Source organism: Silurus aristotelis (assembly GCF_946808225.1).
Source record: "Silurus aristotelis genome assembly, chromosome: 6".
Classification (NCBI taxonomy): Eukaryota; Metazoa; Chordata; class Actinopteri; order Siluriformes; family Siluridae; genus Silurus; species Silurus aristotelis.
This window is the reverse complement of record NC_139579.1, coordinates 3,408,136-3,551,706: the sequence shown is the minus strand read 5'-3', so window position 1 is coordinate 3,551,706 and position 143,571 is coordinate 3,408,136. Positions and strand designations below refer to the sequence as shown.

Below are 143,571 nucleotides of genomic sequence, written 5' to 3'. Positions count from 1 at the left end.
AGAGCATGAGTAGACTAAAATTGGCAGGAACACTCTCAAGACATTAACGCTGACACAGGCGCTGTTAGGAGAGGCGTAACCAAGTATTAAGAAATAAATGACATGTGTGACAAATTTTTTGTCCAAGGAGCTTAACTGCTTTGAGGAAATTGGATATTATACAGTGTTATGGCTCATGAGAGTCGTGAGAAAGACGGCTATTCTGCTACCACTAGTCATATTTACATCATTATGATGTACACACTTAACAATGCATTTAAATATAACAAAAATCTTATCAGCTAGCATTTTAATTTGAATGATAACTAGTCACACTGACCAAATCATCAACACTATATTCCCAAAAGTATTGGGTCACCTGGTCATAAGTACAGTATGTGATTTTTAAACATTGCATTCCAGATTTTGTCCCGATTTGCTCTTATAATTCCCTCCACTCTTCTGAAAAGATGTTCCACTAGATTTTGGTGTGTGTTTATGGATATTTGTGTTCATCAGCCACAAAGGTATTATGAAAGGCAGGTACTGATGTAGATGAGGTGAGGAGACCTGGGGTGCATCAGCGTTCACATTCATCCCAAAGATGTTCAGTAGAGATGAGATCAGAGCTCTATAGCAGCAAGATCTTCCTTTCCTAAGCATGTAAACCAGATCTTCAAGGAGCTCACTTTGTAGACAAGGTCATTGCCATGCTGGAACAAGTTTGAGTTTCCAAGTTCAAGTGAATGCAAAATTTTATTAAAACACATCTAAAGACGTCCTGTACAATTGTGTGCCTCCAGCTTTGTGGTAACAGTTTGGAAAAGAACCACATATAGCAGGAAAAATGAGGATGGGTCTGGTTCCTCTCAAGGTTTCTTCCTTATGCCATCTCGGGGAGTTTATTCTTGCCACAGTCGCCACCGGCTCACTCATCAGGGACAAACTAACTTATAAAGAACATATTTACTTTTAAACACCACATTATCTGTGTAAAGCTGCTTTGAGACAATGTTCATTGTTAAAAGCGCTATACAAATAAAAAAGGAATTGAATTGAATTGAGGAAAGGTCATGTGACCCAATACTTTTGTCAATATAGTGTCGCACCAAGATTTCCCTTTTAATGGAAGTGGTAGCTCAGTCGTAAATATTATAGACTTCTGATCAGACTATTGTAAGTTTAAATCCTAGCACCACTATGCTGCCACTGCTGGGCCCTTGAGCAAGGCCCTAACCCTCAACTGGCTCAGTTGTATAAATGAAATTATTAAATAAGGGCATCTGCCAAATGCTATAAATGTAAATGTTAATGACAGAAGTTTTTGCCTTTTGTTAATTGACAAAAGGCATCTGATTCACAAAAAAAAACCCAAAAAATGAAATTTTCATTTCAAAGATTTGTTTTGGTTACAAACTGTGAACACAAGTGAAAATAATATATATATATTTTTAAAGGCATTCATTGCCTGAATGAGGTGCACAGTTTTCAACACAATGCCATGCCCTTCTCCCAGTTTAAGAAAGGTGTTTTAATTGGTTTTGCCAGCAAGGTTTTGCTCTCTGGGTGAATCATTTTGCAGTTTAAAAGTGCTGTTCATCCCTGTTTGTTCCACCACACATCAGTAAGCAGAATATTTAGAAAGACACCCCTGAGTTTGAATATGAATGAGAATAAGAATTATAAACTACCTCTTTAATGCAAACCATGATGATTCATAGGGACGGATCCGTTATGATGTCATTGTCCCCTTTCCAAAAAGAAGACGTATGTAATTAAATAAAGTCCCTCGCTTGTTAATGTGGTCAGGAACATTTTGCCGTCCTGCGCACAGAACATCATCAATCACTCACAGCACCAAAACAGTACCTACGAGTTACTCGGTCACGCTGAGGCGGTAATGGCGGGCGTTTCATCTAGCGCATGTGGAGTCTATTTCCATGAGGGAGGGACGGTGTGTTCTCCATCACTCCTTGTTACACTGGATTGACTCATGACGTTTACTTGTGGTATTAGATAAAAGGGGGAGGTGAAGGGTGAACGTTCAATTATACACTACATGAACAGAGAAATACATGTCCGTGTATTCTGCTGACTTTTTACACACCAGGGCACAGTCTTTCTCACACTCACTAAACTGAGCTGAACTTTTTCTGATCTTAATGAAACTACGTATTATAACAGCATGAGAAAAACGTAAATACTGAAAATGTATTTTATGAAAATTATTCAATTCAATCTGCTCGGTTTATAACAATATCTTTACTAGAAGTAGCAGAGATACAAATCAGTAGTTTATGAAAACTATTTAGTTTATAAACAATTTTGCCTATCTCTTTCTCATTTTGTGAAATAATAATAAGCAACCCAGTGGAGCAACAAAAAATCATATGCCATGTTGTCTTAAGATCACAATTATGAACTCAAGGTCTACTTATCTGTGGCTGGGGTCCAAGAGGGCTAAACTGGCTGTGATCTCTGGGTGAAAATGGAGGAATACATTCTTTCCTCTCTCAATTACAATACCCAATGATAGACCATGAGTGTGGAAAATGCTTCCTCAAAAAAAAAATTCAACCTCCCCATTACTAGCCGTCATGTGATAGGGGTTAGCTTGATGGTAGAAAAGAGTTATTCTGTGATCTCAAGTGATGTAAAAAAAAAAAGCTAATAGCAGTGGCAACATTTGCTGTTAGAACAACCTCCACTCTTCTGGAAAGATGTTCCACTAGATTTTGGAGAGTACTTGTGGAGATTTGTGCTCATTCAGCCACAAAGGGGTTAGAAATGGTCCAGTTGGGTACTGGTGAGGTGAGGAGGCCTGGGGTGCAGTCAACATGCACATTCATTCCAAAGGTGTTCATCAGGGTAGAGGTCATATATCCACCCTATTATTTTATTGTATAATATCCATATTTTGTAACGTATAAAGCATCAGAACGATTTTAACTTATACACAACCAACATGAAGAAGGCTCTTAGAGTGTTTTATTTTGATTTTCCAATTTTTTTTATCCGTATTTCATATTTTAGCATCCCTAATATTTCTTTTGGCTTCTCCCATTAGGGGGCGCCACAGCAGATCATCCGCATGTTTGATTTAGCACGTTTTTATGCTGGATGCCCTTCCTAACACAACCCTCCCCATTTATGCGGGCTTGGGACCGGCACTAAGAGTGGCTGGGGTCGGTTCCCTGACCGGGGATCGAACCCGGGCCGCAGCGGTGAGAGCGCCGCATCCTAATAATTTTTCATCTCATGATGAAGGACTTTATCTTGTTTTTCTGGATACTTTTTGTACACGCCACAAATTTCTTCTATTTCTATATTTATTTATAAATGTCTCCCTGCTTTGGCGTATACTGTAAATGCCATCATGGGAGGTTTTACCTTGACGGTTAAAATCATTAAAAATAATTAAAAATGAGGACTTTTGCAGCTGCCTCTATAAAACATTTTCTCTCAGGGTCTTGCTTCGAGGTTATTGCATAACAGGAAGCATTCTTTCATTCCCCACATTCAGAGATTTAATTTCAGCTCTGAAGGTTTTCAGTTTCCAGACTCTGGCCAATAGGAAAGCCTTGACCTGTGAGAGCCGAGTATCAAATTTAACCAATAAAAATACTGTGTCAATATAACATTTGACAAAATGTACCTTTAAGTGGTTTCCCTATAAGTTAACATTGTGTCGTGGGCTGATGTGCCCATTTTAATTCAATTCACTACAATCTACTTACATATAATGCTTTCAACAGTAGACATTGATGCAGCGAATGTACAGAATTCCCGTTGCCTAGGATTTCTCTTTTTTTCATCAAATAATTTGACAAACGATTGAAGTCAAAAACTTGTTTTTAATAAATGAGTTCACTGTTAAATGAAGTCAAAATTCTACATTAGATTATTAATTCAAATTAGGGTTGTTTATAGGCTGACTTTTTGAGATATTGAGGTTTGGATGAAACCCACTCAACCTGAGTAGCCACACAGGGTTACAACTAAATAGGAATGTCAGATCTTAGCTTGGAGATCTCTAGTTCCCAGAAACCATTGCAAACAAACTGAAGTTTCCAGAAACAACTGAGACAAACTGAGAATAGACCCTCACTTTCCTGCTTTGACTCTACACAGAATGGTGTGCAAAACAAAAAACATCCAGCGAATAGTATGTCTGTGGAAGGAAATGCCTTGATCTTAAACTCAAATAAGCACTCTTTACAACCGTGGTAAGCAGCAAAGCATCTACCACAGCAGAAGACCTCATTGGGTTCCACTTTTATCAGCCAAGAACAGGAATCTGAGGCTACAGAAGAACACAAACTCACCCAAAATAGACAGCTCAAGTTTGGATAATAAACACAGATATGCCCAATTACATGCAGTCTTGCCCAGATTTACTCACACAGTATTTATATTAAGGTTTATTAGATTAATACTCAATTGCTGTTTTTTTTTTGTCTTAAATTCTTGATTTTGTAGGGCAGTGGTAGTTCAAAGGTTAAGGTTCTGGGTTAATGATTTTAAGGTTTGGGGATCAAGCCCCAGCACTGCCAAGATGCTACTCTCGGGCCCTTGAGCAAGGCCCTTAACCCCTTTTTTGCTCCAGGGGCTCTGTATCATGGCTGACCCCAGCTTCCTTACAAGCAAGAATAATGACGTTGATGATAATTGATTGCTGTAACTAAAAAAAAAACACAAACAAATAAATAAAAATCACACACTCTGCTTAGAAATGGACCCCATTTGAAAAAACATGACTTTAAATATCTTCTAGATGCAGGAAACCAGTTTACGCCATCTGTAAGCAAATACAAAGTGTGTGGTCATTTAGACAACAGCGAGCACAAATATCAGTTAGACAGCCACAGTCCTTTCGGGTTTGTATAAGGCAAATCTTTCTCTCAAGTCTCATATATAAGTGCGCTTACAGCCCCATAACAGCTCCATAATTGCCTTAATGATGGTGCTTGTGTTTTCTATCATCTTCTTACCCAAGAAAACATGAAGAAGAGTCTAGAAAACTTTGATGCTACATAGCACACATAATTAAAATGATTACAATTTCCATTCTCTAGTGGCTAAAAGCTGAGGCATTTTCAGCAGCACTCAGTCAGTTGTTCAATTTATCCAGAAAAATGTAAAAACATGAACAACCGAACAAAAGTCGTTTTACGTCTCGTGTTTCATGGAGGGTGATTCCTGGTGAGTGGTCGTGCAAGTCGAAAGTGTAAAACAAGGATTTTGCAGCAGGTGACGTGGAAATTTCCATTTAACAGGAAGGATCGCCGCTCCGCTTTGACCCCCCACGACCCCTTTTCCTTGCTCCGACTTTGATTTTAAATTCGCACGTTTCAATACGAGCCGCACCGCACGTCGTTTGATCAGTATTCTTTTGTGTTACGCCGTATATTCGTTCCGCCGTCCATTACTGATGACTAACGCTCCTTAAAATGCGTTAGCGTAATTTTCATCACTACGTGCGATCAATCGATGTACATCGCTATAAACATTTTCATCTTCAACATCCATTATGCGATATATGCTCTAAAAATCCGTAGCGTTCCACAATTTATACGTTCAAAAGTTTCTTCATACGTTCATATGTTCGAAACATCGTTCCAAGATGTTTTTCTGAAATAAAAAAAAAACACTCCATGCTGCTTTTACTTAAACAGTTTAGGAATGGTTGAGAACTTGAGTCCACAGACAACAGCACACACAATGGCAAAATGGCAGCTGAAGCTGCCTACATAACCTATAATTGCGGTGTAATTTTCTATTCAAACAATACGGCCGTGACAATTTACTAGTTATAAAGTGACTAATATGGGGCTGAGTGGATTGTGTCAAACCAAAGCTTTTAGAGAATGCTATTGTTCATATAAGAGAGATAAGAGGAAGAAACCTGAGCTGTATATAAAAGCTTTCTGTTAAAGGCAGTTTTCCATGTGACTGGTCATAACACTGGACGAGTTAATTTGCAGTTAATCTGGAACGGTAGTGAAGCGATAATGCGGGCGTCGTTTCATTGAAGGCTTACCTGAGAATAAAATTTGGGGGAAAAATTCAATACTATCTGCACAATATCAAGACCCCATTGTATCATAAAGAACAGCACATAATAATAATAGTAATAATAATAATAATAATAATAGTTTAATGGAGCGTAATTGTACTAAGGAAGGTTTAAGCTCAGTGGTTATAGCAGTGAACTCTAGAAGGTGATAGGTTTAAATCCCAGCACCACCAAGCTGCTATTGCTGGGCCCTTGAGCAAGGCCCTTAATCCTCAACTGCTCAGTTTGAAGTCGCTCTGGATAAGGGTGTCTGCTAAATGCCCTAAATGTAAATATAGTACTAATACAGTCTGAACAAATCATTAAACAAAATCTTTAAGTTACGTGGAAATAAACTGCATCACCCATCAGCTCCTGCACCTCATATGACTGTCATGTGTCGCTTATCACCTTCACCTGTGTCTTTTATGTCTTGTTAAACACCATATTTAAAGTTCTGGTTTATAGGTTATTTGTAATATATGGCATGTGATTGGAAGCTAATTTTTGTTTGGTAAACATTCCTATTGTAATTTTTTTTTTTTTTATTCTACTTTAATTCAACAGTATGTTATTTATTTATGTGTTTATTTATTTATATGTTGATGTATTGATTGTTTTATGTGTTGGAATGTTCGTTTTTTGTATTAATTCATATTTTTTTTTATTTGTGAATATTTATTATTTGGCTATTCGTCAATAAATGAATGAATGAATGAATTTTTTTATTTATTTATTTTAGACAACATAATTTTTCTCATAATAAAGCTGATAAAAAAAAAAAATGCAAACAAATGTTTCTAGAAATGACCTTTAACTGTGTTCTGAAGGACATCAGGTGGCAGAATTTCGCTTTAGTGTTGAACTTCTCAGTCACTTTGTCAATCCAAATAATATAGATTCACCTGCCCTCCACACAAACGACCGGCTGGAGGATCTCATGCAAGGAAGGAAGGAAAAAAAATCACTAAGCGAGTGAGAATTAGAATACGAACGAGCCCAAATGGAAACCGGATTAAAATTTGTGAATTGTTTTGTGACTCAATAAGTCTCGTGCCTCTGAGGCGCTTTAGACTGAACATGCAGGTTTAAATGCAGGTTTTAAATCCCAAAAATGCAATGAAACAAATTTGTTATAAAGCAACAAAACAATCCTGTATTTGAACAAAAGCTGATTAGTGTGCGCATTAGGAGGCGAGAAACAAAGTCAAAGTCAAATCAGACCAACATGCTGGAAGAAGAAAAACTCAATATAAAGAAAGGAGGGGGGGGGGGGGTTCGTCAATATTACTATATAGGAGAAGGCAAAAAATTATAGCAGTAGTCATATAAGTTACATTTACAGCTCATATAACACTTTTCACCAGTTTTTGAGTGTATGTCTGGTTTCTAAGAAAATAGTTATTACATTTTGAAAGAACGCTGAACCGCCCTCCCAGTTTCTTATGAAGTTATGCACAAAACTTGACTTGAACTTCTAGTCAAGTCAAGTCAAGTCAAGTCAAGTCAAGAGGCTTTTATTGTCATTTCTACTATACACAGTGGTACACGGTACACAGTAAAAATGAGACAACGTTCCTCCCTGGTGCTACACTAAACAACAACATCAACTAAAACAACAACTAATCCAAATGCATGTAAAATATATCTTCATGGAGCTGTCTTTGTTCACAGGGGCATTGTATTTTTTGCCTTTGGCCTGTTGCGCTTTGCTAAACTTATTTAGCGTCTTCATTAGAGCATCTAATCCCACCGTCACAAAAAGGTCAGAAGGCCACAGTGGCTATCATGGACAATTAGCAGATGCAAACCGTGACTCGGTATTGATTAACCATATATTGACTACGTATCCCTCCCCTATTTTGCACATTATTACTTCAAATATCCATGCAACAATTTTCCAGATTGCACCTGCTTCAGTAATTAGTATGATTTATTTAGGATCTAAAGAAATCATTTCTTCGGTCTTTGTAATCGAATGATGATGGTTGTGCCTTCGAATATCCACAGCAATACATTTCTGCATAAATCAGATGCTCCAGTGTGTGTAGATGTTTGTTTGTGATCCACTTCAGCAGCCACTTTTTGCCGAGCACCGCAGGGAATGCATTTAAGCATCGTTTATGCCAATTATGAAGCCTATTAATGTTTTTAGTGTCAAAGCTGTTCCGGAGCTATAAATGCAATTACCTCCTGACCAATAACCTGTGTGGAGGAGGTACACAGCTATTCGAGTATAAACGATTTGTATGGTGGGCTCGTGTCGTGAAGTCTGATGCAACACTCGATGAGAATTCAAAGCTGTGTTAAAAACCTTACATTAAGAAGTAAGCTGAAATAATACCAATAATGAAGAAAGAAAGAAACCGAATATGTTCTGACATAGTATTCAATGCAGAAAAATTTACTCTGGGGTGTTACATTTAGGTTAGAAATGATTTAAGAATAATATCTATAAATATATATATTTTTTAATCATCCTATGTCTAACAAGAGCTTGTCTTTTTGCTTTTATCAGTCCTTTAAAAATCACAATAAACCTAGAGAACGAACTGGATGTTGACAGGCTAGTTAGCTCAAATATTATGCCAATTCTTGTTGAGGGAATTGGGTTGCTCGACTGTGAACTCAAAACTCACTGCTCGTAGGGTATATAAGGGGTTGTCCCAAAGCTACACACATCTCCATCTTAAATAGTAGTGAGCTAGCCTTATCTACTGTAGCTAGTGTGGCTTCTCGAGCCGTACTGGAAAAACACAGGTTTTGTTCTCCAGGTTTTGTTCTCCACATGTGAGAAATTGCTACCACTTGTTGTCCTCGCCAACGTTTTTACATCAGTCTAGCGAAATGGATTCTTTTGCGATTTATGTACAGCTTCAAGAGTTTCTATGTGTATGAGTGAATGAATGAGGGATGGAAGCAATGAACTAAATAACCATCTTGTGTTTCTTAAATGCAGACATTTGTTAAAGTGTGATGAAATAAGTAGAACAGTTAAGTAAAACATATCTATATAAAATTAAATAAAACTATTTTTTGGACACACACTAATATACCCAAATTAGGTCTAACAAATGTAAACTATGGAATGTAATTTTTTCATTTATTTAATTTAACTTAACAATTTAATTTGTGTCAATTTAATCGATTAATCTATGAATTTATATTTATAAAGAATTTATATTTATTCGATTTAATCAATGTAAACTAATTTATATATTTTTTGACAAAATATGAATATTTAAATCAAATGCAACTCACTAGTAAAGTACAAATTGGGTAGTCAACAGTCTTATAAATACTCAAAACTGCTGTAAATTCTTTCAACATACGTCAGACAGGAAGTAGCTAGCTAGCTAAGATATAGTAAAGCTCTATAAACTCTCTTAGATCCCAGGTCCCAATACTTTTGCCCATATTGTGTATGTATGTATGTACAGGAAGCTCTAACATTGGCTACGGATCAACGATGCTTATTAAATATTGCAGTATATTACTGGGGTTTTAGTCATTCAAAGTGGCTGTTTTTGACGTTATTTTCCATCTCATGTGGAATCACTTTCGACAGTCGATTTTTCTGATTGCAAGCTTTCTGTCTTATTATGCAAAAACCGCCCACGTCTGGGACCCTCTTTCTTTTCCACCAGCACTTTTTCTTGCTTGATAGACAAAAACTCTACTGGGCATTGAGGCTAATTAAACATTCAGATTAGCGACAGAAAGGTTGGAGTCTCAGTGGAGGTTCTGATATTATGCCTCTTCCGCTGCCGGACACCTGATGCTCACGGAAAAATCTTCTGAATGACAAGTGCACCACTTCAGCTGTCAGTTTGAGATCTACTGCTGTATCGAGACGCATGAGTCACTTTTTTCCTCAAATCTAGCTCGAACGATTTTGGGTAGCATGCACAGTGACAGGTGTGCAAGTGAGCTTTAGGTGATGTTTATGGATTGTAATCACCGTTTCTCAGTGGTGGTGTAATAAAGGAGTGTTAAATCGCAGACAGAGACTGACAGCATTGTTTTTTTTCTAGTAATTGAAATATGCTGTGAAGGGGGAAATCAATTTATATTATTAAGTACACTTCCTGTGCGACTTCAAATTTATACTCTTGTGACATAGTCTTTCTCCAGACACTATGAACTGAATTATAAAGAGTTATGTTTTTGTTTCAGCTTTTGGCAAGTTGTATACTTTCTTGAGTGCTCATTTTCAACACATTTTACTGCATGTGGCGTAGAAACAGAAATTATTGAGCTGCAGGTTTTTGTTTACTGCTCCAGTTGCTGTTCTTGCTGCTTTCAGGTGATCCTGCAACTTTGTATGTATGTATGTATGTATGTATGTATGTATTTATGTATGTATATAATTATCTATCTATCTATCTATCTATCTATCTATCTATCTATCTGTCTGTCTGTCTGTCTGTCTGTCTGTCTGTCTGTCTGTCTGTCTGTCTGTCTGTCTGTCTGTCTGTCTGTCTATCTATCTATCTATCTATCTATCTATCTATCTATCTATCTATCAATCTATCAATCTATCTATCAATCTATAAATGTGGAATGGGATGTTCAAAAAGTGCACAAACTTTGTGTCCACAAACTTTTACCTATATAGTGTATTGTATGTATATTAAATAACTAGCACAAAAAAGTTTTCCCCCACGTATTATTATTATTATCATAATTATTATTATTATTATTATTATTATACAGGGATGTAGGAATAAAACTTTTACTTATATAGCACATTTCATATGTTAAAATTCAGTTAAAAGTGCTTTAGTATTATATAAAGTGCAAAATATTGCAATTTCAAATATAGAATTGTAATGATTTATTGTAAAAACCTGACCATAAATTAGGAATAAAATAATGTTTAAATGTAATATTTACTACAAATTAATGTTTGTAGTAAAAAAAATCTAATAAATTCTAAAAAATATTTTGCAATTATGTAAATAATTTTAGCTATTAGAAATGTATTGGTCACATTCCACAATGTCCAATAAATCTTTTTTTCCATAATTAAACTACAAAAACATGTTTCCCCACACACAAAAATGACTTAAACAAAAAAAAAAAACACAAACATAAAAAACAAAAAAACGTTTTAATGTTATGTTATGAGTACAGCATGAATAAGAATAAAGCTCCCTGTTACTTCTGGTGAGTGCATTGATCCAGTGTTTGATCATCGATATTTCACGTGACTAACCTTTTAAATGAAGGCGCTCCACACAGCTATCTGTCTTCGTCACATTACTATTCTGCGCATCAATATGTTAAGATAGCGCCAATCACATGCTGCTGTTTGTAGCCCCTATTGGACTGCAGTTTGTTTGTTAATTAAATGGCATCCCTTTGATGGATGCCTGCAATAAATAATGATTTCTTTCTGGCTTTTAAAGTAACACCGGAAGGCAGTAATGGATTAGACAGGAATTGCTGTTTTATGTGGCATGTGGTGGCTTCTTTGGCATCGTCTTAGCAGCAGATTTCTAATTTGGACCTGGATTTATCAGCGTTAACAGGGAGTATGATTATGATTATTATTACTCGTGTTTAAAGTAGTCTCGTCATGCTCACTTAGTCCCCATTTGCTTTTATAATATCCTCCACTCTTCTGGGAAGATGTTCCACTATATTTTGGAGTGTGCTTGTGGAGATTTGCTCATTCAGCCACAAGGGTGTAAATAAAGTAATGTACTGATGTAGGTGAGAAGGCATTGGGGGTGCAATCAGTGTCCACAAAATGTTGAGGTCAGAGCTCTATAGCAGGCCACTTCAGATCTTCCACTCCAACTCAAGTATAGCATATCTTCATGGGGCTGGCTTTGTGCATAGGGGCCTTGTTATGCTAGAGCAGATCTCCAGTTCCAAGTCAATGGGTAATTGAATGCTACCACCTCCAAAGACTCCTATACAATTGTGTGCCTCCAACTTCAAGCTAACAGATTGGGGAAGAAGCACATATGGCTGGAAAAGGCAAGTGTCCCAATAATTTTGTTTAAAACCTCAAAAAAACAATTAGCAACAAAATCCATTTTCGCATTTAAGCTCCCACATAATCAAATTCTCGTATTGCTTTGTGAGTGGTTTTGTTGCATCCTCCTCTTTTCAGAAGCTCGGACAGAAATGCCCCTCAGCGTGTAGACAGGAAGTGGGCGAATCGCCACTCGGAACACAAAGCAGGTGCACATTTTCGATAAGGGGCTTTTCTGCTACGAGTTCCCTTTTGATTTTCCACCGACGCGACACAGATTCATTCCGTCTTGCGTCTGGAGAAGAACAAATGTAGAAGACGTTTCCTCACAACCCCCAGATCAGCCTTCATAATGTGAACAGCATTTGTCAGTTCCTTGAAGCCGTTTTGAAAACTCACAGCGCGTAGCTAATGATGTCTCTAAATCCACGCGCCGTTAAAATCGCACACAAATTGATTTGCCCTCTGAATAACCACTCCTAAAGATTAGACAGGTTATGCAGATCTGTAGTGCTTCTTCATAAAGGCACATACGGAGTCAACAGCTCCTTTAGAATCAAATTCTGACTTCCTTACACACAGAATAACCACATTAATAAAATATTATTCATTTCTAGGGCGGGCACTTTCCCCAGTAAACCTCTTTAATCCTGACAAACTGGAACGCTTGGATTGTATTTTGCTCCAGGTTCAAGAGCAGAACAATATTTCCAGTACTATAATATCTCATTTTCTATGCTTGAACTATCACCAAGAGTTTTTTTTTTTTTAAACAAAACAACAATGCAAACAAGTGCATGTGCCCGGGGCTAGAAATGTTCAGTTTTTTCATTACCATGTGTTCCATCTTTTTACTGCTCCTAATACATATTCAATAGCTGTTATTGTATCAAATGCTTTAAGGTTAAATATGAAACCGGAAAGTCATTGGTTTGGATTGAATGATCTAAATTTGGATTAAAGCAATGAAAAACAGATTTTGTTTCTCTTCAGAGATGCATGCAATGTAAAATTGACAACTTTTTATGTTGCAGGATTTATGAAATTTCATGGGAGATATGATATTCTAAACTCTCATGCATTACATTTTATATACGGATGTAACAGGTGCACAGACTAAGTGGTTTGAAGCAACATCTGATGGCTTTTAATTGCAGTCGTTCCATGCTAATGTAGCCGAAGAGGGCTTAATTGTACTGAAAGCTAATGAGGCTCATACAAAAAAAAAAAGAGAAAATATAGATCAGTCACAGACTTAGATTGGTGATAAGATTAGATGTTTGATTGCAAAGACAAAAGGACTGAAAAACACTCAGGGAAGATTATAATGGGCTGAGAACAGTTCACATTTCAAGCCATAGCATGACTTTGCGTTTTTTTATGTTCATTTTATTTTCAAAAAAAGAAATTGTTTTTTTTTTTTAATAAAAGATCCAAGCGATAAACAATACTGGTACCTTATATTTACAACCTTTAACCCTTTAATAACCTTACAAGGAAAAAAAGCAATAAATAATCAATTTCCTGCATGATTATGGACATAATAACTGCAAAAACAAACTTTTATTTTGTTTCTTATCAACAGCCTTTACCAAACTGTCTATTAAAATGTCTAGCATTATTATTTTTATTTGGTTTTATTAGATTTCTATCATTAAGAGAAAAATGTGCCTAAGAAATAAATATATAAGATATATATATCTATTTTTTTTTTTTTATATGAAACTGGTTTTGTGATTGGTGCAATGCATATTAATGACCAAAAGATTAACTTCTAAAAGAAATAGGTACAAAAATTTATAAAAACTCAAAATGAATGAATGAAAATTCTCTCAGTAGATAAATGATGTTCTAGAGGATCTAGCTAGTCTATTCTGCATTGTGCTCTGAACACAAAAAGCTCTCCATGTTATTTGTGCTTGTAAAAAAGGAAAAGAACTTGGCTACAAGTGAACTTTTCACATCACCTCGGCTTATAATGCAATGATCTAATAAGACAGCTCTTGAGCAGGTTTTAGATTATGGACCTGTTGCTATGAAACCAGGTTGAGCTTCAAAGAACCAAACAATTCAAGATCATGACAAATCGTCAACAATAAAATCAAGCTAATTGAGTAGTGCAAGTGTGAAGAATCAGCCCCTGCATACATCTTCGTAAGAAAAGGCATAAGCATGTAATAAGGTCTCATTTTCAATAAGATGCTCCACAAACACTTGAGCAAAACTTGTGTGTGCATTAGCATCCATTTATCCCTAAAACTTTCTGCTTCTCACCAAAGTTCACAAAATTGCTAAGAATCACGTTTCCTGTATACTGGATCATCATGGATAAATATTCTCCAATGGTTTATCGACGCTTTATTGTATTTGAATACATTTCCTTGAATTCAAGGTTCTTTAACAATAAAGAAACTGTAATTACTTTTCGAAGCAGGTCCGAGACATAAAAGGGGATTTGTTGCCCTGTTTGCTTTTTCCCTTCAGCTCAAAACGAGTTCTGTAATGGGCCAAGATCACAATCACAAAATGGAAGGATTTGGTGTGAAGAGAAGCTCAATTTCACGTTTACTTACAAGTAAGAAAAGAAGAAGATTATTATAGGGTCAGTGACATAGAATGTTTTTAGTATTGTTGTTATTTATAGGGGATTCTGCAGGTCAGTAAATCTGCCTTATTAATATTTATTACAGCCACTAGTGTAATTATTATATTACAGTACAATCAAAACAGTGGTATTAGTATATGTACCTAATATTTTGTCCAGGGTGCTTGCATTTAATGTAATATATTTAAACAAGGGAGGTAAAAGTGACTTTTGGTACTCTAAGATTAGATTGTTTTCTTCTGTATCGATTAAAAAAGCATGATGAGAAGATTCCATGTAAGTTGATAGAAGAAATATAAAAATAGCTGCTGTAAGTCTATAGCTTTTTTTAGAGATCTTCTAAAAGAGAATGTAGCATCTAGCAGGCCTCCCAAAAATGTCTGCATTTTCACATCCTTTCATTGGATGGTGAGAGATCACACTAGTCAGAGCTTGCAAACTGCATCTGTAGCAAACAGCACAAGATAAAGTATATTTGTATGAATTTATTAGCTGTTTTTTTTTTTTTTCCATTCCACAATGACTGACTGAGAAGAAGAAACTAATATGGTCACTTACAAGGACATTTACATGTACTTTTAAAATATAAAGTTAAAAACTTGTAAGCAAAGTTCAGACAAAATAGGTTAAAACACATGTTAAACTTTTCCATTAATCATTTATACTTGTGTGTTTCTTTACTGTAGTATTTGCACAAAAACACAATTTGTCTTCATTTCAAATTACCAGGAAAACCATAATGCACAGGAAGATGCTCAAAAATGCATGTAAAACCCAGGGTCATTATATGAAGTTAATATTGATGCTTCTGCTAGAGTTGCAGGAGGTGCAGCTGTGGCTGCAGTGAAAGGAGACTTACTTTTTTTTGCTTCAGCAGTTGCATTTATTTACGCTATATGAAAGACCTGTCTGTGATGCAACACTTTGTTATACTGGGTTTCTGTATAATATTGATGTGTTATATAGACATGGCATAATAATGATGGTATTAAGAGATGGATTGATTTAGATAGGACACCACTAAAGGCCTAGAGTAGTGAAATGCATGGCCCACCACTGAATTTTACAGAAATCTGACATTGATTTGATCACTTTTTTAATTGCCGATCACTATGTACAGTGCCCTGGTAAACCTTATAATGTTATAGTTGCTTTATGTGTTTCAAAATAGAAACTGGTCCAATGGGGCAGGTATCACCCTGCCCCATGCTTATTCTGTAAATATTTTCGGTGGATAAGATAGAGCAGCCAGGGCAATAATAACAGGATTGCCAGTTTCACAGTTTTTACCTCAAACTGGAATGATTTCACTCCACTGAATTCAAGATCTTGTTTTATAACAAATAATCAGTATAAAATGTAAAAAAAAAATGACTTATGTATAATGTACAGTCCATGATATACATATGGGCAAATACGGTATATTTCAAAGTGTGTTTAGAGGAAAAATGGAATTGGGGAGTGGATCATTTTCATAAACCACAAGCTTACCACAGTGAAAACAATGTCTGAGGAATGAAAATGTAACTCCTTTTTCCAATTCCTGAATTTTACTGCCTAAAGTAAACGTGATAAAATAAATAACGTAAACGTGATTTAGGAATCTACTTTTCGAATATATGTGTTTAATTTTTAAATTTTATCCTTGTTTTATTAAATCGCCCATTTTGTTTAATCGTCTTGCTTCCAAAATGGTTATAAAACGTACATATTTAATACATTTGGCTTTACTTTCCGCTTTCGTTGTCATCATGACCTTATTTGGTGGCCAATTCTCTATATGCATGCACCTCATACAACAACTCCATGTGCATTTCCATTCCTAAAATGTCTTCAGCATAAGCACAATAATAGCCTTGAATCCTGATGAAGAACGACATTACTACACTCACTTGGGAGTCAGTTATTAGCTTACCCCAGCAGCTCGAATTTGCCATGAATGAATGATGAATCCATCAGGTGTGTGTTGCCACCAAGGGGCTTTGTTTAATGCGTTTCTGGCATGGAAAGCAGACTGCTCTCTGAGCCTGGGTACATTAGTTATCAAATGGCAGAAATAACTGAGAGTCCCATGAGAATCTTTAAAAACATTTATTCTGGTTTTGGCCTGGGCCAGATATTCACTCTTCATCTAACTAGAAAGCAAGCACCATAGAAGAACATATAAAAATATATATCAATTAAAGGAAATAGATACCTTTTGTTGTTGTTTTTCAGTATTGTTTGAAGTACCGGTAGATTAATGTTTACATATATATATATATATATATATATATATATATCACAGTTTATCTGACAATATCATTTCATCAGTACAATATTTATTCCACTGTGAGGATGTGATAAAAAATAATTTTTTACAAGAAATTAACAGTTGCTATTTTCAGCAAAAAGATAATTTTGACTATAGTTCAATATTTGGGAAAATTGTTCTGGCAAAAATGTATCACTGTAGCCTCAGATTCCTGTTCTTGGTTGACATGAGTAGATGTAGTCTCCTGCTTGTGTAAACCATGGGCCTTAAGATTCCACATGTTGTGCATTGTAAGATGCTTTTCTACTCACCACAGAAAACAGTCTGTTATCTGACCACGCTATTGTAATACCTTATTTTCCCCTTAATCTGATGTTTGATGTGATTATGAACTAAATCTCTAACAGTGCATTCATTTATATATTGTGATGCTCACACATGATTGGCTGATTGGATAGTTGTATGACGAAAAAGAGATATATGGGCATGAGTTTCTTGGTAACAGCACAGAGTGGATGTTGTTTACATAATTTTAGATAATGTGCTGGTTGCAAGTGGGCAAAATGATGCAATAAATATATATTGTTGCTGAATTTATAAATTTGAATCTCCACACGACAAAAACGACGTGACAAAAATCATCAGATTTACCTGAAGAACTTGAAATTGCCAAACAGCGTGGGGCTAAGTTATGATATAGTTTAAGACTACATGCCTTGTAAAGCTGAGAAACCTTAACCCAATTACAAAGTATAGCAAAGTAATTAAATTAGCCTTGCCAACACAATCGTGGTATATGGCCAGTGTTGACATTAAAAGATCTATTGAACTTAGTTCTTCACTGGGGAAATATCATTAAGTCTCAGTTACATGCTGGCAGCTGGCCCAAAACATGCTTTTTTCTCTGAAATTGTAGAAGTAAAGCACATTAAATGTTGCACTGACCTGGTTGTCCTTATGACTCACAGACCATCGCTTTAAAAAAACTTTTACGTACTCCACATGTAGTAATCAGTGAAAAGGCTACACATATAAGCATGACTGAAATTCTTAATGCGGCAGAGATAAAAAAAAAAAAAAAAAAAAAAAAAAGGATGCTCTGGAATTGCTTTAAAAGTTTTTTTGTACACCGTTTTGATGCCATGCTGAAATAAAGAGCTACCTTTGCATTTAGCAGCGGCCTCTCGCTTCTCCTCTGACATTTTACATCTTTTCCTGACTAGAAACATGACGGCCTTGACAGCTGGCTGCATTTAGGTGTCAGGTTCCTATCAGCGAACAAAGCGAGCGAGGATGTAAGTACTGAGAAAAAACGTGCCTAGTAAAAGAAGGTCTTGGTTACTCGGTTACTAATGTTGCAAGGTTTTTCTCTTTTATTAAAGATGACTTGATGTGCATGTTGATATATGGCTAGAAAACCATAATACAACGATAGAAGAATGTTAGTATTGTTTAGAACTGTTTCAACTTAGACAAACGATTTCCAGTTTAGTGATTTATTCAAGAATGCCAGGTTAAAGAATGGGTCACGAGAGCCATTCCATTATTTCTACACATGTCAATAAATGTATTCACCTCAGAGGCACATTTTCTGGCTTTGGAATCTTGAAGGTTGCAATCGTATTGTTGTGTATTTCTATGCACCGGAATTCAACGTGCAAATAAACTTTTGAACTCTCAGAATTGTTCAGATTTTTCTGCAGTACATAACAATGAGTAAAGCTTATTATTTTAATTATCAAAAGATAATTTCCCACGCTTACTGGCAGAATATGTCTATAGTTGTTCGTCTGCAAATTCCTTGATTTCTGTCAAATTAGATAGTACTTTTTCCTGTTTACTAAAACCAAATGTAGCAGACTATCTAGCAAAATGTTACATCCTGGGTCAGTCCTTATGATTTTATATGAAAAGAACATCCTGTTCAGTTTTTAATAAGTCTCCAATTAGTGTCATTACCTAAATACTTTGTTTCTTGCTGTACCTTAGAGGAAGCTAAAGTGGTGGTCCTTAACATGCTTAGAGAAGGCATTGTCTTCTCGATTGCTTGTGATTAGCTGCTGAGTCTGATAAAATGTAAAAAATAAATATATAAATAAATAAATAAAAAATTCATCCATAATGTTAGACTTCCACTCACAGACACTAGGATTTACATTAGGATGATGTTTAAAGACATTTTCAATATTGTACATTAAATGCGAACCCGGAAAATAATCTCTTGTCCTGCATATTTTAATGTTTTTATTGCTCTGACACACTCATTTCATTGGAATGGATGGAATGTTAATTAGCTGATTGGTTGCAAAAAAGAAGGTTCCTCAATTATTTCCCAGTGTAAAACAATTTCGCCCTTATAATAAGCATGTACACTCTACATAGAAAAGTCACATTCCACATTTAGTCCCCATTTGCTCTTAAGAGCGTGATTGTGGAGATTTATTCTCATTTAATGGCGCCCATCAGGAGGTGATAACTCAGTGTTTAAGGCTCTGCACTACTTATTAGAAGGTCAGGGGTTCATGCCTTGGTATCGTCAAGCTGCCCTTAAACAAGGCCCTTAACCCTCTGTGCTCCAGGGGCGCTGTAACATGGCTGACCCTGTGGTCTGACCACAACTTCTTACATTAACTTCAAGGGTGTTAGTAAAGTCACATACTGATGAAGGTGAGGTGAGGAGGCCTAGGGGGCAGCTGGTGTTCACATTCATCCCAAAGGTGTTCAGTGGAATTGAGGTCAAAACTCTATTAGCAGGCCACGCAAGATCTTCCACTCCAACTTCCACTCCATGTCTTCATGGAGCTGGCTTTGTGCTTAAGAGTATTGCCAACTTTGTGGCATGTGGTGGGGAAGAACCACACATGGATAGAATAGCTAGGTGTCCCAATTCCATCAAAAAACAGGTTGACTTTCCAGATAAAATGGAAAATTTACAACATTTTCCTGAATCCCCCGACTTGAGATATATGCTATTACTGGGAGGGTTTCCTCAAGTGATGTTGATTATTTCCGGAGCCTTTTTTTCTAACGTTCCAGCGTTGGCCACATGATCAACAGCTGGGAAACTGACTGGATAATTACAGCTCCTGTCTCATGGGAAACAATGAGCTTTAATTTGCCTTGTTCTTGTTTTCTATACTAACTGTAGAAAAGTCCATTCATCATGTGCTTAATGACTGGGTTTGCCGGCAAAGCGCACGCACACACACACACACACACACACACACCCACACAGTAGCTGTATGTGCCAAATTCACTACCAACCTGTGAAACTGAGAAAAATAATGTGACTTGGTTGGATCAAGTTACAGAGGATTTAAATGCATGAATCATTTGCCTAATAATACACCCTGAACCAGTGGGATGTTTAACTTTATATTTTAAGGAGTGAATATAGTTAGTTACATTCCTTCCCCCTTCATTTCAAACTTCTGTAAGGTCTGTAACAGAGGCCATATCACATGCAGAAAAGTTTATGATATAATATCATTAAAGTCTATGATACTGTATTAAAAGGCAGCATGTCTACAGTTATATAAAAGTCAATAAAATAAAGATAATGTGCAATCCTTGAAGACAGAAAGAAATTCACTGGTTCAAACAGCCAGTTCATGCCTTTGCTAGTCAGAAAACTTGGAGTGTGCTTTGCTAACCATGTGTTCATTCAAATGTACTGATAATGATTTTGCAATTGCATTACACATAAATATAGGAATTGTCCACGATATTTTGTCCACGATATGTGTCTCATTTTCTGTGGAAAAGTGAAACAGTGGCTCATTAGGCGTACAGTATGAATCAAAAACTCTCTTAAATGCTAGCATTCGGTTGATAGCTAGCAGTTATGGTTATGTAGATATTTTTTGTGTTTTATAAGTGATTAGTATTTTAGGGTTAAACTGCTAAAAACATTATTAAACCATCCAGCTCAATTAAATATATAAGCAATATTTAACATTGGTCTTGGAGCTAGCTAGTTACTGCTAGTTATGGATGTTTTTGAACAAACCATATAACATGTTTGCTAAGCTGCCTATGGAATTGTACTTATTGTGATATTTTTCCCCCATACTCTAAATAGAGTTATCTTCAATAATTACATTATTTTTCTCATTTTTTTCATTTACTATAAGAGAGTGTACTAGAACAGTAGAATACGATCTGTTCATTTTCTTAGACCATCAAACTGAAACACAGACAGCGACAATTCAATATCAAATTTGTAAATTGATAGCAAAGTTTATACTGGGAGAATATGGGATTTAAAATTTGATGCCACTTTCTGTCTACATGGTTATGGTCTAGTTTCAAATCCAGACATACTGCACAACAATCTGTGATTATGGTTTGTGTATAATTTGATACATCGACAACCTTGAAAATCAGATACTACACACACCCACATTTTATGTACATAATTGAATCATATATAGTGCATTGTAAATAATAGGAACAATGTGCCTTTTGCAGGGATGGAATGCCAGAGCAGGTACTTGAAATGACTCCAGATTACAATGCACCTTTTTTAGCACCAAAAAAAATCCTGTTTTGATCATGACAATGCTCTTTTTTAAGGATCAATCATCTTTCTGAAGATCAGCGGTCCTCGTCCCAATCCTTGCTGTGTCACACTTGACCTTCTTTACCAGTCAAGTAGAGCAAGAAGTGCACTTCATCTCTAGTGCACTTCTCCAAGATAAGTACAGTGCGTTAGGAAAGTATTCACAGCACTTTACTTTTTTACATTTTTTTTTTCCAAAATAAATTAAATAAATGATTTTCCTCAAAATTTTACTACAAACAATACCCCATAATGGCAATGTGAAAATGTGTGTTTTTTTTATATATATATATATATATATATATATATATATATATATATATATATATATATATATATATATATATATATATGAAGACCCAGGTATATAATACATGTGACTACTGAATAATAAGCCAGAAAGAATATTTTAGCACTCATTTACATCATGTTTCACAGAACAGCTGCATATTATACCATTTATGAACAACGTCTGGAATGTTAAAATATGGAAAACACCAGGTCACCACTCCTGGGACTCTCAACCACTACAATAATGATGAGTTGATTCCTAATTATTTAGTCAAATTTAAACTCATCCCTCACACCGTAGAGTGAAACGTGTTATTGGCAGTGATATGTATAAATGAAGTTTGTCATGAGGGAACAGTTTCCAATGTTTTGCATGAAAATGTTTCATATTAAAAATCTTTATTATTCAGAAAGAATGGAGCTGATTATACAAGGAAATATTTGTCATAGCTTCAGGAATAATTACTGTGATAAATTGTGCACCAGTTCTAATCCCTTTAGATCCCCTGATAGAAGAGGAGCATAAATGCTTCACTAATGCAATTGTAAATATAATTAGATTATAGTGTATTGTATAACCATATCTTCAGTCTTATATCCAAAAAAATGTCTTTGAAACTTGAAGTAAATACACTATTAAATTGCTAATCCTTATCATTAGGGAATTTTCTTGCATACCAAAAAGAAGCACAATTATGTCTTAGCATAAAACAATTGCATGGACAAACATTTGTGAACACCTGGCCAGAAGATGTGTATGTGGAACATTCCATTCTACATGAACCCCCTATTTACGCAAAATAACTTTCACTCTTCTGGGAAGATGTTCCACTAGATTTTAAACTGTGCTTCTGGAGATTTGTGCTCATTCATCTGCAAGGGTGTTAGTTAAGACCGATACTGATGTAGATGAGGTGAGGAGACCTGAGGTGCAGTCATCATTCCAATTCATACCAAAGGTGTTCAGTAGGTTTGAGGCCAGAACCCTCTAGCAGGCCATGCAAGATCTTCCACTCCACTCTAGTGGTATTGTCATTCTGGAACAGGTTTGGCTCTTCTAGTTCAAGTGAAGTAAAAATGAAATGCTACCAAAGACATCCTATACAATTGTGTGCCTCCAACTTTGTAGTAACAGATTGGGGAAGAACCACATATGGCTGGAAAAACTACATGTCCCAAAACTTTTTTTCATATAGTATTTAAATAGAAATAGACTTATTAATAGTATAATGATCTCATAATAAGGGAAATACAATATCAAATATTACATGGACTAAATCTCATTACAAAACTGTGGATGATTTGTGATCTTCCAGCTAGAAGAGCATTAGGGTGAACAGGCAGTGATGTTGGGTGAGGGACTGAGGGCTCTGGGCATATTTTGGAAAATTATGTGCTTCCAGCTTTCCAGTCCACATCACAATTTGCTGTATGTAGCATAATTTCCATTTACTTTGCATATGTGTGGATCCATATGGTGTCTTATTTTATTTATTTATTGCATTTCTTTACTATATATATTATAGTTTTAATAAAAAGACTTTCCTGAGCTAAAATAAATTTTGCCCTGGGATGTATTTCAACCACAATGTAAATAAAATTCACACATAACAATGACAAAATTTACATTTAATGTTTGAATTCTGACAGTGGTCCATTTTGACAACCGGTACAAACTGGATAATAACTTGATTTTAATTTATATCTGTTTCAGACTGGAATAGTTTTGCATATGACGCATTTTTTTCTGTAAATAGTGTATAATCTACAAAATAACAAACATAGTCGATAAATGCATTATGCATAGTTTTTAATATCAAATCAGCTTACCGTAACAAGAATGCAAAGATCAAGTCCATCGAGGCTGATGAGAACATTTTCACAAAATATCACTACAATTTACAGTGTGGTCTCAAAATAAACAATAGACAGGATCTCTTACAAACACAGATGAGTGATATCTGGTTTTCCCTCCAACTACTGCTTATTACCTTAAAATATTCACACTCAGGCCAGTTTAGCGGTAACATCATGATGATAATGGATTTTAAAATTAGGACCACATCTTAATGATCTCATCTCCACACCTTCTCGCTATATGAATTTGTTCACACGCATCGATATTTATTGAGAAGGCACGTCAGGACCTTCTGTCAGGAGGTGCGCTGATATATACATGTAGCGTTAAATCAGAGCCTGTGCTTTCAGACTTTCAGCTATGAAGCAAGAAAAACCAAATGAAATGAAAAACCTTGTGATTTTTATTATTTTTTTCAACAAAATGGTTGTAGTTGATTTTGTTGTCTTACAGGAAATTATACAGCCTTATACTTAATTAATTAAAGTTAATTATTAAGTTAATAAATTAACTTAATTAAACCCAGCCATTAGGGGGGCACAAGCCAGTGTACTCTTAGTGCCGGTCCCAAGCCCGGGTAAATGGGGAGGGTTGCGTTAGGAAGGGCATCCAGCGTAAAACATGTGCCAAATCAAATATGCGGATCACAAATGAGAATTTCATACCGGATCGGTCGAGGCCCGGGTTAACAACGACCGCCACAGGTATCGTTAGCCGACAGGGTACCGGTGGAAATTGGGCTACTGTTGGCCGAAGGAGGAGAAGGAGAGGAGGAAGGCGTCTACAGAGACGGCAGGAAAAGGAGCAGTGTAGGAGAGTAGAGGTTCGGGTTGGTACTTTAAATGTTGGTACTATGACGGGTAAAGGGAGAGAGATAGCTGATATGATGGAGAGGAGAAAGGTAGATGTGTTGTGTGTTCAGGAGACTAAGTGGAAAGGGAGTAAGGCCAGGAACATTGGAGGTGGGTTTAAACTGTTTTATCATGGTGTGGATGGGAAGAGAAATGGTGTAGGGGTGATTCTGAAGGAAGAGTACAGTAAGAGTGTAGTGGAGGTGAAGAGAGTTTCTGATAGGGTGATGATCCTGAAGGTGGAAGTTGAAGGGATGATGATAAATGTCATCAGTGCCTATGCTCCACAAGTTGGCTGTGAGATGGAGGAGAAAGAAAGATTCTGGAGTGAATTAGATGAAGTGGTAGATGGTGTACCTAGGAAAGAACGATTGGTGATTGGGGCAGACTTTAATGGGCATGTAGGTGAAGGGAACAGAGGTGATGAGGAGGTGATGGGTAGGTATGGTTTTAAGGAGAGGAATGTGGAAGGGCAGATGGTGGTAGATTTTGCTAAAAGGATGGAAATGGCAGTGGTGAACACGTATTTTAAGAAGAAGGAGGATCATAGGGTGACGTATAAGAGTGGAGGAAGGTGCACACAGGTGGATTATCTTCTGTGTAGGAGATGCAACCTGAAGGAGATTGGAGACTGTAAGGTGTTGGCGGGGGACAGTGTAGCTAGACAGCATCGGATGGTGGTCTGTAGGATGGTTTTGGAGGCGAAGAAGAAGAGGAGGAAAGTAAGGTTTGAAAGAAGAATAAGATGGTGGAAACTGAAGGAGGAAGAGTGTAGTGTGAGGTTCAGGGAAGAGGTCAGACAGGGGCTTGGTGGTGGTGAAGAGGTGCCGGATGATTGGGCAACTACTGCAGGAGTGATGAGGGAGGCAGCTAGAAAAGTACTTGGTGTGACATCTGGAAATAGAAAGCAAGACAAGGAGACGTGGTGGTGGAATGAGGAAGTGCAGGAGAGCATTAGGGGAAAGAGGTTGGCAAAACAGAAGTGGGATCGACAGAGTGATGAGAAAAGTAGGCAGGAGTACAAGGAGATGCGGCAGCAGGTTAAAAAGGATGTGGCGAAAGGAAAAGGCATATGAGGAACTGTATAAGAGGTTGGACACTAAGGAAGGAGAAAAGGATTTATACCGATTGGCCAAGCAGAGGGACCGAGCTGGGAAGGATGTACTGCAAGTTAGAGCAATAAAGGATGGAGAGGGAAATGTGTTGACTAGTGAGGAGAGTGTGTTGAGAAGATGGAGGGAGTATTTTGAGCAGCTGATGAATGAGGAAAATCAGAGAGAGAAAAGGTTGGAGGATGTGGAGTTGGTGAGGCAGGATGTAGATAGGATTAGTAAGGAGGAAGTGAGAGCAGCGATTAAGAGGATGAAGAATGGAAAGTCGGTTGGACCAGATGACATACCGGTAGAAGCGTGGAGATGTTTAGGAGAGATGGCAGTGGAGTTTTTAACCAGATTGTTTAACAGGATTCTGGAAGGGGAGAGGATGCCTGAGGAATGGAGAAGGAGTGTGCTGGTACCGATCTTTAAGCATAAGGGAGATGTGCAGACCTGCAGTAACTACAGGGGAATTAAGTTGATCAGTCACACCATGAAGTTATGGGAAAGAGTAGTGGAAGCCAGGCTGAGAGAAGAGGTGACCATCTGTGAGCAACAGTATGGTTTCATGCCGAGGAAGAGCACCACAGATGCCTTATTTGCTTTGAGGATGTTGATGGAGAAGTATAGAGAAGGACAGAAGGAGCTGCATTGTGTATTTGTGGATTTAGAGAAAGCGTATGACAGGGTGCCGAGAGAGGAGTTGTGGTATTGTATGAGGAAGTCAGGTGTGTCAGAGAAGTATGTGAGGGTGGTGCAGGACATGTATGAGGACAGTGTGACGGCAGTAAAGTGTGCAGTAGGTACGACAGACTGGTTCAAGGTGAAGGTTGGACTGCATCAAGGATCGGCCCTGAGCCCTTTCCTGTTTGCAGTGGTGATGGACAGGTTGACGGACAAGGTCAGACAGGAGTCTCCCTGGACTATGATGTTTGCAGATGATATTGTGATTTGTGGTGAGAGTAGAGAGCAGGTTGAGAAGAGCCTGGAGAGGTGGAGATATGCGCTGGAGAGAAGGGGAATGAAAGTCAGTAGAAGTAAGACAGAGTACATGTGTGTGAATGAGAGGGAGGGCAGTGGAGTGATGCGGTTGCAGGGAGAAGAGGTGGAGAAGGTGGAGGAGTTCAGGTACCTGGGGTCAACAGTGCAAAGTAATGGAGAGTGTGTTAGGGAAGTAAAGAAAAGAGTGCAGGCAGGGTGGAGTGGGTGGAGAAGAGTGACAGGAGTGATTTGTGATAGAAGAGTATCTGCAAGAATGAAAGGGAAAGTTTATAGGACTGTGGTGAGACCTGCGATGTTGTATGGATTAGAGACAGTGGCATTGAGTAAAAGACAGGAGGTGGAGCTGGAGGTAGCAGAGCTGAAGATGTTGAGGTTTTCGTTGGGAGTGACGAGGATGGACAAGATTAGAAATGAGTTTATTAGAGGGACAGCCCATGTAGGATGTTTTGGTGACAAGGTGAGGGAGGCGAGATTGAGATGGTTTGGACATGTGCAGAGAAGGGACATGAATTATATTGGTAGAAAAATGCTGAAGATGGAGCCACCAGGTAGGAGGAAAAGAGGAAGGCCAAGGAGGAGGTTAATGGATGTGGTGAGGGAAGACATGCAGGTAGTTGGTGCAAAAGAGGCAGATATAGAGGACAGGGTGGTATGGAGACGGATGATCCGCTGTGGCGACCCCTAATGGGAGCAGCCGAAAGAAGAAGAAGAAGAAGAAGATACTTAATTAATTAACCCTTCTTGGGTATCTATTGCATGTGAAATTTAACTCAATATTTGAATTGAATGAAAAAAACAACAACAATACAGTATTTTTCTCACAGCAACACTAAATGCACTTGGGCACATCAGTTTGCTTGAGACTTAAATGATATTTCCCTGCTGTGTAGTTCTGTCATTTGTGTCAGAAATTTAATCAAATAAAATACAAAAAAGCCAGAAGGGGTGAATGTAAAATTCCCACTGCAATTAAAGTCATCTCGCTAAACATTTTCAGATGACCGCATAGGTAATTAATCTCTCTCGATGTCAAATGCCAGAGATAACACACTGACACACAGCGCAGCACTCTGCCAGTGGGTCTGTTTGATAGCAAACAACTTAAATAAATGTTTATCCAGTTCAGCACATGTCTACACTTTGGGGTTGAGTTCAAATACTTAAGAATGTTGTTAATGGATATGATAATTAACTTAATCAAACCTATAATAATGATTGATTAGCCATTATTAAAGTATTAGCCAACAATGTATGTGTGTGTTAGTAACTATACCAAGCACCCAGACTCACAATGAACCATTTAGGTCATAGAAATACACTTTTTGAACAAAAGTATTGGGACAACTGACTTTTCCAGGCAAGATGGAGGCACACAGTTGTATATACATTTTCCCTTCATGTGAACAAAGAGACCCAAACTTGTTTTAGCTCCATGAAGATATGGTTTACATGGTTTGGAATGGAAAGTCTCCTTCTATTGAGCACATGAATTGGAACACTGACCGCACCCCAGTCCTCGTCACCTCACCTATATCAGTACCTGACTTTGACACCACTCTGGTTTCTGAATGAGCGAAAATATCCACAAGCAAAATCCCAAATCTAGTGGAACGTCTCCACTGGAGTGGTAAGTAGTAAGAGTGGAGGTTATTGTAACAATGAATGGAGACTAAATGTGAAACAGGATGCTGAAAAAGCCTATAAAAATCTTATCATCAGGTGTCCACAAACTTTTGTTCATATATTCTAAGTAACATAGGAAAAAAATTCAAGTCATTTGACCTCTTAAAGGAATTTTCAATCGTTTTGGCTCAATTCAGTCTCTTCTCATTAATGATCATGTTAAAGCCGAACCCCTACAACACATGCAAGTGCTGCAGATGAAGATGTAGAGCTTCCTGTATAGACAGGAAGTTATTGATCGGCCACCCTACACTGATTGGTTCCATGTTGACGGTAAACATCAGTGCTCTTTTTTAACATATCGTTTACAGTCTGGGTTGCGAACGAGACAATACTCTCGCCAGCCCTTTTACCACATAACAAGTCAATAACGGTTGGGTTAATGATCACACCAGACAAGTGAATGTGGAAAATATAGTAGTAACCCAATATGGTCTTCTGCTGTCCTGCCGCAAGTTTCGATGTGTTTTACGTGCTTTCTGAGACACTTTTCCGAGGGTGTAAAAAGTGGTTATATGAAATACCGTGACCTTCTTGTTCGAATTCAAGCCAGTCTAATTGTTCTCCTCTGATTCTTTTCTGCAAAATAATATTTTTCCACTTATATATATATCATTGAACCGCTGACATAAAAAGATTGAGCAAAACCTGTAGCTGACTGATTAAAAGCCAAACACAAACAAATACCACTTCAAAAGTTCTAAACAAGACTGTACTGTTCCATGTCTCCATTGTGCATGAGACTGTGTGTGTGTGTGTGTGTGTGTGTGTGTGTGTGTGTTCTTCTAAAGCCGAAGCCTTTCAACGTTTTGTAATTTTACGAGCGCGACCTTGTGCTTTTTAAGAAGCACATTTTTCATACCGTCCGGCATTTCAGCTCACGGACGACACTTTCGCGCTATAAACGCTATCGAGAGCGGTATTAAAAGATGAAGAAAGACATTTTGTGCAGATTACCTCAGTCCCTGAATGGAATGCTAATAGAGGAGCACTTAATGAAAACTCACTCCATGGTGTTCATCTTGAAGGAAGCACTCACTTTACTGGAACCTGTATTTATAGAGCACAAATGTTGACACTATGTTATATACCTGTGGTGCACTAAGGGCAAGATTGAACACGTATAACACTATCAGTGGTGTTTTTGAGCAGAGTTTGTACTTAAAATCAGGGTTGGGACAATTTTGGGAGGTTGCAGAGAGAGAGAGAACTGTATTGTACTCTATGTGATTTCCAACAGATGATTAATAGTTCTGTCTTAAAATGAACATGTTGGATTTCTGATCAAAAGGACATGAGTTCAATTCCCAGTATCACCAAGCTGCCGCCACCAACAAGACCCTCCAAGGCTCTGCCAAAATCTAAATGCTAGACTACATTCGTAAATGATTACTTTCGGCTTACATCATCAGTCAACGCGATCCAGTCTGCCTCCTAAACACGAAAATATTTCAAGCTGAGCTTGAGGTGATTATAGATTATTCTGTTCATTAGCATGTTTCATTTTCCTTTTCAATAACATCACTACTGTATTTGTGGCTGTCCTGTGACTTACGGTATGCCATCCTCCTATTGGCGGCTTTCACGAATGTTGTAGCAATGATGACACTCTCGAATACTGAAACAAAACATTTTGGACATTGCAGAAACTGTCTTCAGATGGCAATGGCATTACATTTGCACATTATGAAAACTAAGAACATGAACTGCAGCTTGCATTACAAGGAATTGGGTGTAGGTGAAACTTAGCTTTCACCACTTGAGAAATCTGGGATCAAATGTATTTTTCTTAATCCCATTATTCTGTTCAATGAAAAATTTGAAAATCAAGAAAAAAGTCACCCCCAAAGTCACTAATACACTATATGGTCAAATGTAGGGATGGTAAGATTGGCCGATTTGCATCGGTGCACTGCCATAAAAGGTAACGATGTGATGCATCGTTATTAAGTCCAATGTATGATTAAATAATTAATAATCTTTATTACATGTAGATTGATTTCTCTTCTCTAAACTGTTTCTCGAGCGCGTTCTCTCAGCACCGCCACTGCTACGTGAATATGACGTATCACAACACTACAGTCGTGTCCTGAGAGTCACATAGAATACAGATCAACATGGCAGAGGTAGAGCTGCAACGTCCTGGAGACAGAACAGGAAAAGAATGAATGGTTTTCTATAAACTTTTTTCTTTTTTTTTTGTATTACTCCTTGTAATACAAAGGAGTGTTTGTGAAGGAGCCGTACAAGTCAGAAGGCACTTAAGTAAATTGATGATCTGTCTGAACCAAAGAAATAAAAGTGAACTATCTGCACCATACATACAAAATCGGATCTTACTGTATAGTAATGGTGGGAATCGTATCGCATTGCATCAGTAGCTGCTTCATGTGGATCATTATTGTATCGTATTATTTGCTATGCATCGAGAAGCAAATCACCTCAATTATGGAAGATTAAAGCATTGCTTTGGGTAAACCTTCTGAAAGTTGTAGCCGCGTAATTGTATAGGATACAATAGTAGCATAACATTTTTTATTTACTTAAACAAGGAGGCCCAAACCTGTTCCAGTATGCCCCTGTGCAGAAAACCAGCTCCATTAAGGTATGGAAGAGTGGAAGAGTAGAAGATCTTAAGTGGCCTCCTAAAGAGCTCTGACCTCAACCCTATTGAACACCTTTGAGATAAGTTGGAATGCTGACTGCACCCCAGACTTCCTCACCTTACATCAGTGCTTAAAATTACTAAAAGTCTTGTAGCTGAATGAGCAGCAGTCCCCACAAGCACACAGAACAGCAGCATGGAACATCTGGGAATGAGGACTAAATGTAGAATTAGATGTTTAAAAAACATATACAAATCTTATGGTCAGGTGTCCACAATCTATATAGTGTATGTCTGATAACACTTAAAACATGATAAGGGTTCATTACTGCGATATAAAAATTTAATTGCCACACATTTAACAAGTAATTAATGTTCTCTGGTTGACAACCAGGGACATTTGCAAAAAACGAGAGCCAATAAAACATAAATATTCATAATCATGCCTATACTTTTAAAGGCAAGTCATTGTGAAACTTTCATCATAAGCAAATTAGAGCTTCAATTATAAGTGAAGAATGATGATTTGTGCAGATCGTCACAACCCCAAAGGAGTAACGATGATAGAGAAGCCTTTAATGAAAAACCAGTGTGCACATGAAGCCGGGACTGTCAACAAAACCAAAAGAAATGTCTCTATGCGCATTGCTTTGATTGACTCTCAGGGTTTTGCTGAAAATTGCAATAATTACACCATGCTTTTATTATATGTAACATCTTTAGCTTTGTAGCTGACTGAATAATTAATGGCTCCACGACAAAGAAACAAAACAAATAATCATTGATTTTTTTCACACTCAAGAGATTATGTTGATCATCCGTATTGTGCGAAGGATCGTTCCAGACACGTGTTTCAGCTCATTTGCTTTTAGTGATGCTCACCAAACGAAAAATTGATGTGCACAAACAGCACAGAGCATGAAATGAGAGATGAGGGTATATGAACACCAGAAGTACAGCTTGAAATGATTTCTACTCACTCGAAGGCAAAAAGAATGTCGAATGATAGTTCGATTTAGAAAGTTTGAATTGTCACTCTTACTATATTGTGATATACAGTAACGCAAAATGACATTCTCCAAATCCTTGGCATGACGTGAAGTGCAAAATTACACAATTTTATGAATACCAATTTTGCCTTTGTTTTAACACTCATGGAAAAATTAATCCATTCTTATTCAGTTTAATAAAGCAGGCCTGTTGATTTCAAATGATCCTTTAAACAAATAAAAATGATATGCTATATGGACAAAAGTATTTTGTCTATTTCAGCCATATTTGATTCTTTCCCAAACTGTTACCACAAAAATTGGAGGCACACAATTGTATAAGATGTCTAGAAATGTACCCTTCACTTAAACTTTTAGACTCAAACCTGTTTTAGCATGACAATGTGCACAAAGCCAGCTCCATGAACATATTCTTTACATGGGTTGGAGTGGAACATCTTAGGTGGCCTGCTACAGAGCTCTGACATCTACACTACTGAACACCTTTGGGATGAATTAGAACGCTAACTGCATCCCAGGCCTCCTCACCTCACCTACATCAGTTTCTGTGTGTCTGAATGAGCACAAATCTCCACAAGCACACACCAAAATCTAGTGGAACATCTTCCCAGAAGAGTAGAGGTTATTATAACAGCAAATGGGGACTCAATGTGAAATGAGGAAGTTCAAACAAGACACTTACGGTCAGGTGTCCACAAATTTTTTGGTGAAATATTCCTTAATCTCATAAGAATTTTCTTTTTTTTTTGTAGAATTTTCTTTAAAATTGATCTGATATCTATAAAATGTCTTTGTATTCATGTGTGTAAGCTGGTAAATAGTGTTCCACCATCTGATTTACATTTACATGCGTGAATTACATGTCCTAGCTGACAAACACAGAAAACTAAAAATGGCTAAACTGCCAGAAGGAGGCTCATAAATTTTCCAGTAATGCAACTCGCCCATTGCAGCTTGTCATATGCTATAGACTTGCACTAAATCTTCTGTCTATAATGGTCTTGTATATTTAAATTTGACAAAAAAATCCAACAAAAAAAAACGGATCGGAATTCACTGGAGTGTCGTAAATATCTCAGTCTTGTGTAAACACTCTTGCAAACAAATTGAAGACTCAATCCCTGAAGACTCACCCAAGACTCAAGACTCACCCCAGAATTCAATGTTGCTAACCCTATAATGATTATATGCAATAACTTCTGATAATGTACACCTGCTCCTAATAACACACACACTCAAGAAAATTGTTTTCTCAGAAAGATGAATTATATGCTCAGCTTGTCCTTAACTTTACTATGTTTGCTTGTCACTTAATCGTTGGATTATTCATTTATGAAAGTATCCAGTATGATAAATGAAGCCCAGTGTGTGTAATGGATATTTTAGGCTAATAATGTTGTTTGTTGTTTAGAAAAGGTAAAGATAATAAGAAATATATGGTATGTTGCTGTCAAATGCATTATACATCATTTGGCCAAAATGATAAAAATCCCAGTATTGCCAAGCTGCCACTCCTAGACCCTTTTGCACAGCCCTTAACCCGTATTGCTGCACTCTGATCCCAGGTTCCAAACAAGCTGGGATATGCAAAGAAATAATTTCACTGTGCTGTAATGTACATGTGACAAATAATAGCTATTCTATTCTATAAAAAAGGAAACTAAATTCTTACAATACAACTAATCACAATTAGATCACCAATGTAGAATGTGCATATTAAAGCTGTTTTGATACTAAAAACATTATTGTGGATGTTTCTAACGTCTTTGAGTCTTGTGGTCTGAATTGAAGATCCATGTGCACAAACTTAAACACACTAAATGAGAAAGGTTTGTAGACACCTGACCATAAGCTTCGTATGTCCTTTTTTAAACATCCCATTTCACACCTAGTCCCCATTTTCTGTTATAATACCCTCCACTCTTCTGGGAAGATGTTCCAGTAAATTTGTGTGGAGATTTGTGCTCATTCATCCATAAGTGTGTTAGTAAAGTCAGGTAGTGGTGTAGGTGAGGTGAGGAAGCCTGGGGTGCAGTCAGTGTTCACATTCATCCCATAGGTGTTCAATAAGGTTGAGGTCAGAGCTTTATAGCAGGAGAACTTCCACTCCAAACTCTTGTAATGCATAGCGCTGGCTTTGTGCACAAGCTGGAACAGGTTTGGGTCTCATGGTTCAAATGAATGGAAAATTTCATGCTAGCACATTCAATTGTTTGATTCCGACTTTGTGGTAAGAGTTTGGGGAAGAACCACATATGGCTGGAAAAGTCCAGTGTCCCAATACTTTTGTTAGTGTTTATAGTCCTTGAGTGTCTTCACCTTGTTAGACATCACAGGATAGATGTTCAGAGCTGTTACACTCACTCAAAAAGCTTTCGGTAAAAATGACTCAGTATTTTGTGTTTAATTCAGACTCAGAATCAGATCATTCTCATTTAGTCTAGATTATTGTTCATGCTTTTCCCTGAAATGCCAACTTCATTTCATCAGAGGTTCACAGTCGTGTTGCGTGTTGAAGCGAAAGCCTGCTGTGTCCTTGTGTTCGTTCGCTGATGCCTCTGACAGGTGTGCATCATGCCGAAGCATTCGTTGCTAAATTTGTCCCGCGGTACATTTCGGCTTTGTCAGTGCATCTAGATCTTGCAAGAACGAGACTCAAGACGTCGGGGCTACTTATTAGCACGTCAGTCAAAGGAGCAACTTCATTCTTCATGCCGCCTCCTCACATTAGACTCCTGACGAGACGAGGCCTGATCGACTCGCAGCTCTTGTTTGTAGGGGTGAGGCTTTGGTGATCTTTGGGGTCTTCAGTGACGAGGAGACAGGGAGAGCAAAATCTCAGAAGAGATTGGTGTCACGAAAGACAAAAAGCGTGTGGACAGCTACAGAATGAAGGGCAACCTTGCAATGATTGGAAAATAAGAATATGGCATAGAATGAAACTTTGCACATAATGATTGGAATTAAATCAGTTCTTTCCATTCTCTCCCATTCATATCTTCTCTAAATATTAATACTAATATTATTATTATTGATATCCCCCAAAAATTCCTACTTTCTACAGGATGAGGAGGAGTGGGCAGTAACTTTTTATTATTATTATTCATGTCCTATAGTTTTATCCAGCAGCATAATAATCTAAATGAATTTTAGATGGTGCAATATGAGCAGCTGAAATGGAGAGACAACATTAAAGCAGCAGCTCAGTTGAGAATCGGTTAAATAATTCACTTTAATCCTTCAATGCATGGGCGCTCCAGTAGCTACCGCTACCTATCCAGTACGTCATTTGAAGACTTACCGATCCCCCTCGGAAAAGTATCGGAACGTCTTATTTTATAGTTTTGGCTACATAGACTAAAGTTGAAGACCCAAAGGAAAGACATGAACAGCTCTCTTTAAGAGTTTAAGAGCAAAACAAAAAAAGAAAGAGAGACGAGAAGGATACAGGATTAAAAAGAGTACACACAAAATCAGGTGTAAGAGTTAGCCCAAGGATTGCATTTAATAATGTCCTTAAAATGGCGAGTGTATGAAGGCAGAAAAGTGGTGGATAAAGTACACAGCGCATGTAGTTGAGTAATAGTAGAGATACACTCATAAAAATAAAAGTGTCCCTTTAAACTCTCACTTGAGTAAAAGTACAAAAGTATTTGCTTTCATGTACTTAAGTGTCCAAAGTACTATGATTTATTATGACTATAATTTTTGTCACAAGAATCTTCGCTTAATCAACTTAGTTTATGTGAGAAGACTCTGTTACTCTCAGCACATATTAATACCTATTAATAGAATGATATTAATGACTCAAGCGCTGATTGATGTCTATTAAAATGATCATGAGCACAAAACCTTTTCAACTACTTCAAAAGATATCACACTAATGAGGACACGTGTGTTGTGTTGAGTTCTAGAGTTTCTTCATCATTTATTCCTCTCTAAATGTTCTGTTTGATGTTAAACTGATGCTGAATTGTATGGTGGTGATCAGTAGATACACCAAGCGCCAATCAAAAACGAGTTTAAACAGAGCGTGCGCTCGATCCTGATTGGTGGATTGCTGCCTGTTTGACCAGTTACGTTGTAATCCATTTATAAATAAAAGGGAACGACTGATTTCACAAAATGTAGTCGAGGAAAAAGTAAAACATTTGACTTTGAAATGTAGTGAAGTTAAAGTTAAAGTCTCGCCAAATGGAAATACGTATACAGTACAGATACACAAAAAAGCTCCTTAAGTACAGTAACGAATTACATTTACTTCGTTACCGTCCACCACTGGAAAAGTGTATGACTTTGACAAAAAAGCATTTTGCATTAGGCAAATGGAGGTGATTTGAAGTGTCATTTTTTCGACTGGCTGAATACGAGTTGGAGTATGTGATTCACACATTTGATGGCCCTCGAACACCCCTCGCTATACGGAAAATGACACAAAACTACGATTCGTGCTCTCCGGAACAATGGCGAATGAGTCATCCCTCCGAGTCGGTCGCTGCTACGGCTCGTCCTCTTATTCCACATGCCGTAGCGGGTCTCTGCTATTGACACTTGAATAGAAGTCAAGTACTCAAACACAAACAAGGCGGTCGTGATGAGATCCACAGTGGGGAAAAAAAAAAAAAAAAGGAAAGAGAGAGAGAGAAGAGAGAGAGAGAGAGAGAAAGAGAGAAGAGAGTTGGCACTCCATAGTGAAACGTCCTACTTTAATTTGTGTCAGCAGAGATCCGTGAGATGGCTCGTATTGCACAAAGGCGCTTCATATAAATGTTTTGCTAATATTTGGGATTGTCTTAAATTCTCTCTGAGCTCCATCTGTTCTCTCGTTTATAAAAAAAAGAAGAAAGGCCCGTTTTTGTTGAGTACACTGCATTCTCAGGAACTCTGTGTGCCTGAAGATGCTACTTCAAGGATTCGATTTATCTGCAACAGTTACTATGTCACGTTCAATTAGTCGGCTCATTGCTTGTTGAGTCCAGGTGTTTGAAGCCTGCCTGATTTTCTTTAATAAGAGGATGCGCTGCTTCGTAATATATTGTGACAACGTGGGGAATTGATTTGTCAATTGTAAACACTTGAGAACTAAGATTTTCTTTTTGGTTTTCATTGTTTCCTCCAGTACTGATTGTTCATTACTTTCCTGATATTTTATCAACTTTTAAGTGGCATATCCATCATATGGAGGGTCTAAGATAAATGTGTATTAATGTGTGCTCATGACTTTATAGCATGGCTGTTAGTTGTCGATGTTTGAGCCAAAGCCTGCTGATTTCCTCTGTTATTTACCGATATATCAGGTTTTTTTATATAATGGTGTCATCTGAGGTAATATTTTTCATATGGACGTTTCTGTCCATAAATATGTATTCAATTATTACCAATGGCATATTCTCTTTATTTCATAGAGTCTCTCTTGAGTTTCTATCCAATCAGATTTCAGTCATCACATCACGGGTTGCCAGATTCGAAGAATCCGCTTCAAGCCTTAAGAATGAACACTGCAGGTACCCTGTAACTCAAAACCCATGTTGCTTGAAACTGTTGTTTTAACTAATCGGATTTGAAGTTTGCGGCTCCCAGGCCCATCTAGCAGGTGTACAATAACGTCGGCATTTTCACGTCGTTTGATCGGATGGTCAGAGAGATCACTAGTCAGAGCTCACATCTGTAGCAGGGTGCACAAGCTCGAATATATTGGTAAATAAATATATTTGTGTGGATTTAGCATTTTTTTCATTCCACAATGGCTAAAAGAGGAGAAGAAATGAATTTGGTCACATATACACTTACAAGGACACGAAAGAAAAGCTGGACTGTGCAAAAGCTGGACATGGAAAGGTCAGCCAAAGCAGATCAAAACAGTTATTAAGCGTTTTCATGAACCATTTACACTTTTGTGTTTTCTTAGTAGAATTTGCATAAAAAACATACAATTTGCCTTCATTTCACCCCTAATCTTATTGCACTGTCAACATGCAAGGAAAACCCAGGGTCATTTTACTATGTTAATATCGATGCTTCTGCTAGAGATGATGTACGCAGGTGGTGCAGCTGTGGCTTCAGTGAAAGGAGACTTGTTGAATTGTGTTCTGTGGAGAATTGGAGTTCTCATTGTCCAGTGTTTTGTATTGTTTCGAGACTATAATCACACTCTTGATGTCACCCTCATAACATCTAAGGGAGTTTTTCCTCACTACAGTCGCCCAGGCTGCTCATCAGGGATAAATACACATCGCTCACCTTAACTGTTAAATTCTGTGAAGCTGCTTTGAGACAATGTCCATTGTGAAAAGCGCAATAGAAATAAACTTGACTTAACTAGTAATATATTTCACTGTCACTGTATAAGAGATCTCTCTGTGATACAGTGCTCTGTTATACTGCGTTTCGTTATAATGTTGGTTTTTAGCGCCGTAGCGTCATAATGCGGTGTATTAAGAGGTCGAATGATTCAGGTGGGACACCACTGAAGGCCTTGGTGTGAAAAGCACAGCCTGCAATTGGATTTTTTCCCAGTATGACTCAAGAGATTTGCACAGCTGCACTTTACAAAGCTGCAGCATTTAGTAAACATTTATCAAACCCCTTTTTCAGGCTAATATTCCTATCAAACTGGCACTCATTTCACACTGTAGTGTATTTAGACTTGATGGATTCTTGCCTATTGTTATGTGTTCCACCAAGGATCCTGGATGACCTACAGTTTAGTCTGGCGTAATCGAATTATAATAAGAAGCGACAATACAAGCTAATTTGATGAGACCAGACTGGTTCATGTTTAATAACTCCTTCCTTGAGTTTAATAACTTTTCAACTCTTAACTCTTTTCAACCGTGGTGAGAATAAAAGCGTCACAAAGCCACACATACAGTAAACCACATCCTATTACACTCAGTAAGGCAAGAACAGGAATCTGAAGCTATAGAAATGTTTTTGCGTCAGCATTGAGATCACCGCAGCTGTTCCTTCTGATCCATACAGATTTGTACGGCCAGAAACTGTAATTCATCGGAAAACAATTGATCCGTAAAATAAACAGTATCTTGACAAGATGGAGACAATAAACCCGAACACAAGCTTGTTATCATGGCACACTGATTTCTAGCTGTAATGTGTTCATATAAAGCACACTGATGTTTGAAGTTCTGTCAATTATATCAACAAAATCGCTTGGCGGCTAACAAGGTTTTCTGCTTCAGGAACGTATAATAATTGAGTTAAGGGTTTAGAAAGGAGGCATTATTGATTCCAGCTTTGGATTTGCATGCCTGGAGAACGGCAAGTGACTCCTGAGAATAGCTTAGTCTGTGTAGTTTTCCTGGAAGATAATTATGCTCATGGAGGAATGACTTTTTTGTGCCTCCCAGATGAGGTGGAAAAAAAAGAAAGAAGAACAAACCCAATCAAGAAAGCATTTAATCAATATAATGTACAAGTACACACTCTTAATATCCACAGACGGTATGTAAATCACAATACGAGTCCATTCTGTTCTATTCATCATGCAGATTCTCATTTCGGAGACCCTTCATCCTGGATATTGAATTGCTGGTTGGGTTTGCTCGACTCCAGCATCAGCTCGTAAAGCTGCCCGATCTGTTCGGCCTGAAAGTCTTTGAGCTGCTGCTCGGTCAGGTCAGCGCCGAAGACCGACTTTTCTCTTCCAGCCGCCTGTAGGACCTGCGTCTGTAGTGTGTCCCTGTAGTCCTGCAGCTCCAAAAAAGACATGGACATCAAAGAAGCGGAAAACACATCCCACTTAATAGACGTCATTCATATACAGAATTCAGTACGTGCTGGATAAATTTATTGTGTAATCTATTCCTGCATTAAACTGTAGGAGGAGCCCTTTTCAGCTTTGAAAATTGTTTTCTAAGCAAATGTTCTTACATTTTAATGTCAATAATTACTTTTATACCAGAGTACTTTAAAATTCTCAAATCTGTTTGGCCAGAAAGTGTTATTCACAACAAATATAGTGGAAGCGCCATATAAAAAAAAAGATTTCTTTAATATAATCATTATGGTCCCCAGTTTCAGCACTTAGCAAAGATCAAATTTAATGCTATGACTTTACATTTCCAGTCATGGGAAAGTCCTCGAGAACTAATTTGTTCCACAGTCATTTCCATAACATCTAACATACGCACCATTCTTTTATAAATTCTTCAATAAATTTTATTTAACGAAGGGGTAATGTATCAACATTGGGGGTTACACCAACCACTTCATCACACCACCATGTCGTTGATTAATTTACCTATACCTACATGACTTAAAGTGTTTTGTTCTTTCCTCATTTGTTATCTTATGAAGATGGAGCCCAAAAATGGCCAGGTCCTTGAGAGAAAAAAAAAATCGGCTGAACCCAAAATTTCAAGACTTTAATAGTCATAACAAACAAGTTATTGGTCTGGAAATGACAATCTTGTAGATCACTTCCTGCTCCAACAATCCTGCTTCCATTTATGAGGTGGTAGCTTATTGGTTAAGGCATTGGACTTTAGATCCGAAGGTGGCGAGTTCAAATCATAGCCATACCAAGCTGCCACTCCCGGGCCCCTGAGCAAGGCCCCAAATCTGCTCAGTGCTAATTTACTGCTCGGTCGTATGATTGAGATAAATGTAAGCTGCTCTGGAAAAGGTCTGTTGAAAATATCGTAAATGTAAAACTTATAAGGCATTTAATGACCTGCATCATAACCAAATAATAAGAATCATAGAAAAATATCTCGTGGTACATGTGGTAGTTTCTTGTGTATTCATTTCACATTACATTTTGGAATCGTTATCATGATGTGGCCTTTACACAAGACGACTACATAAACAAACTTCCCCGTTTCTATTTATTTGCCCCTCAAACACATCAACGAACAAAAATTCTAAGTAATAAATGGTGGCACAGGAGAGTTTTGGGCATATATTTGTTTGGTTTGTGCACATTTTCTGATTCATGATTTGTTTTTACGACCTTTACAAACTACATATTTGGGCTTGACACATTGTTTTTGCCCAGGAGTGTTTACCTACAATACAGAAGTCCAAGCAGAAAACCTTTAAGAATGTGTGGAACTATTTTTCTAAAAAGTATATTGTGGCAGCAGGGGGGTGAGGCCAGGGGGAGACGAGCGGTAGGAATCACACATCTGTTGGGAATGTATCTAATCAGTGATAGAGAAGAGAGCTTTCTAGAGATGGAGACGTGTGTTTCCGCAAAGTGAAAGAAACCAATAAAGAAACCTGGTTCTGTTAAAACTGCTCGCCGCCTCACTGTCCTTCCTTCCACTGTCCTTCCTTCCCCTGAACATATAGAAATCATGCAGACTTTGACTGCTGACCGCCAGCAGCGATTAGGAGGTGTTGCCGAGCAAAAAAAAAAAAACGCTGAAATGGAGACTTAAGTGATTTTGACTTTCCTTCATGTTCTCCAATTATTTTTTCGCGTCAGTTAGCTTTCTGCTCTGTCACCCTGTATTACGTGTAGAACAAGTGTAATGCATGCTAATTGCCCCCCCCATACACACACACACACACACACACCCACACACACTAGGGCAGAGTGGTATTGATTTAATTTATTTAAAACAAAAAAAAAAAAATCAGTATTTTGGTGTGTTTTTTTTTTTTTTTAAGTCAAGAAAGGTTCTGACACCATTGAACTGGTCACACAGTTTAGGAGTTGGAGGACATCTAGAAAAGCGTGTAAAGATCTGGAGTCAAAGCCATAATAGAGGTCGGAACCCACGCGTGACCCGTCTCCCCCACAGTGCGTACTGGAATTGGTTTTGCGATGCAGAAACTTCTTATTAAATCCGGGAAAGTTCTTCCCGGCACGCACAGGAGAACCGAACCCAAAGCGGAGGGCGTTGTCCGATTGGCAAAGTGACAAAGATATCGGTCACGTCTCGAGGTATGATGTGTAAATTTGATTGTGTAGGAAAAATGTAATTGTAAATTCTTTGCCTGAACTACGGTAGCGTACGATGAGCTCATTCATAAACATAAATAAGAGAAACTTGGAGTCATCCATCCATTCATGAAACGTTGTGGAAGTTTGGACGCAATTCAATTTCAGGAGCAAGGAGCCATTTGTCTGAGAGGCTTCCTTCCCTGCATAATGTAATTACACAGAATGTTTTGCCAAGCAGCTATATTTTAAGAATCACGAGGATTGTTCAACGGCAGGCTTTTTGGCAGCGTTCAGGTCTAACGCTGGTTGTGATGTCATTAGTCTGGAGTAAACTGGCTTTCCCAAGGACAAAGCACTTAAACAGATCTGTTAAAGAAAAGGGGGGAGGGGGGATAAAGTACCACGCACTGAAGTGACTGGTGGTACCAGTCTGCATAATGATTATCGATTCGCAATCTGTCTGTGCGTATATTTCCCTCAGACGCCACCAACCTCATATATACTGTTTAGTATTACAGCCACGTAACAGCGAGTGCTCTTTGAGTTCGTAACTGATGAGAACTGGGAGAAATATGATAAACTCTCTAGATCAGAGTGCAGTTCAATTTTCGATTCTGATTGGTCAGAAGTTGTTGATGAGTAACAGCGCCATTCCAAGAGCCCTAATCCAGAAGAACATCATAAATTTAGAGAAGTTGAAAAAAGTTTATTAACAAAAAACGAGTCGACGCAAATTCATTTTAACGCCAGTCATTTTATTAATGCGGATTAATGCCGTTTCTGTTTGACGATTTTAATTAAAAATATAAATAAATTAATATAAAATAGGCATATTTTTAAGCTATGATGCAACACACATTTATTCACGTCCTTTCTTTACTCAGATTTAAAAAAATAATAATAATAAAATTATTTGTTTTACTGATCAAAATCTACAAAATCTTCCATGATGCACACATCCGGCAATTAAAATCGTCCGTGTGGAAACATAGCAAAATTATATATATTAATGGTGTAACGGTGCACAAAATTTACGGTTCGGTTGGTACTTCGGTTTTTAAGTCATGGTTCGGTTCAATTTGGGTTCGGTTATGGGGAAGAAATGCAAAATATTAAATTTGTCTTTTTTTTTTTTTAAACAGTTTATTATTATTGACATTTGTGATCAACATTAAAACAGTTTAAATTTTCAAAACAATTTCAAAAAATCTAATGCCTGCTTTTGCATAATATAAATAATATATAAATTGATATTTTATAATATAAAAAATGTAATCGAATTAATGCACATTTTTTTATTTTATTATATTGATTCAATTGAGTGATCGATTAAATTGTCACGAATACATGCACAGCCATTTTCAAGGATGGTAAACCAATTTTCAATCTCTTTTGATGTATTTTAAAGTATATTCTATTTTTCTTTCCTCTTATGCATGTGTTATTTAGGAAACCTCTGATCTGAAAGCACTCTTATGTAGCATAATAATAATACGTGTAAAATTGTAATATTATAATAATATATTTATTATTCAAAACGTATTCATTATATAATAAAATGTATTAATATATGCATATTTATTTCCTTTAGCACATTTTCATAATTCAGTCGTTTTTTATTTTTGCAATAAGGTTCAGTACTATTTTACATGGAGTGTTTGATTAAATGGTAATCGGTAAGTACGATCCAACCTAGTTATCGTAGTAAAATTGGTCGAACTCTAGTTATTAACAGCCTCATTATTTGTGAGATTATGTGAGAGAAATGTTTTGATTTCAATAGCAATGAATATAAAAATCATTTCATTATGATAGTAATAATGCTCTTTTATTAATAGGATATACTGGATATCTCTTGAAAAGTAACGCTCATTTGTCTGGTAATAAACTAATCAACCATTAGGGGGCATAATATAAACGCAATTAAAATCCTATTAAATCCTTCATAATAAATCTGCTAGTCACTAGTCTAGTTCTTTTGGTCAGGTCTTCATTTTCCATACTTCTCTTCCTCAATCTTCTATATGTCACGATCTCTTTTTTCTGCCTCGCTCTCTTTTTTCCTCCTCTCGAGGGAAAGCTTGTATGGTGCAATGTGGCCGATTTATTAGGCGGGGGGGGGGGGGGGGGGCGGAGAACTCCCTTGTGGCCTTCTGCGCTAATTGGATTAGAGCGAACACTCAGTAACACTCCTAATCGCATTTGGAGACTCGCTCAGCGTCTGTTCCTGGCGCTACCACCGCCCTTCCGGACCTTCACCCCAACCACACACACACACACACACACACTCCCCCCTTTCGTTGGAGTGCTTCTAGAAGGCGAATCTCCTACGGGGTTAGGAATGGCGAGGAAAGAGGTGTGGCTCCTCCAGGAGGCTTTTACTCTGTTCTCTTTCACTGACCACCTCCGGATAGAACGAACCATATAAAAAATTGTTGCTTCATAATGTATAATTAATTGCTTTAGCTACAGTCGTACTAGTGCAGAAAATAAAACTCCAAGGGCAGCTGTTGGAGAATCAGATCGTCCGCCGGTCACTGTGTTTTATTCACGAGAAGGAAAAATGCCAGAATTCTTCGCTGTTATAAAAATCCCGGCAACTCATGAATTAGAAACTATCGTACAGCTACAGCTATGTTTTGCGATAAATGCTTTTTAAAAATTGTTTAAGCCATAAATCATCGTCCAACACTCCTTAAACACGCACAGAAAAGAGAATATAGCGAGATGCAGTTGGTGTAAATTAGCAGAAATATCACGTTTATAGTGAGTACTGTAGTACAGTACTGTAGCGTAGCCTATGCGTAGATTCTCTGCGTGTTTATTGGTCGGCGTGACCTACGAGGTCAAAAAAGGACGAGTTAAAGATACACGTCGCTGCATTCGGTATTTTCATTGGCTAAATCTGGTGACGTTGGTCTTCAACTCCGCCCTTTTTTTAGGATACTACAACCAATAAATAAGCAGGAAACCTACGTTGTTTTGTAACGCGAACAATTCCTTATGATTTTCAGCATCCGTAGAACCCGCGATTTCGTACAACACGACGTGTTCTTTGTCTAGTAAATATATGATACGATGTACAATTTTTACGTACGCTTTTACTTCATTTTATAATTAATTGTTATATTTTTTAGGAATTAATGACCTTGTTTTAACATGAAACTCCATAAAAACCATTTTTTATTCGTTTAGATTTTTTTTCGCGATTTTTCGCAAGAATTCTGGACGATTCGCGAAACAAAATAGTTACGATAAAGTCGGACCGCGTGATTTCGACCCCGAGATAAATCGAGGGACGACTGTACTCGGGTTGTACTTCTATTCTCCGTCATAGTAAAAACTCTCTTATACTCAACACAAATAAACATGTCACTGTTTCCGTCAACTGCGTTCTTTTAGGGTTCTGTCCACATCTCGGAAATATCACATCATGACATACAGTATACGTGTCAGAAAACAGGTTTTCCAGGGACATGTCCGTGTATGTGTTATGATGATACACAGTGTTATTCTCCTTTATAAACTGACTCGCATGTGAACACAATGAATTAGTTTACTTTATTTTTTTTTTATTATCATTTTTTTTTTTTTAAACGGAAAGTAGACACGGTTTGTTGACTTTTCCTCGTTTACACGATCGAGTGGATAATTCTGGGAATTGGACAGCAGATGTTTTAACTTCACATGAGTCGCCACATGATTGTGGATCTTCTGCATGACAAGCCACAATGTCTAAAGTGATAATATAAATAATTCTCAAAAAAATGTTGATTATAATGTTGCCTTTGTCATCTCATGTGATCCACAGCATTACTTTAATCTTTCCTGAAAAAAAATCAACAAAAGTATTGGGACGCCTGACTTTTCTAGCCAGCACGTATTAGTATGTGGTAGCATTAAATTGTCCCTTTTTGAATTACGAGACCCAAACCATGTTCCAGCATGACAAAGCCAGCTCCATGAAGATCTGCTGTACATGGGTTAGATATGGTGGAAGACGTGAGTGGCCTGATATAGAGCTCTGAGCTCAATCATATTCACACGAACAACCTGAACACTCCAAAATCTAGTGGAACATCTTCCCAAAAGAGTGAAGGTTATAAAAACAGCTAATGAATACTAAACGGAAATTGGGATGTGCATAAAATCACATTAGAATGTTCACAAAATGACTAAAATGCTAAATTTTTAAGCATCACTCATGAGCTTTCTATAATTTAATCACCTGTAGTGTCTCATATTCAACAGCCCATAATAAGATTTTTTTCCCCTCAGCTCTGAACACTTCTGTACAGGATTGAGTGATTTTCACACATTCGTAGAGACGAAGTCACCGTTTAATGTTTACGAGATCTGGCAACATGAGCGAGCGCGACTAGGGAAACGATGTGGGCGTGTCCAGTTGTTACCCAACAAAGTTTATGCAAATAAGCAGAGACTGTGAAGAGAGCAGATGAACTGCCACTGATAAACGCATGGGTGTTGAAACGCCTCTGTGTGTGAGCAGTAATTTCACAGAATTGATCTGATACTTCTGGGTGGAGTTTTGCACGTTCGTTCCCAAAAACATCTCTATAAATAGATGCAACATCTGCAAACCCACCCCTGGGATCGACTGTGACCCTGATCAGGATACGATTCTTCCTCAAGATGAATGATCACAAATGGATGAAGCATTGAAACACCTAGTTGAAGATGTTGGTTTTAGTTATGAGGTGGATGGCGCCACCGTGTGGCTCCACTGATTTTTTTTAATTTTGTTTTAATTTTTTTTTTTTATTAATTATTATTTTTATTTTTTTTACCTCCCATTCCTTCATGAAGTGCTGGACTTGCTCTGGAGATGCAGATCTGTGTCTTCTGAATTCGTCCTTCACGTAGTGATCACCCAAAACCTTCAGATCAATGGGCATGAACCTGTGCAGCATGAGGATCCTCTTATACAGAGCTCGGACCCTGGACACGTGGGCTGGACTGGACATGGCAAGTGTGTGTGTGTGTGTGTGTGTGTCTTTAATATACTACAGAAACTACAACACTTGCAACAAATAAAATAGCATTGTTTTCCAAATCAAACCCACACGCGTTCAAACTCCCAGTGTCCCAAACCCAAATTAGGCCCCGTATGATATGTAGTGCACTCAAAAGCGTGCATAGTCCAAAATATAACACCCTCACAAAGTGCACCTATGAAGGAAGTAAAGGTCTGTTTGCAATCCACCCAACAACGTCCTTGTAAAACCCGGAAATAGCGCCTGATGCTACGTTAGTGGTTCATCATAACGCAGATTTAAGTCGCTTACTGCCATCTGCTGGTCAAAGCACGAATTCCAACCTGCAGTCTGAGTGAAAAATACAGTGAACAGATCTAAGACTTTTTCTATGCACACAAAAGGGCTGTTTCTCTCAAATATTGATCACAATTCTGTCTAAATCTGTATTAGTGAGCACTTCTCCTTCATCAAGATGATCCATCCACCTCACAGGTGTGGCAGATCAGGTGCTGATTAGACAAAATGATTATTACACAGGTGTGTCTCAGGATGGACACAATAAAAAGCCACTCTAAAATGTGCAGTTTTACTGTATTGGGGGGTCCGGGGTGGTCTGAAAACCAATCAGTATCTGGTGTGACCACTATTTGCCTCAAGCAGTGCAACACATCTTCTTCACATAGAGTTAATCAGGTTGTTGATTGTGGCCTGTGGAATGTTGGTCCACTATATATATATATATATATATATATATAAAATATAAAATGATCAGGAAAATATTCATACATTTTGTGTGTGTGTGTGTGTGTGTGTGTGGAGAGAGAGAGAGAGAGAGAGGGGGAGAGAGAGAGAGAGAGAGAGAGAGAGAGAGAGAGAGAGAGAGCCCAAGGAGGTGCTAATAAGCAACTTCATGTTGCTAAAAAAGGACAACAATTATACTCTGTTGCTTAAATAAATAAAAAAATGTTAGTTGGAAAAACGTTTTGAGGACTTAAACACTGGTTTATTCTGTTACGGTAACAAAAAAAAAAAGACAAAAAAGTGTAGAGGATCATCACATGTGTTACGTCTTGTGTATTAACTCCAAATCACTAAAAAACACTATACATTTCTTAAGCAAATCTAACAATTTGTTCATTTGTATTTACAGTTCTAAAAAATAAATGTTTCCTTTACAGTTCAACCAGAGAAAATGTTTCATCTTTTCCCATTTCTTGTATTAAATCCGATAAAGTTTTCTGAGGCATGTCACGTTTTCACACAAGCGTCCACGCAGCTCTGGTGTGTATCGAAGCGGTTATTGTTACCGTTGCAACCACCGTACCAGAACTGCGCACAGGCGTTAGCCAAACGATCGTAGTACCACTTCACCTTGTAGCTCCTGCACGGCCCAGGGTCCAGACCCTCGGTACAGCCAACAGCTGCAAACACACATGTACTGTACTGTATTTCTGACATGCTTCAGCAGCAAATACGTCATGTGATATAACTGAGCTTCCAGTGCTGTGAAAAAGTATTACTTTCTTTCTTATCTGTTTTAGATCACGATCATTTTGTCCATCTTTTAGCGTGGGTCACTTCATCAGACACGTTCTATTGAAGTAATTTCTAGATTCAACAGTTCTGTATTGTTTTAAAGACTATAATCACACTCTTGATGTCACCCAAATGATGAAGGTTCTCCATTTGAGTCTGGTTCCTCTTAAGGTTTCTTCCTCATAACATCTAAGGTAGTTTTTCCGGGTCACAGTCGCCATGGCTGCTCATCAGGGATAAATACACATCGTTCAACTTAACTCTTAACTCTGTAAAGCTGCTTTCAGAGAATGTCTGTTGTGAAAAGCTCTATAGAAATAGACTTGACTAAAACAATCTGGTTATTCACAATTAATACCTGATTTAGCTGAATTACTTTTTCACATTGGGTCACAGGTTTGGACAGCCTTTTTCCTCTAATAAATGAAATAATCACATCATTTCGTATTTACTCTGGATATCTTTGGGTAATATTAACATTTGCTTGGTGACCTAAATGATTTGTGTGACAAATATGCAGATAAATAATCAGGAAAGGGGGCAAATACTTTATCACAGCACTGTATATATATATATATATATATATATATATATATATATATATATATATATATATATATATATAGTATACAATAAATCATGCCATTTATGTAATTTACATTCATTCAAACGTATTACTTTATAGTGATGTAGAACAAAGAACTGTAAATCACTGAAACAAGTAGTGTATGAGTGTACCTGCTCCTTGGAATGGTGGAGGGTGAATCTGTGAAGGTGAGCTGACCTCGGGGTCAAACAGGACATTTGCAGGTGGTCGTTGTCTCGCCGCAGGTACGGCAGGAGGATGGAGACTTTTCCCTTCCGTAAAATCATTCGCATCATCTCCGGGTGCTGGCGTTTCATCCGTTTCTGGAACGGGGGTGCTAAAGCCTACTGGAGCTTCAGGCTGGACAGAAAGAGGGAATGTGATATCAGAATCATTGACAAGAGTCAAAAACTTTATGTAGTAATAAACTTAGAGACATGAACCACATTCGGAAACATCATTTGCTTGTTTCGTTGATCGTTAATGATATTGATGTGAAATGCAGTGAATTATGGAAAAATTTCTCTCACCGCATTTCCAGCTGGAAAACTACTGATCTTGTTTAAGCTGAAAACCCAGTCGTCGTCCAGCTCACAGGTCCGACTCAGTATTTCACTCTCCAAGCCTGTGAACAAGCAAAAACATTACTGTGTGTGATTTTATTAGATTTTTCCCTACATTTCGAAAATCTATAGTCTATAGCAGGGGTCCCCAAACTTTTTTCTGTGAGGGCCACATATTTTTTTTTTCTGGAGAATTTCTTATAATTTTAAATGTAATTATTTTGTCCCCTAATGCTAGATTAGTGTATTATTTGTTATGCAATGTACAGACAAATTTGCATTACTTTTCAGTATATATATATATTTCCTATTAAAAAGGCATTATTACTATCATTTTTTTAATATGCATTGCTTTTAAAATAAATACATTTACTTGGTTATGCATATGATTGGCAGGCGAATATAACAAATGATTAGACTGTTAATAACTAGAGGTCGACCGATTTTACTGATACCGAAAGCGAGGTTGGATCGTACTTGCCGATAACCGATTAATCAAACGATAGTTTTAAAAAAATGGATACTGGATAAAAACCAAACAAACATAACACTCAATGTAAAGTAGTACTGAACTTATTACAAAAAAAACCCTATACTGAATCATGAAAATAAATATGAATATTCTCATGATTAAATAAAATGATATGAATAATAAATGTTAAATATTAATTATAATATAGTATAAAAAAAAAACATTGGGCAAATCATTTAAAAATGCTCTACATACTGGACAAGCTCATGAAGTCAGGAATAAGGAAGACGTGCTCTTCATCTGAAGCGATGGATTTCATCTCACTCTGAAACTGGGTGTAACCTGATTCAGTGCCATTCATTACGCCAATTACAAACATCTCGATCTCAGCCGTGTGCACTTCTTCTGCGGCAACCTCCAGGCGCACCGCATCCCGTCTGTCAGCCTGTCCGTCTGTAAGCAACAGTGCCACCTTCCTCACACCGTGCCGCGAGGCCTGGAATAACCGCGTGGCACTGCGGATTGCACTTCCGGTAAACGTACCCTCACCCAGATAGGGCATGTTGCGTACAGCCGCTTTAATGCTGGTGCGGTCGATCAGCTGCTGAAGGCTGACCACCACCATGTGGACATGACTATACAATAAGACTCCGACACGTGTGGCTTCACGGCTCACAGCCACGCGGTCTATCAGGGCGTTCAGAAAGTCCTTTGTAAGCTCGAAGTTCTCCGGCCCGACACTTTCAGAGCTGTCGATTATGAAAACAAGCTCCAGGGGACTCCCGCTGCACCTCAGGCCACAACCTGGAGACCAGAAAAAATACGTAGAACATCTTTTTTTTTAAATCATAATACACTACATACAACAATACACCAATCTCCACAAGCACATTCCAAAATCTAAACTAAACATCTTCCAAGAAGAGTGAAGGATATTATAACAGCTAGTGGTGAGTAAATGTAGGCGGTTCAAACAACATATATGAATCTTATAGTCAGGTGTCACTTTATAGTCTTGGTTGATGTAGACCTCCACAGGCAAGGTTTTTTTTAATCACATTAAGATCAAGAAAATACGACAGAAGAACAACTATAACTAAGAAACAAATCACCCTCCCAAAAAAAAAGATCAAATATATTTTATTATCAAATGGGCAAGTTGTATTACCACACATTTCTCTGATTATCTTGATCACTTGCTCTCTCTGTTAAAGAAATGAAAGGCATTAGTGTAATCATTTTAAGCACACAGACACACACACACACACACACACACACACACACACACACACACACACACACACACACACACATGTACAGTATATATATTACATAGTACATGAGGTGGTATCAAAAAAGACTAGCTCTGTTTACCAGAAAGTACTTATTTACATTTACACCCCATCACCTTTAAAATAGTCCCTTTGCACAGCAATACAATATGCCACTGGAATATGTCCTGTAAGTCTATTTTTTCGAATGGTGTCAAACAGGGACCTTCTGCTATTAATGCTGAATCTCTGCAATGGTGTCAAAAAGCGACCTTTGTCCGCAAGAGCCAAATCTGGCGAGTAGGGTGGGCGTGGAAGTCAGATCATGTTGTTTCCAGTTAGAAACCCACATGTGAGAGAGCTCGGTGACAGACCGTGGTCAGAATAGCACCGCTATTGCACAGCTCATGATGTACACAGGAAATCTTTTGGCACACTGACTTATGAATGAAGATTGGTGCTCCCTGTGACTGTGCATGCAGCTGTGTGCTGCCATCTGTTGGCGTGTTACAAAACTAGTCTCCAACCTTTTTGATACCACCTCATATAACTAAGCTTACCGAGAGACCAGGACCTCCTTTCTGACCAGGTTTTCCCTACAATAAAAATATTTCATGTCTATGATTTATGACAAACAAATGGAAAGACAGTTTTCACTAAATTAGTTTATTATTCTATTGAAAGCATTGGTGAGGATACCGCTGCTCCTAGTTGCCCAGGTGCACCGAAATCTCCGCTGTCTCCTTTTCTCCCACGCTCACCACGTAGACCTCTGTCACCCTGGAACCAGAGCATATTCAATTTTATATCAAATATATTTTCTGCATTACTCTAATGTTGATATTAAGACTTTATTACTAACCAACACAAGAAACAACCCTGTGTGGGTCAATAAGTATTAATCTTGTGCACAAAAATGCAGAAATCTCATCTTGCTATTCCTTTTTATTTACCTGCCATCTATACAAATCAAAACAACTTGCTTCATTATTTTACAATACAATAAATTCTGAGTTTCCAGCACCTTATTTCCTGGAAGACCCTCTCCTGTGAAGCCTCTGGGGCCTGGTATTCCCTGGAACCCTGGCTCTCCTTTTGTACCCTGAATGCCTTCACCAGGTGGGCCTGGAGGACCTGGAGGACCTGGGTGACCAGTCACACCCTATAAGTAAACCCAAGATGACACTTGAACAGAAGAATCTCTTTGTTTCCTATACTCGTCTACTTAAAATTAGCTAAAAAGCTTACCTTTGGTCCTGTAAGTCCTATCCCAGTTGGTCCAAGTGGACCAGGAACCCCAGGTGAACCTCTGTCCCCCTATCAATGCAGAACTTTCATTAGCCTTACACAGACAAAGGACATATGCAAACATTTTTTATGAATATAACATGACCTTAGGTCCTGGTAGTCCAGGTCCTTCTGGTCCAATATCTCCTGGTACTCCAGGCAATCCAGGAAGTCCCTAATTTAAGGATGAAGAAACTTGTCTATTACCACAATATTATAGTTGCTTGTTTAAAAAAACATAGAGTACCAGAAATGTTGGCACTAAAACTGTGCTTTTGCTAATTGCGATTGGTTCAGTTTTGTATATGTATGAACTCCACAGTATCACTGGCTTTAGTTTTCAACCAGATCTTCTACACATAAACATAAACACCTGATGCCCAGGGTAACCTTCTCCCTTCAGCCCCTGTAGTCCTGCTTGTCCAGGTGGTCCTCTGTCACCCTAAAAATGATGCAAGAACATCTATACCTCAAACATACTGCAGATAGGACTATTTCTTTACATGGTTCATATCAAAAATCATATCACCTTTGGCCCTGTGATTCCAACTCCTGGCTCTCCAATCACTCCCTGAGGACCCACAGGCCCAGGCTCACCCTGATAAAAATACAAAACACAGAAATTCAATGTCATGACATTATTCACAGACTCACACCAAAACAATTCTCTGTTCTTGGCTCTGTGTAAAAATATCATCTATGCTAATGAAGATGTAACAACAGGATGGTTGCTTTTTTGCTTAGGTGCTTCATATTTTTTTGTGCATTGATATTTATTTACCTTTGGACCAGTATTTCCAAAACCCACCGGCCCAGGCATCCCCAGCATCCCAGGACTACCAGGTTCTCCCTAAAATAATGAACCAATGTTTATCCACGGACGTCTATCAATACATCGTTGAAACTGTTACCACTACGAAGTTGATTATTTTCCAACAACGTCACATCACATGGCAATTTGTCAGTGATTACATTTTATTATATCATTAAAGAATGAATCAAAATTGACCTTTGCCCCAGATGGTCCTGCAGGTCCTGGAGATCCTGGAAGACCACGAATCCCTCGGTCACCTTGATCGCCCTTCAGTGGCATCATACATATTACGTCATTTATATCACAGTTTATAATCAGTGATATCTGTGCAATGAGTCTGTATCAAGTTTAATGTACAGCATTTTTCCGATATAGCAAAAGTTTAATTATTTGTTCGGTTGTTTGTTTATTTGCATTAGATTAACTATTGAAGTCCAGATGTACATGCAGCTGTAATTGTTAGCTAGCTTGATAGACACCTCATAAGGCTTCCTATATTTTGTTTTCTGTAAGGCACTGAATCTAAATTCAGTTCAGATTTATTTGTAAAGCTCTTTTAATAATGGACATTGTAACAAAGAATTTTTTTAATGATTGTGATAAATGAGTTCATATAGATTTAACCTTAATGAGTGACATTGGCAAACTTTGTGAGATGGTAAAGAGGAAGAAACCCCGAGAGGATTCAGACTTAAAAGGGAACCCAGCAACATCTGGGTGACACAGAATGTCCATTAATTATTATCTGTTCACTGATAGACTCTTGAATGCAACATTGTTCATGGCAACTGCAGCCCTCAGCCATTGTAGCAGTCTGTCCCTGTATTTCCTGTCCCTCTGTAATCTTTCACCTTAGCATTTCTTTAATGGCATAACAAGATTGTAGATATTTAGACTACACAAAACTTAGCATAAATATAGCAAATATAGCGTAAACCCCAAATTTTCTATTAACAGCATACCACAGACAGATCAGTGCATAATTATACAAATACAGTCTCACAGTATATTATGATGATTTTTTGACAATTAAATATTAAACAAAATAAAAATATATATGATGATTTACCTTTTCTCCTGGAATCCCTTTTCCTGGTGCACCGTCAGGACCTTGCAGACCTGGTAAACCTTTCTCGCCCTAACGTTCCACATGCGCAGATAAACCAAGAGGAACAACAACAGCAACACAACAAAAAGCTTACACTGTTGTTTATTGACACTCTAAACAGTTTCATCCAAAACATTTCCTTTTTCAATCCATCTCTTGCATATAATTCACTACACTATGGATATATTGCTGTACTCAGCTTTTTTCAAGCTGAAAGATAAGCGCTTATACACAATGATGGGACAGTTGTTATTAATAAACAATCAAGGGTACTCCAGAAAACAATCTGGCAACCTCAAGTTTTCAGTTTTGAATTCAGCTCCTTGGATTCAATCTGTTTAATTACACATACCTTGTTTTTATTTTTGTAGCTTTCTCGTTGCACTTATGCCCAAAAAAATGAACCTCACCTTGGATCCCCCAGCTCCATCTTCTCCTGGGATACCAGGAATTCCCGGCACGCCAACTGATCCCGGCTCCCCCTGGAACATATATAATACACTGTACACAGGTATTATACTTTGGGTCACTGTTACATATCAGGGATACACATCCACAAGTACAGTTTCTATCAATGGCCATTTCCCTGGAGATTAGCAAATGCTGGTTGCCAAAGAAAGATGAGGAATTGAGTATTAAAGCATTGTCTCAGGTGCAGGTGTCCTTGTGTCCTGTCTTTTAAATAACAGGATCCCTGTATTATTCCTGTATTGTACGTTATCATTTATTATAAATTATGGTTTAGAAGTATTTCATGTATATTGTTATTAATCTACTTCATTATACATTGTTGTCAAGACAGAGGGTGGATCATATTGTACTTTTGGTCCAGGTTCTCCTGCGCCTCTTTCTCCTTGAAGTCCGTGTTCACCAGGAAAGCCCTGATCCCCCTGTCAACACAATCAACATTTAAATTGTACTTTTATTATTGGTACTGAACAATCCGTTGATGTTACAAGATGATGTTAATGGTCATGGTGATGACCTTCTATAATGACTGATTTGCCTGTATCACAACAGAAAAAGCTGCTTTATGTCCCTTTTTTTACTGACACGTCTTCAGGACAGAGGATTTTTCAAGGTTTCTGTTTAAAAAGTACGAAAATTGTCATTGGTGTCAAATTACTGTAATGGATAAACAAACTATTGGTAGAAGAATGCTAAGGCTGGAGCCATCAGGAAGGAGGAAAATAAAGGCTAAAGAGGAGGTTTATGGATGTGGTCAGGAAAGACATGCAGGTGGTTGGTTTGAAAGAGGTAGATGTAGAGCACAGGGTGATATCGAGACAGTTGATCTGCTGTGGGGATCTATAACAGGAGCAGGTGTAAGGAGAAGAAGAAGAAGAAGAAGAAGGCTGGACAGACAGACAGATCTCCTAAAGCTCCTTGTGATACACACCCTTGTTTACACCCTCCTACCTTTCCTACTTCCTTGAAGAGAACTCAAAACCTTAAAAAAAAATTGTCATTGTATAATGCAGTGTTTGTGACACTCACCTTTGGACCTACAATGCTCAGACCAGGAGTTCCTCTAATGCCCGGTGGCCCGAGTGGCCCTTGTTCACCCTGTATAAAAAAAAAATGTATAAATAAAATGGGTGGGTAGGTCGGTAGGTGGATGGATGGGTGGGTAGGTGGGTGGATGGGTGGGTGAGTCGGATTTAGGTAGGTAAAATATAAAGTGCCTTTTCTCCCTGAATCCCAGCTCCAGGGAATCCAATCAGTCCCGGTGGTCCTGGATCTCCAGCGTTCCCCTACAGTACAGAGAGTTTACAATAGCAATGAGAGAATGTCTTTCACATGTTTTTAAAGCCCCCTTTTTGTGGATGATGGTGTGTATACAAGAAACCAAATCAGAAACACAATGGAAATAAAAAAACTGGATCATTATCTTGGACTGTAAAGTTGTTTTAGCCAATTTTCACAAAATAACGTGATCATAATGTGATAATTTTTTAAGCATTATAAAAAATGAACAATGTCAAAATATATAACGCATTAAACACTCAAATGGCTCAATTTCTTTTTATTTAAATGTCAAATGAATTCCAAAATCCAATGTACAGATGTTTCACATCATAAGTTTTTTGCACTTTTTTTCAATTCCAAAAAAATAATTAACTTTTTTTTTAAAAGATTTTAAAAGCTGATATGTGAACACTTAATATGTTAAATAATTAAAATGTTTCACCTTTTCACCTTTGATGCCTATGCCTTGGGGCCCGGGTATACCTTTCGGACCCTGAAGGCCTCTGTCCCCCTGAAACCAAAGTCAGATAGATGATTTTTCCTATAGACTTCAATGGAGACAACCAATGGAGAGGTTTCATTGACACAATGATAGATTGTCTTATAAGATACAGTATAATTCATTTTCTATTGCATTTATGATGAAAATAAAATCTAATTATGATTACTGATAAACAATTTACTCCACACGTGGACAATTTAGAGTGTAAATAAAAACCTGGAGGATGAAACTGAGGCAGATACTAAGGGTTAAAAGAGATCTCAACTTGTGTGTAATTGATTACATACCTTAGGTCCTGGTAAACCCTCACCTGGAAAACCCTGGTTACCTGGCAGTCCTGGTGGTCCAGGTGCTCCCTTCACAAAACAAGATAGAACATTGTTATTGTGGGACCTTTGAAATATCACCACATGTTCTGTCAGGATGGAAGCCTTCTACCCCGCTACTGCAACATTTGCAGTGGTAGGAACATTATTACTAGTAGATACAAAGTGCTCTTTTTTTTTTTTGAGAAACATTACAATAACATTCTGAAGGAAACCTTTATTAAAGTAGATGCTGCGATGCATGTTAGTCATATAAAAACTGTTGAATACAATATAATAACAGTAAAAAATAATATTGTTGCTTGTGTAGCTTACTGGTGGTCCCGGCTCTCCTATTCCAACAGGTCCAGTAGGGCCCAGTCTGCCCTGGTATCCCTGATCTCCCTACGAAATATAGTGTATCTTAATCATGATGCTACTGTACACAACATTATAGTGCCAGTTGAATTGTTTGCTAACCTTTGGACCAGGAATGCCAATCCCCTGGTCTCCTGGTGGGCCAGAAGCTCCAGGAGGTCCTCGGTTACCCTGGTGAAAAAAATTAGTTACATAATTATAATTAAATTCTATTGTTCTGTTCTGTTCTGTTCTGTTATAATATTTATAATAAAATTATCCTTACAGTGGAGAAAGTATATTTACTCACTTTCGGTCCAGCAGGACCTGGTGAACCGTGATCTCCGGGACCACCAATGAGACCCTGAAAAACACACACACACACACACACACACACACACACACACACACACACACACACACACACACACACACAACCACACACACAAATCTCTAATACACCTAAGCCATATAGAAAATTGTAGTGAAATATAATATTTAAATATAAACATAAATGAAATTCCTTGTGCGCATTTTTGTGTGGGTTTGTGTGTGTGTGTGTGTGTGTGTGTGTGTGTGTGTGTGTGTGTGTGTGTGTGTGTAAGTAAGTAGAATAGAAAATAGAATTGGCCTCTCAAATGTATTTATTTTTTCATAATTTTTCGATGAGTTGTGTGTGAGGTCTAATGTGTTTACACACAGGCTTTTAAAGAGGAATGAGTTATGTGTGTGTGTGTGTGTGTGTGTGTGTGTGTGTGTGTGTGTGTGTGTGTGTGTGTGTGTGTGTGTGTGTGTGTGTGTGTGTGTGTGTTAATCCTTGTAGATAAACTCTATCTCCAGACTGGAACAATTGAAAGAACAACAGACTTGACAGTGGGATTCACTGCTACATCACTGTCAGGATCACGACTAATCCTGGGATCACATTCCATAAGTGCAGAGACAGGAGAGCTGATTGGGTCATTTTTAAACATGTGTGTTTGTGTGCTTGTGTGTGCGTGTGTGTGTGTGTGTGTGTGTGTGTGTGTGTGTGTGTGTGTGTGTGTGTGTGTGTGTGTGTGTGCTTGTGTGTGGCTGTTTCTCCATGATTCTACATAATTACAAGTAACACACACACTTCCTAATGCTTGTGTTGCAGTAATACCACCAGCTGTTGTCGCTTAGCCTGGTTCCTTGATAAATTTGGAAAATGGTCTTGTAAATTCTAACAAAACACTTTGGTATGTGGGGGGAAATAAAATTTAATGTTAAATTATTGATTGATTGATTGATTGATTGTATTAATCAACATCAATCTGTTCTTACAAAAGCTATAACTTTTTATTGTTCCTTTTTTTTACTATGCATTTTAATCATATTTGACTTGATCTAAAAACATAAGGATCACCTGCTCCCCTGGAGGTCCATGTCGTCCCGGTGGTCCTTCTGCACCCTGTGGAAATAAAATAAGTACCAAAAATTCAACCTCTAACAGACTGGGTGTGAACCAGCGATACAGAATATTATTCACAAAACTTACTTTCTCTCCTTTCAGCCCTGCTGCACCGCACTCGCCTCTCTCACCCTTTAGCAGGGGGCAAATAAGAGAGAGTAAATCAGAGGTGTTAAACTTTATCTTAACGGATCACTGGACTACTCTTGAGATGCTCGTGTTGTGTTTAGGGTAAGTCCAAATAACTTTCAGATTGATTGATTGATTTGATTGTTTTTCATTGAAAGACATAAATCCTATAAATAAGGTTACCTTCATATAAAGTACCTTCATGTAAAGTTCTGTTAGCCAGTTTAAAAGCTCACAGAAAGGCAACAGTCACTGAAATAGTTACACTTCACAAACATGGTGATCAGAAAAGCATCTCTAAATGCACGAAACACATTGAACATTTTTCAGTACTATAGGTTTCACTAGAACAGGAAGCTGAGGTTACAGACTGGAGAATTGGCACCTGATCTGCAGAATGCAGACAAAGCGTTTGGCATCAACCGGACAAATCTGTGGACCCAATAAGCCTTGTGTTAAGAGTTCAGGCTGGTGCTGGAAGTCAAACAGTTTGGGGAACCATTTCTTGGCACACATTGATAGAGTCCCTTAATAGCAATGAAACATTGTTTGAATGCCAAAGCCTATCTGACTACTGTTTTTATAGAGATATATGGCATTTGTTTCATAAATTATTATTTCGTTCTGTTATTGGTTAAGATTTGGTCATGTCTGTCTCAGAGAAGGTTAGCCTCCTTGCAATATTAATTTTTTTGCTTGTGAATGTGTCACACTGTATATGTAGTCTTGTTCTGTAGTGTCTAAATCTGTCTATTTCCTGCACTGAGATTCTTCCTACAACAAGACTTAAGAAACTTCTAGAGATCTTTGTCCAGTCCTCCAGGTTTTCAGCTGGATACAAATACAAAGACTGAAAAGATTAAACAACCTTTCAGATTCAATAAAAAAAAAAATTCTGAACTTTGATTGGTGTTTTAGAAAAAAGTTCTGTGTTTTTCTGCCTCAGCATCCAACCAACAAAGGCCAAAGTGTAACCTCATGGCAGAGGTTTGGGGTCTACCACTACAATTGTAGCTCCGTGAGACACTAATCTCTCAGGAAATGCTGTGTGTGACATATCTGATAACCAAAGCCTCATTCCATTATTAAAAGGTGATAAATAAATGTACCTTTTCACCTCTTACTCCTGGTCTTCCCTGTAATGAGAACAGAAAACAGCATAATGATTATATAAACACTCGAAAATGCTAAAAGAATCATTAATAATGGTTCAAATGTGATACCTCACGGCCTTCTATTCCCGGTCGCCCGTTCAAGCCAGGTGCCCCCTGTAATATGAAGGAAACTGATTAGCATAATCTAGGAAAATAAATAAATAAATAAATATATAAGATGGGCACTTACTCTAGATCCTTTGGAACCAGGAAGGCCAGGTTGTCCTGGGTTTCCTGGTTTTCCCTTAAATTCAGAAGGAATGATGTAATGAAAAATCATACTTTCAGTAGTAAAAAAAGATGTCTTACAATTCTTTAAGATGATAAAGTTTGCTTCTATAGAAAAAATAATGAACAACGGGGTGGGGTGAAGCAACCTGACGCAAAGTATTTTTACTTTTACTACTTATTCCCTAATTACAGAACATTCCTGAAGGACATTCTTTTAATTTCTTCCAATTTGCTGACAATACATTATCCACATTGAGAAATGCCCCCAAACCAAGGTCCTGTTATAACTTTTATCCTAACAAGTGCATTAAATCAAACCGATGATTTGCCATGCAGCCAGAACTATTGTAGGATCTACTGTTTAGTAAATGAATTAAAAAATTTCTGCCCAATCAGAATTGAGAATCCAGTATACTGTGGTATAAGTATGTACATGTATTTCCCTACTGTATAATATCAGTTTTACTGCAATATAGAAAGAATGATCTGGCTTGAGTGGATTCAACTTGAGTAGCCAGAAAGATTCAAGGTCAAGCAACTTGAGATGATGATGATGATGATGATGATGATGATGATGATGATGATAAATGGTGTGTCTCCTCACCGGGTTTCCTGCAGGACCCATCTCTCCTTTATCACACAAACAATATTTGGGCTGCGGACACTGAAACCAAGAAAAACTGCCATCAGTAGTACTGAATGAGAATCAAAAGCACATATTTTCTTTAGATTAGTACTTACTTCTGTGTTAACCACCGTGCTCTAGAACAAATATAAAAAAAAACAAAGGATTATATTATTGACAAATAAAATGCTGAGCTCAGCTTTTTACACATTGTGTGTACACATGATATCTGAAGAAAATTTCTTGCAGGTTTCCAGATTTGTTTTGAGATCTCGTGATCAGAACAAGGGATTAAGAATCAGAAATAGAAAGAGCTTTATTGCCAAGTATGTTTGAACTTACAAGTAAAAAAAATTTTCTGATGCAATTGTTCATACTTCTGTTTTGACAGTATTTTCAAAACTATGTGTTTCCTTGTAATTTCATAAAAAAAAGCCACTAACCAACTCTCTGAAAAGCCTCTCGTCAAGATGATCATCCTCGAGGCTGAAAAAGTGCTGATGTAGTGGAGGGCTGGCGATGGACCTCAACCTGGTGTCACTTTGCACATCTCGTGTCAAGCCAATGACGAAAATGTGTATATTGTTGTTCTTTGCTTCGGCTGCTGCAGCAACGGCGCTCGGGCTGCGTGGATGATCCACTCCGTCCGTCATTAACAGGGCGATACGAACACTACTGTCCGTCGTCTCCTGAGTAAAAAGCTGTGTGGCATTCGAGATGGCGTAGGCCAAATACGTGCCATGACCGATGTGGACCATAGACGACACTCGGCTTTGGAAGACGTCCACATCCTGCCATCCTTGGAAGTTGTGTTCCACTGAGACGCTGCTGCTGTATTGCAACACAGCCAGACGTAGACGTAGCCGCCAGCCAGGAGCGTCCAACAAAGACAACCTGGTGCTGAATCGCTTAACGAAGCTGCACTGCTTCTCGAACAGAAGAGCCTTGGATTTCTCAGAGCTGTCCACCAGGAAGGCTACCTCCACTGGACAAATCAGAGCTAAAACAGAAAACGTAAAAAATGGATAAAAAAAAATGCTGGCCTTTAAAAATCTATTTAATAGACACAAACTAGAATTATGCACTACATAATACTCATACAACTGAGCAGCTATGAGGTTAAGGGCATTGCTCAGGGGCTATGGAGTAGCAGTAGCTAGGATTCAAAGACTTTTGGATCCAAAGCCTGATGCCTTCAAAACTAAGCTACCATCTTCCTCATAAAGATAAATACACAATTGTATAGAACGTCTTTGTTTCCCCTCAGTGGGACTAAAATGCCTGAACCTGTTCTGTTGCTGATGAGGCTGTGCACAAACCGAGCTTTATGAATGCCATGGTGTTCAAAGGTTGGACTGAAAGAACTCGAGTCTCGTGCACATCCAATACTGCATGACTTAATTTCAAGCTTCCTAGGTTCTCTTTTATGGGTGTTAAAAATGTATGAGGCAATAGTTTTCTAGATCCCACACCACCTGATTCCTACGCTCCCTCTATAGGCTTTGTGTAGTTGTTAACACCAGATCCTCAACCTTCAGTCTTTAAAGCAGCCTTCAAATAATATCGAAAGACCTGCGTCACCCAGCAGAACTTAAAATATCATATAAAAAAACCCATTGCTTTTCTAACTATATTTTCCCTCAACTGAGTTTTTGGACCTATAGTGTTCTATAAATGTAAAAGTCATTACCTTTTGTTTCGTTTCGGACCACTAGACTATTTACTTTTTGTCTGCTTCTTCGTCGACTCAGACCTTTCCCAGAGAAGACCAGCAGCAGAACACACAGCACCAAGACACACTTCATCCTGCATGTGCACACACCTGCAATATACAGACCAGGCAACATTTATGCATTCATTCGTTCAATCATTTATTTATTTATTCATTAATCTTCAGTGTCTACCTTTTCTAAACCAATCAAGAATATCCTTTTCTTGCCAATCCAAAGTTCAAGTTATAGTGCATTGGTGTAAAGTGTTTATGTGTAATTCGTTACTGTACCTAAGACATTTTGGGGTATTTTCTCGATTTACCGGGTATAAAAGACAACTTTTACTCTCTACTCATCTACATTTTTGATTCAATAGATGTACTTTTTATTCCATTACATTTTAATTGATGAAGGTTACCAATTACATTTTGCACCTCTGTTGAGGAACATCTGCTGCTCTGCTGGGTTTATTTTTATTCCAAAAAGAACTAGAATAAATTCCAAAGACTTAAAAAACCAGCTTTTGTTGAATAAAAGCTTTGAGAGCGAGAAATCCCAGTCAGCTCTGAATATTTGGTTTTTATTTGATCTAAATTATTTATTTTATTTGTTTATTGAATACTAATGTTTCTTCTACTTTGTGGCATTATATTGTTATTTTATATCTTAATTGAAGATCCTTTTTTATAATGATTGCTTTTCTACTTTGTCTATTTTTTTCACCAACATGTTTGATCTTTGTTTCATTCTAGCGTGTTGAAAAGGATATTTGTTGAACTTGTTTAATGCAGTGTTGAGGTGTACAAATTGATTTGTATTTCAAATGTGTTGAGGACGAGTGCATCTTTGAGCTTACGTTCAATATGAATAGTACTCAAGTACTATATAAAAAAAAGACTTTTACTCAAGTCATATTGGAATTGGTGACTTTTTGTAAAGGGAATGCCAAAAAATCCCAAAATGCCCTGGAATGCATTCATGCTTTATTCAATCCCCAAGTCCTAATCAGTAAAATACCTTTGCATATACACCACCTTCACTTTAATGTATGTCGTAGTGCTGTAGTGGTGTGTATTTCACTCAGAACATACAGTTTGATTAAAGCACTACAACTATTAATACACCCTGTAGGTGTAAAGAGTTTATACAGTGTAGGAGTCCATCCTTTTTATTTAAAAAACAGCAATTTTTTAATTTATTTTAAAACCATAAAAAGCACTATTTTAGATATTTAAAAACAAAAGGATGTTCTTATAGAATTTATAAAACACTCACCTTAGTTGTCCAGGATGACCTTCTTTGAAAAATGAAGATCCGGTAAGGATTTGGGTGTGCACACAGAGTGACGGCGCGCTCCTCACAGTGTGTGTGTGTGTGTGTGTCATGTTCAGTTTTCTATGAGTGTGTGTACAGTATTGACTGTCCTCTACTGGTGTACTTCATTTATCAATCACTACTGCATAGCAGGTGGCAAAGCAAATACACAAAACAAATTATATTCATTTTTTTCGGCTTTGTTTAGTCAAACCATAGCACGAGTTTAAATACCAGCCAGAACAAGGCACCGCTTCTGGGTCCATAAACAAGGCCCTTAATCCCAAAGCTGCTCAGTTGTATGAATGAGATAAATATAATAAGATAAATAAGCCACTCTAGATAAGGGCATCTGCCAAATGCTCTAATTTGTTTATTCTAGGGGGTTTAGAAGTAGAGATGTGGAGTACCATATTAAAATTAACACTGTTATTAGCCTAGTACATGCACTACAGCCAGACTTGCTAAAATCAACACCTTGTGATGGAACAGAATTAATCTGTTGCGTTGTAGTGCAAGTTGAAATACACTGAAATGTATACTGTAAATGACATGATATGGAATTGTGATACTTAACATAAAAAAATCTACAGTTCTACAACATTTCTACAGTTGTATTTCATATCATAGAGGTTCTAATGTTTTTCTTATAATTACTAATCATTTGATCATTTTTAATAAAGTTCTTGTGTAAATTAAGTACATCCATCATGCTGAATGACAAATCACCTGGTGGCAATAAAGATTGTGATAGAAGATATGAATCTTAATTAAAGGAGTGCTATTTTTTCTGATAAAAAGATCCCGTGGTAAATGAGGTGCCATCTGCACCTCATTTAGTAAGTAAACAACAGTTTGAGTTTGTGTGAGTAAACAACATTAAACAACAGTTTGAGTTTGTGTGAGTGCCTGGGAGTGGGTTAACAACACGGCATGAGTCGGGTTCCTGTTGTTTCTTATGGTAATGGACTATAGTGTGTTTCTAAAAGGAGAGACAAAAAGTGGCCTGGAGCCAGACAGCTGCCAAATTGCAGGTCCAGACCTGGTGGAGGTACAAGCTCTCAGAATCTTTATCACATTTGTCATCATAAATTATAACTTAATTACATACCTTTTCTAATTTTCTCGAAGAAATGTGTTGGCGTACATGGTATATTTTGGGAGCCAAGCACAAAAACGTTCACAGGAAAGTTTAGCTATAATTTAAGGATTTAAGAGTGATTTGTAGTTTAATTCATGATGTAAATGGTTTGACAATGGACAGTAGTGTAATTTTCGAGAAAGATGTCTAGATGAAACAATGAGCGGAAAAGGTGGAATTGCTGTAGTAGCTACTGCCGTAACTTTTCATGTTGTCTGTTATTACTTTGGTGATTGTTTGTGGTTGCTATTGCTCTTACATAGCCCCAAGATGTTGGGTACTGAAGATACCGACTAAGATGTGTGTCAGTGTGGACGGTTATGTAAAAGTTATGAAGAGATTCTCTATTTAAATGCATTGCAGAGAGATACCCACACACGGAAATTGAAGGTTGAACACAAATGGTAAAAGGTATAAGCATTTTAAGCATGTTATTGTAACTTTTGACCATTTGATGGTGTTGCCTTTAAATTTTTTTTCTTTCATGGTTAAGTTCTGTAACAGTTCTGAGATAGAGGTGTTGCACATGTTAGGTACACAGGTTCAAAAGTTATGCTAATAATAAGGACAAATAGGACCAAATTTCACCTAATGGCGGAGTAAAGTGTTGGCAGCACTTGGACAAAATTTGGTCAGAATGCTTTTTAGAACCATCTCAATCAGTATACCAAATTTCACAACTTTTTAACAGACAGTTTTACGGACTGCAGTAGAAGCCAAAAGATGCAGATGTATTCATATGTTATTAAAAATAAATTATACATGCTACACTGCTTTTCATAGTAATCATACTACACTGGTATACTTATTTCAGAATCATTTTATTGCATGTTTAATATTTTTATGAAAAGTTTATGATTATTAGAATTATTTGGTCTGAGTACTTCTTCTTATTTGCATTTAAAACATGACTTCTTATGTTTAGTGTTTATTTAATACAATCATTATTCCTCATTTTAAGGAAGTGTAACACTAATTCTGAAAGGTCCTGTTCATGTAATTTGTAAATACATTTAAAATATTTCTATATATTTTTAAGGGGAAATAGATTTGCTCCTTACTATTTTACTCTCAGGCATGTTTAACAATGTTCAAAGTTGTGAGATTTATGTGTTAAACGAAACTTCAAACCCTTACAGCTCCTTGGAGTAACAGCCTCAGGAAGTAAAACTGTTGAGATCGCTTTCCATGTGTGTTTTCGCCTTCACAACTCTGAACTGCTGAACCTCGAGAGATTCAGTTTGCTGGAGGGGAATGTATATGCGGCTGTTTTGTATCTGCAGTATGGAATTTATGGAGAATCTGAGTCTTTACCATGTCACTTTCTCAAAAACCATTTTAGCTGGAAGAGATAAAAAAAAAAAGAGTGAAGAGATGACAGGTGGAGCAAAATACTGCTGTGTTTGGGTCCTGACCTCTGGTGATGGAATGAGCTTTCAGATTTTCTATAAAGAGTCATCTCCATCATTTCTCTGTCAGGCTGGTGATATACACAATTTGATAAGCTTTATTTTATAACTGTTGTGAATAAATTTAAACTGCATTGTCTGAGTAAATTATACTTTAATTCGATGAGTTTGTACTAATTTGACTCGAAAAAATCTATGTATTCTTAATTAGATTCAATAAATATTTACTTTGATTCGGTACATTTGGGCTCTTATGCAAAAATCTTTGATTTTATTTATGGAATACATTGAAATCCTATGAAAAGGCATTTGCATTGCTCTTTTCCAGCAAGACTTATGTTTATCCCATTTATACAACTGAAAAGCAGCTTGGTGGTCCTGGGATTCAAACATACAGTGGACATGCAAATTTTAATCAACTACAAACCAAAAACTGGCTCCTCACTGAGATCTCATTAAGTAATAAAATTCTGTTGAAGACTGGAATTAGTTTCCTAGTATCACCCTGTAATTTCCGTCACCCGATTTTTTCCTAAACCTGATCACCTTCCTTGCTGATGAAAAGCATCTCCATGACACGATGCTACCACCACCACGCTTCACTGTTGTGTTTTCAGAGTCTCAATTATGTATTTTTTTTAACAAAATCCCAGCATGTTGTGGTTGCAATCATGCAAACAGCTTCTCCTAAACTAATTGTAGATTTCTCCTTTAGAGTTAGCCTAACGCTTTCTCAATTACCTGGCCTCCTTTATACAGGTGTTTTTACTTTAATAAATAGTGTAATGCTTGTGTCATAAAATCCCAATTAATCATTGACCGTTAAAACCAGTCCTCTTTTCATGAATGAATTATTTAGATAAAATCTTAAAGAAACCTGAGCAAATTGAAATAGGAACCTATGTACCACTCAGCTTTATGATGTAAATATAGCTGACATGTTCGGTGTATGAGGGGAGTAAATTATCTGTTGGACTTTTTTCCCTTTGGGGAAAGGTTTCAAAGTTTACTTTCTAAACGGACGTTTTAATGAGGTGACATTTTTAGTGTTCAGAAGAATGATATATGGTGCTAAGGTGTTATGTTGGTTATAAAAGCAGCAATCGAGGCTGTTAACATTTCTACAGTAACCAGTGGTGGACGAAGTAAACACTTGAGTAAAAGTACAAAAGTATTTGCTTTTAAATGTACTTAAGTATCCAAAGTACTATGTATCTATTATGTTCCTATTATCATTTGATTCATATCTATTAAAATGATCACAAGCCCAAAACCTTCTTTTTAATTACTTACAAAAAAAATAAATGCACTGATAAAGCCAAGTGTGTTGTGGAGTTCGAGTCAGGAGTTTCTTTATCATTTATTCTTCTCTAAATGTTCTGCTAGTTGTTAAACTGTATGTTGGTGATCAGTAGATACACCAAGCGCCAATCAAAATAAGTTCTAAACAGAGCGTGTGCTCGATTGATAGTCTTTGGGATAAAATGGTGGCTTTTAGTTCATCATTCTGACATGTTTTGTGTCGCCATCTACAGGCAGCTTTACGGTAGTGTTATAATTTCTAATGCATTTCATGCAAGTTTGATGTTCAGAAAATGATAATATCAATAAATAGTAAATAATGGAAGAATGGTGACTTCCCATTTTCAGCTCCACAAAATTAAGTTATGTTTTAATCCTATGACATATTGTTGAATGTTGCACTTAGAACTCTGAAGTTACGTTTACATTTATGGCATGTGGCAGAAGCTCTTTTCCAGAGCAACTTATACATACAACTGAGCAGCTATGGGGTAAAGGGCCTTGCTAAGGGGCTCAGGAGTGACCGCTTGGTGTGCCTGGGATTTGAACTTACCACCTTCAGATCCATAGTCTTAACCAGCCTTAAAATTAGGCTACCACCTCATTTACACAACTGGAACAAATGTGGATTAGTAATAGAGGATTTGCATGAAAATTATGGAGAGACTCACAGTTTAGTCACTGTAATGTACATACTGTGAATAAAGAGGTGAGTCGGTTCGAATCAGTAAATCTTTACTTTCATTCAGGGATTTTGTACCATAAATCCTTCATTTCTAGGAATCTTAACTCTGATTTTAGTGAAGTTCTTCTCTGATGTCTCTGAAGACATCCTGTGGTGCATTTATTTAATAGAAAAATCACTACACACACACACACACACACACACACACACACACACACACACACACACACGCACGCACGCACGCACACACGCACGCACGCACGCACACACATCTCTGTAACAATTTTAATTTCTTTTTATCTAAAAAATGAAAAGCTTTTCGCTCTGAACTGCTTTCAATTATTTACAAGGAAAAGAAAACTACATACAAAATAAGAGAAGGAGGAGGAGAACAAATGGACAGAGGTATAGTGCAGCATTTTGCTTTGTTTTACTTGAAGGGGTAAAATTGCGGGAAATCGTTAATGACTTTTAGGGCCTCGTTGTACAGCTCCAAATCTACAGAGAGACAGAGGGAGGAGAGAGAAAAACAGCAGACATTTATTCACAAAATCTTACACTTCTGCATCAAAAACAGATTTATGAAGAATTTTTAGGGTATTTATATATTGTGACAGAGCAGAAGGTCGACTGATTCATTGGTTTAGCTGATTTTGCGGTACCGATGGTTGCTCGCTAGAACTATTGGCAAAAATCCATACCGATAGTTTTTCCGGGCTACGTTGTAGACACGCATCATTTCTCTGATTTGGAGGATTGTTAAATGCAGGCCCTTTAATTTCCCACGTGAGTTTACCGTTGTTATAGTTATAGCTGTTTACCGATTTATTGCTATTAGTTTACAGCACAGAAACCATCCTAAAGCAGCTCCTATCATAGCTTGGACTGGGACTTCATTTTGTTGTACCCTGTTCTTCTTCTTCTTTCGGCTGCTCCCATCAGGGGTCGCCACAGCGGATCATCTGTCTCCATACTACCCTGTCCTCTACATCTGCCTCTTTCACACCAACTACCTGCATGTCTTTCCTAATCACATCCATAAACCTCCTCCTTGGCCTTCCTCTTTTCCCTGTTCAATGACAATAAAGAACTATTAACTATACAGTACAAGAGCGACCTCTAGAGGCGAATCAAAATGAATCGATTTCATTCCTTTTACTTGGAACTGTTTTTTTGTTTATTTGAATTGTTACTTTTTGTTTCCATTGAAATGGAGGTTAATTACAAAATCATTTTTATTTCATTTTGCACATTTTGATGATTCAGTACTTTTTTTATTATTATTAGTATTCATTTGAAAAAACTATCGGTTAATTAATTGGTTAACAGCAAGTACGATCCGACCTAGCGATCTGTAAAATCCGCTATTGGTCGACCTCTAGATACAATATATAAATACACTAACCGGCCACATTAATAGGAACAACAGTTTATTCAGAGTGAATATTGTTAGGGAACAGATGTTCTTGTGCAAACTCTAAAGGAGAAGGAACGAAAGTGTACGTGTGTAAAAATAAACGAAGTGATGCTCATCCAGGTTTTGTTTTTTTTACGAAAAAACCCACCGAATGAAATTCCTTTCTCCTCCCTGAACATGTGGTACGCTGCAGCCATGATGGTTCCTTTGTTCGACACCATCCCGAGAACTTCCACTATTCCACTCAACTCTTCCTCCAGCTGTGAGGAGAAACACGGGACAGTCGAGTCAAAATGATCACAAGTCTATAAAAATCGATCAAAGGTTTTTTAGAGAGTTCCGAACGCGTACCGGATCGTTAAGCTCCACGGACGCGTTCTTTCCCTCGCCGTCCGTCAACGTGAACGATTTGCCTGTCGGATGGACCTGTGAAAGAGATACCATCACCAAACATTGTTTACATTTATTCATTTGGCGAACGCTTTTGTCCAGAGCGACTTGAGGAATACAACAAGCGAGTTCTTTTCATAAGATGGCAATAAAGACGAGAAGAGCTCGCAGTACAAGCTTTCAGTCATCGTTCAGAATATGATATTATTATAATGCCACGACAGGAAGGGAAAAAAGGACAATAAGAGGTGGTTTGATGCCCACAGATAAGAGGAGTTGTATTTTGAAGATTGTGACGGCTGTCAGGATGGAGTTTATCTACAATCCAAACATGTTCGTGCTGCTCTCAGAGTGTGGTGTGTGAACGATCAGGGTGTCTGCACTATTTTATAATCACAACCCAACATCATTAATAAAGACTGCTTTCATTATTTACTTCTTACAGTCATACACCTTTGTGACTGGGCAATCAGATGAATTCCATAAAATATATTTGCTATAATTCTATAAAGGACATATACACACACACACACACACACACACACACACACACACACACACACACACACACACATACATATATATGAGAATGAGAGAGAGAAAGAGAGAGAGAGAAAGAAAGAGACATATAGACAGACTGACAGAGAGATAGATAGATATCGACAAACAGACAGACAGACAGACAGACATGCATATAGACAGACTGATAGGCATATAGACTGACAGACAGACAGACAGACAGACAGATAGATAGAGACAGACAGACAGACAGACAGATAGATAGAGACAGATAGAGACAGACAGACGGATATATATATATATATATATATATATATATATATATATATATATATATATATATATATATATATATGTCATATAGGTAGCTATAGACAGATAAATAAACAGATAGAATTCATGTTTGTTGAATAAACGTTTGAACTCTTTACCTTCTCCACGCGCCCTATAAAGCACACCGGCCTGCTGGCGAACTGCGGGAGCATCGACGCGTTAATCCTGGGTTTCGAAGCCTCGTATACACCCGACATTTTATACTCCTCTACACTTTACACTTTACTTTACTGTAAAACTCCGACCGAGTCCAAACCTAGAGGATGAAAAAGAACCGCGCCAAAATGAACTCTGACGTATTTCCGATTTGACTGCAGCGTCTACTTCCGTATTGTCCGTTAACTATTAGCTTCCGTGATAAACTAAATTCGCGTTTCTAGTTCCACAACTTGTAGACAGACAGAGAGACAGACAGACTCATGCACACCTGAGAGTCAAATACAAATCTAATACTCAAACATGTATACACTTCCCATAATACTATCATAGTATTAAATTACAATAACACACTACCTGCATCTTCCCCAAAAATAAAAACACAACCGTATATTCATACATCAACTCAACTTTTACTCACAAGGACTGAATCCAATAATCGTAAACTACACATCACTTAAACTACACACAAAAAGCCCCACTTTCTTTCAGCAAGAATCTATAAAACCATTTATTCATATAAGGTATTAATACTTATAATGTGATTAATATAGTGTTTTTATTTTATTATTATTTTTAAAGGCACATTTTATTTTTGTATTTATGTGCATGGTCATAAACAGGTATTTAAAAACTTCCGGATTAAATTAAATATCAACAAAAAATAATAAATTTATATATTGTTTTTTCTACTAACTGTTAAAATAAACATTTATCTTCAACTGTGTACTTCTGGAAGATTCTAAACTGCATTTTGTCGCATCTATCTATCTATCTATCTATCTATCTATCTATCTATCTATCTATCTATCTATCTATCTATCTATCTATCTATCTGTCTGTCTATCTATCTGTCTATCTGTCTGTCTGTCGGTCTGTCTGTCGGTCGGTCTGTCTGTCTGTCTGTCTGTCTTGCTCGAGCGGAACCATCGTCACTCTTTAGTTCCCAGTCGGAGTGTAAAAGAAAATACAACACACGCGAGTAACTTGGCGCATGCGCAGTGCTAATCAGGGTGACTTGTAAACATTAACTTGAGCTATAAAAGTCCGGGTACGCGCTTTTTTATTTAGACAAAACATGACGAAATGGCGATGTAATTAGGTTTCTGTGGTACAGTTTATAGTTATTTCTGTTGCTGAGGGTTTTCGTGTTTGGAGTTTGGTATAAATAGGAAAAAGTCTCAGGTAAGTCAAAGCTAAAATAAACGAAATGGGCCAACTGGTGACATGTGACGTCATCGCACCTGATCTGTTTATTATTGAGTTAAAGAGATTTAACGTTACAGTTTATTGTTGTCATGAACTGTCTGGGTTTTGTATTATTAATATTTCAGTTCATCGTATGTTGTTTTAATGCAGCAAGATGCTCAGTTTTTTCGGACTTCGGAAAGACTCTAAAAAGTCTCCATCATCCGACAGAGAGTCTGATGGATTCGTCATTATTGGTGAGTAGAGAAATTTCAGGTGAAAAAACAAGAACATGTTTTCTCTGAAAGACCCCTAGAAGTCAGGAAAAACTGGATTCTGTTTTTAAATAATCCTAACAAGATCTGTCTTGTTGCATCAAGAGGAAAGATGATCAACTCAGCAGAAGAAAACTGAATCCAGATGTTTCCTTTAGAATTGAGTCCAATAGAATTGAATCACTATAAAGTCAGAGGGCTGCTGTTTTGGATCTAAAAAGGGTTTTATCCAGTGCCTAGTATGTTATGTTTTTATTAAGAGACACATGCATGTTAATTTTGTTTCTATACAACAAACTCTCATTTAATGGTATGAAAATTGGCATTGACTGAAAACAAGTATATAAATATACAGATGTTACGTTTCATTTTTATTGAAAACTTTCCCTTAACATGAATAACAGCTTTACACGGTCTGGGCATCCGGCGAGTTTGGACAGTCGTGCCTCTTGTGCCAAAGGTGTAATTTACTGGTTGAAGATTTCATTCTGACCTTGTGATCCAGTTCATCCCAGAGCAGTTCAATAGGATTTAGGTGTGCTGACTGGGCAGGATATTCTATGATCGATAACAATCCAGACCACTGCTTGCTCTTTAAATAACTCCTACAGAGTGTCGAACAGTTCAGGTCATTGCCCTGTTGTATGGTGAAATCGGTTCCAATGAGCCGCAGTCCAGATGGAATTGCATGGCGTATATATATATATATATATATATATATATATATATATATATATATATATATATATATACCATAACATTCTTCAGCAGTTTGAGCTACAGGAGCTCGTCTGTTGGATCGGATCACACGGACCAGCCTTCGCTCCTCACATACATCAATAGGCCTCGGCCTCACACGACCCTGTCGCCGGTTTACCACTGTTCTTTCCTTGAAGCACTTTTGATAGATACTGACCACTACAGACCAGAACACCACACAAGAGCTGCAGTTATGGAGATGCTCTGACCCAGACGTCTAGACGTCACAATTTATCAAATCCTTACGCCCATTTTTCCTGTTTTCAACACGTCAACTTTGAGGACAAAATGTTCACTTGCTGCCTATCAAATCCCACCCGCTAACAGGTGCCATGATGAAGAGATAATCAGTGTTATTTACTTTACATAATGTTATAATGTCATAATATTATTATTAAAATATAACTAAGGAGCGATCAGTGATCAGCGAACAATATTACATTTACAAGTTTCATTATAAGGCAGTGATTTAACACTGCACGTGGAGCACAGCAGTAGTTCGTGGTTCTGTATTACAACATCACTTTTGTTATAGAAACAGTGAAGTCTGTTATGATTTCTGTTGTTCCTGCACTTGCACTCGAACGTCCTGTTTTCACGCAATACGCGGCGCTCAAATTTCCTTCCTTCTTTACCCTCGCGCTGCTAAAATCCGATCTTTTGTAATATCGTACGCTCGGCTTTTCTCTCCCGTGTCTCCACACACCTCTGCGATGAAAGTAAAGATGGCCATTATCCTGAAAGCCACAGCTGTGATTCATGTCTTCCCAGTGCGGCTCAGGTTTCATGTAATTGTGTTCAGTCAGACGACGATCCTTGTGTGAGATTCTGTGCGTGAATCAGACCATCGTTGTTTAAAAGAGCCGTTTAAATAAAAAGTTGAACGAGCCTGACTTTTCTGTGCCGCTCACTCGGCTGCTTTCGTTCGTTCGTCATGACATTCCGCCACTGCTGTAATCGCTACTCGCTTCTGGTTCCGTTCAGGTGGAACGGGATCGAACCAGCCGATCGTTGCCGTGGCGATGACTCGCATTCACAGTCGGGGTTTTCATCTTTGTGGCAGCACCATAGAGACCGTTGAAGCCGTGTCTCTCCAGACTCCAGCATACTCCCGGGTCTATTGTTTTTCGCCGTGTGCGAGCCCTTGTTGAGTTCATGTGTGCACTGGAACAGACTGGAGCAGGATAGAATATAGAGAATAGAATACAGAGGTTTTCTAGAATTTAGTTGAGTTTAATATAGAGATAAATAGAGTTTGGGCAGAAACAAAGTATGGATTTATCACAATAGAGAGAATTTGTGGATTTTGTTAGAACGCAGTTGATTTAGACGAAAACAGTGTTAAATTCGTGTAGAACTGAATAGAGTTGAAAAAGAGAATAGAATGGATGAGTATAGAATGTAGTTCTAATAGAAGAGTTTTACCCGAATAGAATAGCTGAAAACAGAATTCTGATGAGATCGTTTCACTACAATAGAGTAGAGCAGAATAGAGTTGTAATCGAATGACATTTTTCCAGAATAGAAATCGAATAAATTTAATTTCACCAGAAATGAAATTCGACAAAATAGATTTTCAATTGAATTGAATTTTTCACCGGAATCTGATAGCTGGGAATAGAACGGGGTTATAAATGGAATAATTTTGCTGCAATTGAATAGCAGAGAATAGAATACAATAGAATTGCAGAGAATCGGTCAGAATATAGAGCCAATCAAACGATTTTAGTACAACGGAAAAGCAGAGGATAGAATACAATCGTGTTGCTGAGAATCTAGAATAGAAATCTAAAAATCTAGGATTTCAGAGAATAGAATACAGATCGGATAGTAGAATTTCACTACGATAAAAGGAAAAAAAGCATAGAATAGAACTTCTAATAGAATTTAGTTCTACCAGGATAGGATCAAACAGCTGAGAATAGAACAGATCTAATAACAGAATTTTACTAGAATAGATTTATAGAGAATTGAGCAGAGTAGAATCTCACAGTAGAGAGTTCTACACAGTAGAGGTTTTGCAGGAATAGAATTGAGCTCGGTGTGTGTGTGTGTGTGTGTGTGTGTGTGTGTGATTGAAATAGACATTTGGATTTATTGAAAACTACAGCTAATACTTTTGGACGATTTTTGGACTTTTCCTCTCTTTGGGACTTCCAGCTCTTCACAGAAGTACTTTGGCACGTGACATGGGTTCTGCTGTATCCATCAAGCTGACGTCTGCGAGAGGCGAGTAACAGACACCAGCACCCCCCGAGGGCGTGTCTTTGACCTCTGTGGTCCCGATGTAGGACGTGATCTCAGACCTGTGTGTGTATGATGTTTGCAATTTTGTGTGGGTGTGTGCTTCCTCCACACAGCTTTTTGTCCATTTCTGCAGCCATGGACACCAAAGTCTCGTGAGATGGAGTGCTGTGAAGTGCCGGTGTTGAGATCATCGCGGTGGGTCCGTGAGTCAGTGTGTGTGTGTGTGTGTGTGTGTGTGTGAAGCCTCTAGAGGCCGAGGTCTGTCTGGGGAAAAACCCGAGTCTGTAGTAACGGAGAGTCTCAATTCATCCTCCATGAAGATTTACATGGAGGATTTTAAGTGGCCTGTTTGGGATGATCTTGGAATGAATGTGAACTGCACCCCAGGCCTTCTCACCTACACCAACATCGGTACCTGACTTTACTAAATGAGCACAAATCTCCACAAAATCTAGTGGAACATCTTCCCAGAACAACAGATATTCGAACAGCAAAACTAAACGTGAAATGGGACGTTTAAACGCCAAAAATAAGGCGTTTGTTGGCTTTATGCAGTGTCATGAGTGTAACCCATCAACTGCATTTCTGCTATACGGCAAGAAAACAAAGCTACACAGTGCCATGAGTGACGGCTGATACGGGTGACTGTGGTAAGAGGGGAAGGCTGATTTGAAGCTAGAATGAAGAAAGAAGCGCTTAAGGTTACTGCTAGAAAAAGAAATGAACAGGACCCAAACCAGAACTGCTGGATTTTCCTAACATTTGCTTACTTTTTCTCATCCTGCAGGAGAGTCGGCAGAGGAACAGGGAGCGAAACGACAAGCCAGAAACACGGCCCAGTTATCCACCAATGTCATCGTACAACCTTCAAAAGTGAGTTGTGTATATTTTCCCCCAGTGAATGCGAGTTTTCCATCGAGATTTGTATTTTGATCGTCTTCTAGCATTGTTATTGCGACAGGCATATAATACAAGGTCACGTGGAACAGACTAAAATGAAACCTTTGAATTGTTTAATCAAAAAGCTTTGATTTTAGGTCGAATTTGACACTTTAAAAAAAATATATATAACTGTGGTATGTTTAAGTACCTTTCTTTTATTGTGTTGGTTTCATACTTCTTGCAAAATTCATTAAAGGTTGAAATCAACGGTCTCCAGTGGTGGACACAAACCGTGTATTGGAGTAAAAGTAGAGAGACACTTCAGTAACAGTAAAAATGCTCTCTTTGAACTTTCACTTGAGTAAAAGTACAAAAGTATTTGCCTTTAGATGTTCTTAATCCGAAGTACTATGATTTATTACGGCTACAGTGTTTCCTTTTATCATTTTTATCACAAGATTCTTCACCTAATTAACTCAGTTTTTGTGAATTTAAAAAGACTCTGTTACTTTTAAACCGATCTATTAATAGATATAGATATTAACGACTCAAACGCCGATTGATGTCTATTAAAATGATCATGAGCACAAAACCTTATTTTCAATTACCGTATTTTCCGGACTATAAGCCGCTACTTTTTACCCACGTTTTGAACCCCAGGGCTTAAACAACGAAGCGGCTAATTTATGGATTTTTCCTGGGTTTTATCCGGGTCACAAACTTCAAGACAAAACACTGAGCACCATAACATTAGACCAGTGAAATTGGCGAACGGGTTCAGGTGAACCAATGAAACTCTTTATATTAAATTAGATGCGCTCCCACTGAATCGGGCCGCACCACATCATAAATATGGATGATGTTCCTCTGACGTTTGACCTGCTGCTCACTCGGACCGTCTACAGGAAATGCGAATCATTCGTCACGCTGAAAACAACCGGGTATGAAAACACACTTCACCTGTGTTCTGAGCTGCACGGCATCGGGAGAAAAGCTTCAGCGATGGTGATTTTTAAACGCACGACGATGCCAAAAGAAAAACTCTCGAGAGAAATAGTTGTGAAAGGAAGGAGGAAGACAGTGAACAATGACTTTCTTGGTAGGCTACTGTTTAGATACAAGCCGTGTTACAGGCACTGTCTTTCATTAAAGCCTGTGTAAAGTTCATTAGTTTCAGTGTAGCTTATATTTGGGTGCGTCTAATAGTCCGGAAATTCCGGTACTTCAAATGAAATCACACAAATGAGGTCACATGTGCTGTGTTGGGTTCGAGTCTGGAGTTTCTTCATCATTTATTCCTCTGTAAATGTTCTGCTTGATTTTGAAATGATGCTGAACAGTTTGTTGGCGATCAGTAGATACACCAAGCGCCAATCAAAACGAGTTCAAAATGGAGCGATCGCTCGACCATAGATAGATAGATAGATAGATAGATAGATAGATAGATAGATAGATAGATAGATAGATAGATAGATAGATAGATAGATAGATAGATAGATAGATAGATAGATAGATAGATAGATAGATAGATAGATAGATAGATAGATATGAAAACGTGATTTGGATATAAAACCCGATTCCGTCTCTACGAGCAGTTCACATGCTCCAAATCCCATGTGTGAAGATACGAAGATACAATCACTGAAAAAAATCGCTTCGCCATCTTAAAACCAAGAACCCAGGATTGTACGATTGGCGTTTTAGCAAAAAAAAAAAAAAAAAGAAGCAATGTGTGAAAATCTAAGTTTCCGAGAACAAAGTAGTAATTACAAGAATACAGTGAAAATATGGAGGATAAAGTCATAGCAATACTGGAATAAAGCGGTAATATTTTGAGAAAAATCACCGAATTGGTGAGAAAGGTTTCGCTGTTGTGCATAAAATGGATGTTTAGGATTTGGATCCTACTTTAGCTCAGGATTTACCTCCACATCAGCACGGGGTTCTAATTAGTAAACGGACACTGCAGCGGTTATGTAGGAAACTTCAGCAGAAAAAAAAACAACAAACGGACATTGAGGAAATTGGCGATGTTGTGCAGTCTGAAGGATATCGTGCTATTGGAAGACTACGAGGAAATCGACCCTGAAGGAGTTAAACGCCGGAGCGCTCGACGCTCCATTCTCGTAATCTTAGATATCATTTTTATGGTGCCATAAAATGATGCCTTTTTCACACAGGGGTTTTTCCCCAGTTAGAGTTCCATAGCTGATGATTATGATTTCATCCTGGTGTTTAAACAAAATAAAGGAGTCGCCAAGCAGCTCATGTGGATTCCATACGTTTCAATATTTCAGAACAGAATTCAGTCAGTCTGGAGGACTGGTCAGGTGTGTACACATGCTGAATGATGACACGCACTTCCTGTTCGAGAGAGAAGGCCGTGTTTGTTTTGTGACGTGAGCAGCAGGTGCCTGGTTACAGACCTGAAACCATGGCATCGGTTTTCCTCACGCCGTGCCAAAGGCCATATCGCTGATATAAAAGAGTCACATGCTTTTATACTGTATAGTGAGGGAGGTGTCTGGATTGGGCAAATGATAATGGTTTTTAATGGTATCCAAGATGCTGCAGAGCAGGTGTGTGTGTGTGTGTATGTGTGTGTGTGTAAGTGAAAGTGGCAGGCTGAGGTGGAAGTGTGTGTGTGTGTGTGTGTGTGTGTGTGTGTGTGTGTGTGTGTGTGTGTGTGTGTGTGTGTGTGTGTGTGTGTGTCTGGTTGCTTGGCAGCGTAACACGAACCAGAACAGATTGCACACCGCAGAATGACGAGGAAGAGGGGAAACTTATCAAAGCCACATTTTTATTTTTGATTATTTTTTTCAACCCGTGTCACGTGACCAGCTCAAACACTCGCACAGAGTCATTCACTTTTACTATAATTGTTGTCGTCAACAGACACGATTATACTATTTTGCGCCTATTTCAGCATTTCTACATTCCGTTTTTTTTTGTTTTATTTATGTTTATATATACGGAACATCTGCAAAACTCAGTTCCTGTTTTCACTTGCGCTATAGCAGCCATAAAAGCTATTTCCCTCCACACGGCTTCTCTTTTTTTACTCTTGAAGTTAATAAGCTTGTACTTAGACTGAGCAAAAAAAAAAAAAAAAAAGTCCTGAAGCCTTCGGGAAATCCATTACAAAACTCTGAGACTGGAGACTCCTTCCAAAAAAAACCCAAACAAAATTCATTAAACTTCCCACAGAAATGATTTTAAAGATAACGAGTTTCCAGCAGCACAATGTATTAGTGTTACGCCGAGGGTCCATTTTACAAATCGATAGAGTAACAGCAGCTTTTGTATTTTTGTAATACATTATATTGCCAAAAGTTTGCGGACACCTGGCTATAAGTGTTGGTATGTGCTTTTTGAGCATCGCAGTCCACTTTCAGTCCCCGTTTCCTCCTATAATGCTCTCCACTCCTCTGGGAAGATTTTTCCACTAGATTTGTGCTCGTTCATCCACAATGGTGTTGGTAAAGTCAGGTACTGATGTGGGTGAGGAGGCCTGGGGTGCAGGCGGCGTTCAGATTCGTTCCAAAAGTGTTCAAGAGGATGGAGCTGGAGATCTTCCACTCCAAACCAGATCTTCATGGAGCTTGACGTGTGCAAAGGTGGCATCGTCATGCTGGAACAGATTTGGGAAAATTTCCAGCTTCATCTGTTTTGCGATAACAGTTTGGAAGAAGAGTAACATATGGCTGGAAAAGTCTGGTGTTCCACTACTTTTGTCAGCGTATAAAGAATTTGATTTCTTTTTCAATTACAGCGGAAACTCTGGATACGAACGTCTCCGAATACGTACAATTCGGAAATGCGGCAATGTTTTCGGATCTGTTTCCCGAATTCAGGATACGAATCATTGGAAACTCGCGGACGAAATTTCAAGGGGACGTCGGTTCTTAATTAAATTCGTAACCCGAGGGACCACTGTATATTTGATCTTTTTTTCGTACTCTGAATCAGTCTCTGGCAAGAGAATCTTCTTCAGGATTAATCTTATGCTAACAAGCGTTTTTCGATCCCAGGACACAAACATCGTGCACTACGATGTTGTATAATACCGATAGCCTCGAGAGAATCACTGCTCGTGTGCACTGTGAACGTTTCCTGTAACATCTTGTGTGCATTTAGTTTCATATCAGTTAATTCCATGCAGAATAAATCTACGGCTCCAGAACTCCAAGTACACTACAAAATACTGAGTAGACGGAGTTGATTTTTGTCTGCAGCTGGAAATAAGTAAATTTTTTTTTAACCCAAAGACTCCCAAAAGGTGCACATTTCAATTCGTTGATAACTAACGCATCTGTCCCTATTTGTTTTGTGTATTTATGTAAACAAAAAAAACTATTCCCATAACAAAGTTTTAGGCTGATTGCATCCTAAGTTTCAACCAGCGTTGATCAGGTTTCTTATAAAGGTCCTAAAAAGTCTTATAAAATTACATAAAAACAAAACTTCAGGCCTTAAAAAGTTTTAAATTCGCTGTTCCGGGTCTTAAATAGTTTTAAACGGGTCTTAATTTCTTACGATGTCCATGTAACTTCCTCTAAAGCTCATCACAACGCTCCCGCAGAATTTTTGTTTGTTAGTTTCCGTGGCGAATGAGACCAACAGCCAATCAGCTTCCTGTTATTGGCGCGATTTTCTCTCGGATTGTAGCACAGACGTGAAACGGATTTTATTTTTCAGTTATGGAGAAGTGGAAGTTTATCGATTCTTGGCTTGGAAAAAAACCTACGTGGCTCTGGATAGAGGCGTCGGCTAAACGCTATAAGTGGAAATGTTGATAAGCATCCCATCGTCACTGCGAACCCATAAATACACACCGATTTATAAACATCAGAACGATTTTTATCTCTCGTTCCAGTTCATGTACACACTGAACCTGACTCATAGAGTTCGTCTGTTTCTGTTAGCGCACTAACATCCAGTTAACGAGGACCGTCATGACATCACTTCCTTGCACGCTCGGCCGTTTATCTTCTCGACATCCTTTTTGAAAGTAACAACGCTACAAACTCGGATGCTGCTTCATTAGAATCATCAAAGGGTCCCAGTTTTTCTTTGTAAAACCTTTTTTTTTTTTTTTTTTGCTTTTAAGTTTTAATTCAATTCGATTAAAATTTTATTTGTCAAGAAATACAATAAAATAAAAAAAATCAGAGTAACGGAAAAAATGTATAAAATTAAGTATATTAAAATATAATCTGACTATAAAGAATGAAAAGGTTAATAATGATATATATATAGATATATTAATAGGATTGTTCTTTTTGCTGGATAAACAATAAACTATTCGACTTTATCACCGTCACCAGGACTCTTAGAAAAGCACTGAAGTACTGAGTGATTGGTTGGTTTGTTCGGTTGATTAAGTGATTGTTTGATTTCAACTTTTGCAAAAAATAAAAATAATCTGATTATACAAGGAGCTTCAGTTTTTAGTCTGAAATTAAAAACTCACCCAAAATGCAAACAAAGCAGTCGTAAAAACATGGCGGTTTGCTGACTGGTTTTCTTGGCCATGAAAGTTACATTTAGTTTTTATATACATGATTTACTTTAAAAAAAAGAATTCAGTGAATCCCATTATATTTTATTCTTCCTTATCAAATTGTTTAAACACAATCAGCATTTTATATATATATATATATATATATATATATATATATATATATATATATATATATATACAGTGAGGAAAATAAGTATTTGAACACTCTGCTATTTTGCAATTTCTTCCACTTAGAAATCATGGAGGGTCTGAAATTGTCATCGTAGGTGCATGTCCACTGTGAGAGACATAATCTAAAAAAAAAATTCCAGAAATCACAATATATGATTTTTAAACTATTTATTTGTATGATACAGCTGCAAATAAGTATTTGAACACCTGTCTATCAGCTAGAATTCTGACCCTCAAAGACCCCAAAAGTCTGCCTTTAAAATGTCCACCTCCACTACATTTATTATCCTAAATTAGATGCACCTGTTTGAGGTCATTAGCTGCATAAAGACACCTGTCCACCCCATACAATCAGTAAGAATCCAACTACTAACATGGCCAGGACCAAAGAGCTGTCCAAAGACACTAGAGACAAAATCGTACACCTCCACAAGGCTGGAAAGGGCTACGGGGAAATTGCCAAGCAGCTTGGTGAAAAAAGGTCCACTGTTGGAGCAATCATTAGAAAATGGAAGAAGCTAAACATGATTGTCAATCTCCCTCGGGCTGGGGCTCCATGCAAGATCTCACCTCGTGGGGTCTCAATGATCCTAAGGAAGGTGAGAAATCAGCCCAGAACTACACGGGAGGAGCTGGTCAATGACCTGAAAAGAGCTGGGACCACCGTTTCCAAGGTTACTGTTGGTAATACACTAAGACGTCATGGTTTGAAATCATGCATGGCACGGAAGGTTCCCCTGCTTAAACCAGCACATGTCCAGGCACATCTTAAGTTTGCCAATGACCATTTGGATGATCCAGAGGAGTCATGGGAGAAAGTCATGTGGTCAGATGAGACCAAAATAGAACTTTTGGGTCATAATTCCACTAAACGTGTTTGGAGGAAGAAGAATGATGAGTACCATCCCAAGAACACCATCCCTACTGTGAAGCATGGGGGTGGTAGCATCATGCTTTGGGGGTGTTTTTCTGCACATGGGACAGGGCGACTGCACTGTATTAAGGAGAGGATGACCGGGGCCATGTATTGCGGGGTTTTGGGGAACAACCTCCTTCCCTCAGTTAGAGCATTGAAGATGGGTCGAGGCTGGGTCTTCCAACATGACAATGACCCGAAGCACACAGCCAGGATAACCAAGGAGTGGCTCTGTAAGAACCATATCAAGGTTCTGGCATGGCCTAGCCAGTCTCCAGACCCAAACCCAATAGAGAATCTTTGGAGGAACTCAAACTCCGTGTTTCTTAGCGACAGGCCAGAAACCTGACTGATCTAGAGAAGATCTGTGTGGAGGAGTGGGCCAAAATCCCTCCTGCAGTGTGTGCAAACCTGGTGAAAAACTACAGGAAACGTTTGACCTCTGTAATTGCAAACAAAGGCTCCTGTACCAAATATTAACATTGACTTTCTCAGGTGTTCAAATACTTATTTGCAGCTGTATCGTACAAATAAATAGTTACAAAATCATATATTGTGATTTCTGAATTTATTTTTTTTTAGATTATGTCTCTCACAGTGGACATGCACCTACGATGACAATTTCAGGCCCCTCCATGATTTCTAAGTGGGAGAACTTGCAAAATAGCAGGGTGTTCAAATACTTATTTTCCTCACTGTATATATATATATATATATATATATATATATATATATATATATACACACACACACACACACACACACACACACACACACACACACACACACACACAGAAGAAAGGAAGGGGGGGGAAATTATATCACAGTACCTCAGGTCATGTCTTGAGCCACCAAGACCTCATTTAAGTCCACTGAATGGGGACGTGGATGAGGGAACGTTTAAAAAAGAATTGGAACGGAGCCAGAAACTGTCCAGCTGCCCTGCAAGATTTATCATCACTACAGCACAAAAATGAACTGATTCACTGTGTAAGATTGTTTTATGGCACTTTTTCACTCTCTGTGTAGTGCAGAAGTTCCTCAGCATGTTTACAGAACATTTGTAGCTGTTCCTACTTTAGCTGTAAAGAGGCAGAAAAATCTGAAACGTATTGAACATCAGCTTTCTACATGTTCACAGTTGAAATCCTTGATGCACTCTATGGTTTGACACCTGACTTTGTGCTTTTTGAACACCTTCCACACATTTAGTCCACATTTGCTGTACCCTTTTCTGGGAAGATGTTCCTCAAGATTTTTTGGAGATTTGTGCTCATTCGGCTGCAAGGGTTTTAGTAAAGTCAGGTGATGATGTAGGTGTTGGTGAGAAGGCCTTGTGGTGCTTAGGGTTGAGCTCAGAGCTCTAGAGGAGGCCACTCAAGATCTTCCATCGTATGCAAGCCATGTAAAGCAGATCTTCATGGAGCTGGCTTTGTGCACAGGGGTATTGTCATGCTGGAACAGGTTTGGGTCTCTTAGTTCAAGTGAAGGGATGATTTACTGATACCTCCAATAGTGACTGTGAAAAAAGTCGGGTGTTCCAATATTTTTGTTCATATATTCATCATATATTCATCATATATTATGCTTTGTGCATTGAATCTCAACAAACATGGACCAGCGATGAAGTTATGAATTGAATCAGAATACAAAAATAGATTTGCCGATAATCTTGACGATACCCACCATTTTCTTTCCAGACGTCCAAACCAACGCCTCCCAAATCCCCCGAAGCCGTCCAGTCCTCTCCAGCGCCCCCTACCTCAGAACCCTCAGCCGAACCGGCGAACACGGACAGCGTTCCCGGTCACACGGAGCTCCTCGGAGACATCCCTTTTACCCTGGCGCCTCACATCCTCGCCATGCAGTCCGGCCTGCCTCATCTCTCCGACTTCACCCTGCCCAGAGACATCAACGAGAACCTGGCTAACTTCTGCTACGACTTCACGCTGGAGAACTCGGTGCTGTGCGAGCTGTAACCTCCGACCCCCTGACCTTAAATAAAAAAAAAACACAGTTTACAAGGCAGGAATACGTGCTAATACGCCAAGCGGGAACTGATATCCGCAGAGTTTCTGGTGAACCTCTCAGGAAAGTTTGTAGCATGTTGTCCAATGCGAAACGGTTCGTTTGCAATTATACTCGCTTTTTTTTTTTTCTACACGTCATACTGTAATTTACTTTGAATAATAGAAATTTTCAACGTTGCACACACTGCATGTCTGGAACATTACATGGGTAACTATAGTGTGTAAAAAAAAAAATTCGAAAAAGATTTTGTTTCTATGCAATAAACCTAAGTCAAAAAACACGCAAGAATTGAACAATGAACGACTGGAAGAAAGTTCTGACCTTCGTGGCTCCAACAGAAGAACTTCTGTAAGACAAAGAACAGGAGAGAAAATGTTATCAGATATGGAGGTGGATGTTTAATGGTTTGGGTGAAAAGAAACCAACATGGCAACCATTCCATACTTTAACACTATACAGTACTAGTGAGGAACATCTTTAACGAGTTTTTCAAGAGGTGAAAGTTTGGAAACCTCGAACGTCCCTGATGCCAAGAGAGTGTAAAGATGCCATTTATGCAAATTGAGGAACAACATCTGTGCATTTCTGTATTCATTTTCACTCAATCTTCATTACTTATAATGATGGAGTTTGTTGCATTGAAACAAAAGGAGCGTGTGCTTCCCAAAAACGAGAAGTCACTGGATTTAGTGGTTTAATGGTTCGGGTTTGTGGTGTTCGTTTCTTATTTAACGCGTCTGTGCCTTTTATTTTTTGCTGTTTGACATTTTTATATTCAACTTTTGAATTATTTTTCGATGATAAAACTGCATAAATAAATATTGGGTAAAATCTGGTTGTTGTGTTTCACATTTTAAAGAATAGTTTAGCCAGATTTAAATATAATAATATAAATATATAAAAAAATATAAAAAAAAATTTGGACAAATTTAGTCTCAAAAATTTGTTTATTACCAAATTTAGGAGGCTAAAATATTTTAGAAATATTAGAATTACTTTCAACTTTTATGAGTAATAAAGAATTGAATGTCAGAGGAATGACGGAGTACAGATGGAGGATTTTTTTTTTTTCTTTTTTTTTTTTAAACCCTGAATCAGCGACGTTGATTTGATGATTAAGTCGTGCAGTTTACACACTGCGGAATTGTGAGTGTGTTACCCTCGAAAAAACAAACGTCAGATGCTAAATACGTCATCGCTCATTTCGGTTTACAGGAAATTAAAACATTTGAATGAAATTCACCATTAAAGAGAATCAACTCAAAATCCTGCTTCTGAATGACACAAAAATTTTACAATGTGTGCACAGTTTTATCCATTATATCAGATTTCTATGGTTTGGGGTCATCAGCCAATAATCTTGTATTTGAATGAATGTTATTGGATTAAAGATGCTTTGATATTGAATGTATTGTTGAAGTATCTGTTGGTCTGAAATAATAAGTGGGTGAGAAAGAGAGAAATGGGTGTGTGTGTGTGTGTGTGTGTGTGTGTGTGTGTGTGTGTGTGTGTGTGTGTGTGTGTGTGTGTGTGTGTGTGTGTGTGTGTGTGTGTGTGTTGTTCCACCTCATTTCTCACTGATGCTGATAAAGATGTTCACACAAGGCAGCACATTTTCTCTGTGGACAGCTGATAATGTTGCACCACCTTCATGCTTTTAAATAAATATGTACTTCCTGGTTTCTCTTTACACTGTGAGCAATTACAGTAATCAAGTGCATGAGAAAAGACGACTCCAGGAAAGGTTTTTAATTTATATACATATAATTTGTGTATTTAAATATATATATATATATATATGTATGTATGTATGTATGTGTGTGTGTGTGTGTGTGCATGTGTGAAAAAGTATTTGCCCCTGTATATTTGTCACTTAAATGATTCAGATAATAAGGATAATATTAAATATTAAAGTTTAGTACATTTGAAAAGTCTTAAATATATATGAGAAATTATAAATGATGCGATATTTGAAATAAATCAAAAGAAATGACATTTTATTTATTGTATTATAAATCATTATTTTGTCATCAATTATAATACATTAATCTATGCATACATTATGATAAAATTGTATCTATGCTATATACATGTGTGTGTGTGTGTGTGTGTGTGTGTGTGTGTGTGTGTGTGTGTGTGTGTGTGTGTGTGTGTGTGTGTGTGTGTGAAAGTATTTGCACTTATATATGCACCCTTGCATATTTGTCACTTAAATGATTCAGATCATCAAGTACATTTTAATATAATACACAGATAATCTGAGTAAATGCAAAATGCAGTTTTTAAATGATTTCATTTATTAATTGAAACCACCCCCCCCCCCCCCCCGCTAATTTATATTGCACTGCAGAGTAAAATGAACGGATTAATATTAATAATAATAATAATAATAATATGTAAAACTGTAATCTTCTTGACTTAGAGTACAATTTATAAATTGATTCAATACATGTGCGACAGGCGTGTCGACATCATCAGCATCACGTAAATAAAACCTAAGTCACACTCAGACTAATCTGCAAATATTTACATGTACATTCACATGGTGGGATTATAGCTCCAGTACTGAGCTGTGTACAAAACCAAGTGGATTAAACACTTGTTACGGCTCAGGTGCATCACTGTACATACGCATTTCATCCTGTCTTTACAGAATCACGTGTCCTTACATTTGTTTATTGTTTTTTTTAATTACTATACTATTATTATTTTTATTACTGAATGTATTATTTAGGGGCTAGGGTAAGATTTGATAGATAGATAGATAGATAGATAGATAGATAGATAGATAGATAGATAGATAGATAGATAGATAGATAGATAGATAGATAGATAGATAGATAGATAGATAGATCAACATACCTTAATAAGCCTAAATGATTCACACACTAAAAAATCCGGCAAAATTACAAATGTACTAAAAAAAAAAAAAACAACAACTCAATTTTCCTTTGATAATAAAGCCACGCCCATTTGCTCTATATAAAGAAGCGCCACGCCCACTCCGCTCTATACATGGCAAAAGCCCCGCCCACCGGCTCTTAGCTTCTGTTTGTAGTTGCCGCTATAGTTTCTGTCACTTGCAGCAGCTTGAACTGCAAGCAAGTCGAGCCTGAGAGATTTATTCTTCTTTCTCCTATAGACATAAACATTATTTATATTTAATATATTCATCTAACTTCAGGAACACTAACATTTAGAACTTCTTACCTACTTTTTTATTCCTTCGGATTTTATTCTAGTAAGCAATCAAGAACGCGTGAGAGAAAGAAGGATAGAAAGAGAGAGAGAAAGAGAGGAACCGGACATCAGTAAAAAAAACACGCACATGAACTTCGGCGGATTTTATTTATTTATATTTCATTATATATTTTTGTATTGTAAATAAATCTAGAATATATATATATGTGTATAAATATATATGTTTTATAATATTATCTGTGATACTACACGCGTTTAATTTACAGCAGAAAAGGAAAAAAAAAAAATTATAAACAGTATATTTATGTGGATATTTTTTTTACGACAAGAAGAACCTCAGAGTGCAGGATCATCTTCATCATGTCGTCATCATCATCATCATCATGCAACTCGACTCATCAGCAGCAACAGAGGTCTAAAGGCAGCACGGGATCCCCTACCATCATCCTATCTTCATCTTCATCATCATCATCGTCAGTGGTTAACGGCGCGAGCCGGTTGCTGCAGCCAGTCCGCGCCACGGTGCCGTACCAACTGCTGCGAGGGGGCCGCCGCTCCTCTCCCTCCTCCTCCTCTTCCTCCTCGTGTGCGTCAGCCGGGGGCGACGTCGCAGCACCGAGAGCGCCCGGTGCCTCCGCCGCCGCCGCGAGCCCGACGCGAGTAGTGACGCCGCTCGCGCGCGCGCCTGCACACGGAAGCGGCCACGGCACCGCGGACTGCGCCGGCGGGCTGAACGCGCGCACCCCGCCGCCTGACCACAAGGGCTCACCGGAGCGGCACCTCGAGTCACCTGCTTCCCGAGGTACAACCTTCATCCTCATGATCCTGCATCTTTTTTTTTTATTTTTATTATGATTTAGCTGTTTATATAAATAAATAATATCCGTCACGAGCGCGCGCCCCGATTTTGCGCGTGCCCGTCTCCCCATAGTGTATTATTATCATTATTGTTATTATTATTGTTATTATTATTAAAGTGCGTCTTTTTTTTTTTTTTTTTTTTTTTTTTTATATCCTTATCACCTCATTCCTGGGAATTCCGTGCCAGTGCATGAACGACAGGGCAAAAACAAAACACCCAAAAAAAAACCTTTCTCTCTCCCATAAAGCGTGCACGAGCAATTATTATTATTTCTCGGTGTTTGTTTGTTTGTTATTCGCGCATTTCCGGTCACGAAGGCCTCACACGCTCGTGCATCGCATCAGCGCGCGCGCCTTCGAAAGCCCCGAGAGCTCGTGCCCGCGTCAATGCCTGCCTTTCCATATTCCCCAGCCTGGCTAAGCTAGCTTAGCGTTAGCCATGTAAACATTAGCAAGCTTTGCTGAGTAATTATTGCAACAAAAAAAAAAAGGGGACAGCTAATGAAACCGGACCGAACCGTGAGTCTGCATCCGAACCCAGCAGTGCACGCGACAAAGCCGATTCGGTAGGATTTCTTTTAATATCGGGAATGACATAAAAACATACAGCATGTAATAATAATAAAATAATAATAATAATAATAATAATAATAATAATGCAAGCCCAGGGTGCGTGCTGCATATTGCATGCAACCTAGAAAAAGAAACCATCATGGCCTTATGGTGTGAGGGTGTGTTTATTTTCTCACAGCAGCAGTCTTAATCATTATCAGTGCTCAAAATATGAACTGGCTTTTCATTTCCTTTCCTTTTCCTTTCATTTGAAGCTCTTTGTGCCCTGATGATACAGGGTTCAGCTCCTGTGAAAGGTGAACTGAGAGTGTGACATCATCCTCCATCAAATCCCAAAATAACCCACTAGCTGAACTGCATGCATGTTTATGTAACAGCATGGTCTTTTTATTTATTTATTTATTTATTTATTTATTTATTTATTTATTTGTAAGGGCTTTTAGATGCTGGGCCTCTGATATTTCTTTCCCATGTGGTGGCTGACATGCAGATGATTGTGCTGTGTGTTGTGTTAAAGCATCAGGAGGGATTTTATTCACTAAGAACTAGAAACTAATAACTAAACACTAAGCAGTAAACAGGGGACATTATGCATTAAGCACTAAGCAGTAGACTCTAAAGACTAATGCTATGCATTAAACACTAAGCATTAGTCACTAAGGACTGAGCACTAAATACTAAGCACTAAACACTGTGGACTAGTTTGCAGACAATAAGGTCTAAGCACTAGACTCTAAGCACTAAACACTAAAGATTAGTTACTAGACACTAAAGACTAAGCGACTGCACACAAAATACTAAGCACTAGGGAATAAGCACTAGGGACTAAATACTAACCACTAGACACTAAATACTAAGCACTAGACACTATGGACTAGTTACTAGACATTAAGGACTAGTTAGTAGACACTAAATACTAAACACTAAGGACTAGCTACTAGAAACTAAGGACTAAGCACTAGACATGAAATACTAAGCACTAGGCACTATGGACTAGTTACTAGACACTAAGTACTAAGCACTAGACACTAAATACTACACACTAGACACTAAGGACTAAGCACTAGACACTAAATACTACACATTAGACACTAAGGACTAAGCACTAGACACTAAATTCCAAGCACTAAGGACTAAGCACTAGACACTAAATACTACACACTAGACACTAAGCACTAGACACTAAATACTACACACTAGACACTAAGGACTAGCTTCTAGACACTTAGGACTAAGCACTAGACATTAAATACTAAGCACTAGACACTGAGTACTAGTTACTAGACATTAAGGATTCGTTAGTAGACACTAAATACTAAGCACTAAACACTAAGGACTAGTTTCTAGACACTAAATACTACACACTAGACACTAATGACTAAGTACTAGACACTAAATACTACACACTAGACACTAAGGACTAAGTACTAGACACTAAATACTACACACTAGACATTCAATACTACACACTACACACTAAATACTACACACTAGACCCTAAGTTCTAAACATTAGACATTGAGAACTAAACACTGAGGAATAGACACTTAACACTAAGCACTAGACACTATTCACCAAATACTAGAATCTTTGGACTAAGACATTAAGTCTTAAACACTAAACATTAAGCAGTATTTCTTGGCAGCGTGAGCTTAAACCTGGTGTTGGTTTACACACACGTTTCTCAGTGGGTTATTTTGTGTGCGTTTTGAATGTTCTGAATAAATATGTTGCATGTTCCGATCCTGCTTTTGTTACGAGTAGAGAAAGAATCTGATGTTGTGATTGGACAGAATCTGGTGAATTTATCAGGCTGTAAAGCAGATCACAGGTTGATTTTACATCAAGGTTGAATACATGATCATTTGTGTGCTGAAAGATTATAAAGGGTTTTAGATGCTGAGCATGAAGAAGAGCGTCAGTGCTTCGGGTTGTGCGCTCATGTACCTTGTGTGTTTCGCTGGATTTTTATTAACGCTGTATATTTTTCACGTGAGAGAAAAAGAACTAACAGCAAGTCACGGATTATTTTACAAGTCGCGAAATCCGAAGCGGGAACGAATGTTCAGGAACGTTGGGAATAACATTTTAAACGATGTTTTTACTTAAAACGTCATACATTTAAAAAAACAACACATTATTGTATTAAAGTGACAATAACGTCTAGATAAATTCACTAAATTACCATAAGGGCTGCGGTGGGGGGTGCGTCCAAAATTAGCGGACCACTGTATTATAACGTTTCGGCGTTTGCACATCAAATGTAACATTTTGGATAATATTAAAGTTTAGAACATTTGAAAAGTCGTTATTATATGAAAAATTATAAATTATGCGATATTTGATAATGATATAAATCATTATTTAGTCATGATTAATTATGATCAATTAATATATGCATACATTATGCTAATTAGTCTATGCATACATTAAAATTATTAATCTATGCATACATTTTATGATAAAATTTTATTTATACTAATATATATACACACACACACACACACACATACACACACACACACACACACACACACACACACACTACTATATAATAATAATAATACAACAAACCACAATTAAAGGTTAGTTAATCATAGTGGTAGGAAGCTGTTATCTTTGGTACGTGACCGTGAGGGTCAGCCGGCCGTGAGACGCTCCCACACAGCTCTGCAGTCGTCGCTGTTCCGTCACGTGGCCTACCGAGGTGACCTCATCTGAAACGGCAGCCACACACAGCATCAGATCGGCCTTTCACACAGTCGATATCTTTCACTCCAAACTCCCTGTGGGCTTCAGGCCGCGTTTCAGCGGAAAACAGATTAGTCTGGATTCGCTCTGAACGTGTTAGGTTCTCATTGTGAGGTCGTATTTGCCTGATTGGTGCCATTATACACTTTACTCAAGGACTGTTTTGTGCTCTTCCTGTCTTCACACAGTGCGAGTTAATCTGCAATTCCCCCCCGAAGGAAACTTTCTAAACGTACACACTCAGTAAAAAACTTACTAAACTGTACTTTTCCAAGCCTTTTTTACCTTCAGCATGTTTTTCCGAGCCGTTTTTTCAGCATTTAGGGAACATACTTGCACCATATTACCTTTTTTACTGCTTTAAAGGTGCAAAACGATCAGTTATTTAAGGTAAAACATAAACACTACATGTAGAAAAGGTGTACAGTTAAGGAGGACCACCTCAGTAACAAAAATGTAAAAAGAAAAATAAACCACTTACTGTACAAAATCCTAATCTTTAATCCCTAAATAGTAGACACTAAGCACTAAACACTGAGAAATTAACCTTAAAATTTAAACACCAAGCAGTGCGGGAAAGCTTTCCCGGCAGCCAAAAAGATTTCCAAAAGCACAAAACTGTAAACATTAAGCGTTAAACTCTGAACACCAAACACAAAATAATAAACTCATTAAACAGTAAAGATTAAAAACCAACATTCAAGAGTGCACAGTAACCAGTCATCACTTATCAATAGACTTTAAACATTGCACACTAAATACTACGCTCTAGACACTAAACACTAAGAAGTAAACACCAAGTACTGGACACTAATCACTAAACACTAGGGTTTCAACACTAAACACCAATGACTTAACACCAATCTATAAATACTAAACCACAACCAGCAAATGCCAGGTAGTAATCACTAGACACTAAACACTAGACCCTTAGCACTAGACACCAAACACTAAACACTAAGCACTAAATACCAAGCAGTAATCACTAGACACTAAGCACTAAACACTAGATACTAAACACTAAGCACTAAATACCAAGCAGTAATCACTAGACACTAAGCATCAGACAGCAAACACTAAGCACTAAACACCAGGCACTAGATACTAAGCACTTAATACCAAGCAGTAATCACTAGACACTAAGCACTATACAGCAAACACCAAGCACTAAGCACTAAATACCAAGCAGTAATTACTAGACACTGAGCACTATACAGCAAACACTAAGCACTAAATACCAAGCAGTAATCACTAGACACTGAGCACTATACAGCAAACACTAAGCACTAAACACCAAGCACTAGATACTAAGCACTAAATACCAAGCAGTAATCACTAGACACTAAGCACTAGACACCACACACTAAACACAAAGCACTAGATACTAAACACTAAGCACTAAATACAAGCAGTAATCACTAGACACTGAGCACTAGACACCACACACCAAGCACCAAACAGTAAGCACTAGATGTTAAGCACTACGCACTAGACACTAAACACTTATTAAGTAATAAACACTAAGCACTAAACACTAGCCAATAAACACTAAGCACTAATCACCCCGCAATAAACACTAATCCCTAAACAGTAAATGTTAAGGAGTAAACAGTAAACCCTAAGCAGTACACAGTAGACTCTCCGCTCTGCCGTGTCAGCCTGAAACTCATGCCATCACGTCACGCCCTCTCTTCCATCAGGTAACTAATGTTCCTCTGCACTTGTACAACGATTTTTCCCGAGCCTGCGCTCATGCATGAGGTCATTAAACTATAAATCCCGCAGCAGCAGCTCTTCTCGGCTGTTCCCTCCAGCCAGCCAGCCGAGCGATCGAGCCGCACGCACTCGTCATATCGTTTTCCCATGCCCAGGCCTGCTGGATAATAAGGGCAGAATCGATGAGCACCACAAGCATGGTGAAGCTAATAGGGTGTAATTGATCAGGCCTGGTGCATTAGCATGCTTCGCTTTCGGATTCAAGATTCTTTCGGGCAGAAACGATCGAAGGCACACGAGGTAGGAAAGAAGAACCGTACGTTGCACGTAATGAAGATGTTTTTCGAAGATTAGGGGTGAAGGAGGATTAAAGCACCGCTGCATCGCTCTGAAACCTGGACGAGAAGAATTCCAATCTGGCACCACAAAGGAATCGTGGGTGATGTGCAAAACATCAGAACCGAGGTGGAAATGGAAAAATACAGCTAGCATATGACAAAAAAATTACAAATTATTCAAATAATAGCAGAAAATTTGGCATCTCAGAAATGCAAGAAGCAGGAGCATAATTGATGAGGAGAAGGAGCTTATTAATATATGTACATATTACTTATAAATATGGAGGATCTGTCAGTATAGAATATAAGGCTGAGGAATATGATGATGTAATTGCCAAAATGTGGACATTTTTTACAGAATATGTTCCCTGTTCTTTATATTTTTATTGCTGAATATGGCCTGGATGGATGGATGGATGGATGGATGGATGGATGGATGTTCAGCATGTAATATATAAGTGGATGAAACTACAGCAAATAAATATAATGTGTATGGCAGTGAAAAATGTAAGAAGAAATAAATATAAAGGTAAAATGTGCAGGATCTGTCAGCAAGTACACTAAGAATATATCTAAACATGTATATGAACATATGTAAGAAGTTAAATTAGTGCAAGATGTGTGTAAGGCGAAGAATGTGGAATGTAAATATTTAGAATATGGGAAGTGTATGTACAACTGTGGCAAATTTATACACAGGTGTATTTACATTTATTTACATATTATATATATATATATAATTGTGTTGAAATTTTCCACATGAATGACTCCCAAATTGGCTTTTTTTTCTCCACATAGATGTAAATGTATATTGTGGCTAATAAGCCTCCAGTAAAACAGTTGCATTGCATTTTTCAGCATGTCAACAATTTACATATTTAAATTAAAAAGTAAAAGTTTATAGAAAGATATTTTAGACAGGAAAAGGTTGGGGGTTTTTTTTAGTTTCTTTTTACAATTTTATATTATTCACACAATTTTAACATGAACTCTTTAAGCCAGGTGTAATTATCAAGTCAAGTCCAGAAGCTTTTATTGTCATTTCAACCATATATAGCTGACGCAGAACACAGTGAAATGAAACAACGTTCCTCCTGATCCCTGGTGCTACACACAACAACAATCACAGAAAACACAGAGCTGAGGACTAGTGTCCTCACCACATAACGTGCATCGTGTGCAACCCGGTGCAAAGACAACACAAGACAAATACACAAAACACAAAATAGCGATTATGTCAATAGATATTGTATTAACGCTAACAGAAAAGTGATGCGGTTGATGATTGAGATCATATTTCCAGCACTGTTCAGTATACAAGCTCATAGAAAGTCCTAACAGGGTCAGCCTCATTATTTGCTGAGGATTTACACGGCCGGTTCTCCTTCACACGCTTGTTTTCTCTTTGTGCTAACAGATTCTTGTACGTGCTGATTCACTGGAGGGCTCGAACGCAGCGATAACTCGTTATATCTGCGTGTTAACAGCAATGCGAGAGCGAGGCGACAAAAGGGCGACTCTGCACTGAACTGTTATCACACCCACTCCAGACTGAGGTTACAGTTAACATTCTCAGCAAGTGCGCTGGGGGTCTATGAGTTCAGATCCCAGCAGTGATCCTCAGGCAGGTTCATCATCTCCAGAGTTAAATATATATATATATATATATATATATATATATATATATATATATATATATATATATATATATATGACCATCTTATTAGCCGGATCATTAGGTTGGGATCCTGTGTCAGTTCGATAAAGGCAACTGAAAAAAAGAGTGTGAATGTGTTGTAGCACGATACAAAACATTTTGCCTTTCCAGCTTCGACTTGTTACTCAATCTGGATTTAACTCCTAATGAAGAATTACATTTTGGTATTTTTGGTTTAAGCAGTAGGAACATTTCCTGATATTATTTAGTAATATTTTAACAATAAATTATATTAGTTTATTAATAATCTAATAATATTATTACCCTGATATTTAATGTAATAATGATTATTTATTATTCTTTATATTACATATAATTTATTATTCTTCTCGTTTATGATTTTATCATTTAAAAATAAGTAGAAAGCATGATGCTGTAATCTGCTTTTCCAGTTTAGTGGAACTTATAGTACAATAAGAAACAATCCAGTTTATTGTAAAGTAGAATTCAGTGTCTAATCCAAATATCAGTGATCTCTAATGTGACACATGAAGCTGAACCTTATTTTGTCTTTAATTTTTTATTTATTTTTTTTAAATGCCACAAACCCCCAATTCCCCCCCTCCTTTTTTTATTTTTTTTGTTTTCTTTCTAATATATGGCATGGCCAATTCAGAGATCACAGGCCCGACGTCTCTGCACTATATGGACTAAAGTATTGGGACAGCTGACTTTTCCTCTCATGTGGGTCTTCCTCAAAACTGTTACCACAAAGTTGGAGGCAAATATTTGTATAGAAAATGCCTTTGGATGTGCTCGCATGACATTTTCCACCATGCCATTGCCCCCGAACGCACAGCCAGCTGCATGAAGATACAGTATCGTTTAACACGCTCATATCAGATCTTTCGGGTTTTCAGTTCAGTAACTTTGTTCAGCGATTTAAAAAAAAAACAACAAACAAAAAAATTGTACATACAATTGTCAAGACAATTTTTTGGTTTATTTTTTATGTTAATTAATTTTTTTTTTATAATATTCAAAAAGAAAGAATAATGTATTTTTGTTGTTAATAATATTATTAAGTCTAAATATTTATTTCTGAAATATATGTATTTCTTTAATTAGCTGAGTATGAGATCACTCCTCCTTCTGTCACTCGCTCTCTCTCTCTCTCATTTTGCCATTTTGACAAAATGATCAGAACACCGTGGGCTCCTTGTTGATAAACTGCTGAGTATGTAGATTTCTACACTGCAATGCTTGAACAATTGAGCAGAAGGTCAGAATGGGCAATTATATCGCAATTACGTCATCGTGATAACGTTTATAATAAAGAACTCGTCAGACAGCTAAAATATCATCACTGTGGCAGGTCTGAGAGTGAATGAAACACTGGATTGACGTCACGTAACAGCATGAGGCCTGAAGTGAAGCTACTGATACCTGAAGATTATCCTTTTCCTTTAACTGATTGTCAGAAAGTTTTTTTTTTTTTTTTAGCAGTTTCAATGTAGTTTTTACTATGTAATATTTGATTACTTTTTATCCAATTATAGTTACATTTAGATTTTGTGGAATGCCAGTAAAACTAGTTACCTCCAAGATAACAAGTAGCTCGTTGTATCTTGCGTTGGTGGGCAAAAAAAAGAAAAAGCTCCACCAGCATCTTTTCTGTGGTGATTTAGAAACAAACAATACAGCTTGTCAAGTTACATCTAGATCTCTAGATCTTTGCTGTGTTGAAAAGCAGTTACAGTTGTGCCTTTGACTGTGACAAAGTTGTGACTCCTTCCATAAATGTCCTTCCAAAGACTTTCGCCATGTTGACACCATATTACACGAGCTATTTACAATAATATATTTGTTTCCAGGCTCGAGGACTAGAAGTGGTGCTCTGTCCTGGTTTAATTCTGTCACATGAACTTGCAAATAATATTACTGAAAGTAGTAGTGAAGCCACACATGGGTTCGGCTCCCACAGAGTGGTGTCAGACACACATCAAAAAACAGTTCAGAAATGTGTTGTGTTTTGGTTTTTAGTGTGATATTTGGCTTCAATATATATTTATAATGTATACTGCATGTATGGTTAACAAAAAGACATTTAAGAAGATCCCATGCACTAAATTCAAGTCAAGAATATTTCTATAGCGCTTTTCACAACAGACATTGTCTCAAAGCAGCTTTACAGAAATCAACAGTTAAGGTGAATGGTGTGTATTTATCCCTGATGAGCAGCCATTGCGACTGTGGAGAGGAAAAACTCCCTTATGAGGATGTTATGAGGAAGAAACCTTGAGAGGAACCGGACTCAAAAGGGGAACCCATCCTCATTTGGGTGACATCAAGAGTTTGATCATAAATCTTTCAACAATACAAAACACTGGAGAGTGAGAACTAACATGAGTACAGGAGTATAAGATTATAAGTAATGTTCTATCCACAGTCTTTGGTATAAAAGTAGGAGCTACTGAGCTGAGCTACTCAACATTTGTGATCAACTAAAGTGAATTCATGAGTTATATGCCTGTGTGTGTGTGTGTCAAGTCAAGTTTATTTGTATAGCGCTTTTCACAACAGACATTGTCTCAAAGCAGCTTTACAGAAAACAACAGTGAAGGTGAATGGTGTGCGTTTGTCCCTGATGAGCAGCCGTGGCGACAGTGGCAAGGAAAAACTCCCTTAGATGATATGAGGAAGACACCTTGAGAGGAACCAGACTCAAAGGGGAACCCATCCTCATATGGGTGACATCAAAAGTTTGGTCATAAATCTTTCAACAATACAGAACAATTTGTGATCATCATAGATCCAGCATCAGCATCTCCATGCCAGGGCCTTTAAACACTCGGCATCTACTTCTCCATGATCATCCATAGGTCCATAATCTTCACGAGGTGGGACGTGACTGGAGCTGGCCAAACCTCAGGATGCCTCGGGATGGGGAGAGAAAGAGAAGCAGTGGAGAGGAATTAGCGTAGCTGCTGTTCATGATATTAACAGCACAAGTTGATAATGTGCATGTGATCAGATGTTCTGGAGCACAAGGTTGTGATGTGATGTGTGTGATGTGTGTTATGTGTAGGCTTTGCTAAAAAGATATGTTTTTAATCTGCACTTAAACTGGGAGAGTGTATCTGAACCCCGAACACTGTCAGGAAGACTATTCCAGAGTTTAGGAGCTAAATGTGAAAATGCTCTACCGCCTTTAGTGGACTTTGATATTTTAGGAACTACTAGAAGCCCAGAGTTTTGAGATCTCAGGGAGCGTGACGGATTGTAGCGTGTTAAGAGACTGGATAGATACATGGGAGCCAAACCATTTAGTGCTTTATAAGTGAGTAGCAGTAGTTTGTAGTCTATTCGAAACTTAATAGGAAGCCAATGTAGGGACGATAAGATTGGGGTTATATGATCGTATTTTCTTGACCTAGTAAGAACTCTTGCTGCTGCATTCTGAACTAACTGAAGCTTGTTTATTAATGATGCAGGACATCCACCTAGTAATGCATTACAGTAGTCTATTCTAGAGGTCATAAACGCATGGACGAGCTTCTCTGCATCAGATATAGATAACATATTTCTTAGCTTAGAAATATTTAAAAATGTGTGTGTGTGTGTGTGTGTGTGTGTGTGTGTGTATATATGTATATATATGTGTATATATATATATGTGTGTATATGTGTGTATATATATGTGTGTGTATATATATATATATATATATATATATATATATATATATATATATATATATATATATATATATATATATATGACACTGTATGGGGAAGTTTTAGCAGTTAAGACATTGTACTTTGGATCTGAAGGTTGTGAGTTCAAATCCCAGCCAGACCAAGATTTTACCCCTGGACCCTGAGTGGCCCATTACTGCCCATTAACTCTGGATACAGGCAACTGCCAAATACCGCAAACAAACTGTAAAGTTTACAGTTTGTTTGCGGTATTTGGCAGTTGCCTGTATCCAGAAGTTTACAGTGTAAACAGTCAGGTGTTAAACATCTCTCCTTTACACCTGTATGTACTTGTTGAACATCTAATTCCACGTTTATTCCCCTTTTGCAGTTATAGTAAATCTCCACTCTTCTAGTAAGCCTTTTTTTTTTTTTTTTTTTTTTTTTTAAGTCATTCAGCTACAAGATTGTTTGATGTTTGGTGAACCAAGGAAGCTCCAGTTCTTGTTCATCTAAATAGTGTTTCTCAGGGTTGAGAAGGTCCTGGCTTTGATCATGTCACTCCAGTTCTTCCATTTCTACCTTCACACCATATCTTCATTGTTCATGCTTTGTGCAATGGAGCATTGTCATGCTTGTATGGTGTTTTGGGGCGTGTAAGTCCCATGGAAAGGAAGTTGTAATGCTACAACACACAGAGACAATGCATACAGCTGAACTACGTAATGTATATATAAAAAAATTGCAAACAGATTTAATAAACATTAACACCGAACAATGTATTTGGCGTAATCATTTCTGTGGGATTTTTTTTGTTGTTGATAATACATAAAAAGACAAAAATTGCTGTTACTTAAAAAATTGTTATATTTGCTTTTACTGTAGACAGAAAGATTTGCTGTTATTATAGACTTAGCAATTACTATAGAAACAGTGTCTTATAACCTGTTAGAATCAAATGACCTGTTAGTAGAAGAACAATGGCGTATAAGAACAAGACAAATTATTGTTATCTGCAGTTAAAGAACCAATCGGGATCGCGGATTCTGCATTGTAAGGATGTATACACACCCAGGCAGGCTTTTTTTGCGACTGGAACAGTAGAGCAGTGACTAGCTCATGAACCCAGAGATCACATGCTGGTGATGCAAACTCTCCTGACGTGAACCTGCGGCAGAGTCACGCACATGCTCAGAGTGACACGTTAATCCGATTGAGTAACCCGTAAACGTGTCGACGTTTGGACCCGCATCAGACTGCGTGCTGAGATTAGCCGCATTGTGTAGAGTTTATCAGTAGTGTTGACACGGCTTTAAAGAAAAAGCCAGAGAGCTCACTGTGCGTTGCCATGGCTGTTATTTTGCTGCGTGGCCTAATTAACGCGAGCTCTCAGGCCCTGCACAATCCCTGAATCGACAGTCATAACAAGCTGTTTGTGTTGGCATGATGCTGAACAGGGACATGAATACATTTTAAATGGCTTGTGAAGTTCCTTCAGCTTCCACTTTCAGGTTTTGTCTTTATTTTTTGTGCTTGTTCTGCTTAACATGTAATAAGTGTTCGCTCCTGCTTCAGGATTTTTTAAATAGTTGCAGTCACTATTTTTCTCTGATTTGTTTGATGTACCAAACGAAATCTATTAGATATGGTAATGAACGCTTCTATTTAGTTGTTGGCCAGAGGATATTTTCATTAGGGTAAAAAATATGTATACAGATTAGTCATTTCCAGTTATTACATGTCCTTGTTGTGCTCTCTCTCTCTCTCTCTCTCTCTCTCTCTCTCTCTCTCTTTCTTTTTCTCTCTCTCTCTCTCTCTCTCTCTCGCTCGCTCGCTCTCTTTGGGGTTAACGCTACCAAATTTGACTACTGATTTTAATCACACACTGTAGTATCATATCATATTATTGTATTGAAAACTGTGTAATCATGGTTATATTATACACTATCTGAACAAAGGTATATGGAAACCTGACCATAAGCTTGGTATGTGTTTTGTAAACATCTCATTCCACCTTTGCTGTTATAATAAGCTCCACTCTTCTGGGAAGATGTTCAACTGGATTATGGATTGTTTGTAAAATCAGTCAGCGCTCACATTCATCCCGAAGGTGCTCGATAGGGTTGAGATGTAGAACTCTATAGCAGGCCACTTAAGAGCTTAAGATGCGGTAGCATTCAATTTTCCCTTCACTTAAACTCGACACCGCTTTTGTGGCAGTTTGGGATACAACCACACTTGGCTTGAAATGTCAACATGGTTCCAATACATTTGTCCATAGAATGCATATTGTTTGATGTTTTTTATTGTGTGATATATATTAGCTAAAAACCTGGCAACCTTTTTTAAATGTTAGCTAGCTTGAAAGAAAAGCTATAGAATGGTTTCATTTACACACAATAACAATGAGGCAAATTTACATAGCTAATTTTTTTTTACATTGCATCATCCAACTCGATAGAGAGGTTGCACACTGCGTTCAATTACATAATGTAATGTTATCTATACTGACAATTTGGCTACTTACCGTATTTTTCGGACTATAAGCCGCTACTTTTTTCCCACGTTTTGAACCCTGCGGCTTAAACAACGAAGCGGCTAATTTATTGATTTTTCCTGGGTTTTTCCCGGTTTCACAAACTTCAAGCCAAAAAACTGAACCCTATAACATTAGACCAATGAAATTTCCGAACGGAAACGAAAAAACGCACCTCACCTGTGTTCTGAGCTGCACGGCATCGGGAGAAAAAACTTCCACGGAAGGAGGAAGACAGTGAACAATGACTTTCTTGGTAGGCTACTGTTTAGATACAAGCCGTTGTAACGCGTTGAGTCTGGGTGAAGGGAGAGCTCATTAACTCCAGCTGCAACAGAAATCATATAAGCACAGACAGGTTTCCAAAACCCGTGCTTTTTTATTTTTCTTGGCAACAGCGTTAAGGGTTAGTCAAAGAAACTTAGAAATGAGCATCAGAAAATAATAAGGACATATTCCTCGGTCTTGCACACATGCAGTAATACTGGAAAAACGCGGCGGCAGGCTATTCCCAAAATACCGCTCTGCTCTTAAAGGAGCCACAACATATTTCACCCGTTAAACTGTGTAACAGACACTGTCTTTTGTTAAAGCCTGTGTAAAGTTCATTAGTTTTAGTGTAGACACCTGCGGCTAATAGACAGGTGCGGCTTATTTATGTTCAAAATAAAAATCTTTGTCAAATTCAGTGGGCTTATATATGGGTGCGCTTTATAGTCCGGAAATTACGGTACTAACAACTAATACTTACTATACTAACATCGCTCAGTTAGATTTACACGTCCGTAAACATCCGCTTTTGTTAACACGTCGAATTTATCAAGAAACTGCAAAGCATTAAGTATTTAGAATTAAGCATTTTAACACTATTGACTTGTGAGGTGTTTAATTTATTGAATTTCTGCTGTCAGATACTAATACAAAGTAAATGTGACTCATACGCTGATTTTACAGATGAAAAGTGTGTAGGATTTGAGACTTGGATCTTCATCACAAGAGCTGAAGAATTCAGACTGAAGTATTTATATGTCAGTGATTAGAACATGCCACAATGCTGACACATCCGACCGTTCCTGGCAGTGCATTGTGGGTTACAGCGTTTACTCTCCTTGTGAAATGTTGCAAAAAGTTGTTTTTTTTCCCCGCTTATGAATTTTGCAGAAGTAGACTATGTGTTGTGTGGTACTGTCCTAAACCGGCCGAGCTGGTTCGCGTGCTGGAAGACTGCACAATGTTTTCGAGGGCAATAGTTCACATTTGCATGTTGCTTAATGATCAAAACAGCCTGTCCTACTTTCCAGATCCACTTCCCTAAACGTGACCACACTCTCTTGTTAGTAAAACCTTGCAGATTTTGAAGCAATGATAACTGCTAATAGTCATGTATAATCACCTAAAGCAGAACCAACAATTTGTATCCAGAAAACACTTCAAGTTCATGGATCCAGATTCATTTGCTGAACATGATTGAAACGTGTACAGTAATTTACATTTACAGCATTTAGCCGACGCTCTTATCCAGAGCCACTTATAATTATCTCATTTATACAAATGAGTTGTTGATGGTTAAAGGCCTTGCCTAAAGCTCCAGGAGTGGGATCTTTGTAATGCTGGGATTTGAACTCGCAGCCTTCTGGTCAGAAAGCAAACATCTTACCTACTGAGCTACCACAATAATATTTATCCTATTTATTTTAGTTAACGGGTTTTGTATTCTGATATCTTTTCAATAACAGAACCCATTCAGTCTTAGCTGACATTCTTTACTATTCTTTTATGTTCTTGACCATTCAATTCAAGTGACCAATCAAACTAGAGTTCAATAGTTCAATAACTGAATAATAATTAGAACCATTTCCACCACTGTAATCCATCATCATGCAGTTCTGCTCTACTCTGCACATTCTATATCTTTCTTTCACATTGTATATCTCAGATTATCCTCATATCTATGTACGCTATATTGCCAAAAGTTTCCAGACACCTGGTTATAAGTATGGTATGTGCTTTTTGAGCATCACATTCCACATTTTAGTCTAAATTTCATCTTAAAATTCTACTCAACTCTTCTGGAAAGAGGTTACTCTAGATTTTGCAGTGTGTTTATGGACATTTGTCCTCATTCAGACACAAGCTTGTTAGTAAAGTCAGGTGGTGATGTAGGTAAGGTGAACAGGCCTGGGGGTGCAGTCAGTGTTCATATTTATCCTGAAGGTGTTCAGTAGGGATGAAAGCAGAGCTCTAAAGCATTAGATCTTCCACTCCAACCCATGCAAAGCATATCTTCATGGAGTGTGCTTTGTGCACAGGAGCAGTGTCATGCCCCTTAGCTCACCAGCTTATGCACATTCATGCTGTGCATATATTTGCATATTTGTCTGCACTTGTCAATTTGTCCAAAATCTACTATTTGCACTTCTGGTAGAAGCTAAACTGCATTTTGTTGCCGTGTACCTGCACTATTCAGTAACAATAAAGTTGTATCTATATATCTATGAATCTATAAATACATGTAAAATAAATAAATCTGCCATCCTAGTGATACGTCTCAAGACTGTTATTGGATCAGTCCTATAGTAAAGGACAATTGCCTTTTGTTCCACAGCTAACGATCATTTCGATTGCCTATAAATAGGCACAATTGAGTTTCTGTGAGCGCTAATCTGCTAAAAAGCTACGTTGTTTTTGTTCGAGGTGTGAATAACCACGCAATCAAATGCCGCAGGGCCATCTAGCACTCTGCTCACCCACGCTCTCTCTTTCTGTTTGCCTGGGCACAGATCTACTTAAATGTCACCCGCCTCACATTATAACCCCAGTACAGTGTGTGCAAACCTACTTACGACAGAAATGTGAGACACTGCACTTTCCACAGAGGAGTCCTGGCAGGGACATGTGTCTCCATCTGCTCTCAGGACAAAAAAAAAAGGTCTGTCGTGAAAAAGAGCCAGCACTGAAGCTTAGGTACCAAATGTCATGCGTGTTCATGACCAGTTCGACTCAAATGTGCACAAACCCAAACATGCGGTTTCAACATTTCCCTTAAACCAGATTCATCCAATTCATTTGGCTGTTATGTGAGTTTCCAAAAAAACCTATGTGATGTAATGCACGTTTCACCAACTGTCTGGGATTCATTCCTGACAGTGTTTTAATTGAATTTGCTACAAATCCACAACATTTTTATGGGCGTCAATTAAGCCTGACTGAAAGGGGGCGTGTAACAGGATCCAGAGTTTGAGTGCATGCCGTGACACATGCTGTCCTTCCAACTTTGCTCCTTCAGGCAGTGTTTATCGCATTATGTCTGGAATGAGACAGCATAGGTAAAGGCATTTATAAAGAGATGACGTTTATCGTACCGCTTTGGTTCAGGGCTTTCGTTTCGGTGCACAAGTTTGTTTAGTCTCCGCCTCGCACTTTGGATGCAGTGTCACTGTGTTTTCTAATTACATTTTTTTATTATTATTTAACTTGAAAACATACACAGCAATGCTACGGGGTATAAAAAGGAACTAGAGTTAGCGCAGTGTCACTGTGGCTACTCACGGCATACTGGAAATACGATTTGTAGTGTGCTGAATTACGATTTGTAGTATGTTCTAAAAATCTGATTTTGTTTTTCAACGCTAGTTTAGCTATATTGATTTTTTTTAGCGTTTTATCTCCAGCTTCAAGAACTTCTCTTAAAAGGAGAAAATCCTGACAATTCTGCATATTGAGGAAGTAAATGAATGAAGGATAGAAGGAATAAAGACATTTGTTAAAGTATGCTAAAAATAAATAATGCAGTTATGTAGATTCCTTTTTTTTTTAGAAAATGTAATCTTAAATGTAAAACACACTTACATACAAATAGGGTCCAACAAATGTAAACTGTTTAATTCAATTTTTTTATTTATTTAATTGTATGTACTTTGTGCCAATTTATTCGATTACTCGATTTAATCAATATAATAAAAGTACATTGCATTCATTAGATTTGTTTTATTTTAATATATTTTGTTTGTATTAAAATGTTATTTTATATCATTTTATATATTACTTAACCAAGCATCTTATTGAAAAAGTGTTTTAAGCATGTAACCAGTTGTTCACAAATGTTAATAATAAACTGCGTTAATTGGTGACCCCTAACGTTCTTGCCATGTAATGGTGGCCTGATCAGCTTTTGATATGAAAACTGTGATGTGTATATACACGTTATTGTCTCACATTTTGTGTGCAATAATACAGTGTTTTCATTATTGTTAGGATTGTTTATTGTGTATATCGCTATCAGACTCTGCGATCTGACTGATTGGACGTGGCCTGATATTGATTGATGGTTGAAGTTGTTTAACCTTCAGCTGTCTCCACTGTAGCCTCCTGTTTTTACTGACGTGGTCTCCTGGTCACAAGCCTTAATGTTTGATATGTTGTCCATTTTGAGATGCTATTCTGCTCAGCACTGTTGTAAAAATTGCTGTTTGAGTTACTATAAGCTGCTTGCCAGCTCAAATCAGTGTGGCCATTCTCCTCTGACCTCTTTCAAGCAACTAGCCTTGGCTTGGTGAGTGTAAAAATCCTGCCAGACTTGGCCAGGATCAGCCCTGCCCACATTACATGAAAAGGAGAGGGACTTCAAGACATTTCAAGCTTTGTCTTATTTAAGTCTGAAAGGTCGATGCTCTATAAAACAAACTGAAAGATCCACACATTTCTAAACACGTGTGATCATCTCAAGCTAGTCAGTGCTGTGGAAAATACATAACAGAATCGCACCGTTCATCAGTTGCTAGTAAAATTGGTTCCCGACAAAGAATTGTTTTTTCATAACCACCAAGATGGAAAATGTCTCCAAAATAATTCTACAAAACACAAAAGTCGCTCGAGGTCGTCATGGAAACACTCTAATTTCTATGCTGTGTCATAAAGTCACACATCGACCTTTCAGACTGTAAGTGTGTCTCAGTTTTCAGCTTAAATTATGCTTTTTTAGCTTCTAAAATGGCCACTGTTTAAAGAACTCAAATGATGGAATGCATATGGAGCTAATAAAGATTAGCCTGATTATGCCTGCATGCTTATTGGACTGATTGAGTTTTGGATTATGCACGTTGGATTTTGGAAGAGTTTTGTTGCACAGTTCTTGTTATTCATTAAGAGCCAAATGGGTAGAAAACTTAATGGAATATATTCAAGAATTCACAATCCACAAGGGTGCTGTATGTAAAACTGTCACTGCTTCTCTCTTTGCTCTCAGAAAGAGAGATGGTTTTAAAACTCCCACTATCCCCTTCTGAATGCAGCTGCACTATGATTTTGTATAATGAGCGCCCAGCGGCGGAGTTCACACGCCAAAAAACGTAACAACAATGGGATAATTGCAGTGGGAAGGCGATGCTGAGAAGACAGAAGGACATTGAGCTTAAAACAGCCTGCATTGTCAGACTACAGTGAGATCTGTGATGTAATTCAACAGTCAACAGGGGGATATGAAGAGGGTCAAAACAAAAGGCTTTATTTAGCATTGCGCCTTCAGCAGTTGGCCAGACGTTTGCTGGAACTAAATTACAGGTCACGAGGCTACACCCCCCTGAATTTGAGTGGCAGGGACATAGGCCACACCCCCTTTTTAAATCTACTGACAGACACATAAAGACCACAACTATTTAAGGCACCTGACAGGCACAAGGACAATAGTTCTATAAAGTGACTGACAGGCACAGGGGCTGCACCTCCTTTAAAGTGACCTACAGGCTACATACTGTTTAATGCTACTGACAGGCACAGAGGCTACACCACCTTTAATGTGACTGGTGGGCATACAGTCTACACCTCCTTTAACACTACTGAGGGGCACAGAGGCTACACCACCCTTAATGTGATTGGTGGGCATACAGTCTACACCTCCTTTAACACTACTGAGGGGCACAGAGGCTACACCACCCTTAATGTGATTGGTGGGCATACAGTCTACACCTCCTTTAACACTACTGAGGGGCACAGGCTACACCACCTTTAATGTGACTGATGGGCATACAGTCTACACCTCCTTTAACATTTCTGAGGGGCAAAGAGGCTACACCACCTTTAATGTGACTGATGGGCATACAGTCTACACCTCCTTTAACACTACTGACAGGCACAGAGGCTACACCACCTTTAATGTGACTGGTGGGCATACAGTCTACACCTCCTTTAACACTACTGAGGGGCACAGAGGCTACACCACATTTAATGTGACTAATGGGTATACAGTCTACATATTTTTTACTGGAGATCTTTCATATAGCACTGGGACTGACAGGCACAGAACCCTTATCTCCCTTGTGCACCTGACACGCACAGAGGCCAGGCCTTCTTTAAAGTGTACTGCCATCAACACAGACCTCATGTTTTTGAATGGAACATGCAGCCAATAAATGATAAAACCAAGTTTCTATTAGATCTTGTGTCAATTTGTTAAGGCAAATGCCTTAAGCAGAATGTGACACGTGGGGATGGGGGCAGAATTGCTTGAATATTGAATATTCTCATTTCCAAAGAGGCACGTTTGTACATTTGGGTTGATTCCTTGACCCATTTTACCCCCATGAGCCTATGAATCTGACGGGGTTGAGTTGCTTCAGGTGTAGATGCACTTTTGCTCATAGAGTCTGAGTGTGCATCTTCAGTTCTTTAGTGTTTATCTTAAAAGACATTCTGTGTTCAGCCAACGCATGTGTAAGGTATTAAATATTAATAACAGGTATTAGGTCTTTAATGGTAGGTATTAATGATTAATTGCCTAACCTTTTATCATTCATTATGGTATTATCATGGAATTGTGTGTTTCAAAAAATTACTTTGTTACTACATCTTAGTTTAACAGCTTGGATTATAACAGAACTAAGCTGTAAAGGTTAAGATGTTTGTGTTTGTGCTTTTTGAACAACTCATTCCACATTTAGTCCCCATTTGCTGTTTTAATAACCTCCACTCTTCTGGGAAGATGTTCCACAAAGTTTTGGAGTGTGCTTGTGGAGACTTGTGTTCATTCAGCTACAAAAGTATTAGTAAAGTCAGATCCTGAGGTAGGTGAGGTGAGGAGACCTGGGGTGCAGTCAGCATTCCAATTCATCTCAAATGTGTTCAACAGAGATGAGGTCAAATCTCTATAGCAGGCCACTCAGGATTTTCTATTTTAAATGTAAAACATATTTTCATGGAGTCAAGAAATCTTGTTCAAGCCACTGCAAAAACACTGTCTCCAAATTTGTGGTGACAGTTTGTTGAAGAACCACAATCGGGTGAAAGAGTCACAGACCTTTTGTCCATGTGGTGTATTTATCTAGTTCCTTCAGGTTCTCTAAAACAAAACATCATTGGTGACTTCAGGTGCGAATGAGCGCATGTGGTGTTCCAAACAGCGTTCCCTCCTCATGTGTAGTGTTCCCTGAATACGCTTCTTATTCAGGATAAAGCAAATATTGTATGCATTTAAATTTGTCCAAAAGTGAAAACGGTCTTCTCCTGAATGGGATGAGGACTAGTGACGTTAGTGTGAAATGCCTACGCTGACTTTACTGTACGTGGTTATTATATTGTGTATATCTAGTTGAACTATTATAGGAAGTTCACACGGTTGGATTAGATTAGATTAGATTGGATTAGATTAAACTTTATTGTCGTTGTGAAATGAAATGCAGTGGTCTTACAGCACATGGAATTCCCAGGCAGCCTCCAATCCAAGTGCTAACCAGGCCCGACCCTGCTTAGCGTCTAAGATCAGACAAGATCAGGCATTCTCAGAGTGGTATTGGCATAAACAATAGAAATAATATACAGTGTAATAGATATTAAGTTTATGTCTATAGATTTGAGGTAAATATGCTAAAAGTGTTAACAAAAGTACCGTTTGTGATAAAGTTTTATCTGTTGCACCTGTCGGATTAACGATTAACAGCGGTGTTGTAAACAGGACACAATTTAAACACAGTCGGCCCAATAAAAGGGTGATATCGTGTGACGGCTGTTCTTTTATAATATCTCTCCCTTTGGTTCATATCCTTCCACCTGTCCTCTGACTGCTTTCTCTTTTCTTTTCTCTGACAGTTGAAAGGTCAAAAGGCCAGCAGGTGTGGATCAGACGGACTTCCTCTCTAGGCGCCATCACTGCTCCGTACCTGACCGGCCAGTGGCCCCGTGATCCCACAGCGCTCTACCCATCGTGCATGAAAGACAAATCCACACAGGTAGAATCACTGCACAAGCTGCATCAAATGCTGTCTGTCTGCGTTTGTCTCTGAGGCTTGACTAGAAGGCCATGTGCTCTCCTTGGCATGTGCTCCAGCATGTGTCTTGATGAGGTTTAGAGTTTAAGGATGTTCTGCATTCAGACTTTAAAATAGTTATGGCCTTGAGAGCATCACAACCTCGGTAATAATTAAGGCAGACCATTTAGATAACGGCAGAATTGCACAGAATGACACAGAACTGTCAGGAAAATCAACATTTCCCTCAGATGTATTAGCAAATTGCTAATGCAAGGTTCTGTATGAATAACTCTATTAAGAACCATCATCATTACAACTCATGACGTAAATTTCACCCACTGTAGTGGTGAGTGACACCAAAAAAATGGGAATTTCATGTGGGATATTTCAGTGCAGCTTGTTTTTTTAGGCCAAAAGGACGATTTTGAGTAACACAAAGCAAAGAATTATACTTTTGATTAAATTTAAGTGGATATACAGTATACAGACAAATAATACAATGTTCCTTTAGGACCAAGGTGCTACAGCTAAACTAAAAAACAGCATGAATTAACCCAGGATACTACAGAAATTGCTAGAACAAACAGACCAATACAGTACATGGGACATTACATAAAGTGCATGTGTGTGCAAACACTATTTAGTGCAACAACACCATATAAGAACATTGTAAAAATGCAAGCACCAATCAATACACAGTGAGACAATAAATACTGTACATGTATAGTGATGATTCAGCAAAATAAAGTGTGTGTGAGCCTCTATATCAGTCTTAAGTTTGTTGGTTTGCAGGAACTAACTGTTGGACCATATGTTGTGGGGGATTTTTTTTTTCAGTTAGCAGAAAGGTGAAGTAAGTGTGTGTGTGTGTGTGTGTGTGTGTGTGTGTGTGTGTGTGTGTGTGTGTGTGTGTGTGTGTGTGTGTGTGTGTGTAAAACTTATTGTAAATGTTTTTTGTAATCGACAGTTAGCATGAAAAATACAGTTTAAGTTGTTTAATTATGAAATAATGTGTAATTGTAATTTAAAAAGCATAGCATAGTTGAGAAATCTAACAAAATTAAAATAAAAAATAAGACCAAAAATATACAAATTATATATGGAAATAATGTAAAAGCTTTTAAACCCACTGAATGTCAGTTTCTTTATTTTTATTATTTTTTATATTTCTTTGTGGATGAGAAACAGCGCTTTGAAAATTGCCTGGTTTACAGTGGACCAGACACAAGAACTTTATCTGACCTATCTTAAATGAGGACCATGATTAGGTCTAATATCAGTGTGGCTTTGGCTTCGATCAAGTAATATCTGATCATGAGTATCTCACTGACGGATTTGTGCACTATTGAGCATTTTATCTAGATGACTCATGGAAGCGTGGGGTTTCGGTGCACACATGCCAGCGTTTAGAGGCATCCTACATGGTGTAGCGCCGATCCGATGAACAAAGAGTCACCTGAACTGGGCGTGTCTGACCCAGCATGACACACTGTAAAAGGCTTCATCAACAGCATACAAATAGCCGAGTGTTCATCAGAGGACAGCCGACTCAGCATTTAAATAGTCAAATTTGCTCTTGTGATCGTCTCACGAAACTGTTGTTAACGTGACTTTCCGAAGAACAGTTGCGTCCCTGAGATACACATCAACCCAATGTCTCATCCGTCATCTGATTCCTCAGCTTCAGGGTGAGATTTATCACCTGCTGGAGACACGCTGATCCTGCAGGCCTTATGCTCTCCTAGTTGGCTCCTTCCTCTAACACACAATGATATTTGGACTTCTTGGTGTATGTGTGTGCATCTGCATCATATTGCAGAAAACGGTGCACTTCATATCTGGGCTTCAAATTAGGAACGCGATTTGTCCTAAGATTGAGTGCATACAGTATCACGTTACTATCACACTGCACAGTGTCACGATGAGCCGGAAAGTGAAAAGTGAGTGTTTGGCATCTGTTTAAAGGTATTCACTTGATGACTCATTCTGAATATGGTGTGAAGGCAGATATCACCACACACATCCTGATGTGTTTTCTTTTCTTTTTTTTCTTCTTTTTCAGAGCTATCTGCATTACCTTTTTTTTTTTTTTCATTGTAAAAAAGACATCAAATCATTGATATACAGAGCCTGTTTACAAACAAGCAAGTTTTTTTTATGGATGTTAAGAGACGTGCGCAATTGAATGGCATCCATTTTCATCAGACTGTCGCTTTAGGCAACAACAGTATTTTGGATGAATTTGGGATGAAATTCATGTAGCTGTCATGTTCCACTTGACAAGTTTCTGTATATATTTGGAGAACGTTCAGTTGGAGAACATTTTAACTAATTATATACATGTAGGTTAAATAAGGAAAGGAATACTGAACCAACATTGCTACAATTCCATACTTCAGCACCATGTAATTCCATCTGGACTGTTCAATCACCAAACTTCACCATAAAACAAGGAAGCAAAGAAACTAAAACCCTGAAGCATTCATCCAAGCTCTGTAAAGGTTATTTAAGGAGCAAACAGTCAGCAGGAGTATTTATCATGGAATGACCTGCCCAGTCACCGTATCTAAATCAAGTCAAGTCAGGTTTATTTCTATAGCGCTTTCCACAACAGACATTGTCTCAAAGCAGCTTTACAGAATTTAACAGTTAAGGTGAACGGTGTGTATTTATCCCTGATGAGCAGCCGTGGCGACTGTGGCAAGGAAAAAATCCCTTAGATGTTATGAGGAAGAAACCTTGAGAGGAACCAGACTCAAAAGGGGAACCCATCCTCATTTGGGTGTCATCAAGAGTGTGATTATAAATCTTTCAACAAAACAGAACACTGGAGAGTGAGAACTAACATGAGTACAGGAGTATAAGATTATAAGTAAATGTTCTTTCTACAGTTTTTATGCTTATAAAACTAGGAGCTACTGAGCATTTGTGATCATCACAGATCCAGCACCAGCTTCTCCATGCCAGAGCCTTTAAACACTCCAAGAGGAATCCTATTAAACTGCTCTGGGATTAACTGGATGAAATTCCCAACTAGTGAGGAACACTTTTGGAAAGTTTTATAGGAGGAAAAGGATTTCAGCTGAACATTTAGAGAAATTCAATGTCCAAAGCTGTTATTCATGCTAAGGGAGGACTTTCCAAACTGTCAGTAATGATTAAGTCCTGTTCTTTGAATGTAATTAAAAGGAATTAACCTATCCAGTAGCTATAACTTGTGTTAGAAAGAAAATCGGGTGAATTGAGTTTTTTTATCCTGACGTCTGGTGACATTCATATGAAACCAGGTTGTGGGAATTAGGGCTGTTTGTCTCAGCTGATATTGTGCATGTCTGCGGAAATGCTAGTTTAGGTTTTAGGTTTTTTTTTGCACGGGGCAGGTTTAAAAGTATTCCTGCACATACAGGTTTTAATATGTGACCCACATCCGTGGTGACACTTGAATTTATTCGTATGACATAGACTACATTTATGTTCAAATATTCACCCGTTACCTATTATTGAGAAATTCCTTTTAAACATTATGTTGCCAGTTTCATCGCAATTATAGCTGTATTCAGTAACGTTGCATCCATCTATCTCTGAAGTAACAATCTAGATTTTATTGTACTACGTTGAAATTTTAACTCGATTTGAATTTGACAGCAAAAAATAGAAATAAAATGAACTCCACCTTAAATGTCCTCAAAAAAATTAATGTTCAGGTGTTGTCGCCTGATCTGCACGTGTCTCATCATGCCCGATTTCAGCCGAACTGGAGTTTTGCATGACTCCTTTTCTAAAAACCTGTCTTATATTCGTAAACCTTAAGCTCGAATTTCTGTGCTCTACTTCTGCTGTTTATTAAAAAACTCAACGTGTAATCAAAAACAGGTCCTACACTGCAGCCTGGCAGTAGTCTCAGTTTGTCGATTTTAGATCGTAAACCCTTTATTTTTAATACACCAGGCGTTCTTTCGGTTATTTTTAGTGTTGTTTTAAGACACCCGGTTCCACTTGATAACCCAGATTATAAAGCCAGTAGAGGAGTCACTCGCCGAACTTTCACATGATCTCGCATGCATCCTGTTTTCACTGCAGCACGCACAAACCAAAGCCACACAGGATCTCTGCTTAGCTCACACACACACACACACACACACACACACACACACACACACTCCTACAAAGCTGCACATCTACCCAGCATGCAAATCGACCCTGTTTTCCTGCTCCTTTGTTGTGAATATTTTGTAAAGAGCCTGCGTTGCGGTTTAAACAAGAATCGGGACAAAAATTGTTCGCTTTATCGCAGTGGACAAATGGCAAATACCGTTGCTAGGACGCCAGGGCACTGGAGATTTCATTGTGTAGTCATTTATTCCAAAAGTGGTAGTAATGTACAGCAAGGTATTTGCCCTGAATAGTGCAATTAATACAAACTAATCTCAATGAACTAAAAGTCAATCAATGACTTTCAATGGTGTTGGGTCTCACATGTCAATCAAATATTCACGCATATTCTAACTTGGCTACTTGATTTTCTTTGTGTTTAACCACAAGGTGTTTTGTGTGTGCTTATGTGCTAGCAGAAAAAATATATATGAAGGCTTTGCCGTATACTTTTTTTTTGTTTTGATTAGTCCTCAGGTCTCTGTAAACCCTGAATTCCAAGTTCTTGAGTTGTTTAGTGGCTTCATGGATCTTTAAGATGTAGATGAGGAAAAATTCCCAGCTGCACAGAGTGGTCTCAATTTAGAAGGACTCCATCCAGAGGTAGAACATCAGGATGATGCAGGCAGATCTGAAGAGAAGAAAGGACCGGAACACTGGTCACTGGAACCTCAGGTGCACTCGAATATGTGACAAATGGAAGGTTCCAATCAAAAAAAAAAACACACTCTTACTCTTTGGGTAACTTCTTAAACTGCAACTGCATCTGACTGAGCCTTCGTTATCTAACATTAGTCAAATTTACATACTCACATGCAGTTTTTGATTCCAAAACGACCATCTGACATCCCTACATCAGATTAACTCATCTTACTAGAAATCATTCTATCGTCATATGTGATGTGTGTGGTGCAGCAGAAGATGGGATTTAAATATGTTGTGTTTATTTTCAGAATCAGAATGCTTTATTGATCCCCTGGGGGAAATTGTTTGGTTGCAGTTGCGCACAGAAAAAAAATAAGAACATGCAAATAAATATTCATATAAGGTTATATATTAAGTGAAAGTAAATGTGTTGCAGCAGTGAAAACAGATGTCAGAAAAGTCAGACTACAATAATAATTATAAAAGTTATTGCACATTAAATAATAATAATTAATATGCTTGCACATAATTGACAAAGGTATTAAAAAATTATATGTGTGGCATGAAAATCTATGCTATTTTCATATAGTCTATAAAACTATACCTATTTCTATATTGTCTATAATCATGGACCAAAAATGGATGAAAAAATGTTAATTGGAAAATTTTTATTTTTTTTATTTTTATTATTGTGTTTCTAAACAAAACTTTACATATTTTAAATTGAGCAATTCTAAAAAGGCCTTTTTCAGTGTGTGGTTACTTCAAATGATGTCTTCTGAAGATATTCTGAACTTGAGTTTTATTGGTACATTGTTATTTGTTCAGTCAAGCTTAGTTCCAGGCCTAAGTTTATAATCTTACATACAACAATCGCAGCCCTTCAAAAGAGATGTGATAAACTTTCTTCCCAAAATGCAAGAGTTTCTATTTGGACAATTTTAATTACAAAGCTGGAATGAAGAAACAAGCTAGAAGCTGTGTGTATGTTAATGGCCAATATGTTTGTCAGTTAGAAGGTTTTGTTTAGCTCCTCTTAGCAAAACTGTCAGTGCATATGAGTTATGCATATCTCACACCTCTGCACAACTATGCTGATTTTTCATGTTTCCTAGAATTGCTTTTGAAGCGTGTGAGGTATAGATCACACGTAGGCTGGGAACTAAATGTATGCAAATGTGTCTCATGTTTACATTCACAGGCAAAAATAACAAACCTGCAACTCTGACAGAACTATAAAATAGTGAATATTTTCTTGATGCACCGTGCATTTGAAATAACTGTAGGTGAAGTATAATTTTCAATATGTGTTGTTGAATACGGCTGCTCTTGCCTAGCCTGAGCATGGTCCTGAAGATATCTATCAAGTTTTGTGTCAGTGTGCAAAGTTGCTGAAATGCAGGCTGAATCGTTTCCTGTTCAGCAGCTTCTTTGCTTTTATTTGCTTTTGTTGGCAAATCATGGATAAACTGTTTGGAGTATTAAAAATCTTTCATCCAAAAAAGTTTCATCCAGGTGGCTCTAAAGAATATGTGGGTGAAATTTGGAGTTGTTCAAATATATATTGGCTGATACAAGCATTTTAAGCCTCTTATTGTAACCTTTGACTAGTAGCTGTCATGAAATGTGTTGTATAACCTCAGGCCATGATCTTAAACATGTTTACCAAGTTTTGTGTCAGTGTCCACAAAAGTTGCTGAGATACAATCTTACTTCTGTTCAACAATTTCTTTGTCAGATTTATTAGCATACTGTAGGAAATATTTATTAAATAGGGGCACTGAAATTTTCTCCTTTCAGGGAAAAAGGCGATGCCTTTTAAGTTTCATGGTTCAAAGGTTATGACTATGCACATGCTTCCAAATTAGGCCAATATTTGACCCAATGGTGGCACTAGAGCGTGTGCAGCATTTGGACCAATTTTGGTAAGAATGTTTTATTAAATCTCCTCAATCAGTGTGCCAAATTTCAGAACTTTTTATTTGACCGTTCTAATGGCTGCAGTAGACATGCTAGCCAGAAAATTATGATGATAAAGAAAAGGTAGAATAACAATAGGATGCTGACACACATTCAATGCTTAGCCCACTTATAAGTTTACAAAGGATTCATAGAAGAAGAAAAAAGAAACTTTTTTATTTATGTTGCTGTATGAAAAAATCTTTGGTAAAAGTGAAAAAAAAAAAGTATAAAAAAAAATACATAAACAAATTAACTGAAATGCAAAAATTATAAAACATTTAAATAAAGTAAACGAAAATAAAAATCCAGTTAGGAAAGTGATGAAAAAATTTAACACTACTACTAAAACTAACTAAATAACTCAGTTAGCAAACAAGTAAATAAAAATTTTTTTGTTTACTTAGACTGATAATTATTTAATAGCAATATTTAATTGTAATGTCATTCATTTTATATTTCTAGCATTAAGATATGTGTAAAAAACAATGGACTGTAGAAAAAAAGTTGCATATGCAGAAAATAAAAGTTCACTAACATATACTACATAGACAAAGGTTTGTGGACACCTGACCTGCATTTTGAATATCCCATTGCGCATTACTTCAGGGTAGTGTGCTTGTGGAAATTGTGTGCCCATTCAACTATAAGTGCGTTAGTAAAGTCAGGTATTAATGTAGGTGAGTACTCCTCTTATCCCAGAGGTGTTTAGTAGGGTTGAGAGGTAGAGCTCTATAGGAGTCCACTCAAGATCTTCCACTCCAACTAATGTAAATCATATCTTAATAGAGCTGGCTTTGTGCACAGGGCCGCTGTCATGTTGGGACAGGTTTGGAAAGGTGTGCCTCGACGTTTTGGTAATAGTTTGGGAAAGAACCACATATGTTTGGGGAAAAGTCCGGTGTTTCAATACTTTTGTCCATATGGTGTATTTTGTCCCTCTATTAAGTACAGAAATAAAACTTTTAGGAAATAACAGCAGTCTAAAGCCCTGTCTTAATATCTTATTATATTAGCAGTAAAATATACATGCGTACCAAAATCTTTTGACTTTTCTGAGTCTCTCTTTAATCCTGGAGCTGTGACAGCTGTGGTGTGGCTTTACTGTGCTGGGAAACACACACAGGCAGGTGGTGAAAAGACTTGGCAACATTTGTGCTCTCTTGGCTCTTTTTTAATGGAAAGACTGCGAGATTGCCTTCAAAGCCTTTCTGAGTTTCCTCAGCTCTGGAGCTGATCTATCTATAAAAGGCCTGTCTTTGAAATGTGACTTCCATCTTCTGGATGAATGGAGTCTTCTGTGAGACCTGCTACAGCTGTGAGAGCTCCAGGAGCTTGGCCTGTTGATGTTTTTTTATGCTCTCGATATATTTTGCTCCACAAGCCAGAAACGTAGCAACACACTCAGGAATGCTGTTAGAACAGATGTGATGTGCTGGCTGCCCATGATTCTGACACGTCTGGGAAGAAAATAAACCTTTTTTTTCCCTGTTTCCTGCTACTTCTCTTGCCTGTGCGAACGTCACCATGAAAGATGGGGGGCTTCTTTTTATAGCTTTGTAATAACTTATTAACCACTCTGGGCCAGAGCTTCGCTACTTGTAATTTCCTTTTCAACCTTGTTCCAGTCCAGTTTTTTTTTTTGTTTGTTTTTTTTTGTTTTTTTGAAGATGATGCTGATTGAGGTGTTTAGCCCAATGCTTAGTCACAGAGTTCATGCTAGCTCCTGCTAATTGGATGAAATAATAGCGATTACCCAAGTGATGTGTGATGGGTTTTTCCCTCCTACACCCTCAGGGGCTCATTTTACTTGCACATCTGGTAGAGGACTTTGCTCCAAAACATGTTGTTTCTCTAAAAATATTGCATACTTCACTTAACGTTTGGTGTATCTACAATAATCGTTGAATTTTGGACCAGATTCTTTTTCTTCCTTATTATTTGTTGCATATATGAATTTACTTGTAGGTCAGCTAATATGTCTCATCTCAATATTAACACATTTTGAAGGCCATGGGGTTTGTTGAAGGAGATATTTAAAAGAGCAGCATTAAAGTCAACCCTGAAAACAATAGAAAGTATGTGGTGCAATACGGTGATCCATGATGCTTCCACCACCATGCTTCAATGTAGCTGTAATGGTGCCATCACTGTGATGAGTATGGCTGGATTCCAGCAAAAAAAAAAATTCTTCCAAGGTTTTGTTTGAATAATTGAACCAGGCCTATATAGAATATGCAGTTAGTGTTGTCTTGTACATCTGCATACCCATTAACTTTCTCATTGTTTATCATGTTAATTTGAATTCCTCGCTAATCTATTTTGTTTAAACCTCTGTTTGTGTGTGTGTGTCATGTCAGACTCCTGGATGCTGGAGTGAAGATTTGTCCGAGGGAGAGCTGAGGAACACGCATCAGCGTTCGGCGTCCTGGGGCTGCGCCGACCAGCTTAAAGAGGTACACACACACACACACACACACACACACACACACACACACACACACACACACACACACACACACACACACACACATTTTATATATATATATATATATATATATATATATATATATATATATATATATATATATATATATATATATATATATATAAATAAACATATGGTACTTTGTGGTCATTGTACCCCCTGCTGCACAGGGAGCTATTGCGGTCATGAAACTGCTGAGTTAGCACTTTATCGCCTTGTGATAATCAGGTGAATAAAACAGCTGCGTGAGAGAGGAAAGGTCAGATATGAAAGCCCTTAACCCCACTCCGCACAGGCCCTAAAAAAATGCATGTGCGTGACTTCCTCTGTGGCTTTTACGTCGCTTCCTGCTCCGCTACCGCTGCGTTAGCAGCAGCGTCACCCACAGTGGTGGCAGCATCATCTGGGCTTCTCCACCCTTATCTGTGTGTAGTCAAATAAAGCAAGGTTTCTCGTGTACTAAGCCACTTCCTGTTCAAGCTTTGGCCATGCAGTTTCAAAACCCCAAAATAAATAAAAACCGGTAAGCAGTGTATATCTGTGTGTGTGTGTGTGTGTGTGTGTGTGTGTGTGTGTGTGTGTGTGTGTGTGTGTGTGTGTGTGTGTGTGTGTGTGTGTGTGTGTGTGCACAATTGTGCATTAATAAGTATTTGCATGACAAGTACTTTTGTTTACTAATTCGCTTTCTGTCACGTGTGTGTGTGTGTGTGTGTGTGTGTGTGTGTGTGTGTGTGTGTGTGTGTGTGTGTGTGTGTGTGTGTGTGTGTGTGTGTGTGTGTGTGTGTGTGTGTGTGTGTGTGTGTGGCCCTCACAGAGACCCATTAGCATGTAACTATGTCTGTGTGTGTTCATGAATATGTGGGTGTATGTTTGTGTGCAAAGCATTTGTGTGTAATGTGTATATTGAAATGGTGATGTATTTACATGTATAGATTTAAATGTTATTGTGCGCACACATGCAGTTTACACTTTCTAATTTGTTTTTGGTTTTGTGTGATGACCACAAAAACTGACTATACAAAGTATACACACATATACACAGTGTCTCACAAAAGTGAGTACACACCTTACATTTCAGAAACCATTTAATTATTTCTTCTCAAGGGACAATACTATAGAAATGAAACTTGGATATATTTTAGAGTAGTCAATATGCAGACGTCTTCCTGTAGGTACCCTGTTGGCGGTTGTTGGTAACCCGGGCCTTGATGGATCCGGTATGAATTTCTGATTCGTGATCCGCATATTTGATTTGGCACATGTTTTACGCTGGATGTCCTTCATAACACAACCCTCCACATTTATCTGGGCTTGGGACCGGCACTAAGAGTGCACTAGCTTGTGCAACCATAATGGTGGGGTTTTACACACACACACACACACACACACACACACACACACACACACACACACACACATGTCATTAGATTAGTGTGCGTGTGCGTGTGTGTGTGTGTGTGTGTGTGTGTGTGTGTGTGTGTGTGTGTGTGTGTGTGTGTGTTTGCATGTTTTGTCTTTTATTCTGTCTCGCTATGTCTCAGTTTTTCTGCTCGTAATATGTCACCTCGAGCCTTTTGAAGTGGCTTGAGCTGTGTTGTTTGAATTTTTCCTTTTTTTTTCTTCTTTTTTTTTTTAAGCATGTGCTGTTAAATGGTTATAGTGTATATAGTCCATAATATTTCTGTCATGGATGCATCAATATATAGATAAAGGTGATTGAGTAGGCATCTCCAATGACAAATTCTGTAATTACAAATTATTCTCTAAGTGTTGTGATGCAATTAAAATATAACCAGCAACTGCAATCAGTAAGGGAATCATTTACCAGATGCGCAAGGTGCCGAATGCGACGAGTCCTGCATGCTGTAAAATGCCACCCATGCAAAACTGTATGATGGCCTGTGGTTAACCTACAAAATGCAAGAGCAACCATTTCCCCCTTAAGTAACAGAGTTTCTCATGACAACACTCATCAACAAGATCTCCATTTTTGTGAACTTACACACTGTATAACCAGTAGGTAATCAGGAAGATTAGCATAACCTGCTAGAAAAAAATGCCACAGCAGCATTTTTGGAGGACAAGTTGCTAAGAGCAACACCAAAGCTGTCTTCACACTTTTTTTGTTTTAAAAAAGTGCTACTGGAGAGCATTTTGTGCTGATGTGATGTGTCACACATTGTAACTATAACAACGCTGCTAGATAGTTAGTCACATGTACAGTACAGACCAAAAGTTTGGACACACCTTCTCATTCAAAGATTTTCTTTATTTTCATGACTATGAAAATTGTAGATTCACACTGAAGGCATCAAAACTATGAATTAACACATGTGGAATTATATACATAATTAAAAAACGAAGTGTGAAACAACTGAAAAATGTCGTATTCTAGGTTCTTCAAAGTAGCCACCTTTTGCTTTGATTACTGCTTTGCACACTCTTGGCATTCTCTTGATGAGCTTCAAGAGGTAGTCACCTGAAATGGTCTTCCAACAGTCTTGAAGGAGTTCCCCAAAGGATGCTTGGCACTTGTTGGCCCTTTTGCCTTCACTCTGCGGTCCAGCTCACCCCTAAACCATCTCGATTAGGTTCAGGTCCGGTGACTGTGGAGGCCAGGTCATCTGGCGCAGCACCCCATCACTCTCCTTCTTGGTCAAATAGCCCTTGATGCCTTCAGTGTGACTCTACAATTTTCATAGTCATGAAAATAAAGAAAACTCTTTGAATGAGAAGGTGTGTCCAAACTTTTGGTCTGTACTGTATCAAAAAGCAAGAGCTTGTTCAGGCCCATTATAAAAGCATCACTCTGCTAATACATTTCTATTGAGCAGCTCTGAACGTGGAAACATCTTGAAAATCAGTTTAAGGATGATAGGAATTCAAATAATCACTCTGTGCAGCCGTGCTGAGCTGAAAAAGCAGCTCCGAATGTAGAGTCTTGATGCAGATAAGCTACAAGAGCCTATGTGAAGAGACTCAGAAATAGCATTCAAAAGTTCTCCATTGTCCAGATCTCTGTCTCATCAATAACGATTTTCTTCCCACAAAACCGACGTATTAACGCTTATTTCATGTGAGCGCACCGAACTTCTCTGCTACAACTGCAGCCGCTCCGTGTGTTTCCAATTACCGTGGAGATAAAAGTCCTGATTTTCCCTCAGCAGCACAGAACACACATGAATTCTCAGCCTGCTGTGGGAAACCACAGTGCACAAATGTTAGCGATTTGCAGCGCACATATTACCGCTGATGATTTTGCTTCGAGTTTGCTTCTTTTAGAAAAAGATTTCCTGTTAGCGTTGCGTGCTGTGTTACTATAGTGAAGTGACCAAGTATTCGAACAACAAGACATTTCTATGATTAGCGTAAAAACACAGAACCTGCCCAGACTTGTCCTGGTGTGTCTGTACAGTATGTCGTGTGTTTGCTTTTACTGCTCCTGGTGGAGTTTATATAATCATATGAGTTTAAGATTAGGATTGTAGACATGGGGTTGTAGTGTGTATGTGTGTGTGTGTGTGTGTATGTGAGGGGACAGTGTTTAATAATGCAGGGGACGAGTTTTTTTGGTTGTTCGTTTTTATGAAATGACACAGTGAAGATTGAAGTCAAGACAAAATTGTATTAAATCTGCATAAAATGCGGTGAAATTCGGGGAGGCGAGAAACCCTAAACCTCTAGTCCTGAAAATATCCATATTAGCCTTGAACCACTTCCCAAAACAAAGGGTCTCCTCTACAGTAAGACAAAAGTAAGACCTCTACTAAAGACAGTAAAAGAAAACAAAACAAAACAAAAATACTTTAACCAAACTCAGTATTTATTTCTTTTAATTAATTATTTTATTTAAAGGCAAGCGTCTCTATTATACGACTGTATGTTACTGTGTAAGTCGAGATTTTTTAAAGGGTTATTATTAGACAGTGTAAGTAGCACCACAGTAACACAAGTAAAGATAAAAGATTAAAGAATATAAAGTGGTCTGGATTGGCTTTTTTTTAAATGATACATATATTCCAGATCCACCGTTTTTCAGTAAATACAATTCACTTATTCACTCATTTATTGCTGTACAATGAATACAGGGGTTCAGAAACTTCAATAGAAATGTATATCAAATCATCTTATCTTTCAGTTCAAATAGTTTGTTGCAAATCTTTAATGCTAACCATCGAGGCTGCACCAGTGGCTTTTGAAATCTGTGGAATTATACTGCATATTGAAATTTTTGGTATGAAAATCTTAATATTCTCCAATAATATTCCATGTTTTTGGCTTCCAGTGAGTGTAATAATTGTACAACATCCATGCGTCCATCCCTCCATCCATCCATGAATCTATTCATCCACTTTCTATATCATTTATCCCACAGGCCACAATTCCACACACTACAGACATTTAAAAAATATATATATTTCCAAAGTCTACAATGCATGTCTTTGCACTGGCAGAGGGAACTGGAATACCTGAAGGAAACCCTGAAGCAACGGGGAAGAATCTCTATAGTTACACACCCAAAGGTGTGAGGCAAACCAGCTAATCGCTAATGCTTCAGTCACAGTGTGAAATTGCTTTAGAAACACTGGATATGTATAGGAATGACCTATGATACAATATACAGCATGTTCTGTGTAAGTCGAGATACCACAAAGCTGTATTGCATAAAACAGGATGCTGCGACACTGCTATAGTCAGTACTTTCTTACTTTCTGTTGGTCACACTTCTTCATGTGGTACAAATTTACAGGTCAGATTCACCAAACTTGAACTTTGGAACTGAGAAACGTTGTTTCTGGTCTTCATGCTTATGAATAGAAGTCAGTGGAGCGAAAAGTGGAGTGGGACCAAGGCCTAAACGGCCATAAAATTAAATAAATAAAAAAACAACAACAATATAACCAAGAAAATTATACAAGAAAATGTCTTTTCTCCATTCTGTTCATATGTATTTAGATTTTATTCATGCCTACATTTCCTATATTAACTGCCATTAATTTCCTTGTTAAATGATCCTGTATTGTCAATATTGTGATACAAAAGAAGAACTAGATCACATGCTGGACACTCTGATGCTGTCGTGTTCCTCATACATTTTGACTTTCCCATAATCTGTTTTTTTTCAGTTTTTCCATCAACGATATTTATGTAATTCATCAAATCAATACGAAACATCTGATCGTTAAAAAAAAAACATTAATCTTATCCCTGACTGTATATCTGTTGATGCAAAACAGGAAGCTCAGAGCTTATTACAGTATGTAAGATAAAAAGATAAAAAGAAATAAATAGATTGTATGTATAACTGTTGAAGGTTTGTTTATACAAAACCCAATGTGTAACCGCACCAGAAAGTTATTGGAGATTATGATACATTCATAAACGTGAAGTTTCCGTGGGGAAAAAGTGCTAGAATCATAGCATAGATGAGATTAATGATGCATGAGTGGAAAAAAATGTTCAGCCAACAATTTAGGAGGAATGAATAAACTGCTATGTTGCAAATCTGCTCATATACTGTGTATGAATGTATATATATGTGTCTGTGTGTCTGTGTGTGTGTGTGTGTGTGTGTGTGTGTGTGTGTGTGTGTGTGTGTGTGTGTGTTTCTTGAATTCTGTGGTTTATAAGCTGCCTGTTGGTTTTTTTTGTTTGTTAAATAATTCATTGTTAATCATTTTAGATTAATAAAGTATTTGATACATTTGCTCATATTCAAGATATGTTAATTTAAATATGTTAATTTATCATATTTTTATTTGTATAGCTCTGGTGGTGCAGAGGATTTTCTCTATCATGATATGTTTTCTGTGTTTTCAGGTATTCTAAGGAAAATGGTCATTAAGATGATGTTATGCAATTATGCTTGTTTTCCCCTTATGTACAGTAATTACTTAAAAAAAACAAAAAAAACTATTAAGGACTTTTAAACAAAAAATACAATCCATGTATGCAACTGCATACTCACCCCCTGATCTGAAATCATACTAAATATACAATCTACAATCAGTTTTAATGAGCCAGTATTAAAACCATGAGGTTTCCCTAAACAATAATGTCCTGTACATGTTTTTATAATTAAGGCCATGCAGTTAAGTCAAGTCAAGTCAAGTCAAGTTTATTTGTATAGCGCTTTTCACAACAGACATTGTCTCAAAGCAGCTTTACAGAAAACAACAGTGAAGGTGAATGGTGTGCGTTTGTCCCTGATGAGCAGCCGTGGCGACAGTGGCAAGAAAAAAACTCCCTTAGATGATATGAGGAAGAAACCTTGAGAGGAACCAGACTCAAAGGGGAACCCATTCTCATATGGGTGACATCAAGAGTTTGGTCATAAATCTTTCAACAATACAGAACAATTTGTGATCATCATAGATCCAGCATCAGCTTCTCCATGCCAGGGCCTTTAAACAGTAGGAGATAATGGTCTGTGATGTCATCACTCTGGGGTAAAATATCTATATCAGTGACGTCTGCTCCGTAGGATATTATTAAGTCTAGTGTGTGGTTAAAACGGTGGGTTGGTCTGGTGACGTTTTGTTTAACTCCAAAAGAGTTTAGTAAATCGACAAATGATAATCCTAGGCATCGTTTGCAACATCTACATGAATATTAAAATCTCCTACAAGCAGCACTTTATCAAAACTGATCAAGAGGTCTGAGAGAAAACAAGCAAACTCATGAAGAAAATCAGCGTAGGGTCCTGGGGGTCTGTACACGGTGACCAGAGCGAGTTTTCTATGCATCTCTGAAAGTGCAATTTTAAGAACGAGCACTTCAAATGATTTAAAGCTGAATCCTAATTTCTGACTAACATTAAGAGAAGCACTATAAATGGTTCCTACACCCCCCCCCCCCACGACCAGTCTGACGGGGCTCATGCTTATAAACATATCCTGACGGTGTCGACTCGTTTAGACCCATATAATCACCTGGTTTAATCCAGGTCTCAGTGAGACAGAGTGCTGAGAGATTATTCTCTGTGATCATCTCATTTACAATCAGTGCTTTGGGTGCAAGTGATCTAATGTTTAAAAGACCGAACTTTAGAACTTTGTTGTGTTTGCTTATCTGGCATTTTTCAGTTTTAACTGCAATTAGATTATTTCTGGATCTTGTGTATGTAATTCTTGGTTTTACTACACGAGGAATAGATACGGTTTCTATAAACTGGGCTGTGTGTGAACTTGTAACTATTTGGTCTGTAGTATGCGTGTTCTGATAGTTGAAGATTTCTTGATGTCTTACCAGTCAGATGGTGTGAAGTATCCTAGAGATGTTATCTGATAGCACTGCTGCTCCAACTCTGCTGGGGTGCAGGCCATCAGGGCGGAAGAACCTAGGACGCTCCCAGAAACAGTTCCAGTTATTACAAAGAGAAGTTTATGTTCTCGACACCATGACTGTAACAATTTAACCAATTTACTAATGCACTCTAAGCACATTCACATAAATAAATTGTAACAGGGTAGACACTGAATTTAATACAAAGCATTGATGTAATGAAAAACGTCATATATGCACATGTATATATATATAAAATTACTTGTGTATGTATATATGTATGTATGTATGTATATGTATATATATGTGTGTGTGTGTGTGTGTGTGTGTGTGTGTGTGTGTGTGTGTGTGTGTGTGTGTGTGTGTGTGTGTGTTATTTATTGTCTTGTATTTTTTCACTTCTAGACGTGCTGCAGGATGTTATAAATCTCACCAAAACTAAATCTGAACAAAAAAATAGCAAAAAAAAAAGTCATATAATTTGCATATGGCTTTGATCTAAAATGTTGCAACAATGCTGCTTTAAAGCTCTTCCTCTTGTGTTACATTTTCCCCACAGTGCTCTGTAGTGCCCCTTTGTGGCAGATCTGAGAAAAAGCAGTTAAAATGATTCTTACATTAGTCTGAGCCTTCTCTCTCTCTCTCTCTCTCTCTCTCTCTCTCTCTCTCTCTCTCTCTCTCTCTCTCTCTCTCTCTCTCTCTCTCTCTCTCTGTATCAGATTGCTAAGCTCCGCCTGCAGCTCCAGCGCACTAAGCAGGGAGGAAGTCGGCATATTAAGGACAGTAGGGAGCTTCTGTCTCCCCTCCACTGCTGCATCTTCACCACCACACACACTACCAGCAGTATGTCCAGCCAAGCCACGGTGAGCACACACACACACACGCACACACTCACACAATCACACACTTACTACCAGCAGCATGTCCAACCAAGCCACGGTGAGCGCACACACACACACACACACACACACACACACACACACACACACACACTCACTCACTCACTCACTCACTCACTCACTCACTCACTCACTCACTCACTCACTCACTACCAGCAGTATGTCAAGCCAAGCCACGGTGAGCGTACACAGACACACACACACACACTCACTACCAGCAGTATGTCCAGCCAAGCCACCGTGAGCGCACACAGACACACACATACACACACTCTCACTCACTCACTCACTCACTCACTACCAGCAGTATGTACAGCCAAGCCACTGCAAGCACACACACAAAAACACACAAACACATTAGCAGCAACATGTCAAGCTAAGCCAAGGTGAGCTCTCATAGAGACACACACATACTGTACAAACACACATACACACACTACCAGCAGCATGTCCAGTCAAGCCACTGTCAGTGATATCACACACACACACACACACACACACACACACTCACTCACTACAAGCAGTATGTCCAGCCAAGTCACAGTGAACACACACACACACACACACACACACACACACACACACATACACTGCCAGCAGTATGTCAAGCCGAGCCAATGCAAGCACACCCCCCCCCCCCCACCCACACACACACACTACCAGCAGCATATCCATTCGAGCCACTGTCAGTGATATCGCACGCACGCAAACACTACCAGCAGCCTGTCCATTCGATCCACTGTCCATGATATCACACACACACACACACACACACACACACACACACACACACACCCCAGTAGGATTTCCAGCCAAGCCATCACACATAGAGAAGTGTAATGTGCAAGTCCTTCGATAAGGAAATGTATTTGTAATGTTAGATTTATCTAATCATGCATATACATTAATTCTTTACTTGAATAAACATTAAATAAAACTTTGATGAAACCCTTTTTGTTCTGTCTGCTCAGTTATGAGGAAAACGTTGAACATTGAAGAACAGTGCTGTTTTATTTCTAGGTGATGTAGAATTAATATTGTAATACATGCTCTCCAGTCTCCCATGTCGAAGCCGGCACAGATGACCCTGCCCAACATCACTGTACCGAAACCGTCCATCTCACGCGTGCCCAGCAGCATGGAGGGCATCAATCACGAGCTGGAGAAAGTCTTTATTAAAGATAACGGAGAGAAGGAGGAACTAAAGGTATCTATATGGCACATGAGATACAGTCTGATGATTAAAGATATATATAAAGTAAACGTTTGGTGAAAGGTTGGTGTGGTACAGAGGCCACACCTCCCTCACAGGGACTGTGGGTACAGGGGCCACACCTTCCTTACTGGGACTGACTGATACAGTGGCCAGGCCTCCTTTACTGGGACTGAGGGTACTAAGGCCCCACGTTTTTTTGGGGGGACTGAGGGTACAGAGGCCATGCCTCCTTTACTGGGACTGAGGCCACACCTCTTTTGTTGGGACTGACTGATACAGTGGCCATGCCTCCTTTACTGAGACTGAGGGTACAGAGGCCACACCTCCCTTACTGTGACTGTGGGTACAGGGGCCACACCTTCCTTACTGGAACTGTGGGTACAGTGGCCATGCCACTTTTACTGGGACTGAGGGTACAGAGGCCACACCTCTTTTGTTGGGACTGAGGGTACAGAGGCCATGCCTCCTTTACTGGGACTGAGGGTACTGAGGCCACACCTCTTGGGACTGACTGATACAGTGGCCATGCCTCCTTTACTGAGACTGAGGGTACAGAGGCCAAACCTCCTTTGTTAAGACTGATGGGTACAGTGGCAATGCCTCTTTGACTGGGACTGAGGGTACAGAGACCATACCTTCTTTACTGGGACTGACAGTGGCCACACCTTCTTTACTGGGACTGAGGGTACAGCGGCCATGCCTCCTTTACTTAAATTTACAGATACAGATGCTACGCATTCTTTACTGGGACTAATGAGTACAGAGGCCACACCTCTTTTATGTTCTTTACTGGCAGTAAAAGTCACATCTCAATCACACTTCCCTTTTTTAATGCCTAACAGCCACAGATCTGCCTCTGCCTCTTACCCACTCTCAATGTCTTTCTTTCTATTTCTTTCCTTTTGCCTTTCTTTTTCTGCTCTCCCCCTCTTTCTGAAAGGCATTGGAGGTGCCTGATGGACGCCGTGCCCCATTTCCTCCTCAGCAGCGGAGCAGCAGCAGTACGTGCGGTTTGGACTCTCAGACCCCGGCAGTACTCGGCCGCTCCAGCAGTTGCTCCAGCGCATCGCCATGTCCGGTAGGATCACACGACGGCAGCCCATACTCTAACGACGAACTCCTCGACGACCGAGACAAAGGTTAGGGGGACACATCTTTTCATAATTATCTGTTAATACTTACATTGATTCTGTGCAGAAGTGTAATATGTGTCCTGGGATTGCTCTTTTTTTACAGATAGCGGCAGCAGCTCTCCTCTCCCCAAGTTTGCCTCTTCACCCAAACCTAACAACAGCTACATGTTTAAGCGGGAGCCTCCTGAAGGCTGCGAGAAGATCAAAGTGTTTGAAGAAACGACGTGAGTGTAACCTAATTTTTTAAGCCTGTAGGTAGAGTATTTCTAAAATACTCTACCTACTTGGCATGAATGCTGCATAAGAAAGTAATAAAAGTGAGTTTACCTCACAACAAACAAAGGTTACGAATATAAAAAAAAAAGTATTATTTCTTTCAGGTCGAGACAGTCTTCTACCACTCCCCTCTTCTCCTGCCCCGACAAAAACAAGGTGAACTTCAACCCCACTGGCTCAGCTTTCTGCCGTGTCAGAATGCCTGGCTCTCTGCTTCAGCACTCGGCCTCCCAAGCTGAAGAAGTAGAGGAGGAGGAGGAGGAGGAGGGAGGACACCCCAGTGTTGTGACCTCCTCGGGCATGCACTCCCTGCTCCATCCCACTCAGGTCTCCATCAGCACCAGCACAGAAGATCCGCCAGAATCAGATGCCGCATCTCCGTCCCAACAAGAGGCCCCACACACAAACTCAGAACTTTGCAGTTAGCTCGAGTTGCCCAGAGCTGGTCTCTGTGGCACTTTGTGCCCCTCATAGGGTGACTAGATGCCCTCATTCCCCTTCTCTATCTGGACTCAAACTTCACCATCTGCATGTCGATGTGACACACAAGGTTCCGAACACAAGAAAAACGCTCCACTTCAATCTGTCATCACGTCTGCCCCGTTTTCTTACGCACTGTTACTGACAGGGACTAAAAGGCTGAAAGGCTTTTAATGTGCGAGTGTGCAGGCTGTTTTTGGAACAGCACCACAGAAGCTGGTAGGAGATTATATATACATATATAAAATATACTATTAATGTTAAAATAAATTGTGTGAGGGTTTTATGGACCACAAAATATGCAAATGTAGGTTCAATGTTAACCTTAAACGAAAGAAAGAAGAGTGGGCTGTCATTTTTTTTTTTCCCCACAGAAGTCCCAAGAGGCGGTATTCTTTTCACTCTATCCACGAAATTAAAACACTGTTTTGTGCATTAAAAGAAACTATTTTGATTAGCTTTATTTTGTAGGAATAACAGATCATTGCCTCAATGGAACTACTTTCAGAGGAAAAATTGAGTCAAAATGTCAACAACAAAAAAAAAAGCTGTGGATAAAAACTGTTGAAGGTTTCATACCACTGACCAAGTTTGGAAACAGACCACCAAGAACTATGCTAGCTAGCTAACTAACTACCCATTAGCTGTGCTTTGTGTCTTTTTAAAAAAGGTTTTATTAAATATCTCAGCAATCTATCTGACATGAGGATTTTCAAAGCAAAGTAATTCAGAAATCTTGTCAGGTTAGCTCAAATTTGCTAGTCATTTTGTTAGAGACATTCATGATCACGCCTGTCAGAAATTCTCCCAGATTTTATATTAGCTGGTTAGTTAGTAGTAACTAGCCACAACGATTATGAACAAAATTCATCTTCTTCTTCTTCTTCTTCTTCTTTCGGCTGCTCCCATTAGGGGTCGCCACAGCGGATCATCCGTCTCCATACCACCCTGTCCTCTATATCTGCCTCTTTTACACCAACTACCTGCATGTCTTCCCTCACCACATCCATGAACCTCCTCCTTGGCCTTCCTCTTTTCCTCCTACCTGGTGGCTCCATCTTCAGCATTTTTCTACCAATATAATTCATGTCCCTTCTCTGCACATGTCCAAACCATCTCAATCTCGCCTCCCTCACCTTGTCACCACAACATCCTACATGTGCTGTCCCTCTAATAAACTCATTTCTAATCTTGTCCATCCTCGTCACTCCCAACGAAAACCTCAACATCTTCAGCTCTGCTACCTCCAGCTCCACCTCCTGTCTTTTACTCAATGCCACTGTCTCTAATCCATACAACATCGCAGGTCTCACCACAGTCCTATAAACTTTCCCTTTCATTCTTGCAGATACTCTTCTATCACAAATCACTCCTGTCACTCTTCTCCACCCACTCCACCCTGCCTGCACTCTTTTCTTTACTTCCCTAACACACTCTCCATTACTTTGCACTGTTGACCCCAGGTACCTGAACTCCTCCACCTTCTTCACCTCTTCACCCTGCAACCGCATCACTCCACTGCCCTCCCTCTCATTCACACACATGTACTCTGTCTTACTCCTACTGACTTTCATTCCCCTTCTCTCCAGCGCATATCTCCACCTCTCCAGGCTCTTCTCAACCTGCTCTCTACTCTCACCACAAATCACAATATCATCTGCAAACATCATAGTCCAGGGAGACTCCTGTCTGACCTCGTCCGTCAACCTGTCCATCACCACTGCAAACAGGAAAGGGCTCAGGGCCGATCCTTGATGTAGTCCAACCTTCACCCTGAACCAGTCTGTCGTACCTACTGCACACTTTACTGCCGTCACACTGTCCTCATACATGTCCTGCACCACCCTCAAATACTTCTCTGACACACCTGACTTCCTCATACAATACCACAACTCCTCTCTCGGCACCCTGTCGTACGCTTTCTCTAAATCCACAAATACACAATGCAGCTCCTTCTGTCCTTCTCTATGCTTCTCCATCAACATCCTCAAAGCAAATAAGGCATCTGTGGTGCTCTTCCTCGGCATGAAACCATACTGTTGCTCACAGATGGTCACCTCTTCTCTCAGCCTGGCTTCCACTACTCTTTCCCATAACTTCATGGTGTGACTGATCAACTGATGTCAAATTCCTGTCAGAAAGTCCTGTCAGGTTAGGTTATATTAACTAGCTGGATGTGTTAGCAATTAAAACAATTATTAATTGTCAAAAATCTGTTTCACATTAGCTTTTTGTTGTGAGCTAGCTAATCTTGTAGGTTTAGAAAAGGTTTTGGATGTTGAATGATTGTAAATGAAAAATCCTTTCAGATATCCGGTCAGACTATCTTATATAATCTATCCAGTTAGCTTTATCATTGGATATTATCAATGCTTAGATGTGACTTAATGTTCCTGCCAGGTTAGCTAGGTAGCTAGCTGCTTATGACACAAAATCCTTTCCCATAGACTGTTAGCTGAAGGTACCTAGCCGGTTAGAGGTAGCAATGAAAATCCTGAACATTTCATTTAAAGATCTGGTCAGATAAGCTCATGCTAGCTAGTGGTCAAGCATTAGCAGTGTTAATTCTAGAGATATAAACTATAAAAATAAAATTCCTGTCAGAAATCCTGTGAAGTTCGTGTTTATTAACTTGGGAATTTAGTAAGGAATGAAAAAGATGAACATTAACAATAATTAGAACGATCTCACTAAATGATCAGGCCTCCATAAAGGACTTTACATTTAACTTGCAATGTCAAGATAGTGATGTAATAATCCACAACCTCTTGGGACTTTTGGGTTCTTAATTCTTATTTTATTTATACAGTTTAGCTGAGTTCTGGTCACAGGCTTTGGATTCGCCTTCTTTATTTTTTCGGTGTGATTAATTTTCTCACTGAATGTGGACCTGAATGATTGCACAGCATCGCTTTCTGTTAGGTGAGTGAAATTCAATTAAATAGCTGCGTAACTTAAAAGCGGGATTTTTTTGGCTGCAACCCGGTAACGAGTAAAGAAAACGTTCATGAAGGCTTCATTAAGGGTTTAAAACGTTCGGATGCATGTATCTGAAAGTGATCATATGCGCTGACGATTACAGTGTCATGTCTGTTTTTCATTTCTTTTTTTTTTTGTACATCCACAGTATGAATAAGCTCTCTCTATCTATATCTATATATAAATCTATATCTATATAGATATTTTGATATCTATATATAAACAAAGATAAAAGCTTGTTTGAGTTGAGAACTGTTTATTGCTTTATGCTTGTTATAGAGGAAAAAGTGTGATCTGCTCTTTGAGATTATGTTTACAGTTTGTTCAGGTTTTGTTTCGTTCAAGACCTTAGATATATGTGTGACTATATATATATATATATATATATATATATAGTATAAACAAAAAAAAACATGCATAAAGATATACATATATATATATATATATATATATATATATATATATATATATATATATATATATATATAAAAACAAAATCAAACAAACAAAAAACGCTATAGTATTGCACAGTATCTGTTTATAGCCCAGCTTCAGGTGTGAGTTTAAACTCAGGTAATTTGCACTCTATTGTGTGTCCATTTCCCAAAACTGAACTCCTACCACCTTCGCCATACACACACACACACACACACACACACCTGAACACACACTCCCCCACCACAGTCCAACGTGAATCAACTTTCTAGTTCATAACTATTCCTTGTGAGATTTTGTGTCTCTTTGGCGTGTATGTTAAAAGCTGCCGATCCACTGGCTGAATCCTGAGGCCAAAACGTTCAAGATGCGCGACCGAGTGATTTATAAGCAACTAATTTGTAGCAACAATAAAATAATGTCTCTGCATTGATTCCGGAGGTCGTAAGCGTGCGCCGTGACCATCGGATCTCAAAGATCGTCCGTTTTATGAGCTTCAAATAAGTTAGAATAACGCACATATGAAGTATGCTTGCTTGGGTGTTCCTACTTTACAAGTTGTATGGTTCAGCAGGTACATTTTTTTCGATTGTTGTTTTGTTTTTTGTTTTTTTGGCAATACATCAATTGTAACCAACTCTTTAATTTCATAATCGCAGTGACGACCTACATAATGACTATTTGCTATATATTTTTTAAATATTGTCTACTGAGGCAAAATCTGTAATATATCAGCTGCCACAGCTGCCATGGCTCAAAAATACTAGCTTCCTGCTAGAGTTTTGATATTGTTAGAATGGAAATGTCTCATTTTAAAATAGTGATATATTTGACAGAACTGGAAGGGCCAGACCTACCTGCTTGTTATTGGATGGATGTTTGGGTGGACGTTAGTGGTATTTTCCTTGGAGAACCACAGAGCATGCTGAAGTTTCTCCAGAAGATTTATTGACACTGGAGGAGCTTTTTGGCAAATTTTTACCAAATTTACCAAAAGCACCGAATTTTTTTATAGTACAAGCAACTTTTCTCCATCTGCCTACTCATTTCTCTATCTTAAATAAATCTGAATTAGGATTAAAAATTATTGAATTATAGAAGCTATGGAAAGAATTTATTCCAGAAATAAATGCCCCCTAGACTCTACTCAGAAACATCACTCAGTCATTAATTAATTTAATTTAATTGTTTTTGTTGTTGTTTATTACATCTCCTTCTAGAGTTGAGGGTAAAAGGCCTCACTGAGATCCCACATTGCACTTTGATATTTGAGCTGCTGTGAGTTTGCATGGATCCATCACTGTTTGCACCTTGTAGGTAATATTATTTTGTATTTTATGAACATGTGTTTGGGATTTTGTTTTCTATTTATTTCAGCCACATTGACAAAAGCACATTGCTGGGGATACTAGCAGCCCTGGGGAAAAAAACTAAACAAAACAGCTGATGTGGTACAATTGACCATGTTTAACACAATGTTGCCATGGCAACCTTTTAGGAAAAAAAAAAAACTTTCTCCTATTCCTAGTTAACTATTGAAATATTTACCATGCCAGCCGATAGAATTGAAATTCAGTGCTTGATATGAAAAAATTGGATCAAAAATTGTATTTAGAAATTATAAATCCAAATCCGAGTGGCATCATCGTCATCTTCTTCATTCAAAATTTCAATATTCTGCATCAATGACTGGCATTTTTAGATTACTATAAACACTTTACTTTGTTTATACTTTATTCTTTATGATGGTATCAGTAGGCTATTGAATGAATGGTACTGCTATTTCAGTGTGTAAAATCTGTGCAATAATAGTGATTTGAGTAATCTTCTGCTATCTGCTAGGGAAAAGGAATTGCTTTAAACGCCTTACATTAGAGGAGAATAACAATCTCCACTCCAACCCACAGTGTTTGATAATAGATCTGACTGAGCTCAGTTCTGACATCATTTCATTTCATAGTGCACTTTTTCATACATGTCAGGAACACGTTTTATTGAAGAAACAACAACACAATCAGGGGTGACCGAGTGTCGTTCGAATAATCTTCCACCCTGGAGAGTTTACTTCAAACACACCTGGCTCTAATGTTGGGTTCATCCTTACCAGGAATCAAACACTCCAGGGCTGTAGATCAAGAGAACCAAGTTTGTGCACTCCTGTTACTCCCATTATCACATCTGGAACACGTGGTGCTTTGGCTTTAGCTACTGAGTGTGTCTGCATCATTCCAGTGTCAGGTTTCCACTCATGCACACGGCTCATGGTTTCTGGTTAGAACGTTGAAGAAGTGATGAAGCAGAATCGCAGAAAGAGAAGAAATCCGCACGTGAACGCTCTGAACACGCTTTCTTTTCTGAATGACAATAGGGTTGTAGCTTCGACTTTATTGTAGCCATGCAGTGTCATATCGCTCCAGCTGTCGAGCTTGTTGCGTAACGTTGCCGTACATATCCGAGTTTCATATATGGTCCACCATCATAAACGATGGTACAGAAAAATTGTGTGTTTTTCAGTCTGAATTTCATTTCTTTCCTTTTGTTTTGTTCTCCCTGTAAAATAGAGATTTTTTGTCTTATTTAAATAAAGTTATTAGCAGAAATGATGCATATATTGTCCTTCTGTGGCTGTTCTACAATCAATATCTTACTGGGGCAATAAATCTATAATCCTTTTTTTGTGGACTATTGTTATTATCATTATTATCGAATATCAATTAATACTACATTCACTCATAAATAAGGACCATTAGTCTAAATAATTATGATTTCAACCACACTCCGATTTATCCAAATCAAATTTTATGTCACATATACATACATACATACAGAGTATGACATGCAGTGAAATGCTTTTTACGACGGTCCGGCATGAGGGAATAGGACGAGGAGAAAAATAAACCAAGAAAAAAAGAGAGCAGATAAATAAAAAGTATAAACTATATAGAATTTATAAAGATATATGTGAAAAAAGTGTATATACAAGGATGCGTATGACAGTAAACAATGTTATGTTGGAATGTTATAGTACACTGTAAACACTTTTGGACTTTAATACAGGGGTCTCCAATCTTTTCCAGAAAGGGCCTGTTTTTCCAACCAGGTTTTTATTCCAACCAAGCAAGTCCACACCAAATTCTACCTGTTCAAATCTAATGATCATTTTCAATGACTATCAGGTGTGACTATTGATTGGTTGGAATGAAAACCTGCACCCACACTGGCCCTTTCTGGAAAAGATTGGAGACCCCTGCTTTAATAGGAAAATAATCAATAACAGGATGATGGAAAGGAGTTACTGTCACCCTCCTGTGATTAGGATCACACAAGTCTTTCAAGTCTTTACTTCTTTTACACCATAGCAACATTCACGGTAAACATTGGTTGCTGTGGTAACGGTCTAATAACTAATATAACTACATGTTTACTTATAACTCTAAACCACAACATGAGCAGCGAACGAGATCAAATGTTTGTGGGACTTCAATTTGCAGGAGGAAGAAGGAAACGAGTATGTACGAGGCGTACGACGAGACGAGCTACGCGGTTTCCTGTGATACATGTGCACTATAGTAATAGTACAGTACATGCTTTTATATTTGTATTGCTGTAGAATGGTGTGATCAGGGCTCATGTCTGGCATGGTGAGGAGATTCGCACTACATAGTTTCCTCCTCACAAGGCCAGGATTTACTAAGCTATCCTTTCTAAAATCTCCTTGCTGATGTAGAGCTCCATTATAGTATATTAAGTCTATTAATTTAGAGTATAGACAGTTGAGACCATGCCCCCTTCACTAAATCGAATGCAGAGACCTCATCCTCACCTGTCCAGTGTTCCAAGATTTATTAATCTACCCCTTCGCCAATCTCCCTGCCGCAACACTCCAGATTTACATTTGCGACGATTGTGTCCAGAGCGACATACACAAGTGCTTCTGGTCTCTAGCAGTGAATACATCTACACTAGATTACAAACTTAAGATAAATCCGACTACAACTCTTAATCTTTTTGACGCAAAGTGCTAATTTAAGTGTTTTCGGAAGGGGAGGGTCTTCAGCCGTCGTTTAAAGAGGACTAGGGGAAGTTCATTCCACCACCTCGCTGTCAGAACAGAGAAGAGCCTTGAAGTATATTTCCCTCTCATTCTGAGAGAAGGTGCAGGAGGATCTCAGACAGCGTGGTGCAGTGTGAGTTGGTGTATTAGCCTGAAGCATGCAGCAGAGGGCTCTACACTGAAGCAAGAGACTGCTGCGTTCCTAGAAAATGGGTAATTAAAAGGTCTCGCTGTCCACAGCAATCCAATCAAATCTATCATTGTACTCTGAGATTAGATTGTCATGAGCACCAATGTTTGCACACTTGGTGTTACATATAAAACACTTTCTTCTTATTATCATTACTATTAGTTAGTAATATATTTGAACCCTGTAATCTGATTACATAACAGGTCTCGAATCAAATTTGGTTTCTGCATAATAGTGCAATTTTCATTCAGTACAAAATATTTTCTGCTGGCAAAGCAAGGGAAAAAAGAGAATATAATCGCCTTGGGAAATAAAGTCCTAACCAGCAGTGTAACGTCAGCAAATAATGCTACATTTTGATGATCTAGTATTGCAAAGACTGTGACCCACTGTGGCAATGTTTTAGCAATAATTCAAGCCTACGGACATCATCTGATCACCGTCATTCTGATACCGACTGCTTGATCGATTTTATTTTATACTCGTCAATGATGCAGAATCTCAGAATTAAAAGTTTTCATTTGGCGAACGAGACAAACAATAGCAGAATGAGGTATTTTGGGAAAGAGCTGCTCTCACAAAGCCAAGCCCTGTTTACTTCTGCCTGTTTCCAAAAGAATCAGTCAGACGCAGAAGAACAAGTCTGATGCCTCAATGAAATTCAGCTAATTAGGGTTTTTGTGTGGAGGATGGCGTAAAATCAGTGAACATGAATAGCTGAAAGGCATGTGGGTCTATTATGAAACGGCAAGCATTATATGGATATCGACTGATTTTCTCTTCTGAGATTACACAATTCATATCTCAATATGTAATCAGCGATAGGGTGAATTTAGATAATAGAATAATGTATGCCATGTTTATTTTAAACCTATTTTACAAGAACTAACACAGAGACTGGGACTACTTTAGTGGACGTGACACAGAAACAACATCTTCTGTACTGGAAGTGGGACAAAAACCATGACCCCTTTAGAACTGACATTAAGGCCACATGTCCATTACTAGAACTGACAGAGGGGCCACACGTCCTATACTTAAAATGACATAGGGGCCACATGTTCTATATTAGAAATGACAAAGGGGCCACACACCCTTCTCTAGAACTGACAGGAGAGCCAAACCTCCTTCTCTAGAACTAACAGAGACTCCATTTCCTACACAAGGACTGACAGTGGAGCCACAAATCGTTCTCTAGAACTAACAGAGACCACATGTCCTACACAAGAACTGACGACCAGACCAGAGAGACCAGACTGTTTTTTTTTTTTTTTTAGATGGTTTTTGTTTTTTTTAGATGTAGAACTAAATGCTGACTTTACAGTATATCAGAAGTGAACGTAATTCTCACTTTGACCGAATTTTAATATGCATCATTACATCACAGTTGCACCGAGACACGATCGTTGGCAAGTCGCTGCCATGTCAAGAGTCTCCTGACAACATTTATTTCAAAAGTGACAGTATGACTAAAAAACACTCACTGGACCTCACTGTAAAATGCTTTGTTATTTTTTTACTAATTTCTAAATCCTAGAAATTACTGTGCTGATGAATACAAGTAAAAAAATCCCCTCCAGGGGAAAATGCTGACTCGATTATAGCCAGGAGCTAAATTATCACTGTTTCCAGTCTAATAGAATTACCTCTGTCTCAGGATCCTGAAAAGAAGACCTTCAGATCAGTGGTCCCCATGCAGTGATATCAGTTGAATCACATTCAATACACTGTCCCTCCTACATTCAAAAACTCTAATCCAGATATCCCTTCTGAAGCTCACATTATGTCTTGTCTAAACATACTTCTTCACATGAGACACGCATGACTGAAATTTGAGTGCTGATGGTTTATGGGTTTATATCCATTTTAATGGCACTCTGACTAAGAAAATACATTAAATCCAGCCTCAGAATTCACCACAATGACTTTATAATCTTAGCCTATAGATCTTTGTTAAATCTCAGTTTAATCCCCATTTAAGTGACACTATTTGCGTCAGGATTAATAAATGTCCTCCTTTCTATTATTACAATTGAGCATGAAAGATTTAGTGTGTATTCAGGGCCTGGTGTGCCACTGGTTCTATTCAAGGCATTGGTTTACTGAATGCTGAAGATGCTCAATGTTCTTTATTAGAACACACTCCATCTACTTTATTTACGTTGTAGTATAGATCAACAGTGCCCTGGTGGAAGTGTAACCATCATCCGCACAAATTAGCTTTATATTTCCAATAACGGCACAGAAATCTTTTATTCTGCTCATATAATGGCGATTTTGCCAATGATAAAAAAATTTGTTTACATTTTCATTTCCTTTTGGATTAATTTTTTTTATAGGTAGCAGGTTTGATGTGGTGGAATCCTCCTCTCTTAAGGTGTATCATAAAACAAAAAAAAAAGATCTGACTGAAAATTTGGAAAACTTCAAATGACACTGATATTGAAGACTCCTTTGGAATTTGTACGAGACATGTTTTCTTTTTCACCTCGTGTTTTAAATATACAGTGGATTACGTAATCCTTGTCTCGGTTGAGACCCTGATATAGAAGAGCTACCACTATCAAACTGCTGTTATAGGGAATGATAGAGGAAATCAACAGGCTCTAACCAAAGATAAACAAACAAACAAATGTTTTAGGACGGTGTGAAGAAATGCTGTAAGTTAAGAATGCTTGCAAAAATATCCGTTTAAAAATGCAAAATAAGCGAAAGAGCAAAGAATGGAAGAAGAATCTAAAACATATCAATATTTCATGTGCCCACCCTTTGGCTTTAAAAGCTTCCACTGTCACACTTTGTACACTATAAAATCAGAGGTAGGTGTAAGAGATGTATGTCAGCACTTCTATTTTTGTAAGCATTCCTACTTTACAGCATTTTTTCACTTTTGCACAGTACACACATACACACACACACACACACACACACACACACATTAATGCAGCGTATATTTCTGTGTGACAATTTCTTAACAATATAAATACATAAATATAGAAATAGGGAAATTAAAAACATTTATTAATGGTCTTTTTTTTTACTCAGATATAAAACAAAAACAAAACCAAAAATACACCCGAAAAATCATTTTAAATCGATAAGATCTTGTTTCCAAAATCCGCCATGACTCACACGTTCGGCAATTAAAACCGTCCGTGTGGAAACAGCAAAAGTTCGGTTTGGTATCCTGATGATTTTATGCAATTTCAAACACCATAGTTAATTTAAAACAATTTTAATGAAAATTTTGTCTTCTTGCTTTTATGTTGCGTACGGTTTCACAAACAATTAACATACATTTGCATAAAGCATGATTAGAGTATTCAAAACCTAAAAGTATTCATTTAAGGTGCATTCAGAACAGAAAAAATGTGCGAATAAGTTGCAATTATTCACGATTTAACTCATGAGGATCATGCGATTAATCATTTTAATCGATTGACAGCTCTAAACTATTCTACTTTTGCCATCACTGTGTGCAAATTGAATAAATATCAATGAATTGTGTTTATTATGCTTTTATAATCTACAGTAAAATGCATGGAAGTTACACTGCAAATCTTATGATGCTGTTTCTCTGTTGAATTTACACTGATGATACTGTTGCTGTGGAATATGGATCAGTGTATCTATCTGGGAATTAACTTAATTAAGCATCATAATCCCTGCTTTTTATGATTCCCTGGAACAGCAGTAGAGGAAGTGGGTCAGGGCTTGTAACCATGGAGCTGAAGGAGTCTCCAGAAGGTGTGCCGAGCTGTATGCAGGGATGCACGGTTCATAATAGACGTCTTTAGGATGTAGACTTGTAGATTAGACACTAATAAAAGGGAGTGAAACATTATTGGAATCACAGATTGACAGATTCTTGATTATAACTTCAGGTTATATATATTTAAATAAGATCATAAATAATAATATTAAAATTAATAATAATAATAATACATAATGTAAAAACTGTCCACAAATCAACATATTTGCAAAACATTTTGCGTTAAGAAAAATGGAGAAACATTAACTATTTATTTTTTTATTATACTGCATGCAGATGTGCCTATGAGGTGAATAATGCAACTACAGAAGAACATCTGTACATCAACAGCTGTAATTCGTGCTACAGGAGGATTTTTCAATGCAAATACAATTTTACTGTAAACCATACAGTTAAATGATCCAGTTTGTTGCATAGAAACAAAAGGAGCATGTTTGTGTCTCTCCAAAAAACATAAACTGGGTGTTTTTTTGCAACTTGTATCATGCACTGTGTAGATATGAAACTGCAAGCTTCATCCATCCATCTGAAGCTGGATGGAAGACGCAGCTCCAATTTTGTTCCTCCTCATCCTGCATATGTCAATGCCCTCCTCCCTTCAGCATCTCTCTCTCTCTCTCTCTCTCTCTCTCTCTCACTCTCTCTCTCTCTCTCTCTCTCTCTCTCCTGGTTCTGCGTCTGCAGCCCGGCGCGTCCCAGCCACACGGCAGCATCCTCACCCAAGGCTCACAGCAAGGAAGAAAACCCTAAATAATGACACTGAGAACCAAGGAGCGGACGCACAGCTTCATCTGACGGCTCGTAAAG

At 38.1% G+C, this 143,571-nt stretch overlaps 5 protein-coding genes across 6 annotated transcripts in view; 3 read left to right on the top strand and 2 right to left on the bottom strand.

The window, feature by feature from the left end:
- Window positions 1-46,552: 46,552 nt before the first annotated feature.
- Window positions 46,553-63,881, bottom strand: col28a1a (collagen, type XXVIII, alpha 1a). Its single transcript, XM_083545646.1, has 35 exons — window positions 63,850-63,881; window positions 62,553-62,684; window positions 61,306-61,862; window positions 60,979-60,999; window positions 60,842-60,901; window positions 60,197-60,250; window positions 60,076-60,120; window positions 59,962-59,988; window positions 58,811-58,855; window positions 58,679-58,723; window positions 57,602-57,655; window positions 57,415-57,483; window positions 57,271-57,339; window positions 56,917-56,985; window positions 56,570-56,638; window positions 56,064-56,132; window positions 55,876-55,944; window positions 55,200-55,268; window positions 54,789-54,860; window positions 54,340-54,408; window positions 53,466-53,537; window positions 53,238-53,306; window positions 52,986-53,054; window positions 52,830-52,898; window positions 52,563-52,631; window positions 52,418-52,486; window positions 52,194-52,331; window positions 51,869-51,949; window positions 51,730-51,765; window positions 51,067-51,103; window positions 50,154-50,702; window positions 49,394-49,488; window positions 49,016-49,223; window positions 47,741-48,162; window positions 46,553-47,172 (listed from the first exon to the last, which is right to left on the bottom strand). The coding sequence occupies exons 2-34, from the start codon at window positions 62,665-62,667 to the stop codon at window positions 47,990-47,992; spliced, it is 3,381 nt and encodes a 1,126-aa protein (XP_083401772.1). The 5' UTR covers window positions 62,668-62,684; window positions 63,850-63,881; the 3' UTR covers window positions 46,553-47,172; window positions 47,741-47,989.
- A 4,577-nt stretch (window positions 63,882-68,458) lies between these two features.
- Window positions 68,459-71,420, bottom strand: rpa3 (replication protein A3). Its single transcript, XM_083544049.1, has 5 exons — window positions 71,183-71,420; window positions 70,194-70,268; window positions 69,991-70,102; window positions 68,664-68,923; window positions 68,459-68,603 (listed from the first exon to the last, which is right to left on the bottom strand). Exons 1-4 carry the CDS (start codon window positions 71,279-71,281, stop codon window positions 68,856-68,858), a joined length of 354 nt encoding a protein of 117 aa, XP_083400175.1. The 5' UTR covers window positions 71,282-71,420; the 3' UTR covers window positions 68,459-68,603; window positions 68,664-68,855.
- A 726-nt stretch (window positions 71,421-72,146) lies between these two features.
- On the top strand, window positions 72,147-87,164 carry umad1 (UBAP1-MVB12-associated (UMA) domain containing 1). 2 transcript variants are annotated; one of them, XM_083544451.1, is made up of 4 exons: window positions 72,147-72,425; window positions 72,600-72,685; window positions 76,497-76,582; window positions 84,903-87,164. In XM_083544451.1, the coding sequence occupies exons 2-4, from the start codon at window positions 72,604-72,606 to the stop codon at window positions 85,179-85,181; spliced, it is 447 nt and encodes a 148-aa protein (XP_083400577.1). In that variant the 5' UTR covers window positions 72,147-72,425; window positions 72,600-72,603; the 3' UTR covers window positions 85,182-87,164. The 2 variants fall into 2 exon arrangements, with proteins under 2 accessions (XP_083400577.1, XP_083400578.1); XM_083544452.1 differs by having other exon boundaries at window positions 72,214-72,291.
- A 1,444-nt stretch (window positions 87,165-88,608) lies between these two features.
- Window positions 88,609-131,779, top strand: glcci1a (glucocorticoid induced 1a). Its single transcript, XM_083544326.1, has 8 exons — window positions 88,609-89,236; window positions 110,642-110,781; window positions 119,919-120,014; window positions 128,050-128,193; window positions 129,287-129,436; window positions 130,386-130,584; window positions 130,682-130,802; window positions 130,959-131,779. The coding sequence occupies exons 1-8, from the start codon at window positions 88,795-88,797 to the stop codon at window positions 131,278-131,280; spliced, it is 1,614 nt and encodes a 537-aa protein (XP_083400452.1). The 5' UTR covers window positions 88,609-88,794; the 3' UTR covers window positions 131,281-131,779.
- Window positions 131,780-143,445: 11,666 nt separating this feature from the next.
- The window catches only part of rims3 (regulating synaptic membrane exocytosis 3), a 54,035-nt gene continuing 53,909 nt past the window's right edge, over window positions 143,446-143,571 (top strand). The window contains 1 exon segment of the mRNA XM_083544406.1: window positions 143,446-143,571. This exon segment is cut by the window's right edge and continues 29 nt beyond it. The gene's annotated coding sequence lies outside the window, so the exon portion shown is untranslated.

Bases quoted from the DNA above. Each gene is read 5' to 3' on its own strand.
- rpa3 (XM_083544049.1), bottom strand. From the start codon at position 71,281: ATGTCGGGTGTATACGAGGCTTCGAAACCCAGGATTAACGCGTCGATG. The intron at 70,269-71,182 runs GTAAAGAGTTCA...TCTCTTTCACAG, and splicing joins TTATAGGGCGCGTGGAGAAG to GTCCATCCGACAGGCAAATC. The intron at 70,103-70,193 runs GTACGCGTTCGG...TTCTCCTCACAG, and splicing joins CCGTGGAGCTTAACGATCCG to CTGGAGGAAGAGTTGAGTGG.
- col28a1a (XM_083545646.1), bottom strand. From the start codon at position 62,667: ATGAAGTGTGTCTTGGTGCTGTGTGTTCTGCTGCTGGTCTTCTCTGGG. The intron at 59,989-60,075 runs GTATCACATTTG...TTCTCATTACAG, and splicing joins CGGGAATAGAAGGCCGTGAG to GGAAGACCAGGAGTAAGAGG. The intron at 54,861-55,199 runs GTACAATATGAT...TATATGTTCCAG, and splicing joins CAGGAGAACCTGGACCAAAA to GGGGAGCCGGGATCAGTTGG.
- umad1 (XM_083544451.1), top strand. From the start codon at position 72,604: ATGCTCAGTTTTTTCGGACTTCGGAAAGACTCTAAAAAGTCTCCATCA. The intron at 72,686-76,496 runs GTGAGTAGAGAA...CTCATCCTGCAG, and splicing joins TGATGGATTCGTCATTATTG to GAGAGTCGGCAGAGGAACAG. The intron at 76,583-84,902 runs GTGAGTTGTGTA...TTTTCTTTCCAG, and splicing joins TCATCGTACAACCTTCAAAA to ACGTCCAAACCAACGCCTCC.
- glcci1a (XM_083544326.1), top strand. From the start codon at position 88,795: ATGTCGTCATCATCATCATCATCATGCAACTCGACTCATCAGCAGCAA. The intron at 110,782-119,918 runs GTAGAATCACTG...GTGTCATGTCAG, and splicing joins TGAAAGACAAATCCACACAG to ACTCCTGGATGCTGGAGTGA. The intron at 130,585-130,681 runs GTTAGGGGGACA...CTTTTTTTACAG, and splicing joins CCTCGACGACCGAGACAAAG to ATAGCGGCAGCAGCTCTCCT.